At 48.4% G+C, this 121896-nt stretch overlaps 1 protein-coding gene and 1 long non-coding RNA gene across 2 annotated transcripts; one reads left to right on the top strand and one right to left on the bottom strand.

The window, feature by feature from the left end:
* Positions 1-292: 292 nt before the first annotated feature.
* LOC147822871 (uncharacterized) lies at positions 293-73071 on the top strand. Its single transcript, XR_015444966.1, has 3 exons — positions 293-8929; positions 13294-13630; positions 20390-73071. It is a non-coding gene; the product is annotated as an uncharacterized LOC147822871 (long non-coding RNA).
* A 36189-nt stretch (positions 73072-109260) lies between these two features.
* Dio3 (iodothyronine deiodinase 3) lies at positions 109261-111123 on the bottom strand. Its single transcript, XM_004921046.3, has one exon. The coding sequence runs from the start codon at positions 111121-111123 to the stop codon at positions 110209-110211; it is 915 nt and encodes a 304-aa protein (XP_004921103.2). The 3' UTR covers positions 109261-110208.
* Between the last annotated feature and the right edge of the window lie 10773 nt (positions 111124-121896).

The following is a 121896-nucleotide window of genomic DNA, read 5'->3' as shown; positions in this document are numbered from 1 at the left end:
CCACCCTTCTCTATTTACAAAGACTTTATTTCCATTTCTCATCATTTTTCCTTTCCCTTCTTTCCTTTCCCCTGCCCCTCCCACTACCCCTACCCTTTTGGACCTTTTCTTCCTATTTTACATTATTGATTATTCATTCTAATCATTGGTACATTTTAGGTGTACAATATAATGACATTCATCATTGGAAATTTGCACCTTTACATAGTCTCTCTTGGTTCTTATTTTTCACCCTTGCCCAGCCCTCCCTTCAACCCCTCCAGTCCTCCCTATTTACAAAGATTTTGTTCCTATTTTTCCATTTTCTCATATTAATCCCATTCCCTTCTATCCTTTCCCCTAGCCCTCCCACTTCCTTCCCCTTTGCCCTTTTTCTTCCTATTTCACAGTACCTATTATACATTTAGTCCTTATTTACACTTTCAATTTCTCACACCAGAGAAACTATTCGGTATTTACACATGTGTGTCCTATTTATTTCACTTAAGAGTATTGCCTCAATGTGCATCCACTTAGCTATAAATGTCTCTAATTTCTCATTTTTTATGGCTGAGTAGTACTCCATTTTATAAAAAAAACACATTTTCTTTATCCAGTCTCCAGTTGATGGGCATTTGGGCTGTTTCCAAGTTTTAGCTTTTACAAACTGCGCTGCTATGAACATGGGTGCACATATATCACTGTGGTATGATTCTTTTAATTCTTTGGGGAAGATCCCACTTGACCATTTTTTGATTGGCTCTTTCATTTTGGGGCTCTAATATTTTGAGTCCTTTATATGTTTTAGATGTAATCTTTTGTCTGAGGCATAAATGGAAACTTTTCCCCCATTCTGTAGGTTGTCTTTTCATTCTGTTGATTGTTTCTTTTGCTGTGCAGAAGCTTTTTAATTTAATATGATCTCATTTGTTGATTCTTGCTACTATTTCTTGTGCAATTAGTGTTCTTTTCAGAAAGTCCTTGCCTACACCTATGACTTCAAGAGTTTTACCTGTTTTGTCTTTCAGCAGGTTAAGTGCTTCTGTTTTAACATTTAGTTCTTTGATCCATATATTTTAGTTTAGTTTAGTTTAGTTTAGTTTTTGAGGAGAGACATGGGTCTTGACTCAATCTTCTGCGTGTTGAATAGCCAGTTCTCCCAACACCATTTATGATTTCCTTTAGTGTATCTTTTTGGCCTCTTTGTCAAAGATCAAATAGTTGAATGTACTTGGGTTGTTTCTGCCTTGTCCATTCTGTTTCACTGATCTTCATGTCTGTTTTTGTGCCAGTACCATGCTGTTATTTTTCACAGTAGCTTTGTGATATAATTTTAAGTCCAGGATTGTGATGCCTCTTGCTTCGCTAATTCTACCAAGGATTGCTCTTACTATTCTGGGTCTCTTCTGGTTCCACATGAATTTTAGGATTGTTTCTCCAGTTCTGTGAAGAATGCTATTGGGAATGCTTTAAATCTGTATACCAATTTTGGAAGTATGGCCATTTTCACTATATTGGTTCTATCTATCCAGGAACAGCGGATATCTTTTCTTTTACTTTTAGCCTGCTAATATCTTTGTGTTTAAATTGTAATTCTTATAAGCAGCAAAAAGTTGAGTATTGTTTTTTTTGTTTGTTTTTGTGGTACCTGGGATCGATCTCAAGACTTTGAGCTTGTGGGGCAGGCGTGGCACCACTGAGCTAAATTCCTGGCCCTTGAGTGTTGTCTTTTTAATCCGGTATGGCAATTGCTGCCTTTAAATTGAGGTGGTTAGGCCATTTACATTTAATATGAATGTAGATCTTTTTTGCACACGGGAAGGGAATGAAGAGATGGAGTAAAGGGGGATGATGGGGAGGGGAAAAGGACATAAAAGAGTTAAGATGTGTTTTGCACATGTACCAACTCTTCATGATGAATGTAATTATTGTGTGCTGCAAACGTGCACTAATAATAAAAATAAAAAGTGGGATGGGGGGCGGGGACTTAGCTCAGTGGTGCCACCACCTGCCGCGTAAGCCCAAGGTCCCAAGTTCGATCCCCGGTACCAAAAAAAAAGTTGGGGCGGGGGATGGAAAAAAAGGGTTAGGTTTAAGTCCATCATCTCATTCCATTTTTATTTTCCCCTCTCTTCTTTGTTTCTTTTCTTCTCGTTTTCTACGTTTTCTTTCTTTTTTTTTTTTTTTTTACCGGGGATCGAACTCGGGTCCTTCCGCTTGCAAGGCAGGTGGTGGAACCACTGAGCTAAATCCTCGGCTTTTCTATGTTTTCTTATACTGAATAATTTTTATGATTCCATTTTAATTCCTTTGTTGATTTTTAAACAGTAAGTCTTTATTATTTTAGTGCTTGCTTTTGGGCTATGGTGTACATATTTAACTTAGTCTTATCCTCATGTGATGTTATACCACTTTGTGGTTAATGTAAGAACTTGGTAATAATATAACTCTCCTCTTGGCCTTTATCCCACTGTCATGCATTTTATTTATGCATATGTTATAAAAGCTCACCACAGATGATTTTGCTTAAATAGTACATTTTAAGGGAATTTAAATAAAAATATGAAAAAGCCAACTATTAATAATGTATCTACTATTTTCAGTGGTCTTTATTCTTTATTGTATGGATTCATATTTCTACTTGGTATCATTTGCTTTCTGTCTTAAGCCTTTCGGCCTTAAGCATTTAATATCTCCTAGAGTATAGTTCTTCTGGTGAAGAAGTTTTTAAGATTTTGTATATCTAAAATTGTCTTTATTTTGCTTTAAGTAAAAACTTTTTTTTCTGGGTGTAGAATTATAGATTGGTAGGTTTTTTCCCATTCAATACTTCTGTGCAGTCTTCTTGCATGCATTGTTTCTGGGAAGATGTCTCCTGCTGCTCTTATCTTTATTCCCCTGTCCATAATGCGCTTGGGTTTCTCTTGTTGCTTTTAAGATTTTTCTCTTTATTACTCGTTTTGAGCAGTTTGATTATGATGTGCTTTGGTGGAGTTTTCATCGTGTTCTTTGTACATTGTGTTTATTGAGATTTCTGGATCTGTGGGTTTATAGTCTTAATCAAGTTTGGAAAAACTTTGGCCACTATATTTTCAGTTTTCTGAAAGCTCTCTTTTCTCTTTCAGGGACTCCAATTATATATAAATTAACTGTTTGAAGTTGTTGCACTTTCATTGGTATTCTTTTAAAATTTTTTCTCTGTGCTGTAACTTGTGTTGCTACTGGTGAGCTAACCTTTTCTTTTTCACTCTATATATTTCATCCAGTGCTTTTAAATTTTATGCATTGTACTGTTCTAGAAATTCAATTTGAATCTTTTTTATGCCTTCCATATCTCTAGTAACATTTGGACATATGGAATACTGTTTTAATAACAGTTTTAATGCCCATGTCTGTCTAATTCTACCATTTATGCCAGTTTGAATTGATCTTAATTGACTTATTATTCTCCTCCATATGTTTTCTGTTTCACTGAATGTCTGGAAAGTTTTGATTGGATGCCAGGTAATTACTATCCATTTTATCTTGTTGAGTGCTAGACAGTTTGTGTTTCTAGAGATATTCTTGATCTATGTTGTGAAATACAGTTAAGTTTCTTATCGACAGTTTGATGCATTCTGGGCTCGTGTTCATGATATGTTAGGTGGGTTCATAGGAGCTTTTAGTGGAGGACTAATTAATTCCCATGTTTGAGGCAAAGATTTCCTGAATACTTTATCCAGTGGCCTGTGAATTATGAGTTTTCCAATCTAGTGGTTGGAGCCAGCACTATTCCCAGCCCTAAGTGAGAGCTGAGCATTGTCACCTCTGATTCTTTCATGTGGTTCTTTCTCTAGGCTTCTTGCTTCCTGACAGGATCTGCTGATCAGCTCCCTCCCCTATGTCTGAGGGAGGCCCTTGTATACCTCTGGGCTCTGTCTCTGCAGCTCTCTTCTCTTTGATACTCTGTTCTAAGAGTCCTGGTCACCTTAGCATTCCTTGGGCTCTCAGCTCTGTCTCCTCAACTCAAGGAGTCTGCTGAGTGCCACCCAGCTCCCCTTTCTGTGCCGGGTCTGGAAACCCTTTTGAGAAGGTAGCTGGAGTAACCGAGGGGCTCTCTCCCTTTATTGCCACATCCTCAGGGATCATTGTATTTTGTTGCCTGATATCCAATGTCTGGGACTCTTGTTTCACATACCATATTTGACTCAGTTTATTTTGATTGCTTCAGAAAAAGGGTAGATTCAGTCTCTATGACTCCACCTTTTTCAGAGTGAAAGCTTCTATTTTCTTTTAAATTTGAAAATTCTTTTCCAATTATAAAATTAGTTCACATTCATTGTAAAAAAAACCCCTCAGAAAATAACAAAATATTGAGAAAATGAAAATCATGTCTAATGTCAGCACTCATAACCACTGTTAAATTATTGATATGTATATCAATAATTTATATATGTATAATATAATTTATTTATGCAATCCTGGAGATTGAACCCAGGGCCTTTACACTAAGCTATATCCCCAGCCCTTTTTATTTTTATTTTTTAATTTGAATAAATAATTAATTATTTGTGTGTGTGGTTTGTTTTTTTTTGGTACCAGGGATTGAACTTGGGTCCTTGTGCTTGTGCAGCAGGCAGCGAAACCACTGAGCTAAATCCCTGGCCCTTATTTTATTTTTTTTTTAAGACAAAGTCTTGCTATGTGGTTCAGGCTAGACTTGAACTCACTATGTAGCCCAGGCTGGACTTGAACTCATGACTACCTCAGCCTTCTGAGTGCTGGGATTACAGGCGTGCTGCCACACCTGGCTCTTACTTTTATTTTTTATTTTGAGAAAAGGTCTTGCTAAGTTACTAAATTGCTTGAACTTGTAATCCTCTTGCCTCAGAGTGCAGAGATTATAGGTGTGCACCACCACCCATGGCTAATATTCTGTTATTGTGTGTGTGTGTGTGCACGCATGTGTGTGCATGTAGCAGGATCAGAAACTCACTCACTACATCAGAAAACAGAGCATCTTTATTTTCCTACTTAATTAATCTGATCTTTCTTGATAGGTACTGTCTATTGGGTAATCAGATGGGGCCAGAGAAGAGTCTGCTCTAGTGGCTTTAGTCTGTACATTTAAACAGTTCTTTGAGGAACTTGATTTATAGGTGAAAATGTTTGACCAATTTGATTTTTTTGTTTTGTTTTTTGAAACAGGGTCTTTCTATCTAGTTCAGGCTACCTTGAACTCGCTATGTAGCCCAGGCTGGCTTTGAACTCACAGCAGTCCTCCTGCCTCGGCCTCCCAAGTGCTGGGATTGCAGGCATGTGCCACCATACTCAGCTTCACCAGTCTGATTTCTGATGGTTCCCACCCTCTCTCCACTATGTCGGGGGACCTGGGGAACTGGGCGTGGTGGGGCTTTTGGGTTCTCTTGTTGGCCAAGACGGTGGGGTCCACTGGTCCACACCTGTCCTCCACATCTTATCTGACTTCAGCTACAAAGCCACTGTCCCTGCAATGGTGGCCACAGATAGACAACAGAAGATAGAAAATCAGATCATGTAGGGTCTTAGGGATTGTTTCAGGGACTTTGTCTTTTATACCAAGGGAAATGAGGGAATCACTGGGAAATTTCAATGGAGTGATAGGAGGCAAAAGCCCGACTGAAATGGACTGGGCAGAAAATGAGAGGAGTGGAACTGAAGAGAGAATGAGTTGATTCTTTCAGTCTTTCCATAAAGGTAACAGAAAGGTGGTGAGAGATTTTTAAGTTTTTAATTAATCCATCAAATTTTAAATGAAAGAGAATGGGATCGGTCAATAGGGAAGTCAACCTGGCCACTGGCAGTGGTGGTGGAGAGGCTGAGGTGGAGGAAGCCAGGCGCAGCAGAGCAGGTTGGGGACAGAGTTACAGAGAGCTGGCTACTGTTCTCCTGGGGTGGCTCTCTTCCTCCACTGGGTGTGATGACCTGCTGGAGAGGGGCAGGCATGCTGGGGTTGGAGAACAGCGGGATTCAAAAACACACCAAGGGAGCAGTCGGGTTTGGGGCTCAGGATTCAAGTGAGTCCAGCTGCCATGTCTGCATGCTGTCTGTCATGCTGATGTCTAGATGTCCCCCAAAGGCTCATGCAGTAAGAGGCAGGACCTTTCAGAGGTGGCTAGATCTAGAGTGTGTGATGAGGGATCAAGGGTGTGTCATTACTAAATTAGTCCACTGATTGATCTGGCATAGTTCTGGGTGTGGAAGTGGGAAGGCCCACCCAGGGTGTGAGTGCTACCTGATCTAAGGGTGTGTACCCTGGATAAAATATAAGGGACAGAAGGAGGGCTGCTTGTGGTGACTTGCTGCTTGCTACTTTGCTGCTTTCTGCCCACCATGAACTATTTCTCCTCTGTGATGCCCTCTGCCATGCCACCTTGCCCTGGAGCCAGCTGATTATAAACTGAGACTTCTACAGCCTCTGAGCTAAATAAACCTTTCCTTGTTTAACTCTGGGTGTTGGGTATTTTGTCTCAGCCATGAGAAAAGTAACTATGACACGCTCCTTCACCCTGTTATATGCTGCAGGCCCAGTGCCCTGCAGCATGCTGTAGTTTGTTCCCAGGGTGGGAACTTCCACAGGTGAGCATGGTGAAGAGAGAGGGGACAAGGGAGCTGCAGGCATTCATGAAAGAGGGCTTTGGGGACTTGCCAAGCCATCTGAGGAAGGGAGCTGAGAGTGTGAAGAATAGGAGGAACAGTCCACACGTGGAAAGGCTACTGTACGGGCTGGAGGTTCCAGTGGGTCGAAGGAATTGTTGGCTGGTGGTGCTGGTGGTGGTGAGTTGGAAAGATGAGAGTGGTGGTCAGAAAGTAGCATGCTTGGCACAAGATTGTGAGTGCGGTGGGTACTGGCGAGGCCCAGGGCAGTGCCATCCTTACTAGTGTTTGAGCCACAGACACAATTTAAAATTACCTAGTGGGCACATGAACAGAGTAAAAAGTGGCAGACGAAATTAAAGACTATATTTTATGTAACCCTAAATATATACCAAATATCATCTCAGCATGTAATCAACATTAAAACTTATCAAGCTTGTCACACTTTTCCTCACCCCTAGTCTTGGAACTCTGCTGTGGTCACCGGCAGCATGGCTCATTTTGGACAGCCACATTTCAAGTGGGCTTTGTGGCCACTGTGTTGGACAGCACAGGGCAGAAAATGGCCATGGGGGGTGGCCCAGGATGGGTGGAGGCTGAGGAACAGACAGGGTCATCTCTGGGGATTTAGAGCTCTGAGAATTGGGACAGGGCTGACTTAGGGAGAGAGTGAGCAACAGTGAGCCAAGGCTGAAAGCAGACCAGGGTCTCCTGAGGCTACAACCAGAGAGGGTGGCAGAAGATAACTTTCTGAGCTTCACAGCTGGAGAGTTTGGGGATGACGGGACAGGTGATGATCTGGATGTGACCCTGAGGGACGAGGAGGAGCCCTCAGTGAGCCGGTTCCAGGCAGAGCAGGAAGGTGGAGGAGGAGGACAGGAGTGCTTTTGCTCTGGGCACCCTGCCAGCTCTAGAGAGCCAGTGAGAGCCTCTGCGGGTGGGAGGAGGAAGGAGGCTGGAGCTGGGTGAGCCAGCAGCACAGCCTGATGGTGACTGGGGCTGGCAAGTGGCAGCCCGGGGTCCTGGGCGTCTGTGGTGACCAAGGAGAGCAGAGATGCAGGATGGTGTGCCGACTCAGCCTCACTCTTCGGCCTCCCTCCCAGTGCGTGCTCGTTACGTGCTGCAGACCTCCACCAGGGGTCATTCCACACTGCCAGTGGTTTAGCAGCTGGCTTGCAGAAGCGGAAACGTTCCACCCGGGGTCATGCAAGCTGCACAACTGCTGTGGTGGTCACTGGCCCAGGTGTCACAGGGCAGGCCCTGGGGTCCCCAGAGCAGACAGCGTGGAGTGTGTGAGAGCTGCGGGTGTGGGGCCGTGTCAGAACTCCCCTGTGAAGGAGCAGGGAGAATTTGGGTTGCACGTCTCAACAACTTCTTTTTCAATTTTTAAAATTGTGGTACATACATGCGGTGTAAAATTTGCCATCTCACCCATTTTAAGCATACAGTTCAGTGTCATTAAATGCATCTACTGTGTGCCACCATCACCGCCAGCCACCTCCACAACTCTTCATCTTGGAAACAGAAACTCTGTCCACATGAACACCCCATTCTCCCCTCTTCCCAGCCTCTGCAGCCACGCTTCCACTCTGCCTCTGTGATACTGACTCCTTGAGGGACCTCATGTACAGGGCATCACACAGTATTTACCTTTTTGTGTCTGCCTTATTAGCGTAATATCCTCAAGTTTCATCCACGTTGTAGCATGATGCAGAATTTCCTTCTTTTCCAAGATGTAATTTCAGTATTGCATTGTATCCATTCAGTGTCCATGGACACTTGGTATCTCCATGTTTTAGTCATTGTGAGCAGCACTACTATGAGCATGAGTGTACAGATACTGATTTGAGAAGCTGCTTTCAATTCATACACACACACACACACACACACACACACACACACACACTTATCCTGAAGTGGACTTGCTGGGTTGTATGATGGTACTGTTTAATTTTTTGAGGACGGCCTGCTATTATCCACAGTGGTGGTATACTTTACATTCCCACCAATAGGGTGCAGATGTTCCAATGTTTCTATACCCTCACCAACACTTCTTGTTTTCTTTTTGGTAGCGGGGATCAAACTCGGGTCTTTGCGCTTGTGCAGCAGGCGGTGAAACCACTGAGCTAAATCCCTGGCCCTTGTTTTCTTTTTTTAAAAATAGCCATCCTAATGGGTGTGAACTGGTATTTTGTAATTTTGATTTGACTTCTCTAATGTCAACAACTTCTTTTTTTCTTTTGAGACAGGGTTTCCCTATATTTGGCATGGCTGGCTTTGGATCCCTGGGTTTGAGTGACCCCTGCCTCAGCCACTTGAAGAGTTGGACTTGCAGGTGTGCACCTCTGCCTTTTCTTCGTGGTCACAGCGAGGAGGACGAGGCACTCAGCTGCTTGGGTGTCTTCAGGGGTCAGGCAGCTGCACAGAGCCACCCACTCAAGGTTGTGACCCCTGCTGGCGTCCCTGGCCGGGGACACGTTAGTGTGGGGTCAGCCCTGCCCAAGTCAGGAGGAGGCTGCCTGTGGGATTGCAGGACAGTTGCTGGGTCTGTTGGGGTTTCCTTCTCCTTGTGTATGGTCTCCTTCCTGGCCTCCTTCTGCCGCTGTTGGTGCCAGGCCAAGTCCCTCACAACTGTCCTAACCCTGCCACATGGCATCTGGGTCCTGAAGGTGCCACCTCACCACAGAGACCAGTCCGTTTGCACCTTTGCCCACTTGCTGGTGTCGGAAAGGCTCTTGCTTGAGTCTGTGCCTCTTTGGTAGCTGACAGGCCTGAGCGCGGTTTTGCAGTGGACACATGTGGCTTCCTTGTGGCCTGCCTTTGCGGATGACCTCCTTTGCCTACCTTTCCAGAGCTGTCTTCGTCTTCCTGTTGTTGGTGAGAGCACACATGAGTTGCCGTCGTAAAAGTGCAGTCTTTGCTTTGCATGTGGTTCGTGAAAAGCCCGCACGCTGCCAGGCCCGGCTGCGCCCGATGTTTTGTGGTTGAGAGTGGCTATAGCTGTGCCCCTCCCACCTCCTAACCGCACACCTTCCCTTCCCTACAGCAAACTGCGTTTTCATCTGTATTGCTGCTTTGTAGGCTCGGGGATGAGATGGGTTTATAAAGTGCTTATAATGTGCCTGGACCACAGTACGAAATAGTGACTTGCTAGTTTTTAAGTGTCTATATTATTTTTTCCTATTGGCCATACAAAGTATTACTTTATATACATAGGAAGCTATCCCTTGTGGTTTTCGCCTTTGGTGTGATGTTTAGGAAGAACTTCTTTGTTTTAAATTTATGTAAATATTTATCATTTTCTTTCATACTTTTATGGTTGCCTTTAAAAAAATATTTGAATTTTATCCACCTGGAATCCAGATGTGGGGTATAAGGTTGTATTTCTTGAGTGTCCAACATTGTTTTAGGAACCTACCGGTCCCCATTTTATTTTATTTAAACTTTTACCCAAACCCTTTGTTTTAGGACAGTTTGTAGCCACACAATTATTGTGAAGATACCACAGAGGTTCCTGCTGACCCCACGCGACTTCCCCCCGAAGTTCTTTCCTGTTCCAGGTCACCACGTGACGTTTGATTGCCAGGACTCCTCCGGAGCCTCTTGGCTGTGACAGTTCCTTAACCATCCTTGTGTTTGATGACCTTGACAGTTTCCAGGAGCCCTGGTCAAATGCTTTGTAAGATTCTTGTCTTAGTCACTTTCCTTGTCACTGAGACACAATACCCAACACTTGAAACTTAAAAGAGGAGAGGTGTATTTTGGCTCACCATTTCAGAAGTTTCCTTCCATGTTTGGCAGGCCTAAACACAGAAATGGCATGGTGGAAGGGCCTGGGTAGCGGAAAGCTGTTCATACCATGGCAGTCAGCAAGCAGAGAGAAGGGGGAAACTGGAAAGAGAGCTGCCTTTCCAGACCACACCCTGCTGACCTTCCTCTTCTAGCAGGTCCCTCCTCCTAACGGCTACAGCACCCGCCACAGTCTGATCCTCTTCCAAAAGCCCACCTATGAGCACAGGAGGCCCTTGGGGGACATCTAGATCTAAGCCAGAACAGCGCTCCGCCATGGGCACCGGGCTGCTGTTTTTTCTTACCATGAGACTGGGGCTGTGGGGTGTGGAAGTAGACCCCACCCCATCGCCCCGAGTCACGGCTGGCACCAGTTATCACTGCTGCGACTGGCCTCAGAACCCGGCTAAGATTGTTTATGGAGCTTCTCCTGACAAACCCCCTGCTGCCTTTTCTGTGTGACCTTTGGGTGAGGGCACTAGTGTGGCCCACACCAGAGGAGCCGGTGTCACAACCTTGAGGAATTTCTGCATAAATCCTTTGGAATTCTGTGTGGGAGATTGGTCTCTTCTTCCCCATTCAGTTATTTATCCAATCACTTATTTGCATCCATGTGGACATTTTTATTTGGGTTATAATCCAATGCTATGTTATTTTTTTTGTTGTTGTTGCGTACATTGTCCTGGCTTTGGCTGTGTGGAACCCGTTCTGTGGCCTTGTGGGTTCCTGTGTCATCACTGTGGAGTCTTTTGACTTCCTGTTTTAGTCCTGATGTTCTGGAATATTCTGTAACCAATTGGAATGAGCCATTGCCCAGGCCCGCGGCTCTCTCACAGCTTGGGCCTGAGCTTGTCTTTGGCTCATAGACATCGTTTCACTGCTGTGTCCTCACAGGATAGAAGGGATGTGGAAGCTCTCTGCGGTCTCTCCTGTAAGGGTGCCAACCCTGTCTATGAGGGCAACATGTTCATGATGTAGTCACTTCCCAAAGCCTCCACCTCCTATCACCACCTCAGAGGTTAGGCTTTCAACGTACACTTGGTGGGATACAAACATTCACATGAGAATATTTTGCCTCTGGATTCCCAAAATTCATTTTCTTTTCCCCACAAAGTGCATTAATTCCATCCCGTATTAGCTTTCTCATTGCTAGGCACAATACCTGATACCCGCAAGTTAAAGGAGAGGAGGTTTAATTTGGCTCATGGTTTCAGGGGATTCAGTGCATGGTCAGCAGGCCCCAAGGCAGGAGCATCATGGGGTAAGGGTGTGATGGAGCAAAGATAGTTCATGGTGGGTGGGAAGCGGAGCAGGGGAACAGTGTCAGAGAATCAAGGGCCAGGGACCAGGTATGGCAGCCGAGGTCATGCCTCTGTGACACACCCATACATACACACCCACAAGTGTGCTTTGCTAGTCTTCTCGGTAACAGCCCTAAGCTAGTAACTTGTTCTGGAATCAGCTCAAAAGTCTGAAGTTAAAGTCTCATCTACATATCACCTAAACAAATGTGGGTGAGACCCGCATTATGAACCATCCTGAAGTGATTGCTCACTCGCTCATCCTGAAATGACAGCTTGTATTCAAAACACAGCAGTGGGCTGGCCCGGGACAGACATCTTTGTGCAGAGGGACAGATAGGAAACAAGGAAGGAGTGCCAGGTCCCACACAAGTCCCAACCCAACAGCATAAATCCCATTAGGGTTAAGTCCTGGAAATCCCCTCTCTGGCCGGGGCCCGTCCTCCAGGCCTGCTGGGACAGGACCTTCTGGACATGCAGGGTGGGGCCTCAGGGTGGAGGTCCCAACTGTGGGGACCCCGTCTCTGCAGCTGTGCCAGGCAGGGCTAGGCCCGAGGCTCTGGCAGCTTTGCCCGAAGTAGTGCTTCTCTCAGGCCTTCCCCGGGGGCAGTTTCCTAGGGGGGTCTCACCTCCATGCTGCTTTGTCCCAGGTCGGGCTGGGTGGTGGTCCCTGTGGCTCCAGTGGGCACTGCAGCTGGTGCTGACTGTGGTGGCCACACACTCGCCCAGGCTTTGTGCTCAGCTGCAGTAGGAGGCACAGCCCTGAGATTCCGGAGCTGCCCCAGGGCATCTGTCCATGGTTCTAAACAGCACATAGGTCCCGGCCTCTGTTCAGATGGCCAGCCGACCCGTCAGCAGATGGTCATTAGGCCACATCTGCTGTGTGCTCCTCTGAAAAGCTTGTCCCCTTCACAGTATGGACAGAGCCGAGTGTTTTTCAGATCTTTAAATTCTGTGTCCCTTCCAATAAACAGATTTCACTAAGAAGTAATAAAGCAAAACTAGGGTGCTCCTTCAACACTTTGCTTAGAGACCGCCTCAGCCAAGTGTCCAGTTTCATCACCTGTGAGTTCCACCTTTCACAAAATACTGGAACAGAGCTGCGATTCGGCTGCGGCCCCACCACTTGGTGACAAGCACCGCCTTTCCTGTCGCCCATCAGCACTCTCCTTGTCCCCTCGGGGTCTCCTCAGAATGGCCTCAGCTGTCCGAATTGCCACTGACGCCTTTCCAGGGTCACACGGGCACCCTGAGGAGATGGAGCTCTCTCTGCAGCTCTGCTCTCCTTCCTGAGCCCTTGCAGAATCACCCTTAGGTGATTCATCTATGGCCGTGTAGCTTTTTCTGCCATACTTTTCCAAATTCTTCCAGCCTCGGGTTATTACCAAATTCCAGAGCGGTGCCCATATGGTCAGGTATTTGTAGCAACGCTCAACTCTTAGTGTCAATTTGCTCCTAATCCAGTTATCATGAGAGTCATGACTGCAAGACTGAATTTTGGGGCAACACATTGAGACCATAGCCCTCTCCTTCCTTTGAGTTGCTGGTATTGGGTGTTTTGGGCTGGTTAGGTACAGTTACTTTATTTTATTATTTTCCACCCATCTAGAGGGCCTAAGGACAGAAGCCTGAAGGCCGGATGACCTAGCAGAGGCAGGTGCAGCCGATGCACTGAGCCTGTCCCAGCCTGCTGCCTGGTCCCCGAACTGGACACTTCTGAGGGGCACAAAAAGTGGCTCCAGACTCTCTGGTGCTAAATATAAAATGAAAAGATACATCACCCGATGAAACCAGCCAGGAGCCTCCCAGGCAGAGCAGAGGAGCCAAGGAGGAGGCCCAGGAAAAGCCACAGAGCCGCCTGTGAAGAGATGGAAGGCTTTCCACCCACATCTGCGCCGCTGGGTGCACCGGGACCACTCTGAGCCTCAATCTTCCCTGTGCAGAAGGTATCCATATGGGCTCCATTAAATGGCTTTGAGGGTTGAGCGGCCCCCCGAATTCTCCGGAGCAGGACACCCCACTATTCCTAGTGGGGTCACAGCCAAGTGAGAGGGCTCTGGGCCTCAGCCCCTCGGCTAGGGCAGCTCTGCTCAGACGCCTGTGGTGTCCAGGCCTCCCTGAGAGGCTCTGGGAGGGGACTTCCCAGCCAGCTGCTTACGGGGCCCACCCCACCTCCCCTCCCCTGCGATGTTCCTGCCCTGACTGGTCCCTGCTTGGGACCCCGTTAGCACCCGGTGTGGCCAGCAGATGGGGCCTCTTCCCACTGACAGCTGGAAGGAAGGAAGGCTCGGCCCGGGACGGCCCATGCCTAGGGTGTATCCGGGCAGACCCGGCCTTTGCCTCCTTCTCATCCTGGCCACTTTCTCCCTCAGCTGGTGCAGGGATGACAAAGGCAGAGGTGACAGTGGAGGCTGGGGTCTCCCTCCCCACATCCTGGGGTCTGTCTCCCTGGGTCTTCCTTGACAGCAGTGCCCCACCCACCTCTCCTGCCCACTTCCGGCTTTCCACCAGAAGTGGCTGGTGACGTGGAGAGCCATGTGTGGCCTGTGCTCAGCCCTCCTCTCCCTGCCCATTCTCTGCCACCTCATCTCTGACAATGCAGGCACGAAAGAGGGCGTGGGCTTGTTGGCCAGTGCAGCAGCCCCAGCAGCCCACTGTCTTCCCTATGGGCAGTGACGGGTGGCCTTGGTGAGGGGACTTTGCCCCAGGTGTGTGTGCAGCTGCAGGTCACAGTTTGGGGCAGAAGACAAACACACAGCACAGGTGGAGCTGTACTGAGGGCGTGGTGGGGCTGCATTCTGGCAGGGCACCAGCTCTTCTGTTATCTGGTTCGAAGCTAACTATAATTCCAGCACTCTGGGAGGCTGAGGCAGGAAGATTGTGAGTTTGGGCAACTTAGTGAGACCCTGTCTCAAAATTTTAAAAAGTTAAAAAAGGACTAGGGATGCAGCTCACTGTAAAGGCCCTAGTATTGCAAACCAAAACCAAAACCAAACCAAACCAAACCAAACCAAACCAAAACAAAATGAAAAAGAAAGCTGGGCCAGTTGCCTGAACTCTTTTCCTGGGTGTGGCGAGGGGACAGGATTTGGGGCCCCTGGGTCTCCGTGTCTGGGCTCAGCTGGTACTCTGGTCATCCGGGGCTCAGGATTTGAGACCTGTCCCGGTCCCAGCTGGCCCGACCCTAGGCCTTGCTTGCTCTGGTCCTGTGCCCAGATAACTGCCCTCCGATCCCTACTCTCAGATCTTCTCCAAGCTCAGCCTCACCAGCAGTGTGCTTAGGTGTAAATGTTCGGCAGTTGATTCGGGGTACAAAGCCCTGCCTCACAGCATTTGCCACACGGTGTTAATGTGTCACCCAGGCCAACGCCAAACCAGCCCTGAGGTCACGACTGTGCACACCAGGTGGGGAGACACAGAGCAGGTCACACGGGCACGTGGGGAGAGGCAAGGACACAGTTGAATAACAAGTAATTTGGGGTATTTGTGCCCTTCGTTTCTAATGCAGTTTAACTTGTAACAATGGCCATCTGTACACAGCTGATCTGTAGAATTCCTGAACCTAGTACTGGTTCCTATGCTAGCCAGCCCTTGAGAGCAGACAAGCATGCCGTGCCACATGCAAAACCCAGACCCCTCTGAGACCCACAGGGCCTGTGCCCCGCACACTCTCCCTCCTCAGCAGCATCGCCACGCCTGTGCCAGCTCCATGCCGCCCCTTGCAGGCCCTCACACAGCCCTTGCAGCCCCGCTCCCGCTGCCCTCTGTCTGAAGCTCCTTCCTCCCCTTCCTTTCCCCCTCCTCCCCTCTCAGTATTTCTGGGGAGCAATTGTCCATGTCAAGGCTTTGGGGAGCTGGGCATGCAGAAGTGGCTGCTGTCCCCTGAGCCTGTGTTCTCAGAGCTGGGTCTCAGGAACCCAAGAAGCCGTAGATGTGGCTGGGCAGGGCAGGGCACCTGTGGCTGCTGCCGGCAGCCCCTCCTCAGCTGAGGGTCCCATAGGAGCTTCTGGATTGGGACAGGACTGCCTCAGGCACCTGGACAATGCCTTTGTGACAGTGGCCCACCCTGTGATGCGTCCTCAGCAGCCCAGAGGGGCACACTTGGTAGGCTCTCTCCCCAGAGTGGCTGCATGGAGGCTGGCGTGTCCCGGTGTGGTCATCTGTGGTGATGGGAGCACGTAGGCACCAGTGGGGCGAGGGTGCTGGGTAGTACTGAGCACCCCACAACACGGCCTTTGTGTGCACCCCACCCAGCATTTCATGTTAAAGCATGGCTTTGGCAGGCAGAAGACTTGCCAGAACACAAACTTAGATGCGTGAGCTGGCGGGAAGGCGCACAGGCCAGACAGGAAGCGCCGTCTCCTCTGAGATAAGGCCTAGGTCTGGTCCAGCCTTCCAGTGTCCCTGCTGTGTGACCTCCAGCAAGTGGCTAACACAAACTACAGATTGGCATCCAGTGTCATGCTGGCAGCACTAAAAACACAGCTGATCCTTGCTTGCCCTCTGGTGGTCAAAATCTACCATTACACCTCAGCCTGCCCCCCCCCCCCCCCCCCGGCCACTGGATAATTTTTCACTGTGGTGGCTGCTGGTAGTCTATTGCCTGCAGTAGCCAACCTAGGCTTTCTGTCTCCAGGAGGGTACAGGGGCTTTTTGAATCGAAAAGAAAAAAATTATTTTTGCAGTACTGGGGACTGATCCTAGGGCTTTCACACTGAGCTACATCATCCCCGGTCATTTTAAATTTTGAGACCGATTTTTTTTTTTTTTTTTTTTTTTTTGGTATTGGGGATTGAACTCGGGACCTTGTGCCTGTGAGGCACACGGCAGAACCACTGAGCTAAATCCCCGGCCCTTGAGATCAATTCTTGCGAAGCGGCTAATTTGCCCAGGCTGGGCTCCGACTTGCGATCCTCCAGCCTCTTTACTGGGATCACGGTTGTGCGCCACCATACCCTGCCTATTTTGCATTTTTAAACCCAGCTATTGCCCTCCCTGCAGTTTGCCCAGCCTAGAAGTTGGTCTCCCGTGAATTGAGGTCTTTCTCCTGGTGGCATGAGTTAGTTTTATTAGGGCAGGTGACCACCTCCTTCCTGTAGCATGGTGGCAGTCCCAGAAAATGTGGGGAGTCACGGTGCCTGTCAGAGGGGGCTACTCAGTGAGGTTTCCCGCCCTGGCTCTGCCTGCTGTTTGATCCTTTCACGTTGTGCACTTTTGTATTTATACTCACGACTTGGGCGGTCTTTGTTTTCCTGCCTTCATTCCTTGCTTCCTTCCCTCCTCCCTCCCTCCTTCCTTCGCTGCCTTCTTTCCTTCCTTTCATCTTCTTCTTTTGTATCAGGGCAATAACTTGCCTCATAAAATGAATATGAAAGTGTACCCTTCTTTTCAAATTTGTGGAAGAGACAACATCGAAATCTTGTTCTTTCTTCCATAGATATTTGGTAGGACTTGCCAGCGAAACCATCTTGGCCTGTTTTTTGCTTTGGCAGAGCATTTGGAACTACAGATTCCGTTTCTTTCATATGACCAGGTTACCCTTGGTTTTCTTGGGCGGGTTCTGGAAGATCGTCCTATTCAGGGAACAGTCATTTCGTCTCTGCCGCTGACTCTTGTTTGTGTAGGATCGTGTGTTTATTCCTTACCGGCCATGTTGTTGGCAGTGAGATCTGTAGTAATATCTTCTCTTTCATTTCTGACGTTAGTAACTTGTATCTTTTACTTTCTTTATTTTAATAATAGTTCCTTTAGTTTTTTGTTAGCCTGACTACTAATAGTACGTCAAGTGTATCCGTCTTCTCAAAAAACAGCTGCTGATTTCATTAATTTTTCTCCTTAATTTTCTGTTTCCAGTTTAATTGGTTTCTGCTGTTGTATTTATTACTTCCTTCCTGTTGTTCGCTTTGGCTTTATTTTTGCGCTTTCTGATGGAGCCCGCCGTCACTTGTCGAACAGTACCTGAATGGGGGAGTGAGGATGGAGAAAAAGAAAGACAAAGAGATAGAGTCGGGAGGGCTCCCAGAGACCGAGCGCCCAAGTTTATTTTTCTCCTCTCTTTTATACAACAGGTGAGTTTGGTTGTTAATCATGACCCTTATCCAGAGACACCTGCTTCCTTGTTTTCTAGTTCTTTGGGAATTCCCCACCCTCATGGGCTTCCTTGTTTCTCGGGGTTACAGAACGTTTATCAAGTTCCAGGGCAATCTAATTCGGCAAGGACGCGGTTCCTCGTAACATAGTCTCCTTGCTCTATACAAGGGAGGGTAAGATTCAAAATGGAGCCTCTTTGGCTAACACCGCTCTCCACAGCTTTCTTCAGGTGAAGAATTAGATTATTGCTTTGTGGTCATTCTTTTTTAAAAGATAAGAATATAATGTTATACATTTCCTTGTAGGCATTGCATCTAGCTTATATCCCACATTACAGTTTCATTTTTATTTAGTAGGCTAGCCCTTTTTAACATTTTAACTATTTTTAATTTGTGCATTCTTTTTTTCATGTTAGTTTCATTGGAAATTTAACTTTTGGGGGGATTGAGACAGGGTCTCGCTTCGTGGTTCAGACTGACCTTGAACTCACTATGTAGGTCAAACTGGCTTTGAACTCGCAGCTGTCTTCCTTCTTCATCCTCACAGGTGCTGGGATTATAGGCGTATATCACCAGGCCCAGCAGAACTTTATCTTTTTGCTTTTTTGGTACCAGGGATTGAACTCAGAACCTTGTGCTTGCAAGGCAGGTGGCGGCACCACTGAGCTAAATCCCTGGCAGAAATTTATCTTTTATTTTTTAAAATTTTATTTTATTGGTACATTTGAGGTATACAATATAATGACATTCAATGACATTGGAAATTTGCACCTCTACATAATCTCTCTTGGTTCTTATTTTTCCCCTTCCCCTGCCCTCCCTTCAACCCCTTCATCCCTCCTTATTTACAGAGACTTTTGTTTCCTTTTTTTCATTTTCTCATATTAATTCCATTCCCTTGCCCCTTCCCCTTTGCCCCTTTTCTTCCTATTTCACGTTATCTATTATACCTTTTAGTCCTTATTTACACTTTCAGTTTCTCACACTAGAGAAACTATTCGGTATTTACACATGTGTGTCCTACTTATTTCACTTAAGAGTATCACCTCAATGTGCATCCACTTAGCTATAAATGTCTCTAATTTCTCTTTTTTTATGGCTGAATAGTACTCCATTTTATTAAAAAAACCCCACATTTTCTTTATCCAGTCTCCAGGTGAAGGGCATTTGGGCTGTTTCCAAGTTTTAGCTATTACAAACTGTGCTTCTATGAACATGGATGCACGCATATATCACTATGGTATGATTCTTTTGGGAAGATACCCAGCAGGGGAATAGCTGGGTCAAATGGGACTTCCAGTCCTACTTCTTTGAGGTATCTCCATACTGATTTCCACAGTGGTTGCACCAGTCTGCACTCCCACCACCAGTGGAGCAGTGTTCCTCTTTCCCCACAACCCTGCCAGCATTTGTTATTGGTTGATTTCTTGATAGCAGCCATTCTTTCTGGGGTGAGGTGGAATCTCAGCATTGTTTTCATTTGCATCTCTTGAATGACCAGTGATGTTGAACATTTTTTCATATATTTATTTGCTATTTCTACTTCTTTGTCTGAGAAATGTCTGTTCATTTCAGATGCCCAGTTTTGGATTGGGTCTTTAAATTTAGGAGGTCTGATTTTTTTAAAGTTCTTTATAGATTCTAGATTGTAGACCTTTGTCTGAGGGACAGCTGGTGGAAATTTTTCCCCACATTGTGGGTTATCTCTTCACACTGTTGGTGGCTTCTCTTGCTGTGCAGAAGCTTTTCAGTAAAAAGAGATCCCACTTGTTGATTGTTCGTGCTAGTTCACGGGCAACTGAGGTTTTGTTCATAAAATTTTTTCCTATGTCAATGTTTTCAAGAGTTCTTCCTAACCTCTCTTCCAGCTGATTTAGTGTTTCTGTTTTAATATTTAGATCTTGAATCCATTTCAATTTTAGTTTAGTGCATGGTGAGAGATATAGGTCTAGTTTTAGTCTTTGGCAAGTTGAAACCCAATTTTTCCAGCACCATTTATTAAAGAGGCTATCTTTCCTCCAGTGAGGGTGTTTGGCTCCTTTGTCGAAGATCAGGTGGCTGAGTGTGTCTGGAGTTGTTTCTGCCTCTTCTGATCTGTTCCACTGGTCCTCAGGTCTGTTTCTTTGCCAGTACCATTCTGTTTTTATCACAGTAGCTTTGTAGTATAGTTTTGAGTTGGGGATTGTGATACCCCCTGCCATGTCTCTGTTACCTAGAATTGCTTTTGCTATTCTGTGTCTCTTCTTGTTCCAAATGAATTTTTGGATTGTTTTCTCCAGGTCTGTGAAGTATGCTGCTGGAATTTCAATTGGGATTGCATTAAGTCTATATAGCAGTTTTGGAAGTATGGCCATTTTCACTATGTTGATCCTTCCTACCAGGAGCAGGGGATGTCTTTCCATTTTCCGATATCATCTTCAATCTCTCTTTTCAGAGTGCTATAGTTTTCAGACAAGAGGTCTTTGATTTCTTTCATTAGGTTGATTCCTAGGTATTTCAGTTTTTTGGATGCTATTGTGAAAGGAATTGTTTGCCCTATTTATCTCTGAGTGAGTCTGTTGTTAGTGTAGAGGAAAGCTATTGATTTCTTTTCTTTTTTCTTTTTTTTGGTACCAGGGATTGAACTCTGGACCTTGTGGTGGTGAGGCAGGCGGCGGAACCACTGAGGTAAACCCCCGGCCAGCTATTGATTTTTGTGTGTTGACCTTGTATCCAGCTACTCTACTGAATTTGGTTATTAAGTCTGGAAAACTTTTGGTGGAGTTCTTGGGGTCTTCTACATAGAGTATCATGTCATCTGCAAATAATGACAATTTGACTTCTTCATTTCTTATCTTTATTCCTTTTATTTCTTTCTCTTGTCTAATTGCCTTGGCTAATGTTTCCAAAACTGTATTGAATAGTGGAGATCTTTATCTTTTTCCTGATTTTAGTCTGAAAGATTTCAGTTTTTTTTTTTGTTTTTTTTTTTTTGGTATCAGGGATCGAACTTGAGTCCTTGTGCTTGTGCAGCAGGTGGAGAAACCGCTGAGCTAAATCCCCAGTCCCAAGGATTTCAGTTTTTGACCATTTAGTATGATACTGGCTCCTGGTTTTTCATAGATGGCTTTTATCAGATTGAGGTAGAGACCGTCTATTCCAGTTTTTTGTAAGGTTTTATCATAAATTCATGTTGGATTTTGTCAAATGCTTTTTCTGTATCTATTGAGACGATCATATGGTTTTTGTCCTTTGCTCTATTGATATAGAGTATTACATTGATTGGTTTGCATATGTTGAACCATTCCTGCATCCCTGGGATGAATCCCACTTGGTCAGGGTGTATGATCTTCTTGATGATCTTCTGGATTCTATTTGCCAGTATCTTATTAAGGATTTTTGCATCTATGTTCATTAGTGAGATTAGCCTATAGTTCTCTTTTTCGGTTGGGCCTTTCTCTGCTTTGGGGATCAAGGTGATGCTTGCTTCCTGGAATGAATTTGGGAGTATTGCTTCCCTTTCAATTTCACTGAAGAGTTTAAACAGTAGTGGCAGTAGTTCCTCTCTAAATGTCTTGTAGAATTCAGCAGTGAAGTCATCAGGACCTGGGCTTTTCTTAGTTGGTAAAGTTTTAATTACATTTTCAATTTCATTGATTGATATTGAGTTGTTTAGAACTTTTAGGTCTTCTTCATTCAACTTTGGTAATTCATACATATCTAGGAATTTGTCCATTTCTTCTGTTTTCCATCTTATTGGCATATAGGTTCTGGAAGTAGGTATTGATGATCCTCTGGATTTCTGCTGAGTCTGTTGTAATTTCACCCTTTTCATTCCTAATTGCATGGATATGGGCCTTTTCTTTCCTTTTTCTGATAAGGTTGGCTAAGGGTTTGTCAATTTTGTTTACTCTTTCGAAGAACCAACTCTTGGCTTCATTGATTTTTTTGTATCATTCTCTTAGTCTCCACTGAATTGATTTCTGCTCTGATCTTTATAATAATTTCCTCCCTTGTATGAGCTTTGGGTTTGTCCTGCTCTTCTTTTTCTAGAAGCTTGAGGTTCAGCATCAGGTTGTTTAATTGGGCTCGCTCTGTTTTCCTAATATGTGTATTCACTGCTATGAATTTCCCTCGTAAGACTGCTTTCATTGTGTCCCATAGATTCTGATATGTTGTATTGTCATTGTCATTTAACTGAAGGAACTGTCTGATTTCTTGTTTAATTTCCTCTGTGACCCATTGGTTATTCAGAAGTGTGTTGTTCAATTTCCATGTGTTTATGAAATTTTTGTAGTTTCTTTTGCAATTGAACTCCAGTTTCATCGCACTATGGTCTGATAATATACAGGGGGTAACTTCAATTCCTTTGCACTTACTTAAACATGTTTTATGAGTGAATATGCAGTCTATTTTGGAGAACGACCTGTGTGCAGCTTAAAAGAATGTGTATTCTGATTTTGTGGGGTGGAAGACTCTGTAAATATCTGTTAAGTTCATTTTTTCAAGAGTTTGATTGAGTTCTAGTATTTCGTTGCTTGTTTTTTGTCTAATTGATCTATCTATATGTGACAGTGGGGTATTGAGGTCCCCCACTACTATTGTGTTAGTGCTTATATGATTTTTCATGTCCATTAGTATTTGTTTTGTATAGTTTGGCACACTAGTGTTTGGTGCCTAGATATTTATGATCGTCATCTCTTCCTCCTCGATTGTTCCCTTTACAAGGATGTAGTGTCCTTTGTCTCGCTTAATCAGTGTTGGTTTGAAATCCACTTGATCTGTAAAGGGAATAGATACTCCTGCTTTTTTTCAGGTTCCTGTCACATGGAGTATTGTTTTCCACCCTTTAACTTTCAGTCTATGAGCTTCTTTTTGCATTAAGTGTGTTGTGTGCAGCATATTGTTGGATCTTGCTTCTTGACCCATTCTGCAGTCTATTTCTTTTGATTGGTGAGTTGAGACCATTAACATTGATGGTTATAACTGATATGTATTGACTTATCATTGTCATGACTTTTTCTTTTTGTTGGATTCTCCCCCTTTGCATTTAGTTCTTGTCGTGCCCAATGGATTCATTCTGCTGGGCTTCCTGGGGTTGTGATCTTCATTGTCTTTTCCTAGGATTTTGTCTAAAATATTTTGGAGTGCTGGTTTGGTATTCATGAAGCTCTTAAGGTGCTCTTTGTTATGAAAGTATCTTATTTCACCATCAATTTTGAAAGATAGTTTTGCAGGGTACATCAATGTGGGTTGGAGGCTGTTTTCCTTTAGGGCTTGGAATATGTCACTCCAAGCTCTTTTTGCCTTGAGGGTTTGCGTTGAGAAGTCTGATGTGATTCTGATGGGCTTCCCTTTGTATGTGATTTGTTTCTTTTCTCTAACTGCTTGTAAAACTTTGTTGTTCTGTTGGGTTTCTGGAATCTTAACAATTATATGCCTATGTGTAGATTTTTTTTGATCAAGGCTAGTTGGAGTCCTATATGCCTCACTTATCTGTATGTCAGGTTCTTTTCCCCTGCTTGGGAAGTTTTCTGCCATCACTTCTGTGAATAGTTTTTTTTTTTTTATGTCATCTGCACTCTCTCCTGTTTCTTCATTGACTCCAATCAGTCTTATGTTATTCTTCTTTGCATCGTCTAGCAGCTACTGGATTGATTTCTTGTGGTCCCTTACAATTTTAAAGCAATTTTTCTTTTCCTGGTCACTAATTGCAATCTTATCTTCTATATCTGAAATTTTGTCCTCACATTGGCTCATTCTGCTATGTAGACTTTCAGTGGAGTTTTTAATCTCCTGGAAATCTGTTTGCATCTGTTTTATGGAATCCATTTGTTTCCTATGTTGGGATTCCATCATGTTCCTCAGCTCCTCTATTTTTTTTAAAATCTGTGTCCTCTCTAGATTTATTAATCATGTCTTGCACTATGGGCACAATCTCTGCTGTTATGTGAGAAATTATTTCTGATTTCATTTTTTCCAGATCCTCTTTTGTTGCTAGTTCAGGGAGTCAAGGTGGTTGAGTATCAGAGTGTTTGATCTCGTTTCCCTTCGGGCTTGCTGTAGCTGATCTGGAAGTCTGGTTCTGAGGCTTGTTTACATGTCTTCTCATTTTGTGGGGGGGTGTGCTGCTGGCACCTGGATGGCTCACCTCCTCTGTGCTGGGAGCAATGGTACGTTGGCCCAGAAGCCTCCTACTCTGCACTGGGAGCTGTGGCATGTCGACCCGGAAGCTTCCTCCTCTGCCAGAAATTTATCTTTTTATTAATCTGTTCAAAGAACAAATTTTTGATTATTGATTTCATTGCTTATGCTTATTATTTTTCCTTATTTATTTTTATTCTCTACTTTGTTTCCATCTTTTTAAAATGAGGACTTAGCTGATTCATTGACTGTCTTTCTTTGTTACTAATGTGACTATTTAAGTCTATGAATTCTAAGTATTTTTTTGTTATTGTACAAATTTTGATATGTAGCCTTTTTACTACAGTTTACTATAATTTTGAAGACTTCTTTTATTATTTAGTAGAAACACAAGCTATTCAGAAGTGTATTAAATTTTTTTACAAAACAAGTGAAAATGTTTAAATCTTTCCTGTGTTTGTGTTGTTGAAGATCTCAGGGCCCAGTCCACGGCTGATAAACAGTACATGATCTGGAAATGTCTGTGAATGAACTTGCCTCTCTGGATCAGTTGCTGAGCAGCCAGGAAGAACAGCACCTTTTCTGCTCTTGGGAATATCCAAAACTGGTTATAGAAACGTAACAGAAATAAGTGAGACAGGAGTTAGGATTCTATGAGGCAGTGAGGACAACGCCCCCAAATGGAGTCAGGAAGCCCAACACGGCATCTGCTGAATCACCAGCCCCAGGGATCATACAAAGACATCTTCCCGGTGTCCCCCGGCTGTCTGGGATCCCCCAGAGCATGGTAAGGGAGGACGCTGGCTCAAGGATGCATAGGCCCTGCATGGACACTTCATGAACACTACACAGGTTGGACCCTAAAGATTTTGTAGTCTCCTATAGGGTGGTGATTATATTGTTTACACAACAGCCCAGACTACTTTCTAAACCTCTTAGAAATCCTAGACAAAGAGCCCTCGTGTGTATCCTGCTCAGAATCCATTCCTGGCAGGCAGGTGCTCTGCGTCCCTGGGTTTGTGTCTTTTGCTTCCTTGCCTTTTTATCTTTTAAATACATGTGTTGCACCCTACCTCCTCTGTGTGTGATTTCATTCACCACCATGAAACACCATCCTGACACTCTGGTAACAAAAATACTTACCTTTTGACCAGTAAACAAATACATGCCAAGCATTATTCAGAACACTTAATCTAACCTTTGAAACTGCTTGAAGAGATTTAAAAGCTACCAGATGAGAAAAGACATGGAGTTTAAGATCTTCCGTAGTCCTGTGGCTAGACCTGGCAGGGGTGAGCTTGCCCACAGGGAGGCCTGTTTTAGAGTCTGCTGCTAACTCTCTCAGTAGGGTCTACTCTGGAAGGTACTGCCCTGTAAATGCACTCTCCGAGATGCTTTGTAGGACATTACCCTTAAAGGAGGTTCTGCTAGGCTGGGGGTGTAGCTCAGCAGCACAGCGGCTGCCTGGCAAGCGTCAGGCCCTGAGTTCTGCTCCAGTTTATGAACATAAAATTATCCAAGTCAGAAGTGTGCACTGAGATGCATTTCACTGAATGAGCACTCTGCAGTCAGCATGCATATCACCAAGATAAGATGGCCAAGCCCCGGAAGCCCTTCTCATGCCCACTCTGGCCGTTAACCCCAGCAGAGTAGAAGGTGACTCTCCAAATGTCTAACGTGACAAATGGGTTTTGTCCGTGTGAACTTTGTATAAATGGAATCCTGGTTTAAGTACCCTGGCTTCTCTGGCTTCTTCTTGAGATGCTACTGATCTGGGAGTCACCCTGTTCATTCTTTTCGCGGCGCAGTGCTGTGCAGAGCGACTGAACACAATTTACCTCTTTGTCTGCCTGTGCAGCAGACATTTGATCAGTGCCCAGTTAACAGGGCGGACGTGCAGTTTTAATGTCACTTAAGTGAGGATCTTTTGTTTCTTTACTGTTTTTTTGTTTGCTTATTTTATTAATTACACAAGTTCTAAGGTACCTTGTTCTAACAATGTGTTTGTCTATTTTCCTATTAATTCTGCCAAATTTGATTTAACGCATTCCCAAGCTGCGTTGTTAAGTGCTAGATTCATGGTGTTATACGTTCCTGGTGTATCAGCCCCTTTGTTTTGGTGAAAGACCCTCCTTTTCCTCTAGCAATTTTTCCTGTCTCAAATTGCACCTCGTTTGGTGTCAGCATAGTTACACCTGCTTCTTTTGTCTTATGTTCACCTCTATCCCTCATCCCATCCCTTTTAACATTTTTGTGATCTTATGTTCAACTTAAAATTGTATTTCTTCTAAAGGGATAGACACTTAGATTTTGTCTTTTTAAAATCCAGTCTGACAATAGTAAAGACTTTCTTGTAATTACTAACAGAGGTACTTTTTTATCTGTGACATTACCATTCCTTTTGTATTTTACTCACCTCTTTTACTTTTTTTTTCTTTTCTCTGGCCTTCTTTCAATTTTTAAAATGATTCTATTTTTCTGTCTACTTTCCTTCTTTCCTCAGTTTTCCTTATTAGTGCCTCCTTTCTTGTAAGTTTTACATTCTCTTGCTGTCTTTGTAGAGTGCCCTAGAGCAGTGGTGGCAAACCTATGGCACGCAAGCTGCAGTGAGCGCACAGAGCCCTCTCTGTCAGCCCAGCATCACCCCAGTGGCCCAGCATCGGATAACAGCACACAAAAGCAGGCCAAATACAAATGTTTACCTTTTAATAAAAAACTGTTTGTATCATTGAAAGCTCTGTTAGTGCGTTTTTCTTTTAAGACAAAAGATGTGAACATATGAGTTGTTTTTTCTAAACTAAGACTTCAGCATTCAGGCTTAATTGCTGTGTTGGCACTTTGTGGTGAAGGAGTGGGTTTGGGTTGTGTTTGGGTGGTTGTTTCTTCAAAGTTCGCCATCACTGTGCTAGAGATTACAGCATATATATTTTTACTCATCGGTATGTAGTAAATATTTTTATTTCTTTCATTTTGCCAATTATGCTGGGCCTGAGAATATTTTATATCTCCATTATTGCTCTGTTATTGTAATATGTTTCCTTTCTGTGTGTATTTTATTTTATCTATTTATTAATATTTATTTATTTTTGAGATAAGGTCTCACTATGTCACCTAGACTGGCTTCATGATTCTTCTGCCTTAGACTCCTGAGTAGCTAGGATTACAGGCCTGTGTCTTCATGTCTTTTAAGTTCCACACAACATTTCTGTTTTACTTGGCCCTGACTTATTTAGATTCAACAGTGTACTCACACTCTCTGGTGTTCTGTGTTCCTACCCCCATGTCTGCAGTGGTGTGGACCGTTTCCCTCTGAGGAGAACTCTCTTTGTCACCTGTGTTAGCCCGACCCACTGGTGACAGCCGTCTCGGTTCTCTCCATCTGAAGGTGTTCTCACCAGCCGTGGCTGTGAGTGTCCACTCATCCCCCTGGGGGCTCAGCCCTCACTTGTCCCTGGCCCTTTCCCAGCAGGCCTTTGTCCCCAGTGCACGAGGCTGGAGGAAAATCCGCCTCACTTCTCCAAAGTCTGATCAGTTTTTAGCTTCCCAGGCTGTGAGGCACCAGGTTTCAGCCAAGGTGTCTGAGGCCCGGGCCCTGGATTTGGGTCTCTCCAGCCCCATCTGTGTGGCGGTTGCTTTGTCCCAGGACCGGCCTCCTGGCTGGGCCACATGGAGGCTGTGCCTGCTTCCTCCCCTGACACTGCCAGGCAGGAGGGTGCACATCTCGAGGTTGGCAGGCTCATTCCAAAGGCAGAGGAACCAGCACCCCTTCCACAGGGCACATGGAGACTCGGGGACTCAAAATTGCCAAGTGCACCGGCTCGATTCCAGGCTTCAGAGCCCCCTTGACCCGGGCAAAGCCCCGAGTGTGGCCAGAGGAGATTTGCTGGGCTCCTCTGTGACCTAGCTCACGGCCAGGAGATCAGGGTCAGGTGAGACGCAGTCAGGGAGGCCTCCTGCGGCTGCTCCTCCTCCTCCTGTTTCTTCTTCTTTGATGATGCTGGGGATTGATGCTACCTGCCCAGCCCCAAGCCTCTTTTAGAGACAGTTTTGCTAAGCCACTTTGAGCTTGAACTCAAAGTCCTCCTGCCTCAGTCTCCCAGAATGCTGGGATTACAGGTGTCACTGCCATAGGAGGCCTGAACTAGTGCATGGCTGCTCTGAGCCATCTTTTCTTTCCTACAGGACCTGAAGGCTCTGAACGGCAGCCAAACACCTCTACTCCATGTGACCCACATTTCCTCCATCCCTGCCGTACTACGGACATTCCACAGCCCGTTTCACCTGTGTCTGCTCCCCAAGTTTGTCACGGGTGACTCCCTTAGTGATCGTGATGCCGTGACATGTCATGGTGACAACGGTCTCACCCATGCCCGTGTCCTTGTTGCCAGAGGTCAGATTCCAGAATCCCACTGGAGGGTCTGCCTCCCTGGAAGTGAGCCTGGCGCCCACTGGCATTGGTTGCATTGCTCCCAATGTTGGTCCTGAGAGGGGGACCCTTGGCAGGGGTGAGGAGGCGACCCCAGGAGCACAAGGTGTGTTATTAAGCTGGCTCCCACAGGGGCACCCACACCCGGCCTGTTGGGACCGATGGGAAGAGGTACACAGCACACACCTTGGGAAGGTCTCTCTTGGGGCCAGCCCTGGTCAGTCATCGTGGCAGGCTGCTTTCGGGAACACTGAGACCCACGCATTGCTGGCCTGCCCTACATGCGGGCAGAAAGCCAATAGGGCTGACATGCAGAAATGACACCAGAAGTCACCAGAAGTGGCATGTCTGAGGCAGGCGGTGGCTGTGTCTCCCACCTCTCACCTTATGGAGCAATTGTTTCCTGTCACCCTTCTGAGTCAGTGATCACAGGGGTGGGCACAAAGTTCTGGTTTTTTGAACCCATGATGTTTTTCAGATGAATTAGCTGGCATTCTTTCATGAGAAGTCCCTTGTCTGTATTGGGTCCATGTCTTGTGATTGTGAATGATGCTCCACTGAACATGGCAGGACAGATATCTCTTGGATAAACTGGTTGCATATCCCTTGAATACCCAGAGGTGGAATTGCTAGATAATATAGTAGTTCTATTTTCAACATTAAAAAAACTTCCATCCTGTTTTACATAATTGACATTCCCACAAACAGCAAGCAAGCATTACCTTTCTCCACATCTTTGCCAGCCCGTGTTATTGTTCATCTTTTTGATAACAGCAGTTCTGAAAGGTGTGAAAAGATATCTCACTGTGGTTTTAATTTGCATTTTTTTAGTGATTAGTGATGTTGATCATTTTTTTCCTGTACCTGCTGGCCATTTGTATGGCTTCTTTTGGGAAATAACTATTTAAGTCCTTTGTCCTTTTATAATTGGGTTATTTGCTTTCTTACTATTGGATTATTTGTATTCCTTGTACAAGTTGTGATCAAAACATATGGTGAATATTTAAATAAAAAAATGTATTACATTAAAAAACTCAGGTCATTCATTCCCTTCAAAATATGCCCCTCACTTTGACCACACTATCCCATTGTTCTTGCCCCTTTCTGAGTCCTTCCAAGCCTTTACCTGTGCTGTCGTGGCTGCCCTGATGTCCAGAGTCAATTCAAAACATTTCCCTTTTCATTCTGACTTTGAGGGAGAGTCAGAAGTCATAGGGCCTCATGTCCAGTGAATAAGGTGGATGAAGAGACATTGTAATTCTTTCATTCTACAGAAATTGCTGTAAGTGTTTTGAAATGATTCAGGGCATTGAGGCAGCCATGAAAAGACACTCAGGAAAGAAGACTTCCAGACCTGCTTCCGAGAGCAGCAAGGACAGTGACATAAATGTGTGTGAAGGGTGTGTGTGTGGAGCATTTTAATGGGGATCAATGGCAGAGTGTCCTCTGTAACAATTTAAACATTTGAAAAGATTCCACAGTGCGTGCTTGGGATATAATCCTTCGCCACATGTATGTTTGCCAGTGTACGCTCCCGTTCTGGTGGTTGTTTTCTCCCTCAGTTGTTTACCGTGCTGTGCAGAAGCTTTTCAGGTTGATGTAGTCTGACCTGGTAATTTTTGCTTTGGTTACCTGGCCTGTGCCAGTTAATCTCAGTCATCAGCTTGCCTGGCCTAAGTGACTCCTGAAGAGGTGGTGGAGTCCTGGGGGCACCACACTTTAGGGCTGGGGTTAGGGTTCATTCTTCGATGTTTATAACTGAGTGTGCTGCTAGGACTCCCTGGGGCCCAGCTGGAGGAGGTGGCTCACTTCTGGCCTGCCTTGGAGGGGACATTTCTTGCTAGTGCTCTTTTCCTCTGCTCTGCTTCCTGGTCACTATGAGATGAGCTTTGTTCTACCATCCCTTTCTGCTGTGATGTTTTTGCCTTGAAACCATCCAACAATGGACTGAATCTCCTGAAACCATGAGCCAAACTAAACCTCTCCTCTGTTAAATTGTGAATGTCAGGTTTTCTTTTCCCCCAGCAGTGGGAAAGCTGACATGAAATACGTGAAAAGTTACCAGAGAAATGAGGTCATTGGTGTGACTGTACCTGACCATGTGGTAGAGAAGCCTTTAGAACTGGTTTGTGGGTGGAGATTGGAAAGGTTTGGAGTTGCAGGCCAGAGAAGCCCTAGACTGCTCTAATCAGAGACTGATGGGGAGTTCTGGCCAGCGCGTGGGAGACCAGAATGCTGATGGGGGCCGGGGATTTAGGTCCCGTTTGATCCCGGGTTCCAAAAACCAAAACAAACCAAAACAACGACAACAAAAGAATGCTGATAGGAATGCAGATGTTAAAGGCCAGGCTCAGGAGGTTTCAGATGGGAATGAAGACACACTGGAAATTCGACTAGAGGCTATTCATGTTCCAGTTGGGCAAAGAACTTGTCTGCACCCTGTCCATGTATTAAGACTTTGCAGAAAGCTGAATGGACTAACTGATCTAATGGAGGAAATTTTGAGGCGGAGCAAAAAGCAGAACAGAAAGATTTATAAAACTTAAATTTTGGCCCGGAAAAAAAAAACCATATGGTTGAGGTCAATAAAAAGATTAGTGCTATTAAAAAGAAGCCAAATATTTTGAAAAGAGACAAGAAGAAAGATGCCTTAAGAACGTCTCAGAATCAGAAAGACCCCGATTATCACAGGCCCAAGGCTATGGGTGTCAGCCTTTCATCTGGGAAAAAAAACCCAGGCCTCTGCTTGAGAAGGGCCCCCTAGCAAATTGGTTCCATGCCCTTCTACCATGATGTTCCTGCTTTGGAGCTAGCCAGCCACGGTCCAAATTAAACCATGAGCCACGTTGAACCTCTCCCCCTTTAACCTGTGGGTATTGGGTATTTTGTCCCAGCAGCAGGAAAGCTAATATAGTGTCATATCCAAAAAAATCGCTGGCCTGCCAGTGTTGCATAGCTTTCCTCCTATGTTTTCTTCTAGTAGTTTTACAGATTCAGATTTTACATTTAAGATTTTAATAATCCATTCAAATTAACTTTTGTATATAGTATGAGATGAGGGTGTAATCTCATTCTTCTGTATAGGGATATGCAGATTTCTCAGCACTGATTACTGAAGAGACTATCAATTTTCCACTGAATGTTTTTGGCATCTTTAGTGAAAATCAGTTGACCATAAATACATAGATTTGTTTGTGAGCTTGCTGAGCTGTTCTGTTGATCTATGTATCTGCTTTTATGCCGATACCATGATGTCTGATTACTATAGCTTTTGAAATTGTGTAGTATGATGCTTCAGCTTTGTTCTTTTTGCTCAGTTGCTTTAGCTATTTGGCATCTTTTGTGTTCTGTGTAAATTTTAGTATTTTTTTCTAGTTATGTAAAAAATACCATAGGTTTGATAGGAATTATATTGAATCTATAGATTGCTTTGGGCAGTATGAATATTTTAACAATGTTAATTCTTTAATTCATAAACTTGGAATATACTGCCATATATTTGTGTCTTCAATTTCTTTCATCAGTGTTTTATAATTTTTGGTGTAGAGTTCATTCACTTCATTGGGTAAATTTATTCCTAAGGGTTTTTTTTTGTAGCTGTGTAAAACGATTATTTTATTGATCTCTTTTTCAGATAGTTTGTGTTAGTGTGTAGAGCCTGCCTCCTAGACTCATACCATTTCTTATTTGTTTTATTCATTTATCTGTTTATATTTTAGGTTTCTCATATAAAAGAAAACATGCAGTATTTAACTTTCTAGTCTGGTTTATTTACCTTAGTATAGTGGTCTCAAGCTCCATCTATTTTCTTGCAAATGGCATGATTTCATTTTTCTTTATGGGTGAATAATATTCTATCGTGTATGTATATTATCCATTCATATGTTGACAGGTATCCAGTATGTTTCCACAGCTTAGCCGTTGTGAATTGTGCTTCTGTTAACATAGGCATGCATGTAGCACTGTAATATGATGTCTTTAATTCTTTCAGGAACATAGCCAGGAGTGGGATAGCTGGGTCTAGTGGAACTTCTGTTTTTAATTTTTTGAGGCATTTCCCCAGTGGTCACATTAACTCACCATCATACCAACAATGCTGGGGATTACTTTTTCCTGGCATGCTCACTGGCTCCTATCGGTTTTTGTATCCTTCATGATGGCCATACTGATTAGGCTAAGATGGAGTCTCAAAGTTGTTTTGATTTGCATTTCCCTAAAGGGTAAAGATACTAAACACATTTTCACCTACATGTTGGCCATTTGTATGTCCTCTTTTGAGAAGTGTTTACTTAGTTTATTTGGCCCTTTTTTTTTTTTTGGTAGCGGGGATCGAACTCAGGTCCTTGTGCTTGTGAGGCAGGCGATGGAACCACTGGGCTAAATCCCCGGCCCTTATTTGGCCATTTTTGATTGGGTCATTTTGTTTTCAGGTTAATTTTTTGAATTATTTGTATATTCTATTCTCTCTTTTTTTGAGACAGGGTCTTGCTATGTAGTTCAGGCTATCCTTGAACTCACTTTGCGGCCCAGAATGGCCTCCAACTTTCGGCGATCCTCCTGCTTCAGCCTGCCAAGGGCTGGGATTACAAGTGTGTACCACCCCCTTGGCAGTTCTTTATATATTCTAAATATCCATCCTCTATCAAAAGACTAGCTAGCAAAAATTTTCTTTCTGTAGGTTGTCTTTTCACTCTGTTGATTGCTTCCTTTACTGTGTAGAAGCTTTTTAAATTTGATGTAATTCCTTTGGTTGACTCTTGATATTATTTTCTTATGCTATTGGAGTCCTATTTAGGCCATCTTTGCCTGTGCCTCTGGCTTGAAGTGTTTCCTCTATATTATCTTCCAGCAGTTTTGCAGTTCTTGGTTTTATATCTAGGGCTTCAATCCATTTTGATGTGATCGTGTGCAATGTGAGAAATAAGGATCTAGTTTCAGTCTTCTGCAGGTGGATATCCAGTTGCCCCAGCCTCAGCTATAAACAGGTTTTCTTCCAGTGGAACATGCCTTTGGTCCCTTTGTCAAAAATTAAGTGGCTGTAGGTGTGAAGGGCTTTTCTGTGTCTCCTCTGTCTCACTGGTCTACATGGCTGTTTGGGGGCAGGGCCCTGTAGTTTTTGTTACTATGGCTGTGTAGTATAACTTGAAGTCAGGTATTGTGATACCTCCAGCTTGCTTTCTTTTGCACAGGGTTGTTTGGGCGATTCTGGATCTTTTTTGATTCCATATGAATTTGAGGATTTTTTTTTCTAGTTCTGTGTTGGTATTTTCATAGGGATTACATTAAATCTATAGATTGCTTCTGAAGATATGATCATTTTCAAATACTAGTTATGCCCATCTAAGAACAAGATATGTCTTTCCATTTGCTAATGTCTTCTTTAATTTCTTTCTTCAGAATTACATAATTTCATTATAGAGGTCTTTCACCTCCTTGGATAGATTGATTCTAAGGTATTTAATGTTTTTGAAGCTATTGTGAATGGAGTTGTTTTCTTGATTTCTTTCTCAGTGGGCTCATTACTGGTGTACAGACCTACTACTGATTTTCGTGTGTAGATTTTGTACAGGAATGCTATTGATTTTTGTGTGTTGATTTTGTATCTCTTTTTCTTAGTTTAGCTAATGGTTTGTCAATTTTATTTATCTTTTCAAAAGCCTCACTCTTAGTTTCATTGATTTTTTTTCTATTGCTTTTCTAGGCTCCATTTCACTTATTTCTGCTCTGATTTCTGTTATTTCCTTCTGTCTACTCTCTTAGGGTATAGTTTGTTCTTTTCCTATCCCTTGAGGTGTAATGTTAGGTTGCTTATTCTCTCTCTGTCTCAGTTTCTGTCTCAGTCTCTCTCTCTCTCTCTCTGGCATTTGCTGTTCTTTCCCCTTAGCATGCCTTTCGCAGTGTCTTGAAAATTTTAGTATACCTCATCTCTCTTTTCTTTTGTCTCAAGACATTTGAATTTCTTCATTGACCTACTGGTTGAAGAGGACCATGTCATTTAATTTCCATATATTTGTGAATTTTCTGAACTTCCTTTGATTTTTAATTTACAGTTTCCTACCTCTGGGGTCAGAGGATGTATGGGCAGGACTCTTGTCTTTGTGAGTGTGTGAAGACTTGTTTCACAGCCTAACTCGGTCTCTCCTGGAGAACGTTCCATGTACACTTTGATCGTTGACAGTTAATTACAGTATTTCTTGCAGTAGTCTTGCTTGGGCAGAATCTTGCTGGGAACTTAATTTTCTTGAACGTGGATGTTGATATCTTTCCCCAGGTTTGGAATTTTTTTTGCTGTTATTTTTTTAAATAAGCATTCTGCCCTGCTGTGTCTGTCTTCTCCTTCTCAAATGCCTGGAGCTTGAACATTAGTTCTTGTGGTGCTGTCCCCTATGTCCTGGAAGGATCCTTCGTTCCTTTTCATGGTGACCTTCATTCTCCTCTCTCTGTACTTTCAAACAGCCTATCTTCAAGCTCAGACCCTATCTTCTATTCAATTAATTCTTCTGTTGACCTCTCTATTGTATTTTAAGATTCATTTATTGAGCTCTTTGGTGTCAGAAATTTCCTCCTTCTCCTCTTCTCTTCCTTCTCTTCTTCCTTTTCTTCTTCCTCTTCCCTTCCTTCTCTTCTCCTCCTCCTCTTCCCGTCCTCCTCCTGCCCTCCTCCTCTTCTTTTTCTTCCTCCTCTGCCTCCTCTTTCTCTTCCCCCTCCTGCCCTCCTCCTCCTTCTTCTTCCTCTCTTTAATAGAGGGTCTCTCTGTGTTGCCCAAGTTAGCCTCAAACTTTTGGGCTCAAGAAATCCTCCCACCTCAGCTTCCTCAGTAGCTAGGATGATGTGCCTACACCACGGCATGTGACTTGGTCCCTTGGTATCTGCAGAGGTTTGCTTCCAGTGCTATCTGTGGACTCCAAGCCCATGGATGCCGAAGTCATGTCACCCAAAGGCCATGGGTTGGAGGTGCAGTCCCCAGAGAGATGCTGTAGGAGGCAGTGGCAGCTTTAAGAGGTGAGGCCTATAGGCCACTAGGCAAGGCCCTTGCAGAGGATGTGGGACCGTGGGCTCTTCCTGGTTCTCTCTTTTGGCTTCCCTGTCATAGATAAGTGGCTTTACTCTGCCACTTGCTGTCACCACGGCATAACGCTGCCTGGCCCCAGGCCCAAAGCTGTGGGGCCACTGGATCATGGGCCGGAGACCGCATAGCCCTTTTTTCTTTCTAGGTCTCTTGTCTCAGTTATGTTGTTACAGAGTCAGGAGCCTGGGTGACAATGTCCCTACATAAAGTGGTGTGGCATTTGCATCTAACACACACCCTCCTGGGTATTTTAAGTCACCTCTAGGTTGCTTATCACACCTATGACTATGTAGATGCGATGTGAGTAGCTGCTTCCGGGTGCTGTTCAGGGATCAGTCTGCATGCTCAGTACACAGCATTTAAGGACAGCTTTGAGCCCTGGTCCACTGCATCTGCAAATGTGAAACGCCCCGACCTCCAGGGCCCCGTGTGATGTCCAGGCCTCTGCTCACGTTCTGATTTGGGCTGATTTTCCTCACTTCAACAAACCGAGTCTGAGTATTGGAGTTGGCCGAGTGTCTTCCAAACACTGTTCTGAGTTCTTTGCCGGCAGTTACAGGTCTCTGTTTCCTTGGGCCGGGTCCTGACTGGCAGGTCACTGTTCTTTTGCTGGTGATGTGTTTTTGGTTTTCGTTCCTCCCCTTGATGTTTGTTGATGCCGGCACATTTTCTTATTTTTGTGGACCAGAGAGTGCTGAGTTACATCTCTAGTCCTTTTTAAAATTTTGAGACAGAATCTCACTAAGTTGCCCAGGCAGGCTTCGAACTTGTGATCCTCCTGCCTCAGTCTCCTGAGTAGTTGGGATTATAGGTGTGTGCCACCAGGCCTGGCTAATGCCTGCATGCTTCAAGGAGCGGTCACTTCTTGCAGACTTTATGACCTGGTTTTGCTATGGAAAGACCTCATGAGTGGGATGGGAAGGCACTCGCTGGTGGCGTGCAGTCGTTCTGGCGCCATGAGGACTGTGCCAGCAGAGGTGGTGTTGATGGAGTCAGGTCCTCCCTGTTTCTGCAGCAGAGCAAGAGCTCTGGGGGCTTCTGGTGGCTGTGGCTGGTAAGGTCCTCCTGATCTCTTTCTCCCTTTGGTGAAGCTGTGGGTGAGGAGAACCCCTGGGGCCTGGGCCTCTTGGTGGTGGCCCACTGGGTTGGGGGAGTGGCATCCTGGGAGCAGCCACAGGCAGAGGTCCATGGACCCGGGTTCCAGGGCGCAGGCCCCGAGTGCTTGTGGAGTGCAGGGAGGGGCTCTGGGTGGGGCTGAGCTCCCCGCGGTAGCCAGTGCGCCAGGAGCCTGCAGATGGGCAGTGGGAGCCCGGCCCAGCCGCTGTGGCTGGGCTGGTGTTGGATACCTGGGTGTGGCGGGTGGTGTCCTGGCCCCAGGAGGCACACTCCCTGCAGCCACAGGCCTGGGCCTTGAGGGGCGGCTTCTGCTCCAGAGCTGGGCTCACACAGCGAGCTGCTTCTTGCGGGGGAGCAGTGGATCTGGCTGCCGGGCCCTCGGTGGCTCGCGCTGTGCAGCTGCACCCACAGCCTCCTCCTTCCTCTGCTGCCTGTGTCTCCCGGCTTCCGGGTGCCGTCTGGGGCCCTTCCTGGTGTGGCTTTTGTGCCGCTGTGTCACTGCTGATTGTTCAGTGGGCTCTTGTGCCTTCTCCTTGGCTTTTGGTTGGTGAACGGCTGCGTGTGCATGTGGGCTGTGTGTGTGCATGTGCTGCTCTGCTGTCTTGCACACCCGCACGTGTGTTTCTGGGTGCTGGGGCAGGGAGGCCAGTGCCCTGGGTGGGGTCGTGCTGCCCAACTCTCCTCTCCCCGTGCCTCTTTGCTTCCTTGCTCGGCTGGTGACTGTGACCATGAGCTCCTTGCCTGCTTTCTCCGGGCGGTCTTCTAGCCCACACTGGGGACAGTGCCCTCCAGGGAGGGCTGGTGGCATCCTGTGCCAGCAGTCAAGGGATGGGTCCAAGTCAGGGCACGGGACCGCTGCAGGCAGCCGCGGCTGTGTCCTGGATTCGAGGCCAGGTTCCTCTGCCTGGCCCTGGCCCGAAGCCCACGGCCAGGCTCTGCCCTGTCTGTTCTCAAGGCCTGGCCCTCCCGCTGGCCACCTGATGGTCAGGACTTTTTCTCCCCTCTGTCTTTGGTGAGGCCAGTGAGGCCTCTTAAAGAATTAGTTCTGTGCAGGATTTGGGTCTTCAGAGTAGTGTGGAAAGCTGAATTCTGCTTTCACATGTTCAGCTTTGTGACTTGTCTGTCCCTTCCCCCAACTATACCCAGGACAGAGGAGGCTGAGGTACCCTGCTCTGCTTGGTAGCTATAGAAACTGCATTAGTATTTTACTGTTTAAGCTAATGTTTTTGTTGGCTTTTGGTAAATAGCCTATTAAGTTTAGGAAGTTTTCTTCTATTCCAATTTAGTTTTTTAATGCTCTAATTTGCCACTTTAACTAATTTTATCCATTTTTGCCTTAGTACTGATACATCCTTGTTTTCTTGGAACAAAACCAACTTGATCATAGCATGACTTTAATGGATATTTGATTTCATGTTTCAGTGTTTTATTTTTTCCCTGTCTATCTTAAGAAATGAAAAAATGTGCTGGGGATGTAGCTCAGTGGTTCCGCTGCCTGCCTCACAAGCGCAAGGTCCTGAGTTTGATCCCTGGTACCAAAAAAAAAGAAATGAAAAAAATGTTTATTCCTTTCTTTCTTTTTGGAATTGTTACTAACGTTTGATCCAAATTGGGTTCTCTGTCTCGGAATTGTGGAACCAATAACAAAACCAAGAACTAATTATGCAGCAGAGGAAAGTTCATTCTCTGGCCAGAGAATAAGGAGAAGCCAGGAAAAATAACTCACAAATCAGCTTCCCAGCTGAACAAAGGTGGAGAGTTCCTTTAAGAGTAAGGGGAGAGAGGGGAGGAGCGGGATTAATGAGGGAAGATTATTCATGACTTTGTCTGGGGAAGGGGTTGGGTCCTTTAATCCTGGGTCAGATGGACCCCACATGGCAGTGAGGTGGCAGGGTCTGAAGGGGAAAGGCGGAACCAGCTTCGCCCAGTTCCATCCTGCAGCTGGTTCTACGCGGGAGCGGAGTCCGGCTGTGTGCAGGGTTATCAAGCTGAGTATCTTGTCTGAAACTGCATAGTTAGCGAGAGGCTGTCACTCAAGGTTTTCTTTTGAAGACAGCAAGAAAAGCTAGATTAAAAAATAATCTACTGGAGAGTACTGGCGACCTAGAAGGACCATGAAGAAATACTGGTCTGTAGTTGGGTACGGCTAATAAATATCTGGGTTGCTTCTCTGACCAAGGGGAAATTGTGAGTTTGCTGGGCTAGGCCTGAGAGACTGAAAGATGCTGGTTTTGAAAGTGATGTACCTTTTACAATCCATTTTTAACATTTTCCCTTTTTTAAACACAGTATATTTAGATATGTATTTCTTTTACTTTTTCTGCTTAGGTCTTTAAAGTTTCTTAAAGTTTCTTGGTGCTTGATCCCTTTTGACATTTTGGGTAAATTCTAGGGAATGATCTCTATTATTATATTATTCTGCTCCATCAATATACTGAGGTCTACTATCATTTTGTCCTTTTACATGTGTATTTTCTTTACATACATAGAGAAACTCTTTATGTACCTTGGACCATCTTATTCTGTCTTCTGTTAATTTTAGCATCTCTCTGGTCACCTCCGACCCCTTCGTTTACTTCCCTGAGCTTTCTTCTGGACGTTCTCTTCTAACTCATCTTCAGCTCCATTTCATTTGCTTTTGAGCTTGTCACTTGAGTTTGCTGTTTCAGATGTTTTGTTATTTAGGACTGGAAGTCTTACTTCACTGATGTCTTATCTCGGGCTCTCTAGTGATGTGTATTGACTCATGTCCCCCTCCCTGAGGGACATTGAGGTTCTGAGTCCCAGAGCTTCAGTGTGTCACCTTATCTGGAAGTGGGGTCTTTGCAGAGGGAATCCAGTGGGGACAGCTGGACAAAGACAGACAGAGGGAACAGGGTGGAAGGTGCACAGGTGGGAGCAGGAGCACCTAGTGGAGATGCAGGCAGAGACTTGGGGCACCTCGGCCAGGAGCTGAGGAGCACCTGGTGCTACCAGAATCAGGAAGAGGCAGGAAGGCTTGTCCCTCAGAGTCCTCAGCAGGAGCACCTCGATTTCAGGCTTCTAGAACTGAGTCAACAAGTTTCTCTTGTTTCAAGCTCCTTTACTTGTAGTACTTTGGTACAGTATCCACAAGAAATAAGTGGACAGCAGAGTGTGAGGTCAAGGGTTAGCACTTCTGTTTCATTCATTCATTCATTCATTCATCAAGTATTGCACCACTAGGGATTGAACCCAGGTCTTTGCATTGAGCTAAATCCTCAGGCCATGTTTTATCTTTCTTAATTTTGAGACAAGGTCTTGCTACATTGCTAAGTTACCCAGGCTAGGCTTGAACTTGTGATTCTCCCATCTCAGCCTCCCAGTGTGCCAGGATTATGAGTGTGCACCACGGTCCCTGGCTGAGTGCTTCTGTTTTGTTAGGGAGCGAAGTCCAGGGAGTCAGGGGCGAGGAAAAAGCAGAATGACGCGGGAAATGACCGAGAGCCAGGGCTGGAGACGAGTGTGACCGATCACTTGTTCTCATAAACACATCTTCTGAAAGCCTACAGAGCATGCGACTATCAGCACACTCTGTTTAGCAAGAGGACTGGGGAATAATTTATTTACCAGTCAGGACCCAAATCCCATTTATCAAGGGTTAACGCACGGAGTATTAGTTCCCTGGCACATACATGAGTAGTGTGTGCGTCTTGGGACTTTTCAAGTCCCCAAGGTAACCAGGAAGCCTGGGCTGGGGACCGGTTGGGTCCAGTGTGGGCTTGGGATGAAATGCTGTGGAGTGACACCTGTGTGGAGTCAGGTGGTGCCCACACCGAAAGGGTGATAGCCGTGACAGCTGAAGCAGAACAGCTGCTATGGACCAGGGGTTTGTATTCCTCCAAAATTCCTATGTTGAAGCCCTCCTTGGGTGTCCAATCTTTTGGCTTCCCTGGGCTGCATTGAGGGAAGAGGAATTATCTTGTGCTGCATATAAAATATCTAATATAGTTCATGTGTATGCATAACAAAACTTCCTTTTAAAAATAATAACATAAAAAAATAACATTAAAACCAAGTAGCAACCCACAGGGGGCAGATTGGATGTGCTTGGGAGTGGTGCACTCACTACAGGGTCAGTTCTCTTACAGGAAGAGGTGGCACCAGAGCCCCCTCTCTGTGCCTGGCAGGGCAAGCCACAAACATCACCACCAGGAACTGGATCACCTTGGTTTTGGATGTCTCAGCCTTCAAAACTGAAAGAAATAAGTGCCTCTTATTTTTGCCTCCTGTCTACGGACCTTGTTATAGCAGCTTGAGCTGAATAAAGAGATGAATAAAGGCTCGAGGTAGCGAGACCAGGAGAGTTTGCTCTGGTCTTCACAGGCATAGGGAGCAATTCTATTTCTTTCTCCATTCTTTTTTGTTTTCCAGTCTCTGCCCAGATCCTCAACGTTGTCTGTTATCTCCGTAAACAAAGAGCACATTTATTTTGAGATTTGTGCATAGTAATTTCAATGTTTGGGTGTCCACAGTGTTGTTACTATCTAGTCTTGTCTTTCCACAAGTCGTATCTTGTCTCCTTGTGTGTTTATTGTGTGATAGATCTTACATATATGATAGCAGTGCTTCCACATGCAGGTCTTGTGGCTGATGTGCTCTGGCTTTGCTCTACCAGGCACCAGGGGGCGCCAGAACTCCATCGCTGCCTAAAACCAGCTGCAGAATGGAAGGTGATTAAACGGGGAGCTTTACCTCACCCTAAAAATGCAGGGGTGCTTCTGGGTCACATTTACAGCAAGCTCTTTGGTCCCCACTCAAAGCAAGGGAACTTGTATTCCCACTTCCTTCCCACTTCCTTCCCACCTGCTCACAGCTGACTTTGAGCAGAAATGAAGGCAGTCAAAGGCATTAGAAAAATACCTTTAAAGTATTGGGAGAAAAATAGCCTCCAAAACTAGGATTTGGTATGCAAAGAAAATACCCTTTGGGATTAAGTAGAGTTATTTTCACAGGCAAAACATACTGCCATGAGAATAATCACACTAAAAAATACTAAATGATGTTTTTTTCAGGCAAAAGGGTGAACACAAGTGAAACGTTAAAAATGCATTTGGGTATGAGGAAACTAAAATGGTAAATCTATGTGAATATTCATCATATAAGACAATAACATCTTTTGTTAAAAATATGGATAGAATGGAAATGCAGGTGACATTGAGCTACAATTTGTGAGAGGATGGAGTCAAAATATTCTAAGATTATTGCATTGCTCATGAAAGCATCATTTAATATTAGATTTTGAGAAGCCCAGGAAGCATGTTATAATCTTTAGGGTAACTACTAAAAGAAAAATGAAAGACTGGATGTTACAAGCTCACAGAATAAAAACATGGAATAATAAAAAATGGTTCATCCAAAAGTAGGTAGTACAGGAGGGAAAAAGAAATACAAATCAAGTGGGAGCTCTTGGGGAACTTGATAAATTCAAACATGTCAGCGATTACTGATATATTTCAGCCCAAGTATGTCAGTGATTACATTGAATATGAATGGCTAGAGACTCCCACTTGTAACCAGTATGGAAAAACAGGAATCAAATATCCCCTACCATCAGACTCATTCAGAGAATGGACCAAATGCAAGAAGCAGTGACTGTTTTTGTAACAGACACCAGGTGACAAATGGTAAAGGCCCCGAGAGATTATAGAGTATGCGAAGCAAGTGCTATCTCTGCTGTGAGCTTGGCTACTGTGTGCTGAGGAAATGGAGTGGGGAGGCCGGGAGGATGGGGTGCTTCCTAGTGTGGTCAGGACAGACAGCCAACGAGGAGAGAGCTGCATGGTTTTCCTGTGAATGCTTAGGTCTGCAGCGATCTGTGTGCATGGGAGCCTGGGTAAGGAACCACCTGGAAGTTAGAGTTCTGCTCACCTCGAGCTCAGAATCGTGTCATTCCCACCAGCCAGCCCTGCAGGAAAACCTCAGATCGGTAATTGGGAAGAGTACCTAGCAGAGTTTCATCTCAGTATTGGAGAGTAATTACTCCTAGACCGTGCACTATTCTAGCCTATGAAATCTTAAAAGGAAGACCGAAAAGGATCACAGTATTTCTGAGGACCTTGATGGCATCCTAAAAAACAGCAGGAGACTACTTCTATGAATAAAAACAATCTAATATGGAGCTAAGTAAAATCCACAAAATTTGTCGTGTAGGTGAAAATTACCAGATACACAAGCAAGGAGAAGAATACAACCCACAATGAGAAGGAAGGCCAATCAATAGAAACCAGCCCAGAACTGACACAAACACTAGAACTGTACCCAGGAGAGCTATTTTAAGTTATTGTAACTGTGTTCTCTGTGTTTGAAAGGTTAAGTAGAGACCTAGAAGGGGTAAATGATACAAATCAAACTTGTGAAGATGAAACGGTAGTATGTGAGATGAAAAATACACTGAGTGGTGTTCATGGATGTTGGACACTGTGGAAGAAAAGATTTGGGGACTTAAGCATAGGTTAATAGAAGCCACCTAAAATGAAACAGAGAGAAAAGAGAAGAAAATGATGGAGAGAGGGGATTCTGTGGAGATGGCAGTGTGGGCAGTGCCAGGAAGGTGTCTCCACGGAGACAGCTGCGTGGACAGTCCCGCCGCATAACTGTGTTGGCCTCCTGGAGTCCTTGAAGGCTGGGGATTTCCATGGAAGGCTTGGGTGTTAAGCTGCGGTTTATTTTGGTCAATTTCAGCTACACCCCCCCCCCACTCCATGGCATGCAGTTGTGCTCTATCTAAGAGCAGTTTAGATGCAACCTGCAGTATCGGGAGGGGCACAAAGCACCCTGCTCTCAAACATCAGGGGTTGTGCTTTGATTGCAGATCACTGCTTCTGACCACAGAGCTGCGGCAAAGGCACCACATCATCTATGTGCAGGACTGAAGCCCTCCCTCCAGTGGCAGTGCCTTCCAGGAACTCAAAGGGTTGGTGCCCTTTCCCGCCCCTCTTCAGTGTTCTCTTTGTCTACTTTGGTGGACAAACTTTAAAGACTGAGACATTCAAAAGCAACTGCATACATGGAGAAAATTTATAAAGTGGCCACACATGCCTAAGGAAAGGCTCAAAAAGACTTGAGAAGACCTTACGTTTACATCTCAGCTGATCCTTGGCAATAATAAAAATAAGCCCAAACAAGTAAAGTAAATCAGCGAAAAACTAAACAAAACAAAAATAATAACAAACCCCAGAAATCCCCAGGGAAGGGGGAGAATATTATTTCCAGATGTCCACCTTTTCAGCAAAAATGCTCAAGGTATACAAAGAAGCAGGAAAATATGGCTAATTCATAGCAATAGAAAATAACAGAGACTCCCTGATAAAGATCTGATAGTAGATGTATTAGACAAGAATTTTAAAGCAACTCTTTAATGATTCCCAGCAGAATTAAAGGAGGATGTAGAGAAAATCAAGAAAGTGATGTATGGACATAATGGAAATGTCAACAAAGGAAACCAAAATGGAAACCAAAAAGAAATTCTGGAGTTGAAAGTACAGTAATTGGAATAAAAATTTAGTACAGTGATTAAAAGGTGTATTTGAGCAGGTAGAGTAAAGAATAATGAATCGAGGATAAGGTAATGGAAATTATCAAGTCTGAGGGACAAAAAGAAAAAAGATTGAAGGAAAGAGAATGGATTGTAAGGGACTTGAGGGGATACCATGAAGCCAACTGACCTAGATATTGTGGAAATCTCAGGAGGAGAGGAGAAAGAGATGAAGAGGCAGAGAGAAATATTTGAAGAGATAATGGCTGAAAGCCCTCAAATTTGTGAGCCATGACCATAAACTTGAAGAAGCTCAGAATCCCACGTGACACAAGCACAATGAGATCCACGTGGAAACACATTATACTCAAACTTGAAAGTCACAGCCAAAGACAGAATGTTGAAGAAGCATGAGAAGAGTGACTTGTCATTTACAAGGGATGCTTAATAAGATTATCAAAGATTTCTCATTAGAAACTGCAGTCCAGAGGCAATGGGCCAATATATTCAAAGTGCCAAAACAAAACTTAAACAAAACCTGTCAACCAAGAATTCTATATCCAGCAAAGCTGTCCTTCAAAAATGACGGAGAGGGCTGGGGATTTAGCACAGTGGTGCCTTGCCTGCCTCGTAAGCGCAAGGTCCTGAGTTTGATCCCCGGCACCAAAAAAAGAAAAAAAAAAAAAAGGAGAAATAAAGACATTCTCAGATAAATAAAAATGAAGGGATTTTATATATAGAACTAGAACTGTCCTATGAAAAAAGCTCAAGGGAGTCCTGCAGGGTTGGAATGAAGATACAAGATAGCAACTTGAAGCTGTATAAAGAAATAAAGATCTTAATAAGGGTAAATGCATGAACAATTGTAAAAGCTAGCGTTACTGTAACGGTAGCTTACAGTTTCATTTTTCGTTTCCTGCAATTTAAGAAATGAATTCATTAGCATACAGTTTATGAACTTAATTTGCTCCATGACTTTGGAAAAGATGGCCATGTTTATGCTTGTGCAGGTAAGATGGCCGTGGTCATGTCTGTCACCCGATGTAGCATTTGTAAACAAAAGCAAAATTTTGACAAATGCTTTTGTTTGCAAACCAAACTGTTTGCAAACAAAAGGTTCATGGACTGAGGCACCATTGTATTAATCTGAAGACTAATGTTGTACTTTTGATTTGTAATTACACATGCTGTTTCCCACAGAATTTAAGAGACAAAGGCATTTAAAAGAGCACCTAGTTTAATTATTAATAGTTCTTCTTTTAATTCGTAAAAGAATTACTAGTTTTGGCTGCACCATGTATTCAGTGTAATTTTGTGACATCAGCGACCGAGGAATGGGATGGAATGTAAAAGAGCAGAGGCTTGGAAAGTTCTTGAGATGAAGCTGGTGCAAATTTAATTCAGAGCACTATAAATCTGGAATGTTAAACAACATCCCATGGCAACCACAAAGAAAGTGGTGACAGAACATAGGCAAAAAAAAAAGGGAAAGGAATTTGAACATTTTACTACATAAAATGAACTAAGCACAAAAGAAGATAGTGATTCAGGTAAAAAAGCTGTAAGACATATAGAAAACAAAGAGAAAACAGCAGAAATAATTCCTTGTAATCAGCAATTACTTTAAATGTAAATGGATTAAATTTTCCAATCAAAAGGTGGGGACTGGCAGAGTGGGAAAAAACAAAACAAAACAAAACTATGATCCAACTTTATGCTGTCTACAAGAGATGCAGTTTATACCCAAAGGCACAAATAGACTGGAAGTGGCAGGATGCAGAAAAGAGGTTTAATAATAACCTGAAGAAGGGAGTGTGGTTATACTGCTAGCAGGCAAAAATAGTATTTCTATCAACTAAGTCTACAAGAGACAAGGAAAGACACTGTGTGTTTTTAAAAGGTTTAATACAGGAAGATTAGATAGTTCCACACCTCACAATAGATCACAGAAGTATATGAAGAAGAAGAAAAAATGTATATGAAGAAAACACTGACAGGATCAAGGGGAAGTAGATAGCTTTACAGTCAGTTGTGGGCTGCAGTACCTCACTCTCAATAATCAATACGAAACTAGACAGAAGATGGGCAAGGAAACAGGATTGGAAAAACACCGTGGACCACCTGGGGCTAACAGGCACAGACTGAAGACTCTGCCTACCCACAACAGCGTAAGCATTCTTCTCAAACACATATGGGATGTTTTCCAGGTCACACCTTATGTTAAGCCACAAGTTAAGTCTCAATCTATTTTAAAAGATAGGTGTCATATCCAGTATCTTCTCTGATTACAATAGGATGAAGTTAGAAATCAGTAACATTAAGAAAACTGGAAGATTCATAACTTTGTGGAAATCAACACATTCTTTTAAAATGATATTTTACTAATGCATGTTAGTAGTACAGAATAATGAGATTCATTTTGGTACATCAATACACACATATAACGTATTTTGATTATTTTCTCATTACTCCCATTTTCCTTTTCTCCCCTCTTCCCCATCTTCTTCATCTTTAAAAGTCTACCTTCTACTTTCCTATAATTTGACCTTTTTTTTTTTTTTTTTTTTTTTTTTTTGAGATTGCTCATACGAGAGAAAACGTGATATTTAACTTTCTGAGCCTGGCTTATTTTGCTTAACACGATGGTCTCCGACTCCACCAATTCTCCTGCAGAGGACACGATTTCGTTCTTCTCTGGCTGAATACCATTCCACAGTGTATCTAAAGCACACTTTCTTTATCCATTCATCTGTTGATGGGCATCTAGGCTGTTTCCACAGCTTAGCTACTGTGAATTGTGCCACAGTAAGCATGAGTGTGCATATGTTGTCTTCGATTTTTTTCAAGACTATACAGCACCTGTAATGGTATAGGTGGATCAAATGGTATCTGTATTTTCAGTTTTTTAAGGACTGTCCATATTTATTTCCATAGTGTTTATTTACATTCCTGCCAATGATGTAGAAGCATTCCTCTTTCCTCACAGCCTCACCAGCATTTATACATTCTTAAACACATGATAGATCAAAGAAGAAATCATAAGGGAAATTAGAAAATAGAGATGAACGAAGTAAAAAAAAATCCGGGATGCACCAAAAGCAGTGCAAAAGGGAACTTTATAGCTATAAATGTTTACAGTATAAAACAAGAAAGATTTAAAATTAACCTAACTTTATAGCCTGTAGAATGAGAGAAAGAAGATCAAACTGCAGTTAAGACCCAGACCTGTTCTATCACTGGAAAATCTGCTGTGCTGACATTCTACCGGCTTGAGTGGGATGGCTCCCTTAACCCTGCTGGAGCCCCTTTCCCTCCCCTGTTACAGCAGAGCTGACTAGATGTGTCCTCTGCATTAACTGAGAGCTGCATCCGGCAATATTACACTTTTTGTTTGTTTGTTTTTGGTACCAGGGATCGAACGCGGGACCTTGTGCTTGCGCAGGAGCCAGAATCACTGAGCTAAATCCCCGGCCCTAGTATTACACTTCTTGGTTTGATTATCAACTATGATTTAGAATTCTCAAGAGAGAAAGAAACGTTATCATATTTACTTGTTTTTCTCCTTTACACACTTCCTTCTTTCTTCTTGAGGTCCCTTCTCTGAGCATTTCTTTCTTGTTGCACGAACTTCCTTCGGACAGTCTTTTCAAATAGCTCTTACGGGATTACATGCTCCTACTTTTCCTTCATGTAAGAATGTTTTATTTTTCCTTTATTCTTGGAGGACAATTTTGTTCAGTATAGAGTTCAAGGTTGACATTACTTTTCTTTCAGCACTTGAAAACTGTTGTGTAACTACCTTGTGGCCTCCGTGGTTTCTGATGTGGAATCCACTGTCATTCCAGTGGTTTTCCCAGGCAAGTTCTGTGTCGTTTCCCACTGCTTCAAGATGTTTTCTTTGTCTTTAGTTGTCTGAAGTTTGATTATGCTGTATTCTGGTGTGGATTTCTTTGGATTTATTCTGTTTGGAGTTTGCTCAATTTCTTGAATTTGTAGACTTATGTCTTGCCAAACTTGAGAAAGCTTATATCACTATTTCTTTGAATACTTTCTCAATCTCTGTCTTTTTCTTCTGGAACTCTGGTGATGAATGTTATACCTTTTGTTATCATCACACAGGTCTCGAAATGCTGTTTTTTAAAAAAAATTCTATTTTCTGTCAGTTCAGATAAATTTATTTCTATTGTTCTATCTCCTAGTTCATTGATTTCTGCCTTTGTCCTCTCCATTCTGCTATTGTCCTGAGTCAGTGTGTTCTTAAATATTAGTTATTATCCCCTTTAATTCAAATTTCCTTTTGGTTATTCTTTATTTTTTAAGTTTTTTTGCTGAGACTTTCTGTGATTTCATTTGTTTCAGATGTGTTTGTAATTGCTCGTTATGATGAGCTGCTTTAAATCCTTGTTAGATAATCCCAGCACCTGTGACATCTTAGTGTTAGCTTCTGTTGATTGTCTTTTCTTATTCCAACACCTCTGATGTAAATTCCTGATGCAAAAATCCTCAATAAAATGCTAGTAAATGGAACTAAACAAAAGATTACATGTCATGACCAAATGAATTTTATCCCCTAACATGCAAAACAGTGATACATCACATTGACAGAATGAAAGATGAAAACCACGTAATAATCTCAGTAGATGAAGAAAAAGTGTTTGGCAAAGTTCAACACCCTTTTGTGATTTAAAAAAACTCAACAAAATAGTTATGGAAAGAAATTTCCTCAATGTAAGAAAAGGCCATTTATTACAAGTCCATAGCTAATATATCATAATCAAAGTTTTCAGTTTTTCCTCTAAGATCTGGTACCCATTCTTCAAGGATGCCCATTCTTGTCATTTCTTCTTAACACAATATTGGAAATACTAGTAAGAGCAATTGGGTAAGAAAAAGAAATAAAAGCCATTCATATCTGAAGTAAAATTCTCCCTGTTTCCAGAGGACATGATCCTGTAGAGATTTCACACTGACACAGTTAGAGCTAATAAATGAATACAGTCAATATGCAAGATACAAAGTCAACAACAAAAATTAGCAACACTGTCTCACACCCAAAGCAACTATCCAAAATAGAAACCAAGAAAATAATCCACTTTATAATGGCACCAAGAAGAATAAAATATGTAGAAATAAATTTAATCAAGGAAATGAAAAACCTGTAATCTGAACATTACAAAACGCTGATGAAAGAAATTAAAGAAAACACATATAAATAGAAAAGTATCTCAAGTTTGTAGACTGGGAGAATTAATAGTAATACAACACCTGTACTAACTAAAGGGATGTATGGATTCAATGTAATCCCTATCAAAATTCTAGTGATATTTTCACACAATAGAAAAAAATTATTGAATTTGTGTGGAACCACAGAAGACCTTTAGTAGCCAAAATAATGTTGAGAAAGATAAATAAATTTGGAGACAGCACACTTTCTGCACTTTCTGATTTGAAATTATATCGTGGTGTAATAGTAATCAAATCAGTATGGGTATCGACATAAAAGTAGATATAGACCAATGGAACAGAATACAAGGCTAGAAATAAACCCAAACATATATGGTTAGCTACTTTTAAGGGGCTTTTTTCTTTTTCCGATACCAGGAATTAAACTTCAACAACTTACACTTGCCAAGCAGGCGCTGCACTGGTGAACTACATCTCTGGGCCTGGTTAGCTACTTTTGACAAGGCCACCAATAATTTACCATGGCAAAAGGATGGTCTCTTTAATAAATAATGTTGAGAAAACTGGATGTCCACATGCAAAAGAATAAAACTGGGCTCTTACTATGCACAAAAATAAACTGAAAATGGATTAAAGACCAAATGCAAGATTTGAAATGGTAAAAATCCTAGAAGAAAACATGGGAGACAACCTCTTTCATTTTGGCCTTGGCAATATGTTTTTGAATATGACCCCAAAAGCCCAGGCAACAAAAGTGGAAATAAGCAACTCAGACTACATCAAACTAAAAAGCTTCTGCAGAAACAGCAAAATGAAAAGGCAGCCCATGGAAGGGAGAAAGTAAGGTTCCCAACTTGGTAAGAGTTGGGATTAACATCCAAAACAGGTAGAAGGGATTAATATCCAAATACACAAGGAATTTACATAATTCCAGAACAAATCTCTGAATAACCGAATTTCAAAACGGGGCAAATTACCTAAATAGGTATTTTTCCAAACATGAAATAAAAATGGATAACAGGCATAGGAAAAGGTGCTCAACATCACTAATCAGAGAAATGCAAATCAAAACCCTGATGATAAATCACCCCATATCTGTCAGTCTGAAAGGTGTTGGTGAAGGTGTGGAGAAAAGAGAACCCTTATACATTGTTGCTGGGAATGAAGGTGGGTGAGGCCCCTGTGGAAGAAAGTGTGGAGGTTTGTAAATAAATTAAAAATAGAAGTACAATATGACCGAGCAATCGCTCTTCTGGTACAAAAGAAAATGAAATTGCCCCCTGTGAAGAGACCTACATTCCCATGTTCATTGAGGGATTACTAACAGTATGTATCCAATGTGTAGAAACAACCTAAGTGTCTATTGATGGATGAGTGGATAAAAGTGTTTTGGAATATTGTATGTAATAGAGAAGAAGATCTTGACATTTGTGACACCAGGGATAGGCCATTTCCAAGACTTAGCTATTATGAATTGTGCTGCTATAAACATGGATGTGCATAGATCACTACAACATGATGTCTAACTCTTTCAGGAAGACACCTAGAAGGGGAATAGCTGGGTCAAATCGAGTTTCTAGTTTTAGTTTTTTGATAAATCTCCATGCTGATTTCCATAGCGGTCATACTGGTTTACATTCCCACCAACAGTGTAGAAAGGGTTCCTTTTTCCCTGCAGCCTCCCCAGGATTGTTATATTTCTTTTATGATAACCATTCATTCTGGAGTAATATGGAATCTCAGTGTTGTTTTAATTTGTATTAAACCAACGGCCAGTGATGTTGAACATTTTTTTTTCATGTTTTTATTGGCCATTTGTACTTTTTCTGAGAAGTGTGTATTCATCTCAGTTGCCCAGTTTTGGACTGGGTCTTTTTTTTAGAGGATCTAATTCCTTTGAGTTAAAAGATTTTAGCCCTCTGTCTGAGGAATGGCTGGCAAAAGTTTTTCCCATAATTTGATCCCAAGATCCCAAGATCAGACTATCTCTTCCTGTTGAATAGTTCCCTTAACCAATATGCAGTGTCCTTCTTTTCCTCTGTAGGTTGTCTCTTCACTTTGTTGGTTGATTCCTTTGTTGTGCAGAAGTTTTAAAATTTGATACAATCTCATTTGTTGATTCTTGGTATTATTTCTTGTGGAGTTCTGTTCAGAAAGTCCTTGCCTACACCTATGACTTCAACAGTTTTACCTATTTTATCTTCCAGTAGACTGTTTCTGTTTTAACATTTAGATCTTTGATCCATTTTTATTTTAATTTAGTACATGGTGAGATATGTGGGTTTAGATTCAATCTTCTGCATTTAGATAGCCAGTTTTCCCAGTACTATTTATTAAAGAGGCTAACTTTCCTCCAGTGATGCTTTGGGTCCATTTGTCAAGATCAAATAGCTCAGTGTGGCTGGGATTGTTTCTACTTCCTCTATTCTGTTCCACTGATCCACATGTCTGTTTTTGTGCCAGTACCATGCTGTTCTTGTCACTGTAGCTTTGTAATATAACTTCAAATCTGGGATTGTGATGCCACCTGCTTTGCTTTTGTAACCCAGGATTGCTTTTGCTCCTCTGGGTCTCTTCTGGTTCCATATGAGTTTTAGGATTGTCTCCTCTAGATCTGTGAGGAATGCTGTTGGCATTTTGATTCAGATTGTGTTAAATCTATATATCTATATTTTAGAAGTGTAGCCATTTTGACTATATTGGTTCTTCCTATTGAGAAACATGGGATAGCTTTTCACTTTCTGATGTCCTCTTTGATCCCCTTTTTTAGAGTGATGTAATTTTTGTTGTAGAGGTCTTTCTTTCTTGGCTAGGTTAATTTCTAAGTATTTAATTTTTCTTGATGCTATTGTGAATCATATTGTTTTTCTAATTTCTTTCTCATGGAGGCATGCTTTGTTGGCTAGTATGTGATCTGTTCTGGAGACAGTTTCATGTGCTGCTGAAAAAAGCGTGTATTCTCTTCTTGCTGGGGTAGAACACTGTATATATCTATTAAGTCCATTTGTTCAAAGATTTGGTTCAACTCTGATATTTCTTTATTGATTTATTTGCCTAGTTGATCTATTTGTGATGGAGTGGTATTGAGGTTCCCTGGTGTAATTGTATTGATAGTTATCTGATCTTTTATGTAGTGTTTGTTTTATGAAGTTGGGTGCACCATTGTTTGGTGCATATATCTTTGTAATTATTATCTCTTCCTGTTGAATAGTTCCCGTAAGCAATATGCAGTGTCCTTCTTTGCCTCTATTGATTAGTTTTGGCTTAAAGTCCACTTTATCTGAAAATAAGATTGCTCCTCTTGGTTGTTTTCAGGCTCCCCTTGCATGAAATATTGCTTTTTGTCCTTTGGTTTTTAGTATATTAATTTCTTTATTTTGATTAAATGTGTTTCTTTTATACAACATGCCATTGGGTTTTGTATTTTCTTTTTTTGTTACTGGGGATCAAACTCAGGACCTTGAGCTTGCAAGGCAGGTAGCAGCACCACTGAGCTAAATCCCCAGCCCCAATCTATGTCTTTTGATTGGTGAACTGAGACCATTCACATTAATAGTTATAACTGATATGTACTGACTTATTCCTGTCATCGTGTTATTTTCCTGCCACTGACTTTCTTTCTTTCCTTTCTATTGCTTGCTCTACCAGGGGCATTCGTTCTGTTGACCTTTTTGTCATTGTTAGGTTCATTGTCTCTTTCTAGGATATCTTTGAGAATTTTTTGGCATGCTGGTTTGGTGTCATGAATTTCTTCAGGTGTTTTTTGTCATGGAAATATCTTATTTCTCCATCAATTTTGAAAGATCATTTTGCAGGATATATCAGTTTGGCTTGGAAGTTGTTTTCTTTTAGGGCTTGAAACACTTCACTCCAAGCTCTCCTGGCCTTTAAGGTTTGTGTTGAGAAGTCTGCTGTAATTTATAAGTGATTCATGACTCTTCTCTAACAGCTTTTAAGATTCTGTTCCTGTGTTGGATTTTTAAGACTTTGACTATGATGTGTCCTGGAGAAGTTCTTTTATGACTGTGGTTATGTGGGGTTCTGCATGCCTCACTTATCTGTATGTTAAATTATTTCTCCATGTTTGGAAAGTTTTCTGCTGTTATTTATTTTGCACTTTGTATTGTGTTATGGCTTGTGTCTAGACGTCCCCCAAAGCCTCATGTGGTCAGAGGTGGGGCTTTTTCAGAGGTGGCTGGATGGAGAGTGTGTGAGGCTGGAACTGATTCATGGTGCAATGCTAGGCTCAAGGGCACTAGGACTAAGGTGAGAGTGCTCCTGCCCTAAGTAGCCTGGGTGAGATGACAGGGTTGGAAAGATGCTGTTAAGGTCCCTGTTGCTTTTGCTATGTCCTGTCTGCCACCATGAACGGTTTCTCCTGCCACACCGCTCTGCCTTGGAGATAGCCAATATGAACTAAAGCCTCTATAAACTATGAGCTAAATAAACCTTTCCTCCCTTTGGGTGTCGGGTATTTTGTCTCAGCAGTTGGAAAGGTAACTAAGACATATTGCTTTCTAATTTTTTGTTAATTCTGATTAATTTTAGGTTAGTATTGTGTCACCTAGCAGCTGTTTGATCCATCTTTCATGTTCTTTTGTTCTTTTTAAGGTATCTGTCATTAACCGACTACCAAACACAGACTTGTCGTCTAGTTCTGACACTATCCTCACACTGGTCACTTCTGCTGGTCATGCTTTCAATCGAATTTTTAGTCTCCTGGATTTCTATTTGGTAATTTTTTATGGACTCTATTTTCTATGTTGGGCATTCATGTTTTACATCTCTTTCTTTAGCTCCACTAGCTTTTTATTAATGTCTCCTGGAGACTCGCTCATCATGTTTCACTAGGGTCTTTATCTGTTTAGTTCTGTCTTCTTGGGATTCACCAGGCACCTTACTGATCTGTTTTATTACCCCTGCTCTTACCCTTTCTGATAGTTCAGTTGTGTAGCTTTTGATTTCCTGCCCCTTGATCCCCCTAGATTGGCTTTGGGGGAGTTGGGAGTTTTTGGAGACATTTTGTTGCTTTGTCTTCTCGTGACTCTATTTTTGATTTATTTGTTTGTTTTCTGTACTGCAACGTGTAGGTTGAATATAGTGGTAGCTTTGTTGGTAGCATAGGACTCCTTAGTTAATATCTGCTTTGTAGTGCTATCCTCTGGGCATGGCTAAGTACTGGCTGTTGACCCTGTCCCAGGATCCAACCACCTTTGTTTATTTGGGAGGGGAGGTTGCAGGTTATTTGGCCCAGTACCAAGTTCTTCAGGAATGGGCTGCAGTATTGTTTATGGACCCCAGGAAATCCAGGTATTGGGATGCAGAGAAATGAATTGATAAAACAATTATGGCACCTTGCCTACAGTGATAAAAATCAGCAACAACAGTAGTGTCAAGCACAGACTGGATATGGACAAACCCTAAGAACCTATAATGTACCACCCTTAACCATAGAAAGAGATCTATGATTATAGTATAAACACTAAGACAAACCATATATTGACCTATAGTAAATACCTACTCAATGGAACAATCATTGTTCTCCTCTAACAAGAGAACAATGTTCAACAGTAATTAGATATATTTAACTGCCCATCTATTGATTCATAAAGCTTAATGGTTATACTAGTAGAGATAGAGGGTGTGGGGAATGACAGCATGAGAAACAAAGTTTGAGAAGCTAAGCAATGTAAGATGAGAAGAAAGTGATAAAAGTGAAGTAAAGGATCCTATTAAGGAGTAAAAGGAAATTAGTAGTAGTAGATAAAGGTAACTTAAAAACCTATAAGAAAAAGGACAAATAAGAAAAAATAGAGAGAGAGAGTAAACTAAAAGAAAAAAATTAGGTAACAATTTAAAAGAGAGAAGAGAAGAGGACCAAAATAAATACATATGATGATGATGATGATAAAAATAAAATAAAAAGAGGGGAAAAACTCCAGACAACACAAAAAAGAAAACACCCAATAATGGAGAAAAACACGGGTTAAAAAAATTTCCTATGAGGGCCAAGGATTTAGCTCAGTGGTTCTGCCGCCTGCCTCGCAAATGCAAGGACCCAAGTTCAATCTCTGGTACCAAAAAAAAAAAAAAAAAAAAAAAAAAATTTCCTATGTATATCCAGATGAGTGGTTTCCTTACAGGACCTACAGACTTTGTAATCCAGCCAGTCACAATCCTCTCTGCCCTGCTTTATAGCCTGTGGGTTTGTGGGGTGACCCTCCTGCTCAAGAGGTCCCCCGTCCATAAACCCCAGGCTGCGCCAAGTGTCCAAGCTACATCCCTTTTCACGTTGGTACACAGTGAAGCAATCGGACTACTTGTCTGTACGGGATGTAGGCAGAGGGGTGAGTGCTCAAGTGGACCCCTGGGTTCCATGCCATCACCTTCGGATCCAGCCACCTCTGGAAGCCACACTGGTGGAACCTGGCCTCTTACCACGGAATGCAGGCCTGTTCCCTTTCTGGCCTGAGCTTGAGCTTCTCAGGGGATCTTGGGATCTTTGGCTAGCCCTCACCCTGTCTTGTGGCTGTTTCCCATGACTGACTGTCACCCACGCTCTGTGGTAGGGTAACACTTCAGTCCTGGGGTGAAGCTGTAGTACGGGTGTCCTGTGGCTCAGTCCCACACCATCGACTCCTTCCCAAAATGGCGCCCGATTGAATTCTCTCTGGCAATATGGGGCTTCTGCACTGGAACTCTTCTCCAGCTGTCCTGCTGTGAAGGAGTCATTCCCTGGGTAAAAATCTCATGCTCTTTTTACAGTTTACACCAGCCATGGGCTTTTCTGGAGGTGGTGCTGCTCAATTATTTCTCCCAAAGCCGCCAACTCTTCCAGTCCTACTTCTTCTCTCAGGTGTTCGCTTTGGTAGTTGCCTCTGTGCCGAGGGGAACCAAGGTGCAGAACTGGCTAGGAGTTGATTTGTCACGCCCAGCAGTGGATCCTCCTCCAGTGCTTTTTTTAACCATTAAAGAATGATAAATTTTGTCCAGTGCTTTTTCTGCATCATTTGAGGTGACCATGTGATTTTCTCCCCTTCATTACATTCGTGTGATATTTTACATTGATTAACTTCCATATATTGAGTCATTCTTACATCCTAGGGATAAATCCAAGGGTCAATAATCCTTTTAATATGCTGTTGAATTTGGTTTGGCAATATTTTATTGAGGATTTTTGGTATAATTTTCATAACATATTAGTCTGTAGTTTTCTTCTTTGTAGTGACTTTGTCCAACTTTAGTATAGGGTATGTTCTCTTTTCTTCAGTTTTTTTGGGAAAGTTTGAGAAGGATTGATGTTAGTTCTTTAAGGGTTTTGTAGAATTTACCAGTGAGGCTATCAGGTCCTCGGTTTTTCTTTGTTGGATTTTTTTTATGACTGTTCTCATCTCCCTTCAGCTATAGGTCCACTCAGAGTTTCTATCTCTTCTCATTTGTCTTGGTAGACTTGGGGTTGTAGAAGTTTGTTATTTCACTTAGGCTATCCAACATGTTGCCGTGCAGTTACTCGTAGAACACACCGGTAACCTTTGTTCTTTCTGTAGTACTGGTAGTAATGTCCTCACTTTTATTTCTGACTTCAGTATTTTGAGCCTTCTCTTTTTTCCCTAGCCCATCAGGCTAAAGGTCAATTTTGTTGGTCTTTTTAAAGAGTCAACTTGGCAGTCCCAGGGACTTTCTATATTATTTTTATCATCTCTGTTTTATCTTTATTGTTTCCCTCCTCCTGCTACCTCTGGGCTTCACCTGTTCCCTTTCTAGTTCCTTAAATTTTACTGTTAGGCTGCTTATGCGCCATCTTGCCCATGTGTCAGTGTAAGTGTGTATGGGTTTACGTTTCCCTATTGGGCCTGCTTTGGCTGTGTTCTAGAAGTTTTGCTGTGTTGTGTTTTTGTTTCGTTTCCATTCATTTCTAAGCATTTTATAATTTCTCTTGTAAATGTTCTTTGATTTGTTGGTTGTTTAATTTGCATGAATTTGTGAAATTTCCAGTTTTCCTTTCATTACTAATTTTGAACCTGGACCCACAGAGACCTCTGCTTTTTGCTTGGACTTGCCTGCCTGCACTGGGAAGTGGAAAATGCCCTTATGAGAAGTGTGGGGCTGCCTGTGGATGCACATCACGTGCTTCTCTCTGCCCTGTCCAGAGGCCCAGCTGGTCTCTGCCTTGTCTGCTCTCCGATGTCTTCCCTTTCCCTTGCAGCGTGGTTCCACTGGCATTGCCATCTTTTCGGGTGATCTTCCACCCCTTGAACCAAGGTGTGTTAGCACTTGGCTCCAGCGTGTTGTCACCATTCCTACCAGAAATTGGCACAAAAGCTACTGTGTCAGGGTTGTAGCCAATTTTCTTAATGTAGGTGCTGACTTCCTTAATAATTTCCTCGTATCTCTTCTGGCTGTAGAGTGGCTCAGTGTAATCCATTTTGTTAACATCAACAATGAGTTGTTTTACACCCAGCATGTAAGCCAGAAGGGCATGCCCACAGGTCTGCCCATTCTTGGAGATACCAGCTTCGAATTCACCACCAACAGCAGCAACAATCAGGACAGCACAGTCAGCCTGAGATGTGCCTGTAATCATGTTTTTGATAAAGTCTCTGTGTCCTGGAGCATCAATGATAGTCACGTAATACTTGCTGGTCTCAAATTTCACAGGGAGATGTCAATGGTGATACCATGCTCACGCTCGGCTTTCAGTTTATCCAAGACCCAGGTGTACTTGAAAGAACCCTTCCCCATCTCAGCAGCCTCCTCCTCAAAGTTTTCAATGGTTCTGCTGTCGATGCCACCACATTTGTAGATCAGATGGCCGGTAGTAGTGGACTTTAGACTTGCCCGAATCCACGTGTCCAATGGCAACAATATTGATAGGAAGGAGTCTTTTCCTTTCCCATGGTGGGTTTGATTTAGTGGTGGTTCCCACTACACCTGCACTCTCATGGCAAGCCCATTGTGAAAAACCCCAATAACACATTTTTAATAAAGTTTAGGGTTTCTTTTAGTTCTTCTTATCCTTATATAATGTGTTCAAAAAGTTCTTGGATTATTTTCTTCTATGTGGTTATGTTGTGAAACTCCAGATCTTGCTAATTTAACTTTATAAATGTATATATATTAATATGGTTCAAGAATCAAAATAATTTTTAAAGGTATATTTAGAAAAGACTCATTTCTCTCCCTCTCCATACTATGAGTGAAGCTGAACATGTAAAAATATTTAAGGGTTTTACTCTTATAGCTAACTGATTTCATTATGTTCTGTTTTATTCTATTTCTTTTTTCAAGTGTTTACATTTTTAAATATTTCTTTTGTGGAATTAGGCTGTTTAAACCTGTCTTTGCTGAATTCAGTTTTGGTAAGTTATACTTTCTTAGGAAATACCCCATTTCATCTGAATATTCACATCTTTTCATAGAATTGTGCAAAATAATCTGATTTTCAAAAACTCTTCTTTTTCATGTATATGCCTTTCTTATCATTTCCTTTTTGTATCCTGTTTTTTTCTTGATAACTAAACACTTGTATTTTTTTAAAAGCTCCAGAATTTTGAGTTATTAGTTAGTTCTATGGATTTTCCATTTTCTACCTCATCATTTTTTTCTTTTGCTAAATTGAGGTGCAATTCACATAACATACAATTAACCATTTGAAAGTAAAATCTAGTGGTATTTAGTGTATTCACAATGTTATGCAACCACCATTCTCTCTAGTGTAAAACATTTTCCACCACCCCATAAAAATACCCTGTACCCATTAAGTAATCAGTTTTCATTCCTCATTATTTCCATCCTCCAGCATCCACTCAGTTGCCTTCTGATCTATGGATTTGTCTATTTGTCTGTTCTGGACAGATCATGCTGAAGGGATCATGGCCTATGTGTAGTGACAGAGGGGTTACAATTCTCAGCACTCTAACTTCTTTGACAACACCCTTCTGCCCAGCATGTACTAGACAGCCACAAAGCACCTTGCTAATAAGGCATAAGAGCAGCGCAAGATTAAAGGGTAGAACATACAGATTCCCTTATCTAAATCTCAAGAGCCTTTCTGAGGGCTAAGGGAGAGGCCTTGACAACCTGCAACTTTGATGTCCCACTTCTGTTGCATTGCAGGTCTTCCTAAAGATTAACGAGGACCAGGGGCCCTGGAAAGTGCATTCCTAAGATGTGTGTTTGCCCATGGAGACCTTTTCCCACGTTATCCTCATCCCGTAGCAAAAGCCTGGTCCTCACCCCGGCTGCACAATTCCTGTCTTGGAAGCTCGCCTGCTGTTCCTCTTGACAGTGCCCTCAGGGATCTAAATAAGCTCTCATCTTTCCAGTATTCCTCGTCTGCTGATAAATTCTTTTACTGCCGCGTCACTGGCCCATCGGGCATGGCAGCATGTGACCTTTTGTGTCTGGTTACTTTCACTGAGCAAAATGACTTTGAGGGACATGGATCAGCGCTCTGTTTCTTTTTGTACCGATCACTGTTCTGACATAGGGAGAACCACATTTTGCTTCCCGTCCTCCACTGATGGCCTGTTGGGTTGGCTCTACTTTCTGGGTCTTAGAAGTCCCTGATGTGCATGTTTCCGGGTGTGTCCATTTCTCTTGGCGGAGGAGGAGTGGCTGGGTCACTGGCTGTCCTCTGTATAGTTTTTTGAGGAACTTCCAGACCATTTGCCCAAAGTGGCTGGATTATTTTCCACCTGCATTGCCTATTAATTTCTGCTTTTATCTTCCTTAGTTCCTGGTAGTGCATTTTTGGTTTACTTTATTGTTCATCTTTTTTTTTTTTAGTTGGGAATTTAATTCACTTATTTTTGTTAATTTATTATTGCTGGTATAAGTTATTTATGCTTATGAATTTTCCTCTGGTAATTATATTGCAGTATTCCAAAGTTGCTGATACATAACATTATTATTTTTAAAGAAACTCTACATTTTCAGTTGTTTTGCCTTTTACCTGAGAGTTGTTTGAGTGAGGTTTTAAATTTCTTAGCAGAAAATGTGTTTTTAATTAGTTTTGAAATTCTGTTTTCCATGCACTATAATCAACATGGGTTGTTTGCATCATTTTTACTTTATGAAGAGTATGACCTGTGTGTGTGTGTGGGTTGATGCGTGTTCTCTGCATGTTTGAGAAGAATGCATGTTTTCCTTTATTGTAATGTATATTTTATTGTCTTGTTTTTGGTGCTGGGAATGGAACCAAAGACCTTGTGCATGTTAGGCACATTCCCTACCAGTGAGCTACATGCAGCCTGGCATGATAGAAAATGTATTCATACCCATAAGACTTCTTATTTATTATTTATTTCCTAGGCTAGGGCTTTGCTGTGTTGCCCAGGCTAGTCTCCAATGTGCGAGGTCAAGTGATCCTCCCCCCTCAGCTTCCCGAGCTGCAAGATCTCCCTTCTCGATTGTACTGTTTAGTTATTCGATAACTCGTCTTTGTTCGTTTGGCTAGGCACAGTGTGTAAATCTCCTATTAGTGGCTTTCTTATGTGTGTGTGCGTGTGTGTCCATGCCTCTTATATTTCTTGTAGCTTTTGCTTTAAACAAGTGGTTGCTGAGCTGTCTGCAGCATTGGCATTCAGAGTCGTGCGTCTCCACAGGCACATCATGTCACGTTTTCTTCACATTCGGTGCTTTTTGGTCTGCATTCTACCTTGCCTGATAGCAGAGTCAGAGCCCTGCTTGTTTATTGTTTCCATTTCCAAGATTTTCCTGTTGTTCTCCATCACTCTGTTTAGAGCAGTGGCTTGCTTTGGAAGCATAATTGAAAATCTTTTCCATTTAATAAATGTGTTGACCTTGATTGCGCTCCCTACATGCCTGCTATGCTGGTCTCCACTCGCTGACAGTGGGCATAATACTTATCAGATGGATCATGTCACATGTATTCTGTTTCCTGCTCCATATGGTCTGTTTTATTTATTTATTTATTTTTGTTTTAAAGCATAATTTCCTTTATTATTATGTTAATTTTTAAAAAGGCAGCTTCATTGAGATCTATTTCACATACACAATTTACTTACTTAAATTGTATAAGTCATGGTATTTGTATATTGTATTTTTAAAAATTTGTGGTAAAACATACATAATAAAAATTTATCACTTTAGCCATTTTAACAGCACAATTCTGTGGCATTCTGGATGTTCACGATGTTACGTGACCGTCACCACTATTTCTAAAATTGCTTTTTAGCCCAAACAGAAACTGCTCACTAAGCAGCAATGCCCCATTCCCCCACCTCCTGGCTCCTGGCACCTCTGTTCTGGTTTCCATGCATGAGTTTGCCTACTCTACCTCCTCATGTAAGTGGAATCATGCAGTAGTTATCCTTTTGTGTTTGGCTTATTTCGCTCAGCATAGTGTTTTCAAGGTCTATCCACATTACAACATGTTTTTGTTTTTGCATCTCTTTTGCAATTGAGGGAAGTTTGTGTTTTTGTTTGAGTAACTTTCATTCTAATGTCCTTTGTAATGTTTAATTAGCCGGAGCAATACAGAAGTAGCATTTTTGTAGGTGAAAGGTGGTCAGATCTCAGCAATTTCAGAGGGTGCCAACTAATGCTATTTGGCTTGTCAGCACAAAGTGACATCCTTTGTCTCCCAGCTATTATTTATGTGACAGCCAGCACACGTACTGTTTCCGCCCTTCTCCTCCCTCTCCTCCCACATTAAGGCGCATCGCTTCGGAATTGGCAGAGCACACGGCAGCTATGAATTATGCTTGCTCTTCGGCCTTGGTTTCCGTTAGTCTCAGATGGACGAGGAGGCATATTTAGTGCTCACCACAACCTCCTTATAGGTGCTGGGAAGGGCTTGTGAATATGTATTTCTTGGGTTCTTGCACATTTGAGGTTGCTTTTCATAGCCTGGGTGGTTAAAGGACAGCTTGGCCCGACGGTCCTTGCAATTTCCAATTACGTTCATTCAGGTACTCAAAAATGTCAAGTTAAGTACACCGTTTTTTGAAGCCAAGCGAGATAGCTAAGTGAGAATCATTTACACTTTTCCACCCCCATTTCGTCTCTTAGCTCTTAAACTCTCCACGCATCTCATTCTTTGGACAGCCACTTTGGCATGGCTCAGCCCAGCCCAGCTCGCCAGAGTCATTTCCTCGAGTCACGTAGAAAGAGACCCTGCTGCTGCAGCCTGGATTTTATTAGACTCACCTGTTTGATCCTGTGATTCACTGTGGATGGTAGGTCTGTGCGCAGACTTCTGTACAGGAGGCTGTGAGTAATGCCATGCACTCTGCGTGCACCTCGGGCTTCTCTGGAACAGTCTCAGTGCTGGGCTGTTCCACCCTCCGTCCTCACAGCTGCGTCACACACGACGCCCAGGGCCTCTGTAACGAGCCGCATGTCCCGGTCTTCACGTACCTGTGGAGGGCCTCATTCCCTGTCCTTTGTTTGGGGACCACCTTAGAGTCAGAGCAGTGTCCTCCTGGCCCTTTCCTTTAGGGATTCTAGTAGGTGCTGTTAACGGGGCCCAATTAGGGAGAGAGTAATGTGCAGATCCATTGATCCGCAACGAAAACTTTTCCTTGACTTCATAAACCTTTGGATCAGTGTTGTCTTTGTCGTCTGACACGTCGTCAATTCGTTTACTAATAATATTATTCCAAAATGTCACCTTTTCCATTTCCTTTGCTTCTTTAGTCTCAGATGCGGTGTTGACACTTTCCAATCAGGCTGTTAAAGTGAGCGATTCTGCAATTACGTGAGTCATTTCTGCTTTAGCTCTTAATTGGCGGCCTTGTAACCAGCTCCTTGGGCTCCGCCGGGTAGCGGGGCAATCGATCTCGGGACGAACTTCGTTTCTTAATCCATGCTTGCGGGTGCTTCTCAAAGGTCACAGCTTCTTCCTTGCCTCCCGCCCTCCCTTTCCTTGCTGGCAGAAGGCACACTTCGTGGTGAGATGCTGGCGCAGGCGGCTTGGCACCCTCGCCTGCTTGGATAATTCTCCCATCCAAGTAAGACTTCTAGGCTGAGGGGGATAATTGTTGGGCCCACGGATCCCAACGTGCTACAGTTCTCATTATGTTGCCTAATTAACGACTCAGACTTGGGGGTTACTGCTTGTCTTGTGCTGTGATGACTTTTCCAGCTTTAACTCAAATGCTGTCAGTTATGGAGGGGATAAAAAGGTCTGTGAAAGTACTTCCGTTTAGACATGAAATACTTAAGGAGACTTGAGGCGTGGACGGCTGCTGAGAATCAGTTGTAAAGAGTTGTTGTTTTAAAGATGGTCTCCATTATTCAACGTTTTAAAAAATCTGTAGATGAAATTAATCTTAGTATGGAGTAAACAAAATAGGATGCAGTATTGATTTACAGTTAATTAATTTATTTTTTGTTTTTAAATTTACATTAAATTTAGGTACTAAGTTTCGGAAAACTTCCCAAGATGTGACTTTTACCTACTCACACATGTAATAAAATGCATTTGAAAAGATGGATTTCCTGATGCTGAGGTCACCTCTAATGCACTGATTTGCTTAAAGTCCATTGAATTATTACTTTTTGAAAACATAAGCTTTGTTTTTGATGTGTAAAGCAAATTGTTTTTAATTTCTAAAATAATAATTCGTTATAAATTTTGTCAAGAATCAGACTTTGACTAGTTGTAAATGTCAGTTTAAAAAAATAAAATGAAAAAAAAATCAAGAAGTAGAAGTGAGGGAAATGAACAAAATCAATGATGTTTTATTTGGAAACAACCTAATGCTGAGGTGAGGGTCTTCACTGTTGCGGTAAAAAATCATGTAGACTTTGGGTGACAGAATTGAAAAAATAAGAGCTACTCAAAGGGGAAAGAGTATTTTCACATCTGTGTAGAACAAGGAACTTCACAGTAAACAGCTGGTGTCCAGCCTTGGTCCAGCCTGCAGGCCAAGTGGTGCGAAGTCCAGGGCGTGGCAGAGGTGCTGCCTGGACAACGGCCACACTGACCATCTCAGGGGCCAGAGCGGTGAGGGCTGCATTCAGGACGGGCTCTTCCCACAGCCAAGGGGCTGCTGGAAGAGGAGTTGGGGCCAGCTACCGTGAGCGGCCACTATCTTGGTTTCAGTTTGCAGACAAAGGCGATGCCAAGCGATAGAAATGCACCTTGTTTTCCGTTGCCATAACAAAATACCTGAGACCAGGTAACTTACAAAGCCAGAGGGTTAGTGGCTCCCAGCTCTGGAGTCTGAGAAGCTCTGGCTGCCTTGAAGGGGCTGGCACCTGGCGAGGGCCTTTTGCTGCATCACAGCATGGCAGAGGCCGTCGTGAGGCCCACGGGACAGGCCTCCGGCTTGGGCCACCTCCTCATATGAAGCCACCACTGCTGCCATGGCCTCCCTGGGGACCCCACCTGACCCTCTTACTTCCAGAGATGCCATTGCTAAGGATCAAGTTGCCAGTACACAAACTTTCAAAAATTATTACTTCCTTATTTTATGGAGACATGGTATTCGTGCATCTTTATGAGGGTATGCTGTGATGATTCAGTATGTGTGTTTGGTGTGTAGCAACCAAATCAGAGGAATGGCACTTCCACCTCTTCAGCTGTTACTTTCGTGCCCTGGAAACTTCATATTCATCTTTTCTAGTCATTTTGAAATCTATCGTAGTTTGTTTTAATTAGTAGTTGCCCCATGGTTCTAAAGAAAAACCACAAGTGACTCCTCTATTCTGACTTCAGTTTGGTTCCCTGGTTCCCCTTATTGAATTTCTTTCCACCCCATCCACTGATCCTTCCTGGTTTCTAGTGACCCCAGCCCCTTTGTTCTTCCATGAGCTTGACTTGTTAAGCTTCTACAGATGGGCGAGGACATGTGACCTTGGTCTTTTGGTGTCTGCGTTATTTCACTTAACATAGTGACCTTCAGTTTCATCTGTGTTATTGCAGATGATGGGATTGTGTTCTTTTTCATGGCTGAGTAATATTCCATTGGGTACTGCATTTTCTTTATTCATCCGTGGAAGGTCATCTTTTTGTCTGTTGTGAATAGTGCTGTGATAAACAAGTATCTTTCACTATAATGGTTTAATCTTCTTTAGATGTGTACCCAGTAGTGGAATTGCTGGATCTTATAGTAGTTCTATTTTGGTTTATGGGAACTCTCCATAGTGTTTTCCATAGTGACTGTAATTTACATCCTCACTAGTAGATTAACATGCAAACTGTCAGGGGACATGTTCAACCATAGCGATGGGGACACAGCACAAAGAGAGAAAACACTCGAGTCTCTGAGGATAGCTCTGAGCCGTAAAGTCAGCCCGCCCTGAAACCTGCTGCTCTGCCAGAATCCCTGTTGTATGGAATAGTAATGCAAGTTGGCATGGTTTTAGCTTGGATTAGGGTGTTTGCTCCTTACAGCAAACGGCATCTAAAAGGAGGTGAGCTGTAGTGAGTATCTGAGAGACCGAGGAGAAGCTGGACGAGAAGAAAGTTACAGATGGGTGTGAACAACAGCCAGGTAGGAGAGAAGGCTGGAGCCCCTCCCCGGAGCCCGGTGCAGGTGGGAGTGGGTGCAGGGGCCTCGCTGGGCGGCCTGCAGTGCTGGCATGGGGCTGCATACTTCCGGGCACTGTGCTGTGATTCAGAGAGGAGCAGGCCGCATGCTGGGGCGGGATGGAGTGAGCGATGGGCCGACGGCCTTCACATCTGCCTGAATCAGCAGTGAGGGATGGGCGGGTTAAAGCTCACCTTTAAAGGTCGGCGTGGCAGACAGACGGCCTGGTGGCTTGGACGTGTGCCCTGGTACTGCGGTGGAATTCATCAACTCATCACCGCTGTCCCACAACCTGCCGGATGGCTTCCGAGAGACATACGCCATCCTCAACACCTCCACCTGGGCCGGGCCAAAATAGGAAGCCATGCTGGGGAGAGGGGCTGTGATGTGGCTAAGCCAGGCAGTGCCTAATGCGGCTCCGTTCTCACGGAAACCTGCTGACAGCAGCGATGGCCCTGGGCGCTTCTGTATGCCGCCCAGCCCTGTGCACCTGGCTTAATTCTCAAACCACCTGCGGAGGGGCCCGTGCGAGTCCACGGATAGTGAGGGAGGTCTGGAGTCCAGAGGATGCCCCTGGAGTCCCAGGGCAGAGGAATCCAGGGGCCGCGCTGAACGCCAAATTGTATGTTCCTGGAGTGTGGGTCTCTCCCAGTCTGGGGCAGCTCTAGAGGGTGAGTGCTGGTACCACTTCAGCAAGCTGGGGTCGCCGGTCTGAGGAGGCCCCAGAGCCAGGGAGGGTGAGCTGGGGAAGGTGTGGCCTCCTGGGAGCCTCCCTCGAAGGCACAGCATTCCCGGACTGTCTCGCGCCTCGGGAGGGAACTCGGGCCCTAAATCACTACGTTCTCCAAGTTCCGGCTAGGCCTGGCTCCCGCCTGGAGCACCCGGTACTCAGCTGGTACAACCCACATCCAGAGGCGGTGACTGAAGTCACAATTTCAAGCTTGGGTCCGTGGGTGGCGTACACCTGCAGTCTCAGCACTCTGGGAGGCTGGGGCAGGAGCATCGCAAGTTTGAGCCCCGCTGGGCAACCCAGTGATTTAGTAAGATCCCTGTTTCAAAATAAAAAATAGAAAAGGGCTGAGGATGTAGCTCAGTGCAGAGGCTACATCCTCAGGGTTTAATCCCCAGTACTCCCCCTCAAAAGTCATGGTTTTGATTCCAAGAGAAGAACCTGTTCCCTGGGGAAAGTTTGGAAGGTGCTGAGGCTGGGGTGACTGAGTTAGGACACGGAAGGGAACGACTCAGCGTCTCACAACAGGGGGGCCCGACACGGTGGCCTCCTCCTTCCCCGCTGCTTTCTCTGGCCGCTCTCCTTCCCACACCTGCGCTTTCCACAGACGTTCCCTAAGCATCTGCCCCTCCTGGAACCCCCGGGAGCCGTCTGCATCCCCCACCAGCCCTACATTCCCAGGTAGCAGTGCAGGGACATAGGGCAGGGGGCCGGGGTAGTCAGGAAAGGGACGGAGGAAGGGAGAGTTTTGCAAGGAGGGAGCCATGGAGGGCTCTGAGAAGTGTCCTGCGGAGGGAGCAATGTCCTGAACCTGACTTGGGCTGGGATGCGGGCCGGGGTGGGGCCGCAGACACCTGGACTCCGGAGCGCCCTCTGGCGGCGGCTGCGTCGAGGGCCGGGCAGGTGAGCGGTCCCCAGGACCGGCCAGACGCTCGCTCACCTGGCGCTGCTGGGTTTCGCCTCCAGGTTGTGGGGGCCCCACTTGTGGCACCCTACGCCCCTCGTCCCAGGAGCCATGAGGGACTGAGCTGGACAAGCACCCGAAACCCGCCTTCCTCCTCTGTCCGGGGGCGACAAACACCTGGCCTCTCGTGGGGCCGCGTGTAAAGGGGTCCCCGTGTATGCCCTTCCCAATCCACCCAGGACTCCACACCCTGCACCTCATACCCTCCTCTCCCCAGGGTCCCCTGCACTCCCAGGGACCCAGACTCCAGGCCGGTTAACCTCTGCTCCCTCCCTCCGGGGCCTGGATGTGTGGGCTTCTAAGCAGAGCCCTTGAGTCTCACTTCTGGACTCTCAGTGTCCTGCTTCCTGCCACTCTTCAGACATGTCCCAGGTCCCCAAGGACGCTCCCGGGCACAGGCTGTTAATGTGCCACCCGGCCAGGGACCTGGAATGGGTTAATGGGGCAGGTGTTGGCTTAGAGTCTTCTGTACTGGAGCTGAGCTGTCCTTGCCCTGTTCCCGGCATGGAGCACAGTGCCGTGTTCATATATGGAAACGTGAGTAATCTGGACAGCTCGCACCTGCACATTTACCAGCTAGTCCATGAGCTAGGTGTTTTGGATACATTAACTCTAAACTCAGCAGGTTAACTCCAGGAGGCAGGTGCTGTCCCCACTGTACAGGTGAGGACCTGACATGCAGAGAGGTTAAGTAACTTGCCGAAGGACACACAGGGAGGACTGGACCCAGATAGTCTGTCCCAAGGCTACACTCAGAAATAAACAAAAAATACATTAGCTCACTGTGAGAAATGCAGAGAAATTAGGAGAAGTGACACCTTGGCATCTGGTGGGTTTCTTTCTCAGGCTGGCATTAACACCTTTTCACCATGTCATTCTTGACAGTGCTTTATTCCTCGACCAGGGCTTGGTGGACCAGCATGTGCTCTACTCAGCCCCTCTCGAGAACACTGGGCAATTCCTGCTTTACCCACTTAAAACATTGGCGCAATAAACTTGCCAGGAACTAAATCTTCCTGTCTGTCTTATCTCCCCTGATCAGTTCCTAGAAGTGGAATTCCTGGGCCAAAGGTCAAGCAGAGATCTGAGACTTAGGAGGAGCCACACCACATCACCCCCAGGAAGGGCAGAGGGACACACACACTGGCCTGCTGGGCCATGCCTCTCCTCCTGGTGCCAAGTCGGCATCCTGTCCTGCCCGGGCTGGGTCTTTCCCATGCAGCTCTGTGGCACGGACCTGGAGACCTGGACAGAGCTTTCTCTTGTCCCCTGTCTTCCAAGGACCTCAGGCCTATTGTCCCTCTCTTCCCCTTGCTTTTCCCCTGGGGGCTTGGACTGGCTGAATGAGACCCTCTGGGGAGCAGAGTTCGATGGCACAGGCCTGTGGAGCCAGCACTGCGGGAGGCTGAGTGGGGAGGATGGCAAGTTGGATCCCAGCCTGGTCAACTCAGTGACTTAGTGGGACCCTGACTCAAACTATTTAAAAAGGGCTGGGGATGGAGCTCAATGCAGAGACCCTGGGTTCAATTCTCAGTACCACAAGACAAAACAGAATAAAACCAACTCCAGGAGTGGCCGGCCCGGGAGGGCTCCAGCCGGGCCTCTAGCCAGGAGGACAAGAGTACCCTCAGCCACCACACAAAACCGTTCTTTCCTCTCTTCTCTTCTGGCCTGGAAACTTCTGCAGCTACTGAGCTAGGAGTACTAAGAAAACCCTGGGTTCCCATAAAGGGGGACTTGGATTCTTTTTCTTTTTCTTTTTCTTTTTTTTGGTACCGGGGAGCGAACTTGGGTCCTTGCGCTTGCGCAGCAGGCGACGAAACCACTGAGCTAAATCCCCGGCCCTTGGATTCTTTTTCAAGGTTCACTTTTGTTGGTTTTCAAATACTCTGGGCCACCCGGACAAGCCTAGTGTGAGAGTCTGCCCTGCTGGCCCTGGCTGGCAGTTCAGAGGGCACAGGGGGCGGGTCACAGGTCCGGAAGGTTTTTGGGTCTGCCCTGGCTCCTCCTCTCCCTCAGAGCCTGCACATGAGCTGGGGACTCGCTGGCTCGAAGACACCTAGGAGCTCTCTGGGGAAGGCCTGCTGGAGGCCCCTTCCCAAACTCCTCCCGTTGCAGGGACAGAGGAGGGAGGTGGCCCTTTGGAGCTGGGTGGTGACATACATCACCTTTTACTGCCGTTTGCAACTCAGGAAGGAAGACAGAGCCTTTGAACGCCTGTGTGGAAGGCACCACACCTGCAGCCCAGGTAATCCTAGTGGGAAGCCTGCCAGGCAGGCGTCAACTGCAGCAGGCATTGTGCTCACGAGGAAACCGAGGCCAGAGCAGTGAAGGGACATGCCCAGGGTCCCTGGGGCGTGACGGGGTAAGAGTGGGGAGCTGCCAAGACCCGTCTCCCCACGCTGCATCCCCACCCTGAGATTAAACAAGCGGGAGAAGGAAAGCCCAGGCTCCGAGTGGGTGGTGCCGGCTCCCTGCTCCAAGAGGGGCCCCTGGCTTAGGTGCGACCAAGGGGCACACAGTCAGCCCTGGAGGCACAGGGACAGAATGGGGGCGGGCAACTGGAGATGCTTTGGGGGCTTGGCTGGGCCTTCCAAGGGGAGCAGCCTCCGTTTGTTGTGAACCTACTATGTGCCACACACGACATTTGTTGCCTCTTCTCCACACCCAAACTTGGCAACACGAGTCCCTCGTGCTTCTGTGGCCAGGGCTGGGGGCACTGAGGTTAGAGCTACACAGTCACAAGCTCAAAGCCTCACGGTGAGTGGGGCAGGCCAGGTCCCAGCTGGGGTCAGCTAGGCCAAATTTGAGGGCTCTGCCACCAGGCCTGTGCTTCTCAGACTTGGGTTCCTGGAACAGTGGGGTCCACGGTGGGCCTGGAGATGGGGAGCTGTAGAATAAACATGGCTTGGGGCCTCATTCCTGCTGCCCAGGCCACTTGCTGTCCTCTACCCTGGCACTGTGGGCTGCAGAAGCCTTCCAGATCCTCACCTGTAAAGGAGAGGATGGGGACCCTGTGCTGCAGGTGCTTGGGGACCCAGGGGATGTGTATGGAGGGCGCTCAGGGCTGCACGTGGGGTGGTTAGCAAAGCACGGCCCCGTTCACTTGGAGGACACAGAGCTGGACGCTGACCTCCCAGCTGCTTTCTGACCACCTGGACAATGCTCAATGTGTGGGAATCTTTTAGCCCGATTTGTTTATTCTTTTACACCAAGTCACGTTTAGTGAGAGAGCCGTACAAGCACCTGGTAAGAGATCAGTGAGAAGCAAATGCTACCATTAGCCGAGACCCGGGGCAAATGCTCCTGAGAGCTTGCTGCCATAAAGAGATGCAGCTGAAGCACACGCCCTCAGCCCCTCTCCACGGGGGACACTTAGTGCACTGCTCTGTCTCCTGGAAAAGTCCCCTTACGCTCACACAGTCCAATCACTCATCCTTTCTGCGGCTGCACAGTGTGCTACTGAGTGTGCCCTTGTGTCCCCACTAGCCGCACCCAGGCCAGGGCACCCAGGCTGTCAGCAGCCACTGCCATGGCAAATAAGCTTCATGGACATCCCGCAGCAAGTACAGGGGTGCCCTGGTCCGGGGCTGACTACGGGCGGAAGCGCTGGGCACAGGTGCTGTCCATGTCATGTTTCACTGACTGCCCTCTGAGTAGCTGTGATTTACCCTCCACTGGCAGGCCCGGGGCTCCTTCCTACCAAGAGAATTCAGTATCTTTCTTTGCTTGCCAGCCTCGCAGGTGAAACAGGTACTCTGGCTTAAAAACAATATGTTGCTTTTCCACAGAAGAGTACCACACCCCATTAAACACCTCTGTGGAAACATAGGAGGTAGAAATTAACCACTGCACTCCTGGTGCCTTGAACAGGGCTGGGGACATCGTAGGTGCTTACGAAATGTTGAATACGCGAACAAGGAACCAATACCGTGGCTTCTCCACCAGGAAGCCATTCTGCCCGCGTTTGGTGTGTGCTTTTCTCTAAGCGCTGCTCCTGCATGGTCTAGTGTTGTTTTGTCTTCATTATGCTCACCCATGCAGACAGTTTTTATCTTGTTCACTTCACCTCATTGGCTTGCACGCCCCTCTCGTCAGCAGCATTTTAAGCAGCTCTGTAATTTGCGTGCAGGTGTGTGAACCATAGTTTATTTGAATTTCCTGTTATTGTAGTTTTAGGCTGTTTTCAATTTTTCTCTTTATAAATGATGTGACTGATAGCTTTATGTAGAGAACTGTTTCCATATTTCAGCTTATTTCCTAAGGAGAGAAAAAGTGCTCAGAAGATTAACTTGGTCAGAGGTTTTAAAATCTGATTTCATATTTCTTAAGAGGGAGGCACCTTACGAAACAACTTTATATCTGCTGAAAAACCTGGTTATGTTCTTTTCTTCACATTGTTTTAAAAATGACTTGCTCTGAACAGTATCCTGTGCCTTTCAGAAAGCAGGCGGGGATAGGAAAGGAGGTCTGTTCCCTCAGAGCCGTGGGGCGATCAGGCTCAGGAAACAGACAAGGAAGATACTTGCGCGTATCTGATGGTTGCCAAGGGAACAAGTCTTTTAACATGACGCTCGGCTAAAGCATTGATCAATAAGGGAGGGGGCAACATTGAAACAAATTAGTTGATGTCTGAGTGGCCCTGAGAGATGGCAGCAATAACACCAGCCCTGTCGGCCCCCTTCCAAGCAGGCAGGAAGTCTCATCTGTCCACGCAGGGATTGTGGGGGTGGAGGCGGTGGGAGCGAGGGGCCTGAGACGAGGGAGGGCGTCTAGGACCTTGAGGGGTACAGAAGGCTATTCAGGGGTTGGCAAGCCGCTCCTGGCTTCTCCATTCCCACAGTGGTGATGTGGCCGGCTGGGCACCTTGCAGCACCCGCTGCTCAGGGGACATCGTGCTCCAGTGGGTAGCCAAGATGCCCTCCAGATGCAGGGCAAACACCCCAGGTCCTTGGGGGGCTCCCAGCACGGGTGGGAGCCATGGTGACTCACACCGCAGTGCTCACCGGTTCATCCCTCCCTGCTACCGATGCTGGGCTGCGGGGCAGACAGCAGGGACCCGAGGGGACAGCAGTCGTGGGCTCTGGAGACAAATCACAAGGCAGGCCTCTTGGGGTACGAAATGACGTCAAGTACTTAGCCAGGTTTGGGGGTGTGTGCTTGGCTGTGACTAATGACTGTGTGACAAAGAATCTGAGGGGCCGAGCTCGATCGGCCAGGAGGATGTGCTGGGGGGAGGGTGCCTGCCAAGACGGGGGGCAGAGCACAGTGTGGGGTCCCAGGCCCCCCGGGCTGCATCTGGGCCCACAGGACTGGGGAGCGGCCAGCTCGAGGGCCAGGGCCGTCCACAGAGACGTGTGACAAACATCCAGGAAGCTGCACACGGTCGCACTGGGTGTCCCACCCACAGCCGGCCCGCCCTCGGGCTCCCCACAGCTGGGTGAGCAGAGCCTCCCACTGCCCCCAAGCCAGTGTGAGTGGGGCACGGACTAGAAGGCGGTACCGTGCACCCCAGGGCTGACTGCCCCGCCTTTGACTTAAGAGGCTGAATTTCTGGGGTCTTCCCTAAAGAACTGCCCCGGAACCCCAGGTTACGTGCTGGTCGCCCACACAGCACCTGCTAACAGCCTGGCGCCCCAGTCGCACGGGCTAAGGAAGGGCCGGCTTGCTGTCTTGGTCGCACCCAGGCGCCCCCCCCCCCCCCCGAGTTGCACAGGATCCGCCCCGCTGCAGCACAACCCGGCGTGCAGCCTCGGCCGGCACGAACCCCCGGGCCCCCTTTCCCTCGGGTGTACGTGAGATCGGCAGCGCCAGCACAGGGGCCCGGCGTCTACCCCGGCGGCCCGCATCTGAAGGCCGCGCACTCGCGTGGCGTGGGGCTGCGAGGCTCCTGGAAAGATCCCGCGGGGGCGCGCTGCAGCTCCGCGTGCGGCCGGCAGGGGGCAGCCTGGGCCCGCGAGCCGCGGTGTCCCCGCGTCACCCCCGCCGCGCGCAGCCCTGACGCCCTTCCCAGGCTGCCCCTCCCGGGCCGCGGCGGGACTCATCATTTACATTTAATTTGTTCGCGGCTTAATGTTTAATTTTAAAAGCGGAGTGATTCATTACCATATTAATAAATAATAACATTTATTATTCTCCTAATGAGTGTCCAAAATACAAAGGCAATTACCTGTCTTCTATGTTGTCTCCTAGCGGCGCGTTCATTACAGACTTCGCCTGGACGGTGATCCCCACCCTGGTCCAGAAGCTTCCTGCCTCGGCCTCTGGAATGGGCGCACACAGTCCCGGCCTCTCCCTCAGCGGGCCGCAGGGACCCGGAGTCTCGAAGGGAGGGCCCTTTCCAGCCACCTGGAAGGCCAAGCCCCCCTCCCGTGCACGGGTCCTGGGGCGAGCTCCTTGCCCCAGGCTGCTTCCTTCCTTTCCAAATCCAGGGGTGATCAAAAATCCGGTGAATGTCACTGTTGCATGCCATCCACCGAAAGGGCAGGCTCTCGAAAAATACGCTGCGCCCTCACCTACCTGATCTACCGAGTCTGGCAGCGTGTGGCTCTGGCTCTTCCCCGAAGTCAAAGTGACCATGAAAGGGAAATGTTTTCCATCCATTCAGGACACACAGGCACCAGACAGGGCAAATAAAGACCTTCACATAAGAGGACTCCAGAGCTCCTGCAGAAAGTGGCCAGAATGGTGGGATAAGTGTGATAAAGTGAAGGGGAGCACTTTGAGGGAGATTCATGGCAATGTATCATTTACTGTAATGCATTTTAAAAAAAATCCTTAAACATTCACTGTATTTTTATCACACCACATATCCTCTGTGCATGACTATCCTCAATTCCCGTGGGGAAACTGAGTCTTGGACGAGGGCCTCCTGGCTGGCAGCCCCGCTCCCTGGGGGCACCGGCTTGGGGATCCGCTCTGCAGGTCGGAGCAGGCCCCTGGCCGGGGTCGGCAGATCTTCCGGCCAACGCCCTTCTGGCTGTGCTGGACTCTGCTTCCCCTGACTTGCAGAGCGGCCCTTGCTTATTGGAGAAAAATTGGAGACAGTTAGAAAAGCACAGCCAGACAGCAAAGCAGGCTCGCAGGCGAGATGCCATTTCCCGGAGGCCAGAAGGAGGTGAGGCGTCCAGGACCAGTCCCTGAGACTCCAGAGCTCCCTCGCTGGCCTGAGCTCTCACTCCCGCTGCATCTCTTGCTTTATCAGCCAGCGTTTCCCGCCTCATAGCGCCCTTCTTCACTCAGGAGCCTGGGGTCTGGCTCTGGAGAACTGCCCCGTTTTCACCTGGCCCTGTCCCCTTGGCTGCCACACTCGTGACTGTCCTCGTGGGTGGGACCCTGCGGGAGCCCTTGATTACCCCCAGGGTGCATTCCTAGAAGTGGGTCACTGGGTCAGAGGGAAAGGTTGCCTGGAGGCAGCTGGCTCCCTCTGCCCGGCGCCTGCCAGCGCGGCACACCCATGCACTCCCTGCAGGCCTGGCAGGGCCTGCTCAGCCCTCCCAGGCTCACGGAGCACCGGCACGCTCTTTCCACGGTGCCCCTGTGCCCCTCCTTGCAGAGTCCCCCTGGGGTCCTGTGTGCTGTAAGCTTGGCCTTTCTCACACTTTCCTACGCGGAGACGCTGAGGCCCACCCAGGCACTGCTTGGCTCAGAGGGTTTTACAGCCCCCCATGCTGGGGATCAAATCCAGGGCCTTGTGCATGCCAGCCGAGTGCTCTCTCTCGGGGTCTCTGAGATCTCAGGACCATGGAAGCCTCCCATGTTTCTGCCGATGGGAGAGGAAGGCTCTGCGATGTCTCAGGGCGAGCGCTGTCGCTGGAGTCCGCCGCCCACCAGGTCCTAGCTCATCCAGTGCCTCCTCTGGGAACCGGTCCACCCTTCCATCCGCCCACTCGCCCATGCATCCATCCAGGAACCCATCCATCCATGCATGCACCCACCCACTAGTCCATGCAATAAATATTTACTCCTAAAACTCATACAGAACCACAAAGGGCCCTGACTAGCCAAAGCAATCTTAAGCAAGAAGAAAAAAGCTACAGGCATCACTATATGTGATCTCAACACACATTACAGGGCTTGAGTAATGAGACAGAGTGGTGGGTGGGGCTCAGTGGGACAGAATAGAAAGAAACCCAGGCAGCTGCAGCCAATCAAAATGCAGCTGTGGTACCAGAATCACACCTCGGAGGAAGGGCAGCCTCCTCAACAGACAGTGCAGGACGGGACCTGCTGGGCCCATGGGATGTCCATGTGCGGCAGGCTGAACTTAACCTCGCCTCTCAGCCTGTACAAAAAATCCCCTCAGAATGGGTCGAAGGCTTCTGTGTCAGACCTGAACTATGAAACTCTTTCAAGAGAACACAGCATAAACACATCGTACGCTGGTACAGGCATTGTTTTTTTGGGTAAAACTTCAAAGCACAGGCAACAAAAGATAGACAGATGGGATTGAATCAAGCTAAGGTTTCCCACAGCAAAGGAAACAATTCATAGAGTGAAAAGATGACCTACAGAAAGGGAGAAAGTTTTTGGTAGCTATTTATCTACAAAAGATTAATATCTAAAATATATAAGGAACAACAACAAAAAACCCACCAAGAAAACCCAAATAACCCAATTTAAAAGTGGGCAAAAATTTTTTCATTGAAGAATTTTATTTTCTCCTTTTATTTTTAAAACATTTATTTGTTTTAAAAGTGTTTACTGTGGGGAGTTGGTACAGATCCATAACACATCTTAATTCTTTCTACTTCCCCCTGTCCCCTCTTCCTTCCCTCTCCTTCCATTTGTTGATTGCTTCCTGTTTATAAAGGATCGAGCTCCCTATTTCATATAATCTATGTTTTATTTTGATTTTTAAATTATTTATACTCTGGGGACATATAATAATAGGAGAGAAATAATGTGATAATTGCATTTGCCTGTTTGATTTATTTTACTTAACATGGTCTCAGGGGAATTCATTTTCCTACAAATGACTCAAGTCTATCCTTCTTTATGGCAGAGTAGTACTCCATTGTGGGTACACACCACATTTTCTTTATCCATTCATCTGTTGATACACACATAAGCTGCTGCCAAGATTTAGCTATTTTGGGTTGTGCTGCTATTCACATGGGTGGGATGGCTCTCTGTAATCACTGTAATATGATGTCTTTAACTCTTGTGAGGATGCCTCAGAGGAGCTGAATGGAATTTTTATTTTTAGTGTTTTGAGGAATCTCCATAGTGATTTCCATAGTGGTTGTAGTAGTTTGTATTCCCACCAACAACGTAGAAGAGGTTCCCTTTTTTTTTTTTTTATTAAATTCTTTTATTGGTACATTGTAGGTATACAACACAATTACATTTCTCATTGGGAATTGTACCTTTACATAATGCATCTTGGTTCTTATTTTTTCCCCATTCCTAGCCCTCCCTTCACGCCCTCCACCCTTCCCTATTTACAAAGACTTTATTTCCATTTTTTTCCATTTCTCATCATTTTTCCTTTCCCTTCTTTCCTTTCCCCTGCCCCTCCCACTACCCTTACCCCTTTGGACCTTTTCTTCCTATTTTACATTATTGATTATTCATTCTAATCATTGGTACATTTTAGGTATACAATATAATGACATTCATCATTGGAAATTTGCACCTTTACATAGTCTCTCTCGGTTCTTATTTTTCACCCTTGCCCGGCCCTCCCTTCAACCCATCCAGTCCTCCCTATTTACAAAGATTTTGTTCCTATTTTTCCATTTTCTCATATTAATCCCATTCCCTTCTGTCCTTTCCCCTGGCCCTCCCACTTCCTTCCCCTTTGCCCCTTTTCTTCCTATTTCACGTTATCTATTATACCTTTTAGTCCTTATTTACACTTTCAGTTTCTCACACCAGAGAAACTATTCAGTATTTACACATGTGTGTCCTATTTATTTCACTTAAGAGTATTGCCTCAATGTGCATCCACTTAGCTATAAATGTCTCTAATTTCTCATTTTTTATGGCTGAGTAGTACTCCATTTTATAAAAAAACCCACATTTTCTTTATCCAGTCTCCAGTTGATGGGCATTTGGGCTGTTTCCAAGTTTTAGCTATTACAAACTGCGCTGCTATGAACATGGGTGCACATATATCACTGTGGTATGATTCTTTTAATTCTTTGGGGAAGATTCCCGGCAAGGGAATAGTGGGGTCAAATGGGACTTCCAGTCCTAATTCTTTGAGGTATCTCCATACTGATTTCCACAGGGCTTGCACCAGTCTACACTCCCACCAGCAGTGGAGCAGGGTTCCTCTTTCCCGACAGCCCCACCAGCATTTGTTATTGGTTGATTTCATGATAGCAGCCATTCTTTCTGGAGTGAAGTGGAATCTCAGCATTGTTTTCATTTGCATCTCTTGAATGACCCGTGATGTTGAACATTTTTTCATGTATTTATTTGCTATTTCTACTTCTTTGTGTGAGAAATGTCTGTTCATTTCAGATGCCCGTTTTTGGATTGGGTCTTTAAATTTGGGAGGTCTGATCTTTTTAAGTTCTTTATAGATTAGAGATAGTAGACCTTTGTCTGAGGAAGAGCAGGTGAAGATTTTTTCCCCACATTGTGGGTTGTCTCTTCACATTGCTGGTGGTTTCTCTTGCTGTGCAGAAGCCTTTTAATAAGAAGAGATCCCACTTGTTGATTGTTTGTGCTAGTTCATGGGCCACTGAGGTTTTGTTCATAACATCTTTTCCTACACCGATGTCTTCAAGGGTTCTACCTAACCTCTGTTCCAACTGGTTCAGAGTTTCTATTTTAATATTTAGATCTTTAATCCATTTTGATTTTAGTTTAGTGCATAGTGAGAGATATAGGTCTAGTTTTAATCTTTGGCAAGTTGAAGCCCAATTTTTCCAGCACCATTTATTAAAGAGGCTATCTTTCTTCCAGTGAGAGTGTTTGGCTCCTTTATCGAAGATGAGATGGCTGAGTGTGTCTGGAGTTGTTTCTGCATCTTCTAATCTGTTCCACTGGTCCTCAGGTCTGCTTCTTTGCCAGTACCATGCTGTTTTTATCACAGTAGCTTTGTAGTATAGTTGCAGGTTGGGGATTGTGATACCCCCTGCCATGTCTCTGTTACCTACAATTGCTTTTGCTATTCTGGGTCTCTTCTTGTTCCAAATGAATTTTTGGATTGTTTTCTCCAGGTCTGTGAAGTATGCTGCTGGGATTTCAATTGGGATTGCTTTGAATCTATATAGCAGTTTTGGAAGTATGGCCATTTTCACTATATTGATCCTTCCTACCAGGAGCAAGGGATGTCTTTCCATTTTCTGATATCATCTTCAATCTTTCTTTTCAGAGTGCCATAGTTTTCAGAGAAGAGGTCTTTGATTTCTTTCATTAGGTTGATTCCTAGGTATTTCAGTTTTTTGGATGCTATTGTGAAAGGAATTGTTTGCCCTATTTCTCTCTCAGTGAGTCTGTTTTTTCATGTACAGAAAAGCTATTGATTTTTGTGTGTTGACCTTGTATCCAGCTACTCTACTGAATTTGGTTATTAAGTCTAGAAGACTTTTGGTGGAGTTCTTGGGGTCTTCTATATAGAGTATCATGTCATCTGCAAATAATGACAATTTGACTTCTTCATTTCCTATCTTTATTCCTTTTATTTCTTTCTTTTGTCTAATTGCTGTGGCTAATGTTTCCAAGACTGTATTGAACGGGAGTGGTGATAATGGACATCCTTGTCTTGTTCCTGATTTTAGTGTGAAAGATTTCAGTTTTTGACCACTTAGTATGATATTGGCTCTTGGTTTTTCATAGATGGCTTCTATCAGTTTGAGGTAGAGACCATCTATTCCAATTTTTTGTAGGGTTTTTATCATAAATGCATGTTGGATTTTGTCAAATGCTTTTTCTGTGTCTATGCAGATAATCATGTGGTTTTTGTCCTTGGCTCTATTGATATAGTGTATTACATTGATTGATTTGCATATGTTGAACCATCCTTGCATCCCTGGGATGAATCCCACTTGGTCAGGGTGTATGATCTTCTTGATGATCTTCTGCATTCTGTTTGCCATTATCTTATTAAGGATTTTTGCATCTGTGTTCATCAGTGATATTGGCCTATAGTTCTCCTTTTCAGTTGGGTATTTCTCTGCTTTGGGGATCAAGGTGATGCTTGCTTCCAGGAATGAATCTGGGAGTATTGCTTCCCTTTCAATTTCATTGAAGAGTTGAAACAGTAGTGGCAGCAGTTCCTCTCTAAATGTCTTGTAGAATTCAGCAGTGAAGCCATCAGGGCCCGGGCTTTTCTCAGTTGATAAGTTTTTAATTACATTTTCAATTTCATTGGTTGATATTGGGTTGTTCAGAATTTTTAGGTCTTCTTCGTTCAACTTTGGTAATTCATATGTATCTAGGAATCAGTCCATTTCTTCTGTGTTATCCATCTTATTGGCATATAGGTTCTGGAAGTAGGTATTGATGATCCTCTGGATTTCTGCTGGGTCTGTTGTAATTTCACCCTTTTCATTCCTAATTGCATGGATTTGGGCCTTTTCTTTTCTTTTTCTGACAAGGTTGGCTAAGGGTTTATCAATTTTGTTGATTCTTTTGAAGAACCAACTCTTGGCTTCATTGATTTTTTGTATTGTTCTCTTAGTCTCCATTGCATTGATTTCTCCTCTGATCTTTATAATTTCCTCCCTTGTATGAGCTCTGGGGTTGTCCTGTTCTTCTTTTTCTAGAAGCTTGAGGTTCAGCATCAGTTTGTTTAATTGGGCTCGTTCTGTTTTCCTAATATGTGTATTCACTGCTATGAATCTCCCTTGTAAGATTGCTTTCATTGTGCCCCATAGATTCTGATATGTTGTATTGTCACTGTCATTTAATTGAAGGAACTGTCTGATTTCTTCTTTAATTTCCCCTGTGACCCATTGGTTATTCAGAAGTGTGTTGTTCAATTTCCACGTGTTCATGAAAGTTTTTGAGTTTCTTTTGCTATGGATCTCCAATTTCATCACAGTATGGTCTGATAATATACAGGGGATAACTTCAATTCCTTTGCACTTACTTAAACATGTTCTATATGTGAGTATGTGGTCTATTTTGGAAAATGACCCATGTGCAGCTGAGAAGAATGTGTATTCTGATTTTGTGGGGTGGAAGACTCTGTAAACATCTGTTAAGTTCATTTGTTCAAGAGTTCGATTGAGTTCTAGTATTTCATTACTTATTTTTAGTCTAGTTGATCTATCTGTTTGTGACAGTGGGGTGTTGAGGTCCCCCACTACAATTGTATTAGTGCATATATGACTTTTCATGTCCGTTAGCATTTGTTTTATATAGTTGGGTGCACTAGTGTTTGGTGGATAGATATTTATGATTGTCATCTCTTCCTCTTGGATTGTTCCCTTTACAAGGATGTAGTGTCCTTCCTCCTCTCTCTTAATCAGTGTTGATTTGAAATCCACTTGATCTGTAAAGGGAATAGATACTCCTGCTTTTTTTTTTGGTTCCTGTTGCATAGAGTATTGTTTTCCACCCTTTAACTTTCAGTCTATGAGTTTCTTTTTGAATTAAGTGTGTTTCTTGTATGCAGCATATTGTTGGATTTTGCTTCTTGACCCATTCTGCCAGTCTATTTCTTTTGATTGGTGAATTGAGACCATTAACATTGATGGTTATAACTGAAACGTATTGACTTGTCATTGCCATGACTTTTTCTTTTTATTGGGTTCTCCCCCTTTACATTTAATTTCTTGTCATGCCAGATGAGTTCATTCTGCTTTTCTTCCTGGGGTTGTGATCCTCAATGTCTGTTCCTAGGATATTGTGGAAAATTCTTTGAAGTGCTGGTTTGTTATTCACGAAGTTCCTAAGGTGCTCTTTGTCATGAAAGTATCTTATTTCTCCATCAATTTTGAAAGATAGTTTTGCAGGGTACATCAATCTGGGTTGGAGGCTGTTTTCTTTTAGGGCTTGGAATATGTCACTCCAAGCTCTTCTTGCCTTGATGGTTTGTGTTGAGAAGTCTGCTGTGATTCTGATGGGCTTTCCTTTGTATGTGATTTGTTTCTTTTCTCTTAACTGCTTGTAGAACTTTGTTGTTCTGTTGAGTTTCTGGAATCTTAACAATTATATGCCTATGTGTAGATTTTTTCGATCAAGGCTATTTGGAGTCCTATATGCCTCACTTATCTGTATGTCAAGCTCTTTTCCTCTGCTTGGGAAGTTTTCTGCCATTATTTCTGTGAAGAGATTTTTTATGTCATCTGTGCTCTCTCCTGTTTCTTCATTGAGTCCAATCAGTCTTACGTTATTCTTCTTTGCATCATCTAGCAGCTGCTGGATTGATTTCTCATGTTACCTTATAATTTTGAAGCAATTTTTCTTTTCCTGGTCATTAATTGCAATCTTATCTTCTATATCGAAATTCTGTCCTCACATTGGCTCATTCTGCTGTGTAGACTTTCAGTGAAGTTTTTCATGTCCTGGAAATCTATTTGCATCTGTTTTATGGATTCCATTTGTTTCCTATGTTGGGATTCCATCATGTTCCTCAGCTCCTCTCTAGATTTATTAATCATGTCTTGCACTAGGGGCACAATTTCTCCTGTTATCTGAGAAATTATTTCTGATTTCATTTTTTCCAGATCCCCTTTTGTTGCCAGTTCAGTGGGTCCAGGTGGTTGAGTATCAGAGTGTTCCATCTCATTTCCCTTTGGGGTTGCTGTAGGTGATCTGGAAGTCTGGTTTTGAAACTTATTTACGTGTTTTCTCATTTCAACTGGGGGGGGGGGCTGTTGACGCCTGCACGGATTACCTCCTCTGAGCTGGGAGAGGTGGGACAGGGGCCAGGAGCAGCGGTAGGGATGGTGGCCCAAAGGGCCTTTCCTGTGGGCTGGGAGCAGTGGGAGGGATGGTGGCCGGAAAGCCCCTTCCCAGTGGTCCAGGAGCAATGGGATGGGGGCTCAGAAGCCCCTACCTCTGGGCCGGGAGCAGTGGGACTCAGTACCGTGGTCTGGTGGTCCGGTGTCCTCTGTGTCTTTGTAGTGTGGAACCAGGCGGCTGTACGGAGGATTGGGGGTGGGGGGTCCAGTGGATTGTTGCTGGGGCGCAGGCTGATTTGGTGTGTTCTGCGCGACTCAGGACCTCAGCAGGGCATGCACAGACCTGCCTGTCTGCAGCGGGCTGATTGGGCATGTTCACCGCGACTTGGAGGTTCCCTTTCTTTGCCCACATCCTCTCTAGCATTTGTTATTATTTGACTTCTTGATGCTAGCCCTTCTTTCTGGAGCAAGATGGAATCTCAGTGTTGTTTAATTTACATTTCCCTGATGGCAAATGGTGCTGAGCATTTTTTCATGCATTTATTGTCCATTTGTCCTTCTTCTAGGCGTGTCTGTTCATTTCAGTTGCCAAGATATGGACAAATAATTTGAATGAACATTTTTCAAAAGGAGAAAGCCACATGACCAACAAATTTATGAAAATAGCTGCCAGAGAAATGCACATGAAAACCACAGTGAGATATTATCTCACCGCAGTGAGAATGGCTGTTATCAAAAGGACAAAAAGAAGAATGCTGGGGAGTATGTGGCGAAGGAGAACTCTCACAGGTGGTCAGTGGGGAGATCCAGTAGCACAGCTCAAAGGCCCCTCCAACAGCAAAGACAGAGCTGTCATAGGATTCACTGCCCTCCTTCCGGGCACTCACTCCTGGGATAGGGCCAGCACACAGGCAGGCCCCTTGTCCGGTATATTGTGGTGCTGCTCATAACGGCTAAGACAGCAAGTCAACCCAGATGCCACGGACAGCAGGGTGGGTGGATGGTGGATTTCAGCCTCTGCTCCAGGCCTATACAGATGCACAATTATCATGTATCAGTTAAAAATAAAACTCAGGCTGGGTCCAGGAACCTTGTAGGGGCAAAGATCGTTATTCCCACTTTACGGAGAGAACACCGAGCCCAGCAGCAGGTATGTCCCTTCCTCAGGTCACAGCTGAGGTGGACACAGCGACTCCATGTCCCTGCTCTGGCCCCTCTTTGAGTGAAGCTTCCTCTTCTCCAGTCCTGGAAATCACCAGACACCCTGACCTCATGAGGGTGGAGGGACAACCCAGACACACTCAGGGCCACAGCTTGAGCTTGGTGGCCGTGCACACATCTCTCACCCTCTCTGAGCCTCTTGTTCCTTGCTCCCGGGAAACCATGGGTGTGAAAGAATGGAGTGAGTGGGAAAGCACCAGGAACAGAGGCTGGAAGTGCCACCCATCCATGCACACGATCAGTGAAGATATGTGTTCCGACTGACCTCATGCCGGGCCTGTCTCTGAGCTGGTTCCCCGGGGAACAAGCTCAGGATCCTGAGGTCGGGGCACTGCCAGTATAGACAGGGAGAGAGGCGGACACGGGGCAAGTGAATAGTGACCTAAATGAGTGTGAACATTCGGGGCTGTGACAAAAACTGGCAGAGGGGACTAAGGCTGTTGGGAAGGTTGTCACAGCTGGGCTGTCAGGCCCAGGCCCTCAAACCCAGAGAAGAGAAGCCATGAGCCTGCCAGGGGAGGCCTGTGCCCTCCATGGAGTCTGCCTCTGATTCACTCTCATCTCCCCCAAAGCTGTACCTGCCAGCCCTGCACGGGACTCCCTCGGCCCCACTGCCAATCTGGCTTCTCTACTCTCTGGCCAGGTGTGGGTACCTAGGGGGTGGTCCTGTGTTGTGTGTGTGGGACTCACAGGCAGAGGTGGCAGCTCCTCTCCCTGGCCTGACCTCTTCTTTCCACGTGTCCCGGATCTGCCTCCTAGGGGAAGGGGCCAGAGCCCCAAACTTCGGCCTGCACCAAGCTCCAGCCTCTAGTCCCAGCCTCTGCTTCCTGCTCCCAGGCTCTGCCACTCCAGGCTGGTGGAAGGAGAACATTGTGTTACTGAATGAGGAGGACATCTGCGGATGGATGGTTTTGGGTTTGTTTTTATTTTTTTGGTACCGGGGATCGAACTCGGGTCCTTGCGCTTGCGAGGCAGGCGGCAGAACCACTGAGCTAAATCCCTGGTCCCGTGGATGGATGGTTTTACTCTTTCCTCTCCAGGCCTTATGCCTTTCACTCTATATCCCCTCCCTAATTGCAGCACTAGGATGTCCAGTTCATGCTGAATAGCAGTGACGATTGTGGGCGCCCCTGCCATGTTCCCAATCTTGGGATGGTCTCAGCGTTTCAGCGTTAACTGTGATGTTAGCATAACTTTTCCATAGATGTCCTTTATTGGGTTGAGGCAGATCCCCTTTATTCCCAGTTCTTTGAGAGTATCATTGCTGGGTGTTGAATGGATCGATTTTTATTTTTTCCTTTCTTTGTTTAATATGATAAATGTGTTGGTTTGGATCTTAATGTCTCCTGAAGGCCTGTGGCCTTATTAGGAGGTGCAACAAGCTTGAGAAGGTGGGGCCTAGGGAGAAAGTCAGATCACTGGGGGTATGGCCTGGAAGCGGACCCTGGGATTCTGCACCCCCCCTTCTTGGGTGCCTGAGGTGAGTAGCTTTGCCAGGCCCCGCGCTTCCCACCATGGTGCTCTGCCTCCCCTGGCCCAGAGCAGTGTGGCCCAGTGACCATGGACTGAAACCTCCAAAACCATGAGCCCAAACCAACTTTTCCTCCTTTAGGTTGATTTTCTCAGGTATTTTGTCACAGGGATGGAAAGCTAACAGTACATTACATTGGTTTTTCAAGTGGTAAAGCAGCATCGTACTTCTGGGATAAATCTCCTTCACCTTTTGAATACGTTGTTGGATTCTAGTTGGTAATATTTTGTTAAGAATTTTTGTGTTTATGTTTTCAGGAGAGATTTTGGTCTATATCTTTGGCAATGCATTTATCAGGTTTTGGTATTAAGATTATATTAGCCTCAGAAAATAAGTTGAGAGGTGTTCTTTTTATCCTTTATTTTCTGAAAGAGTTTGAGTAAACTTGATATCCTTTTTCTTCAGGGTTTTCTTGGTACCAGAGTTCGAACTCAGAATCTTGTGCTTGTGAGGCAGGCCCGGTGCCATTGAGCTAAATCCCCAGCTTCAGGGTTTGATATAATTCATTAAGGAAAACATCTGGGCCTGTAGTTTTTTTTTTGTTTTGTTTTGTTTTGGGGGGGGGCCTGTAGTTTTACAGCAAAGGGTTTTTATGATAGATTCAATTTCTTTTTAGGTCTCTTCAAGTTTTCTGTTTCATCTTGTGTTATTTTTGGTAAGTTGTATACTTCAGGAAAATTTTCTGTTTTATGTAACTATTGAACTTGTTGATTAAAATTGTTTGTAGGATCTACAGGGACATAGCTTTTAATTTCTGGCTCTGGTAATTTGTGTTCTCTTTTCCATGGTCAGTCTAGATACAGGTTTGTCAATTATGTTCATCTTTTCAGAGAGGTGACTTTTGACAGGTAATTTTCTCTATTGTTTTCTACAGAAGGATTTCAGGTATACATTTCTCTGTAAGCACTATTTCAGTTGTAGCCTGTAGATTTTGACATTTTAAAAAGCTGTAATTTAGTTCTTGTGATTCTTTGACCCATTGGTTATTTAGAGGTATTTTATGTAATTTCAAAATACTTGAGAGTTTTTTAGATATATTGTTATGGATTTAATTTCATTGTTGTCAGATACTGTTTTCAGTCTGTTAAAATTTATTGAATTTTGTTTTGGTATTAAATTGAAAAGTGTTCTCATTATCCTTTATTTTCTGAAAGAGTTTGTATAAACTCCATATTCATTGTTCCTTCCATTGTTTGAAACAACTCATAAATGAAACATCTGAGCCTGGAGTTTTATTTTGAAGGGTTTTGATTGTAAGCCTCTAGTGATGATTACAAAGTTGTCTATTTCTCCTTTAATCTGTGGAATTTTGCTTCCTATATTTGGAAATTTTGTTATCATATGAATTCACATTTATGTTTGTTATATCTTCCTGATGAATTAACCTTTTTATCCTTATGAACTGATCTTGATGGGTACTAATAAAACCCTTGGCCTTGAAGTCTGTATCTGATGTTAAGATAATGGCTTCAGCCTCTTTATAATTGTTGTTTTCTCCTCTCTCTTTTCACATCCATTTACTTGCAGCCACTTTGTCTTCATACTTTCAATACATCACCTGTGGAAGCTTTTAGATAGTTTTTGCTTTTGTGCCCACTCTGACAATCTGCCTTTTAATTCCAGCATTTAATCCATTTATGTGTCACATTTTGCCACTTGTTTTCTGGCTGTTCTGTTCATTTTTGTGCTGTGTATTCTCTTTTCTGACTTTTTGGGGATAATTTTCTTTCTTTGGTACTGGGGATCGAACTTGGGTCCTTGTGCTTGCGAGGCAGGTGGCATAACCACTGAGCTAAATACCCGGCCCCTTCTTAGGGATAATTTTACTATCTTTTAGGGTTTTGCTTCAATTTATGTATGCATTTTTAGCTATTTCTTCTTGAGTATTTAAAAAAAACTTTTGTAGTTGTTCTATGGATTAAAAATACATTCATAACTTTTCACAATCTACTTAGAATGAATATTTTACCACCTCATGTAAAATGTAGAAATCTCATAACCGTGTATATATATCTATCCTTTCTATCACCATTGTTATATTAATATAGCACTGCACATTATAAAATTCATAGAAAAATGAAGCTTGCTTTTTAAAATAGAAAAGGGAAACATTTTATATTTACCAGATGTTTATCATTTCCCAAGCTCTAGATTCCACCCTGAAGATCTGAGTTTCCCGGGGTATCACTTCCTTTCAGAAGATTTCCTGCAGCACAGTTGTCACGAGTATGAGTTCTCTGTTTTCTTTTGCCCAAAAATGTCCTTATTTCACTGGCATTCTTGAAAGGTATTTTCTTTGGAGACAGAGTTCTGAGTTGAAAGCTTTTTCTTTTGGCATTTTGGAGGTCTGTTGTCTTCTTGTCTCCATGGTTTCTTGTGAGGGGTCACTGGTGGGTCGGCCTGTTCTTTTACTATCTGTGACTGTCATTCTCTCTAAATGGTCTCGGGGTTTTTTCTTTCTTTTTAGTTGTCAGTAACTTGACTTTGTGTGCATAGGTGTGTGTGTGTGTGTGTGTGTGTGTGTGTGTGTGTGTAGTTTTCATTCTGCTTGGGATCTACTGATCTTTTTTATATGCAATTTTATTTATTTTGTACTTTCAAATTTTGTATTTTTATCAGTGCGTTTGCAGTACATAATGATTACATTCATCATAGTTGGTGTAGGTACTGAGCACATCTCACTTCTTGCTGATCTTCTTGAATCCTTAAATTTTTGGATTATTTTTTCAAATATCTATTCCTCCCCATTTTTCTCTTCCTGCTCTTATTTTTGTGATGCCAGTTGCATTTGTGTTTGGCCCTTGGATATTTCTGTACAGGTCCCCGAAGGTCTACTCCTTCATTTCTCATCTTCTTTCTCTTTGTCCTTCATGTTGGATAAGTTCTGTTGATCTATTTTGTTTTTCTTCTTTTTGGTACTGGGGATCGAACTCTGGTCCTTGCGCTTGTGAGGCAGGCAGCAGCACCACTGAGCTAAATCCCCGGCCCTGTTGATCTATTTTGAAGCTCACTCCTGCTTCTCTTATTCTATTACAATTGATGAAATGACATTAACACATTTCATTAACCAAGGTCTGCGGTTCATTCAGATTTCATCAGTTTTTACCTAAGACTGTCTTCTGTTCCAGAATCCCATCCTACCTAGCATCTCCTCTCCTTCTTGCCCCTCTCGGCTATGACAATCTCTTAGTCTTTGTTTTTGATGACCTCGGCACTTCAGAGGAGCACTTGTCAGATATTTTGTGAACTGCCCCTAACCTGGGATTTGTCTGATGTTTTTCTGATGCTTAGCCTCGGATTGTGGGTTTTGGAACGAAAACCCACAGAGGTGAAGCGTGATTCTGAGCACCTCAGTTGAGAGTATCTGCACTCGACAGGACTGATCTTGTATTGATCTGGATCACACATCCAAGTCACTTCCTGGATTTCACCATTGTAAAGCGACTCTGTGGCCTTCCTTTCCACACTCAGCTGTTTGGACAGCAGGCCCTGTGCACAGCCAGAATTTCAGGAATGGGGGTGATGCTTCTCTTCCCGGGGGGTGGGATGCTTACATATTTTGGATCTTCTGCAAATGAGATCTCCCTGTTATTTATTAAATCATTTGCTTATATCAGTATAGACTCATGGATATTTGTTTTACATCCTGGGTTACAATCCAATAATAGTTTATTTTGTGGCTCAAATAGTTTCAGCTTTGGCCATGGGGAACCCTTTCAGTTGGCTTCTGTGTCCTTGGATAGATCCTTATTAGTCTGGGTTTTTTTTTCTTTGAGCACTTCCTCAATTTCTGGTACCACAAGATGCCCAGGGTCATCTTGCATATTTTCTTCCCCAATCCTAGAATTGGCCCTTTCCCATAGAGCCCAGGCTCCTTCTACTGGAGACTAGCGTCAGAGCCAAGGCCTGGGTGCTGGGTGTGCTCAGGAGTCACTGCTGGGGTCCTCTTAGCAGATGGGACAAGGCGACCTGTGTGTGGGTAGGAACCTGCGAATGCACACATTCACGATACCTGCAAATGTTTCTAGATGTAACTTCTGGTGTCTACCCTAAGCTAACGGTGAACCCACGGAGATGTCTCCAGCTCCTGCCCAGCAGCACAGGGTTATTCTAGCCTCCCCCTCACTTGTCTTTAAATTCCCACTCCGCCCTTGGGAAACCTGGATTCCACCAGCCACTGTGCACGTGCTTCCTCGGTCAGTTCTAATGCACACAAATGGCAGTGTCACTGCTGTGAACGAAGGCCCCCATGTGTCAACAAGAAGCAAGCATCAACTAGGGGACAGGTTCATGCCCAGTTCTCAGTCACCACTCATTTCCAGTGTCCCTTGGGAGAGCGTCTTCTCCCCAAACACGCACTTCCATGGTTTCCTACATGCGAGGGTGGTGCAGGCCTCTTGTTACAGTCTGGGTTCCCTCTTGGAATCCCTGAAATCTGCATGTAGTAAAGTACTTTTACTCTGTGCCATCAAGTTCTCTGAGTTTTGACAGATGCGTGGTCATGTGTCCAGCATGACAGTGTCATACGGAAGGGTTTCATGCCCTGGCTGTAACTCTTCATTCTTTCCCCTCCTCCTGACTCCATGCACGTGAGTGATCATTTGATGTCTCTGTGAGATTTGCTTTTTCAAAAATGTTATATATATAATCGAGTCATGCATTATATAGCCTTTTCAGACTGGCTTCTTTTCCTTAGTAGGATGCATCCAACGTCCCCTGTCTGTTCTCTTTTCATCACTGAATAATATTCCATCATATGGACATGCCAGAGTGCCTCTCTAGTCATCCATCAAAGGATCGCTCTGCTGCTTCCAGCTTTGGGCAATGACGAATAATGTCACAATAAACATCAGCATAAGGCTTTTGTGTGGGCGGAGAGCTTTCAGATTCATTGGGAGAATGACCACTGGGTCATCTGGAGCCTTTGCCTAGACCTGTGAGAAACTGCCAGGCGGTGGCAGAGTGACGGGACTGCTTCACGTTCTCACCCCGACAAGTGGGGTTGCTGCTGTCTGGAGTCCTCACCAGCACGTGGTGGAGGCTTTACCCATTCCAGTAGGTGCAGAGCAGGGTCACTTTGTTTGAATTTGTAATTCCCCAGTGACAGATTTTGGGGATCTTTTCATATTTCAATTTGCCGTATGTAAATCTTCTTCAATGAGATATCTATTTGGGGTTTTTCTGTGCTATTTAAAAATTCGGTTGTTTTTTACTGTTGACTTTAATGAGCTCTTTGTATGTTTTTATGCCAGTCAGATATGTGTTTATCAGATATATATTTTGTGAAGATTTTGGGTACGAGTGTGTGGCTCTGTTTCCATTCTCTTAGCAGTATCATTTGCAGAGCAGAAGTTTTTAATTTCATTTAATTTTTAATTTTTTAAGACAGGTTCTCTCTGTATAGTTCAGGCTGACCTTGAACTTGCTATGTTGCCCAGACTTGCCTCAAACTCATGGCAATCTTCCCACCTCAGCCTCCTGAGTGCTGGGATTACAGGTGTGCACCACCTTGCCTGGTTGAAGTTTTAAATTTTAATAAAGTATAACTTGTCAGTTTCTCACGGATCATACTTTTGGTGTTCTATCTGAAAACTCACCATCAAACTCAATGCTGCCTACATTTTTCTGCTATGTTTTCTTTTAGAAGTTTTATAGCTTTTACATTTAGGTTTATAATCCACCTGGCATTAGTGTTTGTGAACAGTATAAGATCTGTTTTCAGATTCTCCTCTTCTTCTGCATGTGGAGGCTCAATTGTCACGGCTCCATTTGACAAAAGACTAGGCTTTCTCTTGGGGTCCTGTTATTTCTCTGACGACGGCCAACTCACTGTGGCCGTGTGGCACTCCCTCAGTGCTCTCTGGCCTACGCTATTGATCTGCTTGTCCATTCCTCCACCCGCATGAGGCCCTCTCCAGCACTGTAGCTTTACAATAAGTCTCAAAGTCAAGTGGTGTCAGCCCCTCCACTTCGTTCTTCCTCAGTATTGCTTTGGCTTTTGGGGGCCTTTTGTCATTTCATATAGACCTTTGAATCAGTTTGTCAGTATCTACAAAATAGCTTGCTATCTTTTGTTTGTTGGCGATTGTGCTGAGTGTATAGGTAAAGTTGGAAAGAGTAGACCTCTCACAATACTGAGTCTTTCAAACCTTGAACACAGAATTTTCCTCTACTTATGTAGATGTTCTTCAATTGATTTCATTAGAAACTTGTACTTTTCTGCATACAGACTCTGAAAATTTTTTATTTTGTAAAAAATAAAACAAAATTGCATGACAAAATAAGAGAATAACAATAGCTAACATGCTGTGTATCGTAATCTTAAAAGTCATTATTCAGAGTACAAGACAGACAAAAAAGACTCTCATGAAGAAGAAACAAATAGGTAATAGCTCAAGACTTTCTTTGGAATGAACTGAGAGAAACTAGTAATATAATTAAACAAATTTGCATATATAAAGAAAGATAAACTTGAGGAGTTCTGGAGAAATGGAAGCAATTTGTGAACATCATGTTCAGTGAAATAAGTCAGATGCACAAGCTTACATATTGCATGGTTTCTCTTGTATGAAAACCTGAAAGTGTGTACATATATTACAAATAAAGAGCAAAATAGAAGATAAATAAACAGGAAGTAGGGAGAAGTTCAAATGACTCCCCAAATTACCTATTTTGCTGAACATGTTTTGTCAGACTTGAAAGACCTAAATACCTTATTTTTGGTACTATTTCAAATGATGTCATGTTTTAGTTTCAAATTCCAGTTGTTCATTGCTGGCTCCCAGGAAGGCGCCTGCCTCATGTGTAGGCATCCTTTGCTCTTGCTCTGGTTACCTCTATGTCTAGGAGGTTTTGTCAGTGTAGGTATGAGACTATCTGGGGTTTTCTTTGTAGATAGTCGTGTGGACTCTGAACAGATGCAGTATTACTTCTCTCCTCACATTCTGTGCACTTTCTGTTTCTGTGTTGCACCAGCTAGGAAAGGAAGGGTAACTGTGAACTGCAGTGGCCGAGAGGGGAACCCTTGCCTTGGCTCTGTCCTAGAAAGAGGCCACTGTCTGTTAAGTACGACGTCACTGTAGCGGTTTTTGTAGATGGTCTTTATCAAGCCGAGGAAGTTCCCCTCTGTTTATTTGCTAAGAATTTTTTCCCCTTTTAAAATCAAGAATGAGCGTTAGATTTTGTCAAATGCTTTTTCTGCATTAGTTGAAATGATCGTGATTTTTGCTCTTTGTCCTGTTGATGTGGTGTTTTACATTACTTAGGTAATTTTCAAATATTGAACCAGCGGTGCCTACTTGAAATAAATCCTACCTGGAGGTGGTATGGAACTCTTTGTATATATTATTAGGCTCAATTTGATAATATTGGATTGAAAACTCTTAGATTAATGTCCATGAGACAAACTAGTCTGCAATTTTCTTGAAATGCATTAATCTGGTTTTGGCATTAGGGCCAGGGTGGCCTTGCTGAATGAATTAGAAGCTTTTCCTGCTTCTGTTTTCTAGGAGACACGATAGGGAATTGTACTATTTCTTCCTTACATTTTGGAATGGAATTTACCAGTGATTTCATCTTGTCCCAGACTTTTTCTTAGGTCGTTAATTATTGATGCGTTTTTAAATAGGCAGATGCACCGACTAGGCCTGTGTCGATTGTCTTGTTTCCTTCGTGTGAATTACAGCAGATGGTGTCTTTCTAGGAACTGGTCCATTTCATCTAAATTGTGAAATGCATGAACATACAGTTGTTTGTAGATTCCTTTCTGTCCTTGAATGTCCATGGGGCCAGTAGTGACAGGAATGGAATCATTTCTGGTATTAGTAATTCATGTCTTTCATCTTTTTCTTGGATAGCTGTTCTAGAGGTTTATCAGTCTGATCCATCTTTTCAAAAAACCAGCTTTTAGGGCCAGGGATTTGCTCGGTGGCATCGTGCCTGCTAGGCATGTGCAAAGTCCTGAGTTCGATCCCTGGTACCAACCAACTAACCAAACAACCAACCGGTTTTTGGCTTTGCTGGTTTTCTCAGTTGTTATCCTGTTTTTGATTCCATTGATTTCTGTTCATTTTATTATTTCTTTTCTTCTGTTTGCTTTAGATTTAAACTGCTCTTTTTTCTCAAAGTGTCCTAATGCAGAGGCTTAGGTTATTGACTTTAGATTTCAATTTTTAAAAAATTTAAAAAAAAATTTGTTTTTTTAAATTGACAGCAAAAGTTGTGTTGACCATGCAAACATAAAAGTTCTGAAACCTGTACACAGAGTAACGTGGAATGGCTACATCGAGCTAATGAATACACTGTTACTATTTGCAGTGCTCACTGGCATGTTCTGTCCCCCCATTTCCCCGTGGCCCAGGGGGCTCCCTCCCAAGTCTGGACTTTTGTCCCCGGTGCTCCCATTGCTGGCAGCTCCCATCCTGCCTTGGAGAGCCCTTCAGTCTCACACAGATCGGAGGCAAATGCCTGCATGGCCCACACCCTGTGCTTTTGAATATTTATCTGCCTGTCACTGGTTTGCTGGGTAGATGGCTGTCATGGGGCGTGGCTGTGAAATGAAGCAAATGCAGTTTGAATTCTAGAGCCGTGTCTTGAATCTGGGGACACAAATCCTGCAGTGGGTTTCTGCTGTAAGGCCACTTGGCCTCATGCCTTCACCGCTGAATGCATATTTGACTGAGAAATCGATTTTATGCTTTCTCACTGAAATAAGGGCCACACAGGAAGCATCACTGTCACCGCGTGTGACAGCAGGGCTCTGGCACTGAGGAGCTCCTGGTAGAGGTCTCTGCCTGTCCTCATCTGGGGCTGGGTGGGGACCAGGTGGGGCAGCTGCTGTCCCCATCTGTGGCCAGCGACTTTCCTCCTCTTAGGGGTCATCACCTGAGGCAGGGGCCCCAAAGCAGGGGAACAGTGACAGGCTTAAGACTCCTGGACCCCTGGGTGCCCCAAGTCAAGTGACTGTTGAGAAACCCAGATCCCTTGTTCTAACTCCTGCTGCCACCTCCAGCACGGATTCTTAGCCACGTGTGGGATGGGAAGGAGACAGGAGCTGCTTCTGAGCCTGCTGGTGGCTATCACTGCTGCCTGTTCTCTTCTTCAGGGCCCTCTGAGGGGAAGGTCCCCATCCTGGCTCCCAAGATGTCACCCATCAGCTGAGGGCTCTTGCTGTAGTCACACAGCTGTCACAAACTGGCGAAGTGTAGCTCTTCGATGCTAACAGTCCTGTGCTTTGAAGGCCAGTGGCTATTAGTTCTTCTAGTATTAGTGGCTCTCACCGTGTTGTGGTTTATATCTAGATGTTCCCCTGAAGCCTTTTGGGACATGGATGGGGCTTTTGGAAGGTGATTGGATTATGGGGTGTGGCCTAGAAGGATCCATTTCTCTCCTGGCCCCTCCCTTCCCTCTGCTTCCTGTCTGGCCATGATGTGAACAGCTCTCCTCCACCAGGCCCCTCTGCCATGGTGCCTGCCTTGAGGCCAGCCAACCATGGAATGAACCCTTACAGTCTGTGAGCCAGTTAAACCTCTGCTCCTTTAAATTGCAGGTGTTGGGTATTGAGTCTCAGTGATGAGGAATGTGACTGAGACACTGCTGTTTGGAGCCAGCAGGTATCTGCAGGCCTTAGGACTCTTCTAGCCAGTGGAGACAGCGCTGCCCTCAATTCTGCATTGCTGTCTCTTCTTCTCCGCTGCTGGCTGCCTTCAGTGTCACCTGCCCCATCTGGTGCTGGTGGCTTCTGGTGTTACCAGCTCTCAGTATACCACTCAGCATGCTCTGCTTGAGATTGAAATCAAGTCTGCCACTGGGAAAAGGCTTTACTAGGGCTCATCCTACAGCACATGGGCTGTTCCCACTGAGGGTCTGACCATGCCCAAGTGCAGTGCCAGGGTTTCTGTCTGGGCATGGGGAGAGTAGGGCCCGGTGGGCCTGCCTGAGGGGGCTGAAGGGGGCGGCATCATCAGGAAAGGGTCCAGGGCGGAACCCATTGTGGACAGGTTGGTGAGTGGCGCCTACCGCAGCTGCGGCAGACGTCTTCCTAGTGGCCCAGGGTGCCGGGGTAGCCAGGCTGGCTGTGTTTGAGGCAGTCACGGGAGAAAAGCAAGAAGCACTTGCTGGGAGCATTGTCCTTCCCTCCACTTCAGCACCTTCCTCAGTCCCATGCGCAGGGCCACCTTCAGTCTCCTGCATGCCGTTCCCCTCTTTTGACCCAGCCCAGAGGTGCTCAGAAGCCTAACCTGTAGCTCAGAACTGGGCCACTGGTCTCCAGATATGGGGACAACATCCTGGGGACATGCGGAAGGAAGTGCTTTATGCACCTCACCGGGGCTGGCACCCAGCCTGGCAGTGTAAGGCTCCAGAGAGCACTGGGCAGGAGCTGTGGAGTCCGCTCTCCATTCTGCCTCGGCGCTGCCTGGCCTCCTTCTCTCCTGAGACTCTGACGCGGCTCCATCTTGTGGACAGCGTGGATCTTATCACAGACCACATGTCTGTTGTTGCTTTGGGTACTAGGAAGCTCAGTGCCAAAACTAGAGCCTGCTTTTATTGAAAAGTCTACATCTTTGTTAATATTTTTCAGCTATTTCTGACTTCGTAAGTTCGTGGGGACCCAGCAGGAGTAAGGGCTCCTGCTTACTCCTTCCAGAGGCCTCCCAGAGGCCAGGAGGTGGGGGCTGTGCCCACATTGGCAGAAGCAGGTCTGGCTTCAGCAAAGCCGTGCCCAGGTGGTACCTTCCCGTGTGCAGCTCTTAGGGATGGAGCTGGGGCTGGACCCAGAAGTGCTCCTGGCTGTGGGGGGTGAGCCTTGACTCCTTCATCCTGGCAGGACCCTGGGCTCCCAGCTGTGGGGAGGCTGAGCGGCCCTCTGCTGCCTCCTGCTGCCCCCCACCGTGTGACTGATGGGGCTTCCCCTCCACGCCCCAGTGAGTGCCCTCTGCAGCCTCCTGAGGACCTCTGAGGGCAGCATCTACCCTGGCCTCACCCGACATGCCCTCCGTTTGTCCCTCTGGGGTCATGGGCAGGATCCCCTCTCCTGGGGCCTCTGGGGCCCCAGGCAGGAGGGCAGCCCAACTTTTGGCAAAGGCCCGGATGTCTTGGTGTTTGTAAATTTCCCAGCCTGGCACCTTGTTTCATGGGGCAGGTGGGCAGCCGGGCCCTCCTCTGCAACTGAGAGAGCGCCACGAATACAGAACACCCAAAAGCTGTCTGCAGAGGACAAGGGCACTGGTCTCTGGCTTCTTATGACAGAGCAGGGGCTGTGTTGCCAGCGTTACAGGCTCTGATGTGGGCCCGAAGCTGCATCCCCTCCTACTGAAGCTCTGAGCCCTAGAGGAGGCTGGGTAGTACCTGGGTCCCGGAAGTGGATCCGCCCAAGCCCTCTGGGTTGGATGGCATCTCAGGGTGCCTGGCGCCCACTCTCAGGAGCAGGTTCCAACTGCTTCTGCTTGATAACCCTGAAGACCCAGGGGCAAGGCTGGTGTCTGGAGCCCTCCATCTTCTGCTCCCGGGGCACCCAGGACCCACAGGGTGTCTGTGTCCAAGGACCAGCTGGGCCATCATCTGCCCAGTGGCTCGGTTGGTGGGTGGCCACAGCGGTGTCCTGGACGGGACACACCTCTCCCTCTCCTTCCACACTCGGTTAACCCCCAAGGCCCAGCCGTCCCAGGCGTCCCCAATCTCCTGGCCCCGTTCCCATGACCTGTGGGAAGTGGGTCCTGCCCTTCCTTCCCCGGCTGCCCTCCAGGCTGACCCAAAGTCACAGCTGGGTTTCAAGGCTCAGAAGAACCACAGGCCCTTGTAGCAGAGGCTCCTAGGTTCCTCACCGACCTCCTGTCTGTTACCTGGCTGCTGTCACCCTTCCTTGTGTGGCGGTGCCTAGCAACAGCGGCCCATCCTGCCATCCCATCTGTGCTGGGCCCCTCGTCAGACGCCCGCTCTGAGACACATGACAAAAGCTCCCGTCGGCGCCCCTCCTGGGTCTTCCTGGCTGAGGCTTCGACGCCCTGGCCATCACACCTGGCACTGCCTGCAACTGGCCCAAAGCTGCCTCTCCCCATCTCCTGGCCACTCCCAGAGTGCCGCCCAACCCCCAAGGTTGGCTGTCTGGGAGATGGGCTGACTTGGGTCAGTCCTGAGGAGGAGGAGGAGGAGGAGGAGGAGTGGGTGGGCCCCTCAGCCCGGCAAAGCCCCGCTGACTTCCGCCCAGTGTCCTGGACGGGTGTGGGGACCTGGCAGGGTGGTGGCTTCCACCTGTCTTCCTGTTAGACGGAACTCTGCCCAGACAGCGGGCACAGCAGTCCCGCCCCTCTGCTCCCCAGAAGCGGGCTCAGGGATGGGCAGAGCAGGGCCCATGAGTGTCCCTCGTTACAGCCCCCTCTGGCTGGCTGCCTTGACGTGTGCCTATCCCTCACCTTTACTGCCACCTGGAGTGGGTTTGAGCACCCACTTTACAGGTGGGGAAACAGAGGCCAGGCCTTCTGATGCTGCCTCAGGCACAGTGTGAAGGCCAGGCCAGGCCAGGCCAGGGCTGGACCCTCGTCAGCCTTCTATGGCGCCGAGGCCGTCTCTGCAGGTGTCATGTGCTTGTGTCCGGGAGTGTGGCCTCAGGAGATGCCTGCAGCCACAGCTTTGGGCCAGCTTTGACAGACCTGGGGCCCACATTGGCTCTGTCCTTGGAGTCCACACTGGGACGGGTTCCTGGCCATGATCCATCTCCTTCCTCGGGGACAGGGCAGTGCCCAGGGGCTAAACTCTGGAGCCGGGATGTGGGTGCGTCTGGGATGGTGCCCTGGTCCTCTGAGGGCTGCAGGGTCGGGGGCCTGGCATCGGCTCCCCAGTGCGGCCCCTGACAGAGCCCCTCCTCCAGCTGCTGTTGGTCCTGAGGGGAAGACAGGCCTGCTGGGTTCTGGAGGCTCGGAGGACAGAGCCCCTCCTGCTGGCTCTCTGTGGGCTCAGGTTCCCAGGTCAGGCACTCGAGGCCTTGGGGAAGAGTGAGCCAGCCCCACAGCCAGGACAGCGGCAGCAACAATCACCATGGGTCACCAGGCCTGGTGTCAGGCTCTTGCCTGTCCTGTCCGCACCCAAGGCGGCAGCCCAGCCATGGGCTGCGTGAGCCAGTAGCTGCCGCAGCACCGCTGGGAAGGGCATCTGCGAGCTCCTGCATCCAGGTCCTGTGGGCAGACAGGGCCACCCGGCACATTCCTCACAGAGGAGCTCAGGGGAGGGCTCAGGACAGAGCCTGGATGGAGTTGCCTGAGGGAGTCGACCCTCTGTACCTACAGAAAGGACAGAGGAAGAAAAAGAATGGACAGAAGGCAAGCATTTAGTCAAGCACACTCCGTCAGTACCACACAGGGACTTGAGTTCAGGGTCTCGCTATGTAGCCCAGGCTGGTCTTGAACTCACAGAGATCCTCCTGCCTCAGCCTCTGACTGCTGGGATTACAGGCGTGTGCCATGAAGCTTGGCTGAGCCCAGCTTTTTGCATTTCTCCCCTTCCTCCCCTCTAAAGACAGAGGCTTTTGTTGGGATGCCTATGTCCTTAGCAAGTGGGATCTGGGGTGTGAGGTCACCCAAGGCCACACCCCAGTGAGGAAGGCTGTGGTGACAGTGGCAGCTATGCTGCAGTGTGTGAGTGCAAATGATGCTGTTCATCTCTGCCCGCCCCTGGCTCTGCCACCTCCATTCCTTGGGACCGGAGTTCGTTCATCCGGATCTACACAAGCAGCGAAGCTCGAGGTGCAGCGGGGAAGGACCACAGCCTCGCAGATCTGCCCTGCCAGCTCCAGGCCCTGGGGAGCAGCAGGGCACAATGGCACGGCGTGGCCAGTGCGCCACCCAGTTGGGCTCGGGCTCTTGAGCCAGCCCCCAGCCTGCAGGACCCTGGGGCCCCCACTGCTGCTTGCACCCCTCCAGGCCCTACTTCCAGCTCTGGATGCCCAAGGCAAGGTCTCCAGGGCTCCCCTCTGGCTCCTTGTGCTGGGAGCTGGCTGCGAGTGTGAGGAGTCCCTCCCAGCTCAGCTCAGCGCAGGGCTGTGGGCTGTGGGCTTCCGGAGGGAGGAGGGAGCACGTGCAGTTCCTCGAGTGGGGCGAAGTGGGTCTTGCTCCTCGAGGGTCTCAGTGCCCAGTGTGGACCTTGGCACACAGAGAGAGCTCCCTAGATGTCTGTGGGCTGAGGAAGCACCATCGTGTTGCAGATGACAAAATACAACCCACCCTAAGGACGCGTGGCCTTACTCACCAGGAGGTCCGGCTGCAGCTGAGTCCAGGAGCTCATACAGCGCTAGTGCACTCGGTCTCCCTTCATCTCCCTGCTCTTCTTTCCTCTGGCTCAGCTCGGTGCATGTAGGGTACGAGAAGGTCTTGAGACTGTGGTTTTATTTTTATTTTTACTTTTTTAGCTTTTTGAGACAGGTCCTCACTATGTAGTCCAGGCTGGCCTTGAACTTGTGCCACTCCTTCTGCCTCAGCCTCCTGAGTTCTGGGATTACGGGCATGCACCCCAGGCCTGGTTTAAGACTGTATTTTTATTATTTTATTTATTTATATTATTAGTTTTTTTTGGTACTGGGGACTGAACTCGGGTCCATGCGCTTGGGCAGCAGGCAGTGAAACCACTGAGCTAAATCCCTGGCCCCAAGACCGTATTTTTAAAAACTAGTTTATGATCACAGCTAGAGTAGAGCTCTCCCAGGGTCCCTGTAATAAATCTCCAGGCAGGGAAGCAAAGTCAGGTGTAGGCCATGAGCCTTTTCCGGTGCTCGCGTGGGACTGGCCCTCTTAAAACCAAACGGATGTGCAATTTCTGCAGAAAATGGGGTTCCCTGCGAGGTTCATTATTGGAGGGAGGTGGGGGTGGGTGCTGGATGAACCGGAAAATGCTTTCTCCAGGGATGGGCTCTGAGACGTCATGTGACCCAGCTGTGGCCAATAGCAGCAGGGTCTCGAGGAGCCTCTGTGCTGGAGGGGCCTCAGGAGAGAGACCTGCTCCCGAAGATGTTGGGCTGGGTGGGGACAGTGGAAAGCGGCAGACCTCTTCTCCACAGGGTGAGGGGTGCCGGACCTGAGGATGCCTGTGGGGAAGGGGAGGGAGGTCCCTTCAGGGACCTGTTGGAGAGGAGTCGGCCGCTCCTTGAGGCAGAAACCACCCTAATTGATACCAGCTGTCATATTTTCCAGGGCCCCAAGCAGAACTGAGACTTATGTTTTACGATTTCCTAGCAGAGTTCATGAGCTTTTGACGATGCAGTCATATTTCTGGAAGTTACACAGATGTTTCTCCTCTGGGAGGCCCTGGCCTTGCCCCATCCTCCAACCTGGTGAAGAAAGGGTTTTGCTGCAGATGGGGTCCCGAGGGGTGTGGATCGCATGGATGGAAGAGGAACTCCACTCCCTATGATCTCTCAGGCCCCTAAGAACTGCAGCCCACAAGAGCCACTCCAGGGCCCCCAAATCCCCACGGCGGGGGAGGCCAGGAGGCTGGGGGTCACGTGAGGGCTGGCAAGGGACTCAGCACACTACTCCTGGTAACAACCTGAGTCTCAGGGGCCGGCTCAGAGTGAGGTCCTCAAATATTTGTTGATTGTCTCCCCACTGGAGCCAACTGACTTTTGATTTGGGTGGGTGAGTGGATTGATAGACATGTGGGCTAAAGTTTGGATGGAAGGAGGGATGGATGGTGGGGTGGATAAATGGAGGGAGGGATGGGGGATGGACAGATGAGCAGAGGGATGGATGGGCCCCTGGAGACTCCCAGCCTCTGCCCCAAAGGCTGGGGGAGACGGAGAGGAGAAGCAGGAAGCGGAGGGCCTGGTGGTGGGATTCTGTGGGTTGGTGTGTATGTGCTTGTGAGCATGTGCTTGTGTGTGCATGAGTGCACGAGGGTGTGCTTGTCCATCATTACACGTGTGTGTGGGGCCCCTGGGTCTGTGCCCAGCCTGCCTGTGCATGGTGGGTGCGGAGCTAGGCCTGTGGCGTGTGCGTGTCTGTGTGTGCAGGGAGATCACCCAAGCAAGGGGCTTGGGCGTGACCCCTCTTCAGCAGAGTCTGCTCTTTGTTAAACATAATCGCTCTTGCGGCTCCCAACTCCTTACACAGGAATAATCAGAATTCTGTGCATGGCATGGGCAGTTGGGAGTCATCTGCCAACCTTCCTGCAAACAAGGAGCCTCACGGAACTGGGCCAGAAGGCCACGGGCTGCAGGGGAGGCTGTACCCCTGACTCAGTTTCCCTTAATTGCCTGGCACAACCAGGCATGGGGGCTCAGTGATGATGCCCACCAGACCCTGCCGTCCGCCCTCCCTGCTGACTGCAACAGGAGCCCTCTGAGTGGTCCATCTTGCTGAGGGGCCCAGGCAGGCCCAGCAGGGTCACCTAGACCCTCTCCCACTTGATACGCACACCTTCTCGGCAGGAGCTGCCACCTCCAACCCTGTGGTGCAGAGCCAAGGCACAGAGAGTTTGAGTCACACACCCAGGGTCACATGGCTGCCAACAGGAGAGTGCAAACCTGGGCCTGGGGCAGCCAGGGTCCAGGAAACACAGGAGGACCAGGTTGATGCTGCGAGGTGACAGACGGCTCCTCATTTGTTCCAGGCCCTCCAGGGCAGGGCTTCGAGGCTGCTATCATCTGCAACCTGCCCAGTGGGCACCCTCATCAGACTCTCCCCTCCGTGTCCCCTGGCGCAGGGTCCTGGCCTCTGCTTATTGGTGGGAAGGGCATCTCCCCACGAAGCCAATGATGGCTGTGGCAAAGAGCAGTGTAAAGAACAACCCCATTTTGTTCTGTAGGTTGTTTATGTTTTGGGTCTTCCTATTAGACAGACCATGAAAGGGATCTGGGGAAACGGGATGGAAGGAGAGGGGTAAGAATGATCAAGATGTGATATTCGTATCAAGCCCTCAAGCTGAATGTAAACACTGTGCATTGCAATCATGTGCTAATAAACAAAAATAAAGTTCTTGGGAAGCTCGATGGGAAAAGGGAAGAACCTTCCAGCCCTCCTGGGCCTTGGGCAGCTAAGCCCCCGTCCCGGAGCCTCCCGCCACCGCCACCGCACACGGAGAGGCCCCTTTGCCTCCTCCTCACCTCCCGGAGCCCCAGGAAACCCTACTGATGTGAGTCTGCCATGGGGCCGCGTGCCCTGTGCCTGGCATTGCCACCTGCACCCCACTTGTCCCGACTCTGCCAGTCCTCCCAAGAGCCCAGGACACACAGGCTATAAAATCCTTTCCTCACGAGCAGGGAGATGGGTACGGGCTCACACAGGCGGTGTGCCGATACTTCAGTGGCCCATGCCCCGAGTCCACATTTTGCCTCCATTGCTGCTTCCCAGGGCTCCGACGGCACGAACAGAGGGGTACCCAGGTGGCTTCTCAGGGCCAGCAGGGAAGGGCCTCAGAGGTGGTGCAAGATCAGAGTGGAGGGGACAGACTCAGGACAGCAGTCTCTTTGGGGGTGGAAGGAGAAGATGAGAAGGGCTCTCAGCCTCGGGGAAAGGTGTGGGCAGCAACGCTGGCTCCCGGCACATACGTGGACGGGAGTCCGGGGACGTAAGACTCGGCACTGGGCAGCAGGAGCCCCGAGGGGCCGGGGAGGAGCTGAGCCCGAGGTCTGACAGCTTTTCCTCCCCGGTGGGAGGTGGGGTGTGGTAAGACAGGATGAGCGGGTTCTGCTTTTTATGCTAAATTATGAAATATTTCAAACATACAGAGAAGTACAGAGGAAAATATAACCACATCCACACCCACTACTCAGATCCAGTGCAGAGCAACATTAGTTTCTGGTTTTTGAATATGAAATAAACATTAGATTTGGCCGGGTTCCCCTGCTCCCCGCGGAGACACCTCGGGAGGCTGCTTCCGGCCCCCTCTTGTCTATGCTGTACGTGTGCGGGTCCGCGCATATGTTTTAGGTTATTTGCGTACTTTTCACAACACGGTATCATGTTGTACATCTCCTTCGGCAAACTTGCTTTCCCACTCCACATAATTTCCTTTTATTGTGGAAACATTCGCACAACATAAAATTAGCCGTCTTGAAGTGCGGCTTGAGCAGCGCTCGGTGGATTCCCGGTGCTGTGCAGCGCCCCCTCCGGCTGGCACACTGTCGCCCCATGGAGACCTCACACCCAGCGAGCACCCCACCCGGCCCTCCTCTGGTGACCACCCACCTGCCTCCTGCCCCGTCTCACCTCTTCTGGACTCTGCTACTACAAATGGAGGCGCACGACACCCCCCCCCGCAACCCCCCCGCCAAGTGTCCCCACTCAGGCATGCAGTGGGGGGTCAGATGTGCTGGGGCCCAGGGCGCCATAGCTCACGTGACCCCACCCATGCCCTCCTTCTGTCACCCCAGTGTTCTCTAGTGGTGGGGTTGGTCCTTATGCTCCTGCATAGCAGACCACCCTGAACTTAGCAGAGAAAATACCCATCTGATGACTGCTCCCACTTCCACGGCTGGACTTGGCTCAGTGGGGCAGTTCTTCTGCTGGTGCTGCTTAGGGTTTCTCCTGGAGCGGCAGCGGCTGGGAGGGGGGCGCGCTGGGGCTGTCCGGCAGAGGAGCTGACCACAGCCATGGGGTGCGGCATCGACACTGGCCGTGGGGTTGGTGCAGCGCACGGTGGGCATGTAGAGGTGTGGATGTGTCTTTCTTCCCTGTCCCTTCCTCCTTGCCATTGTTCTCATCTCTGCTTCCCAGTCGCCATGAACTAAGCAGCTTTGCTCCGCACACCCTGCCGCCATGATGTTTCTGCCTTGGAGCCAGCTGTCCATTGGACTGAATCTTGGGTGTGTCCTCATCAGCGCAAATGCAGGGTCTGAAGATGGTCGCTCTCACTTGGTGGGGACCCTCCATACTGTTTCTGTAAGGTGACACCGATGCACTTCCCTACCCGCGGCGCGCAAGACTTCCTGCTCCTCCCCACTCGCCGCCTCTAGGTAGGTCTTGGGGCTAACAGCTTCCGAGAGGTGGCAGGCGACAGCTCAGGGGGCTGGACCTGCCTGCCCTCGGTGATGAGGGATGGGGGTGTTATTTTCTCATAGGCCCGCTGGCCGTTTGCTGTCTGCCTTTGAACAATGAAGGTCCATTTCAGAGTCCAGTAATTTGCTTTCTTGCTCCTGAGTTGAGTCCCTTACATGCTTTAGATGTGAACCCTTTATCAGATGTAGGGTTTGCAAATGTCTCCTCCTACTTCCTAGACTCTTTCCTTTGTTGTTTCCTTTGCTGTGCAGGAGCTTTTTGGCTTTAATGCAAACCTATTTGTCAATTGTTGCTTTTGTTGCCTATACTTTTAGGGTCTTATCCATGAGTCAATGCTTTATAGTAGAGTTATCTATCTATCTATCCATCCATCCCCTAACTATCTCCCTGCCTTGTATTTGCTCTGTCTTCCTGGAGAACCCAGACTAACACATAATTTCAAACCTTATCTTCTTTCCATAGAATGACATTTAAATGGCAAATAAACACCATGCCAAGTTGAGATACTGTGGAAGACGAAAAAGGTTCATATTTTATACTGTGAGTGGTTTTGTTTTGTTTGTTTCTTGGTACTGGAGATTGAACCCACGGCCTTCACACTGAACTGCATTCCCAGCCCTTTATTTTTTACTTTGAGGCAAGGTCTCTCTAAGTTACTAAGTTGCCCAGGCTGGCCTTGAGCTTGCAATCCTCCTGCCTCAGCCTCCTGGGAGTGCTGGGATCACAGGCGTGCACCACCACATTGGCTTCCCTCAGCTTTTGGAGCAAGGGTCCTGTACCTTCACTGGGCACAGCTGCCGCTGTGCCATGACCATTTCTTCCCTTTCTTCCCTAGTTCCAGATCACCAGACAAAGCCTCTGGAGAGTAGGGAACCTCTGCCACCTCAGGGAGTGAGGAGCCTCCTGTGCAGAAGGTCACATTCCTCTGAGCTCTGTGACTGTCCCCAGCAGGGCCCCTGCTGCTCACCCTTCCTCCGCTTGGGTTGTTAGATTTAAAAAGCAAAGAACCCATAGTGTGCAGTTAAACTGGAATGTCCCGTAAACAATGGATGAACATAACGTAACCGCAGCATATCCTGGGCAGCGTGTAGGCACACTATGCTAAAAGTCTCGAGTGTGTTTACCTGGAGCTCAGACATCCCTCATGCCCTGTGTCTGCCCAGCACTCTCCCCGTTCTTCTTTCCCAACAGAGCACCTCCCTGCCGCCTCCCCCAGGTCAGGCCCAGTTCGCCACCGCCACTGTTTCTGCTCTTAGTTGTATTTTTCTGTCATAAGAGCAATATATGTTCACTACAGAAAGATCGCAGGCTACGGATAAGCAATAAGAAAGAAGCAAGAAAACACTCCCAATCCCACCCACACAGGGCTGACTGTGACTACCTCGGGTGGATTTTTCCAGAGCTCTGTGTGTGCATCTTTGCGGGAATTTAGAAAAGCGCAGGCACGCTCAGTGCCCTGATTCAGACCCCGTCCTGGGGGCTTCGTTTCACTTGGCCACAGAGGGGGACCTTCGGGTGACTTGACTGGCTTCGGCTGCCTGGAAAGGGACCCTGTGCCTGGAGCCTGACGCTAAGCCCAGGGCCGAGGTCACAGAGGCTGTGGGCAAAGACCCTGCTCACCCTGGGCTGCCGAGGTAAAGTCCCGCAGACTCAGACTGAAACAGCTTGCCTCAGTTTCCCTGCCAACAGAGGTGGCTGGGTTCTCCCAGGTGACGCCCTGGAGCACCCTTATATGGTCTTTCCCCTCCACGTGTCTGTGACCTAACCTCTTCTTCTGGGATACCAGGACCACTGGATTAGGGCCCACCCTCATGACCTCATTTCCAAATAAGGTTGCATGCCGAGGGATGGGAGTTTAGGACTGTAAGCTATGAATGTGCAGGGACAGGTCAGCCCCAAACACCTTAGCCCAGCTCACTGTGAATGTGGTGAACCTCAATTTCCTCCTCCAGGACTTGGGCCAATGTCATCTCCATCCAAGGGCAGCTTTGGAGTGACCAACTCGAATGCCCTTGCCTCCCACCTGGCCCTGGACCAAACACTGATGTCACTTCCTCCCGTCCTCACCCCTGTGGGGGTCCCTCTCCTCCTCGCCCACTGGTTATTCCCTCCAGGTACGGCCCAGGGAGAGCCGCTGGGCTACAGGGGATGCCAGCCTGCCCGGAAGTGCTCTAGCTGCGGGCACTGGATAGATGGACGCCCACCACAGCCCAGGCCTCTGATGCTTCTTCCGCCCGACCCCCTCTGACCCCCTGCCCCACTATCTTACCTGAAGTTCCTGTCCCCACAGTCTCGGCAGAGATACCAGACTGGCTTCTCCATCTCTGCCCACGATGGCCAGGCTCTCTGCTGCTCCTCTGTGACCTTGCCACCCTCCTGCTCTTCCGTGTCCAGGGTGTTGCTATGGCTCCCACCAAGGTTGTCCTTTCTCCCTTGTCTTCCTGGGGAAGGGCAAAGACAACCTTTCCATGAGCTCGTTCATTGTGTCTCCTCTCTTCCTGCCCAAGGCTGAACAGTACCGTGGCCGCTTGGGCCTTGGATGCTGGTGACGGTGACAATAACAATGATGGCGGTTTCACCTCCTGTCGCAGATCCCAGCACTCCTTGGGGACAGAGCTGAGTTCCTCAAGGGGGAGGATCCTCAGCCATCAGGATGGTACCAGGCACAAGTCACGCAGGCTCAGACCTGCTGGGAAAGGGCAGGGGAGGGAAGAGCACAGGAGTGTGTGGGGTGGCCCGTCATCAGACCCTGCAGGGCGCAATCCCCACCATGGAAAACCTATCTGAGCATGTGACACATTCAGTCGGGACTGTGTGAACTAGAATCTGGAGGGGCAGCCCACAGGTCACAGGGACTGTGCAGGGGACAGTCAGTCACTCGGGGCTTGCAAACGTTTCCTAACAGTTTGCTCCTATGGAGAAAGACATCTCACATCAACCAGCTGGTTACACACACACACACACACACACACACACACACACACACGGTACTTGACTGAAACCAAAGTGGCTGGAAACTGGTTCCCTAGGTGAAATAAACACAGGTATTTTTATTGTATTTATGCTATTTCAGTGCTTCAAAATGCCTGACTTGATCAGATAAATTGATTTCATGACTCCTGGCTGGGCCCTGATTTAGTCTGAAAAATCTTGCTCTCAGAGAGGATTTCGTTTTCTGCTCTATGTTATGTATTTTAAATTTAATAATGATGATGGATTTATGTGTTATCTATGTGCTTTTCACTTAAATATAAAGAAGAGGAGGAGAACTGGGAAAATACAAAACTAATCGAATCGCCTCTCTGCAAGGCAGTTTAGCAATGCGCGAGAAAACTGACATCTTTGAGATGTGCCCGTGTCCTCACCTGGCCGCGTCGCCTTACGATGTGTATTTTGAGGCCAGAAAGGACAGAGCTGGGCACCCGTGGCTCAGCCTGGCTTTGTTCACAGTAAGGGACACCCTGCCACAGCGGTGTGCACCCCAGCACTGCCCGGCCTCCTTTCATTCAGCGACCACAATAAACTGTACTTGGCAGGGAAAGAAGGGGGCTTGGGAAGGGGGCGCAGGGCCGGTAAACAGCTACCGCAGGTGACACAGGGCGTCCGCCTGTTCTTAGGGTATGCATTTACACGTGGGGAGGCGGGCAGAGAAGGAGGTGCACCGGGATCCACCTAGGGTTGGTTTTAGTTTCTTCTCAGATCCTTTGGTTTTTCTGGCAGAAGCATGCATTATTTTTGTAAGAAGGGGAAAATTTCAAAGAAAGGACACAGAAAAAGAAATAGAAAAGGAAGAAACAAGAAAAGAGGGAAAACAAGGAAAAGGTGAAGCGGAAGGACCGGAGGGAAGGAGGAAGAAAGAAAAATACAGGGCGCGTGTGCGGGCGAGGAGGAGCGGGTCCCGCGGGCGTAGGGTGGCGGGAGCCGCAGGTGCCCTGGCCGCGCGTCCAGTTCAGCTCCGGGAAGCGCCAGGCCGGGCAGCGCAGGCTCCGGGCGGGGAAGCCGCTACAAGGAACGGCCGAGCGCGCTCTTCCCGCGGTCCCGGGCCGCCCCGAGCGCCAAGTCCCCGCCGGACCAGCGGCACCGGCCCTGCCGGGCTGCGGCGGCGTCCGGAGCTTTCTTCGCGTTCTTCCCGGGAGCCGGTGGGGTTCGGAAGGCGAAGTGCGCAAGGGGGGGGGGGGGCGGGGCGGGGAGGAGATGCAGAAAAACCATCTGTACCGATTTTTCTTAAAAGTTATTTTTCAGTTGGAACACTTTTAAAGCAAAAGAGAAAGAAAAGGAATTTGAAAAGATCCCAAATTTAGGGTGTCAGTCCCAAAAAGTTTGCAGGGAGGAGCAGCGCGGGGGCTGGGGCGGAGCCGGGGGCGAAGCTGGTGGCACCGCGGCCTCCCCGCCCGCCCCGCGCCCCACGCCCCACGCCCCACGCCCCGCGCCCCACGCGCACGCGCAGGCGCGCCGTCCTGGGCCTCAGAGACCCCGCTCCGCCCTAGACCCCGAGAGGCCCCCAGGTCTCCGGACTCCGCCCTCTCCTGGGTCCCCGCCCCTCCCCGCCCTGCCCTTTGCGGTTCCAGGTGTCGCTGGCAGAGGGAGGCGCGGCCGCGCTGATCCTGGGCTCCGCGTCGCCTCCTCTCTGGGAGTCTCGGGGACAGCGCGGGGGCGGGCGGCGAGCGGGGCGCCTGGCGGGGACGCGGGCGGGGTCTGTGCCCTGCGCCCGACCCCTTCCGCCGTCCCGCGTGGGCGTCCTGCTCTCTCCGCCGGCCCCCTTCTCTGCTTCACAGCCGCGAGCGGCTTGGGGTGGTGGCGAGGTTCGGCTTCAGCCGGGGGAGGTGCAGGAGGGGGCGTCCCGGGTGGGGCGCCCTGAGCGGCACCCCGGTCCTGCCTCGGGGAGGCCAGCGGGGAGGTAGGGGGTGGCGGGAGAGCGGTCAGGTGCGCGGGGCGCCCACATGGGCGGGCGCGGGGCTTCGCGAGTTCGAAGCCCCTCGCCCGAGCGCCGCCCCTCCCCCTCGGGCCTGGACGTTAAAGCGCGCTGCCGCGGGAGCTGTCCGCGTGTGTGCGGTCGTGGGCGCGCGCAGCCTCGAGTGCGAACCCCCTGCTTCTGCCGCCTCCTTCCAGGACCCCGCGGGCCTCCGCTTCCTCGCTGCTCTACCGCCCCCGAGCTCCCCGCCCAGGTGTGTGCGTGCGCGGGTAGGAGCGCGCCCCGGGTCTACCGCACCCCTTCCCACTCCATCCACCCTAGGCTGCTTCCCGCCCCCTCCCCCGGGTCCCCATGGGGACGTGAGGGAGAGATTTGTTTCGCTCCTGCAGCTCTTCAGATAAAGGCACCGAGGGCAACCATAAAGCAGTTTACTTTAAGCCTTTATTACTATAGCTTAAACGAAGTTCATACACAGGGAATATCATCAGCACTACTCTCGCCAGGCGGCGAAATCAGAGCCTTCCACTCCGGGCCCAGCGGTCGGTCTCAGGCCCCGCCCATCTCCCTTTCTCGGGCCGCCCCCACCCAAGCCTGCTCTCCAGGAGTCCTGGCCTCTCCCCTCCCGGGCGCTGCGAAGCTCGCCGAGGCCTCTCAAACCACCTCTAGCCCGGAAGCGGCCCCTCCCACTCCCTCCCCACTGACGGCGGTCTCCTTTCCGAAGTCCGGGGCCCTCTTCCCCCTCTCGCTTTCGGCACCGATTCGAGCCTGCAATTCGGAACCGGCTCGTGGTCAAGACCAGTTAGAGACAGTTCGTCATCAGCAGAGGGGCTCGTGCGCGCCCAAAGGAGGGGGAAGACGACCCTGCCCACCCTCTCCCTCCCAAATCCTCCCCTCAGCTCAGAGACAAGAAATAAACACAAAGGCAGCAGGGCTCCCTGCGCGCGACAGGTGGGTGCCAGGCAACTAGCGAAGCCTGGAGCTGCTGGAACCCAGCTGCGCTCCCGGCGCGCGGGCGTGGCCAAGGTATCTCTGCTGCGAGATGCGCGCACCGCCGCTCGGCGCTCGGCGGGCTGGAGTGCTGGTGTGCAAAAGTGCGCGGAGGCCAGGCCTGCGGGTCCACAGGCATGGGTGTGCGCGCGCTGCTTCAGTGCCCCAGGGGGATTTCAGGCCAGCCAGGCAGGTACAAGTGAGTCACAAGAGTCCCACGGAGGCTGGTCTTCAGTGGCCGAGTGCCAGACCCAGCCAGAGAGGCAGGGCTCAATGCATCTGGGTCCTTGGGTCTCACCAAGCCCGGCTTCGCTGGTGGAGACTGCACGCGGGCTTCGAAAGCCCGAAGGCCCAGCCCACCGAGTCCAGGCAGTTGTCCATCGGTTGTTTACAACCGGCCGGGCTGAGGGCCGTGCAGCTGCTCGTCGTAGCGCTCCAGCCAGGTGCGCAGCTCTGAGACCTGGTAGCCGTCTGGGCCACGGCCGCCCTGGTACATGATGGTGCCGCGCTGGATGACATAGAGGCGTTCGAAGTAGGCGCCGTAGGCCGAGCTGCTGGAGTTGGCCATGGTGTCTAGGACGAGAGCGCAGCCAGGCGCGCCCCGCTGCAGCACCCGAGCCGCGCTGACCCGGTCCTCCAGGCTCCGGTGCTGCGGGATGATGTAGGGGGAGTCCGTGGTGACCCAACCGTCGGAAGGGTGGGCCTCCTCGATGTAGATGATGAGGAAGTCAACGTCGCGCCGGTACTTGGTGACCAGGCGCTGGAAGGCGCTCATGCGCGCCATGAACGGTGGTCAGGTGCAGCTGCCAAAATTGAGCACCAGCGGGCGGTTCCCCTGCTCGTAGTCCAGGATGCGCCGGCTCTGGAAGCCTTCGGGCAGGACCACCTCGGAGTTGGGCGCCGGCCCGCCCTCGTGTGCCTGCTTAAAGAAATCCAACTTCTGGCCGTGCCACACAGCCTTGAGCGACGCCAGGGTGCACAGGCGGTTGTCATCGGACACGCAGATAGGCGGGTCATCGGGGGGCACCTCCTCGCCGTCGCTGTTGAGCTCCACTCCGGGCTCAGGCTGCCCCAGGCCGCGGCGGCGCAGGAAATGCTTGCGAATGCACAGGAAGTCGAGGAGCCAGAGCATGAAGGCCGTGCCGAGGAAGCGCGGGAAGAGCACGAGGCACGAAGCGGTCTGGGCGCACAGCCTCAGGGAGTGAAGCAGCAGGGAGCGGAGCATGGTGGCCACGGGCCCCGAGGCCCCCTGGGACCCGTCGCCCTCTCCGGCCACCAACCGCGAGGCGGCCTGGTGAGGCATCTGGGCTTTGGCGTGCAGGGAGCTCAATTTATAGCCAAGGCTGCAATTGGCGGGAGACTCCACCTCCGGCCCGGGCCCGCCCCCTTGCAACTTGAACCCGGAGGGATCTCCCGGCGGCACGGCCAATGCCCGGGAAATCGCAGGTCGAGGGCGGGCGCAGGCAGGCCGAGGGCGGGGCGGCGCGGCAGGGGGCCGGCGGATCCGGCGCAGAGGTCCCACAGCTAGCGCCGCCGCCCCGCGCCGCCCGGGTCGCCCCGCACCTGAGCCGAGTTCCCCGGCGGCCGCTGCGCCGCGCCGGAGCTCCGGTTCGCTACCCGCGCGCCGCCGCCTACGCCGCCGCCGCTCGTGCGGGGTCGCTGCCCAGGTACCGCGCGAGCCTTGCCCACGGCCGCCGCCCGGGTGGCCCCCGCTCCCGTCCTGCCCCGCCGGGGACGCGGGTCCGCGGGTCCGCGAAGAGCAACTTTGGGTCCCCGCCGCGGGCCCGGCTCGCCCGCCCGCCCCCCGCGCGCGCTCACACTCGCGCCTCGCACACTGCCGCCCCCTGCGCCGCCCCGCCGCGCACACCGCGCTCCGCGCCCCCCGCCGCGGCCCAAGGCTGCCGCGCGCCTGCCTGGCCGCGCCCGCCCCGTCCCATGTCGTCGCCGGGGGCGCTCGGCTTGCGGGTCAGAGGCCGCCCGGGTCCTGGTGCAACCGGAGCGCGGAGGGCAGAGCCCGCGGGCGCGTCGGCGCCAGGCGCGGGGCCGGGAGGCTGGGGCGGGCGGCGCCGGCCTGCGCCCGTGCACTCGGAGCGCCTAGGCGGGCGGGCGCGGGGCTCGGGGCGCGGGGCGGCTGGGGGCGTGGGGCGGCGCCGCCGCCCCGGCGGCTCTCCCACTAGGGGTAGCTGTTGCCTGAACGCCGGAGTGCTCCCCTCTTGCCGCTCGCCTCGCCCGGCGCAGCCCCGGCCGCCGGGCGCACCCGTCCCGTTCGTCCCCGGACGTTGCTCTGGGCCCCGGGAACGTCGAGACTGGAGCGCCCGAACGCAGCCACCTTCGCGGCCCCGAGCGGCTCCCGACTCACCGCGGAGGCGCCCGGACGCGTCAAGTGCGTACTTCAACCGCGGCTGTGCGCGGCGGCATTAGGGGCGCGGGGCAACTCCCCAACTCCGCGGCCCCGGCCGGACCGCTGCCGCGCCGAGACCTTCTGATTGCGCGCGGCGCCCGGGGCGGGCGGGCGGCCCGGGCTCGGGGGCGGCGGGGCGGGGAGGCGCTTGACCTGGGGTCCCTGAGGCCGCGGGCGAGTCCCGCTCGCCCGGCACTTCGTCCACTCCGGCAGGACCCTGACCGGGTTGGCGGCGGCCAGGCCCGGGCCCGGGCCGCCGAGCGGCCCCAAACTGCAATCGCGGCCGGGGCCTCGCCGGGTGGCGGGATCTGAGCCGCAGCCGCCGCCCGTGTCCCGTCGCCCTGCCCCCGGGGACCGGGCTGCCCAACTTTTTCCTGGGCCCGGGCCGGCGCTCGCTCGCGCCCGGCCGAGCTGGGGTGGGCCGAGCCCTGCGGGGCGCCGGGGGATGGATCGCTCTCGGCGGAATCACAGGGTCCCTCCGTGGGACCAAGGACCTGGTGCTCAGACCCGGCCCGGCGGCGTACCCTCTGGATTCGCGGCCCCGGCAGGACCCTCTGCCCCACGAGGCCCCGCGGGGTCTGTGGCTCTACCGGGCGAGGCGGGCTCTGTGGGGCATGGCCGTACACCCGGAGCCTCTCCCCCTCAGGAAAGGCGGCTGGTCTCTGCAGCTTTCCTCAGCGCCCCCAAACAGCCCCTCAGTATGGGGGGGGTCTTTCTGGTGAGCTAGGGAGCTGTCCCCGAGCCCGCCGCTGTGATCCCCGCTCTAGCAGCACCCCACCTCCCCCAGGTAGCACCTCCCCTGTCCCAGCCCCTGTCTCTCGGAGGGCCCGGAGGCACTAAGAGGAGAAGCCTCCTGCTGGCCAAGTCTTAGGAGGCTGGGGGGTCTTCTCGGCCGCCCCTTTTGGGCAGGGACAAGAGGAGATTGGGGTTCCCAACTTCTGATGGTAGCCTAAAGCCCTGACTGCTGATGTCGGGGTGCCAGTCTAAGGCCTGTGTCTGCACATGGAGCTGCAGCAGGGACACGGGGACAGGTCCCCCACTTCCACATTCAGGCTCAGACAGTGCAGAAGCCACTTTGGGCTGGGAGGGCCTTTTTGTGCTACTGGGAATGTGTTGCTGCTGCTTTGTGTGTGTGTGTGTGTACCTCACGTGTGTGCACACATGTATGCATGCATGTGCTTGTGTGTAGAAGGCATGGTGCAAGGCAGAAGGGAGTCTGGCCCCTCTGGACCCCTGTGGGGGCACCGGCACCTCACCCCTTTTTGCCTGGGGACACCCACGAAGCGGTGCTCCTCTGTAGGGCCCTGTGTGCCCTTGGGAGCTGTGGGTACCTCTCGGGCTGACAGGCCGCCCCCCAACGTAGGGCCGGGGAACAGGATGTCAGGCCCCAGCTCCACAGGTTCCTGAGCAGGTGAAGGCAGCCAGGGTCCAAGCGACTCTGGGCTCTGGACACAGCCTGATGACGGCTCCCACTGCAGTGCTCTCCTTCCTTGTGTGTCCTGCTGTCTGCCTCTCTCCTCTTGGTGGCCACTGCCCCCAACCTGGACAGCACTCAAGCTCTCTGTGGTCCCGTCACGTCTTGTCTCAGCTGTCCAGAGCCAGGTAGTGGCCCAAGGAGCCCGCGATCCAGCTGTGACCAGCGGGCTGGCAGGGGCTGTGTGGGAACTGGAGCTGGAGCCAGCCTGGCAGGGGCCCCTGCCCCTCCCTCCTGCCCTCTTCTAGCTCCAGCAGGGGGCGGCCGGGGGAAAGAAAAGGAGGGATGCAGTACCCTGGGGCCACCTGGTGTCCAGGAGCAACTTGGAGGGAGGCTGGGGGGTGGCGAGGACCTGGCCCAGCCCAGAGAGCGGGCCCTTGCATGGCCCTCAGTACCCAGCAGCTCGGCCTTTCCAGGAAAGGGAGGCTTGGGGGCCCCAGTGCCCACCTCTCCTCTCACCACCTGTGTGGCTTAGTGGGTAGGGTGCCGTGGGCACAGCTGAGTCTCCCTTCCAGTCGAGCAGTGAGCAGCTCTGCTGCCCAGCGGGGCTGCCAGGAGACTTGCCATCGGGCGGGTGGTCCCCAGGGGACCTCTTGAAGCTCCGGAAGGAGGTGGCCCAGCCCACACGCCCAGAAGAGACTTGGAGATTGACAAGTGTGTGGCCTATGCCTGGCCCCTCCTTGGCACACCTGCTGCCGAGCCCCAGCCTTCCCTGGCTTTGCCCTGTACGCCCTCTCCCCTGTGCTGACCTCCAGGTGCTGCCCGGCCTCTGAGCCTCCCCGAACGCCCTCCCTTCTGCCTTACGCCCTGCTTGGGAGATTCCTGCCCTTCCTGTGCCTGCCCTGCCCTCCTCCACCTGCCCCCCCACACCCCCACCTGGTGCAGCCAGCTTCTGTGCCCGCCTAGCTGGCTGGTCCCTGGCTGGCCTGGGGACCCTCGGTGGTGGTTGCCCAGAGTGGCAGCGGGAGGCGCTCAATAAACCTTTGTGGAATGAGTCATGTGTGCCGTGTGCACTTACTGAAGCCCCTTGTCCGGAGGTTTTCCAGCCATGTCGCCCCACCCCTTTGCACACCCGAAGCCCTGAGCAAGGTAGGGCATGTTGGCAGCCCAGGCCGAGTGAGGTCATTTGGGACCTGCACTGTATCCCTTCAGATGTGGTGTCTCACGAACATGCCTGTCACCTGGCCGCTGGGCCAGTCCAGTCCCCATTCTGGGCTTCAGGGCACCTCCCAGGGTACCGGCCCTCTTCCCTCCTGAGACGTGTTTACAGTTCTCCGGGCTCAGGCGACTTCTTCCAAGCCCTCAGTCCTCCTGCAGGCTCATCCTTGCAAGGCCAAGCAGGTGGCCCTCTTGCAGGTTGGGGTCGGGTGGCCTCGGGCTCAGAGGTCTCCATCCCTCCCTGAGTCTGAGACAGACTGGGGAAGATGGGCCTGGGGCAGGGTGGGGCTGGGCAGCCTGGGAGCGGGGCCAGGAGAGCGTGTTGGGCCATGGGGCCTGGATGTGCAGGGGTGTTTGGCAGCACTTGGGGTTGGAGGAATCTGGGGCTCAGGGCTGGGGAGGGTGGACAAGGCCTAGGCAGGAGCAGTGCCTTGGCTCCTCTGGTGCGGCCCTGGGCATGGCCCGAGCATCTCTCCAGCGCCTCCCCGTGCTGCTGCTGCACAGCCCCAGAAGGCCCATGGGGTTTGGGAGCTGCTGCCCTGTTGCTCTTGGGCCGGGGCCACCCCAGCAGGGAACAGCGGGCCCTGCACCAGTCCCAGCCCTCCTCGTGCTCTCATTGTCTGTCCCCAGCACGGTCCTCTGCTGCCGCGGCTCTGGGCTCTGCTCAAGTGGGCTCTGACTTGTTCCTGGCCCAGCGGTGGGCAGGGCTGAGCCCCACAGGACCCTCCGGTGCCCCCCGGGGACATCCTAGTTGGCATGGGGATGCTGTGTACTCACATCAAAGACACCTGGGCTGAGCCCTGAAGCCGGCTGGAGGCCACCACTGGGTCAGGTCCCCCCTTTCTACCTCTGGACAGGGCTGGGGTTGACCTGGCCAGCAGGTGCACAGCCCGACATTGTGAATGCATTGTGTCACCATAATGTGGCAAAGGGGCAAGCACGTACATGTGTGTGCGCATGCCTGTGGGTGTGTCTAGGCCAACCAGCCTTATTCCAAAGGGGAGTGCTGGGGCCCTGGAAGGTGGCTCAAGTGAGATGAGGATGTAGGACCGGGAAGAAAGATGCACTTCGCACGTGGGGATGGAGGACGGCCAGTGTCTTCCGGTCTGGCTGTGGAGAGGTGTAGGTCCCCCGGATAGGCTGCTGGTAGCCTTGCTGGGTCTGCGGCTCGGTGTGCATGGGAGAAAAGCAGGCCGAGTAGTGGGGCTGTGCACCTGACCGCAGGCCGTGCTGGTGGGTGGCGCTGCGGGGTCACTGAGGTGCTGTGCCCATGGTGGGGAGTGCTCGCGAGGCCAGGTGCAGGACCTGTGGGGGCACCTCAGGGCTGCCCTGGGGACAGGTGTCCCTGCCACATGAGGCTTGGCTCTTGCCAGTCTCACCACGGGTTCTGGGTGCACAGAAAGGCCTGGGCACGCTTTCTGCGTGGGGAGCCCCCCACAGCCTAGCTGGGCCCTGGGGAGGGCTGCGGGGCTCAAGCTGGGGCCGTGCGGGACACGCGTGGGGGTGTAGCCGGCGGCAGAGGTCCGGCCGCCGTTCTTGGAGCTCTCCTCTCTGCGCTGGGCCCTGGGTGCACAGGGCTCCTGGGCAAGCGCAGGACTCCGGAGCAGGTGGGGGACAGCGAGCAAGGGCCTGGAGGTGGCCCAGCACCCCGACCCCCACTGCTCCGAGCCGTGCTGTCTGTCACAGCGGCAGACCGGGCGGGACAGGGAGGTGTGAGGCTCTCACCGCCCAGCAGACCAGGGCAGGAGTGGGGCCGTGTGCCTGCACTTGGTCACCTGAGGGCCCTTCGCTGGGCACTGCAAGAGCTCGTGTCCTGAGGCCACCTGCTTGGTCCACTCCTCCCAGGACGGCTGCCGGGGCCCTGCCAGGCCAGGAGCCCTGCAGCTTCCCCCTTGCCGGAGCCTGACTGTGAGGCACATTAATCGTGTTTTAAGCCCCTTTAAGGTTACACCGGTTAGAAGCAATCCCCCTGACTTAAACTGAGAGGGTTTTACTGGCTGCAGGAGGAGCTCCTTCAGGCACAGCTGTATCCAGGCGCTCGCCAGAGCCTGTCAGGGCCCGCTCTCCTGGCTCTGTGCACCCATGTCTTCTGTTGGCTGCACCTTGGTCCAGGTAGGGCTGCTCCGGCACAGGTCCTGGCTACCTCCAGAGGGGACAGCAGGGTTCCCATGGCAGAGATCAGGGTGGCACCTGGGATCTGGGACTCATGCACGTGAACGGGCGATTTGGACGGGAGGCGAGGGCACAGGCCCTGGCACTCCTCAGAGGGTGCCAACCCTGACAGCACTCGTCCGAACAGTTACTGTCTGTGCCTCGCAGCCCCTGTTCAGAATGCGGAGACTTCTGGTCCCCAACTCACAGGTGACAGACAGGCCAGAGGGCTGGGCGGCCCCAGTCCCTGGTTAGAGCGGGTTCTCAGGTCCAGGGGGCCAAGGAGGGAGCCCAAGGAAGCTGCTGGTCCTCAGGTGCGTCCGAGGGAGGTGTGGCCTCGAGGACATCCTGCACGGCGGCCACGCTCTGCTGACTTCGCTGTGGGGATTTCCAGCGTGGGTGGCCGTGGTGGAGGGCGGGAGGTGGCTGCTGACAGGCGGAAGGGACAGGGCCAGAGGGCTGAAGTCCACAGCACCTCCGCTTCCCAGAGAAGCCCGCTGTAGCCCCGCACAGCACAGCCGAGGGCCTGAGCCCAGGACAGCCCGGGTTCAAGGCCATGGCCACCGACCGGTGCAGAGCTTGGGGGTCACTGGCAGTTGGTCAGGGTGAACACTGTGGGCGGCATTTCCTGTGCCCCTGGGCTGTGCCAGTGACAAACTCCACTGAGGGCCATTGCAGCTGAGCACCGGGGATCTCCAGGCCTGGCTCAGGTCTCGGCCCTGCTGCCCAGTGGCTGTGTGACCTGGGTGTGTTCTGGAACCTCTCTGGGTACAGCCTGCTCGCTGACCAAGAGGGCAGTGGTGCCTGCCTTTCTGGGATTGTGGAGGGAGCCCAGTGGCAGTGGCTCTGGGCTCGATGGCTTTTCCTCTGCAGCACTGTGGATCCCAGCGGACAGGGAGTTGGCCTCGATCCTGGAGGGAAGGATGTGAGCGGCTGGTGGAGCTCGGGGTGTGGCGGCCCGAGAGCCCTTGCTTGACTCTATTGGGCCTTCCCGCAGAACGCCGGCCCCTCTGCCCCTCACTGTCGGGCCTCAGAGACTGACTCTGCAGCCCCAGATGTCCCTCTGCCGGCCAGAGGCCCTGGCTCTGCTGCCCCTCGAGGTTCCAGAGTAGGCAGCATCACTTCAGTCTTAGGCCTCCACCAGTCAGTCATCTTGCCCCACAGTGCACAACATCAACAAGCACTTCTAGCTGTGTGTGGTGGTCCATGTCTGTCATCCCCACATTCTGGGAGGCTGAGACGGGAGGATCACAAGTTCAAGCCCAGCCTGGGTGATTTAGTACAACCCTGTCTCAAAATTTTAAAAAGGCCGAGGATGCAGTTCAGTATAAAGGCTCTGGGTACGATTTCCAATACTGCCCCAAACAAAACAAAACAAAAGACAGAAACAAATGAGCACTTGTTTCTGGGAGGCGAGTGCTGCAGGGTCCTTGGAAGGAGTGTGGGTCAAGGCAGGTTTCGGAACCGGGACCATTGCCTCGAGCTGCCTTGGGGTCCAAAGCAGGACTGGAACCTGGGGCTTCTGACAGTGGCTGGTGGCATCTGCACTGCCCACCGTGTGGGTGCCCAGGCCAGACCCAGGCTTGGCTTGCGGGGATTTGCAACTCTGGAGCACCCCAGGCTGGGCACACGACAGTGCTAGGGGAACAGTGTGGGGAGCGGGGGGCTGCAGCCCCTCAGTCTCTCCCTGGGAGCCCCCAGCTCTTTGGGCAGGGTGGGTGTGGCGCGGCTCCCTGGCTCCTTTGCCACCTGGGCTGTTTTGGGGTGGGGGTGGTACAACTCTGGAAATTGTACCCAGAGTTTTGTGGGGGGCAAGAGCCTGTTGCAGCTGAGCAGGTCCTGTTGCCAGACTGACCGTAATGTCCATTCTGAGTTATTTTTCAAGAGCAGGGTGCTGGCTGCTTTGGCTACTCTGCCTGGTAGACAGGGCACATGGGACGCTTTAGAACTTTAGATAAGTATCTACTGTGTGCAAGTACTAGGCTAAGTATGTCTTCACGTGTTAATCCTGCAGTGAGGGTTTCGGTGCCTTTTGCACAGCCATGGAAAGGAGGCTCTTTCAGGGAAGTAAATGCTCAAAACCCAACGGGAGGCGGTGCTGCATGGCATACTTACCCACTGTCCACCATCTGTGTGCCTACCCACCCGTCCATCCATCATCGGTCCCTCTGCTCATCATCTACTCATCCGGCCATTCACCCACCCATCCACCATCCACCCATCCACCATCTATCCCTTTGCCCACCATCCACCCGTCACCCATCCCTCATCCACCCAGCCTTCCATCCATCATCTATCCTTCCATCCACCCGTCCGTCATCCATCCATCCATCCATCCATCATCCACCCAGCCTTCCATCCATCATCCATCCTTCTGCCCATCATCTACTCTTCCATCCATCCACCCACCCATCCTTCCATCCACCCGTCCGTCATCTATCCGTCCGTCATCCATCCACCCATCCACCCATCATTGCCCATCTGTCCATCCGTCCATCCACCCACCTACCCACCCCCAGTACATGCATACCAGTATAGCCACCTACCCCTCTGCCCATCCAGCAGCCAAAGTGCTTCCACTCTTCTGAAGACCCAGACAGCCCCTCAGGGAGCTCAGACTGGGGCAGGGGGTGCTGGAATCCCAGGCTGGTGAGGATGTGTTTGGATGAGGTCCTCAGAGCACTGAGGGGTCAGGAGGAGCTGGGGCTTGTGACCCAGGGGTGACCCTGCATGGCGGTGGTTCTGGTCCACCCCCATGGCCAGTAGCACAAGGAGATGGTGCTGGCAGTGCAGTAACTGTCCTGTAGTGAGACCCGCGGTGAAACAGCTGGGAGTGTCAGACTCCCAGAGTGGGGATGAGGGGTCAGGATGGGGTCCCCGTGAGGTGGAGGTGAGGGTCAGGCTGAAAGCCGTGGCCACCTGCAGGGAGGCTCCGAGAGGTGGGGCACGCGCATCCTGACCTCGATGTCACCCATGTGGCCTGTTGCCATCAGGGTGGCTGGGACCCTTCTCCTGGAGGGCAGTGAGATGTGGCCAGGGGAGCCAGCAGGCCATTATGGGGAGGTGCAGGGAGGCCCCAATGCCGTCCCTCAGGGTGGACAGGGCACAGTGCCCGTGTGCAGCGCCATGGCGGGGGGTGGGGCCTGTGACGCCCCGAGACCCGGCCATCTGGTGACGGATTCCTGCCTGATGCCTCTCAGTCCAGGGCTGCAGCCCTCTCGGGAAAGGTTGGCCCGCCCCGGGTCCCTGCTGGGAGTGGGCTGTCCCTGGGGTGGGGGTGGCTAGGGGGCGAGGCAGGCACTGCCCGCTCCCCAGGAGCTGCAGGGAGACCAGGGGGGCGGGGGATGGCGGATGGAGGGGATGGAAGGGATGGAAGGGATGGGGCCCTCCCACCTCCCGCCTCCCGCCTCCCCTCGCTCCCCCTCCCCTCCCCCTCCCCCTCCCCCTCGCCCGGCCCGCACTCACAGGACTTCCGTGACCCGGCGGCCCCGCTGGCCTGGAGCCGGGGCCAGGCCCCTCTCCTGCCCCCTCTCCTGCCGCTGGAGGCTCTGCGGCAGCCAGGCAGGAGGTCGAGGGGTCATCTCGGGTCAGGGCCCGGCGGGTTCTGAGCTCCCAGAGCCGCAGGCTGCTGTGTCCTCCGGCGCGGCCACCGCCCAAGACCCAGTGCCCTCGAGGCCTCTGCTGGGGCAGGGCCCTCTGTGGAGAGCTCCTTCGTGGGCCGGGTAGCCTTGGCGGGATCCTGGGGCACCTCTGTCCTCAAGAAGGGCTCTTTGGAGAGGAAAAAAGAACACATTTCCACACCTCCAGATTCTGAAAATGGATTTCTCCCAGGGAAACAGAGACTCCAGCATGTTCTCTTCCCGGAGAGGGAGCCAGGAAAACAGCGGGGGGAGGGGGCTCCGAGGGACCAGTGGGAATCTGGCACGGGCGAGGGAGATCTGGGTTTGAGTCCTGCCATCATGGGTCGGCTGTGTGACCCGGACACAGGACCTCACCTCTCCGGACGCAGTCTCTGTTTCTGTCCAGTGGGTGGCTCTCTGCATCCCAGAGGGGCTGTGGATGGGGCACCCTTGGGCCTCTGTCCCTCTTCAGGATGGTAGTGTTAGGGAAGGTCAAACGCTGCCCCAGATCCTTGCTGCGTGGCCTCAGTGAAGTGGCCAGGGCTCTCTGGGCTCTGGTTTCCTCTTCCTCAAGGAAGGGCCGGGGCCTCCTTGCAGGCAGGTCTGAGCTGCTGCAAGTGCCTGGGAGCCGTCTGTCCTGGGTGCGGTCTGGCTTTGGCTGAGCCCTCTGTCCCCTCAGTCCTCTGTCACTTCCTGGTCTCATGCAGCCCATGTGTACTGGCCCAGCTGCAGGGCCATCTCCCTGGAAGTCCCCTCCCTGCTGCGCTTTGGCCTGGTCCGTGCCACGCTGTTCCTCCAGCTGCCGCTTCTCCGTGGCCACCACTGGGCCGTGGCACTGTCTCCGGATTCCCGTACTAGAGGCTGCTCTCTGCTCACAGTGGCACCCACAGCTTCTACACTCTGTGAGCCGTGTGGCAGCCCCAGGCCCCGGGTGCGGCAATTGAGTCAGGACTGGAACCCAGGTCTGCTCTGCTTCTTTGCCCTGTGGCCTCTCCACATTGCTCCTGTCACTTCCACCTGCTGCTGGAGACCCTGCCTATCCCTCAGGGGTCAGCACAGCCTGCACTGCCACGCCCAGCCCCATCAGATCCCCACCCAGGTCCCCTCTCCCTCCCTGTGGTCTGCAGTGGCTTTGTCCCCAGGCCTTGGCCCCCGGGATGGGGTGGACTCTGTGTCCCAGAGGTAGATTCTAGCTGTTCCCAGTATCTGTTCCCTGCTTCTTCCTGGTGTAAAAGAAACCCAGATTCACGGCGCACCTCCTGAAGACTGAAG

This window comes from Heterocephalus glaber, unplaced genomic scaffold (genome assembly GCF_053883595.1).
Source record: "Heterocephalus glaber isolate CG9 unplaced genomic scaffold, H.glaber_assembly_v1.0 deba00001608, whole genome shotgun sequence".
NCBI lineage: Eukaryota > Metazoa > Chordata > Mammalia > Rodentia > Bathyergidae > Heterocephalus > Heterocephalus glaber.
This window is presented reverse-complemented; position numbering and strand designations above follow the sequence as displayed.